Below are 142,329 nucleotides of genomic sequence, written 5' to 3' on the forward strand. Positions count from 1 at the left end.
TCAGGCTCCAGATTAGGCATTGATTTGGGCTTTTTTCCCCTTCCCCAAATATATTTTGGAACCTGACTAGGGCCAGGAGTTAGATTCATTTCTAGATTCTCATCATTCGATGCTACACAAGACAGACAAGGTCTTGGAGGCAGGGGGACAGAAAGCAAGCAAATAAAGCTCACGTAGCTAGAGGAACCTTATGAGAAAAGGAATCAGGATGACAGGATTGAGGGAGCTAGTGCGGACGAGGGGGGTGGTCGGGAAGGGGGGGCCAGGCGGCAGGATGCCTGGTACGGCAGCCCAGTACAGCACTGCGCGGGGTGTGCCTGGCGTGGAGGGCGGGAGCACCGGGAGATAAAGTCGAAGAGGTCAGCAGGGCCTGAAGGCTGCAGGGCCTGGGGGGGGGTGGGGGGGAGCCGCTGGCGGGTCCAAGCAGGACAGCGACAAGCTCTGGTTTGCCTTTTTAAAAGCTCCTCCGGCTGCCTCTAAGTGGAAGAAGGACTGGATTGAACTCGGGGGAGGAGGAGGAGGCCGTGGCAGAGCCAGGTGGCAGGTGGCCGTCCGAAGTGGCCCGTCTTTGCTACCTGCTACTCAGAGCAGCCATAACGTCCCCACTCTTCAGGGCCCCCCCTCAGATAATGGCAGTTAGGGAGCAGAGTCTAGGTTGAGGGTGCGCCTCATCGCAGGAGGAAACTTCCAGGGCATTTGTTAACTCGTTCTTGACCAGTTCAGGATCCCCAATTTGGACAAGCAAATAACTATGAAATAAAATTCTGTGAGCCTTGCAAAGATCGCAGTAGGCTTTCCACTAGGGTTTTCAAAGGTGTCACAACCCTGTGGGGTCCCTGTCCGCTCTGCCAGGCTCAGTGCACAAACACTTTTGAGTTGTGACCCGTGTAGGGTCAGTGCTGTGACAGGAAGCACAGGCCTCCCAGCCGGACCTGGGTTTGAATCCCATCTCATTCATTCAACAAATATTTATTGAGGGCCTACTATGTGCCAGGCCCTATGCAGCAGTGACTTAGACAGGGTCTCTGCTCTAGTGGGGACGACAGGCACGAGACAGGATAATCTCAGAAAGTGATGATAAGTGGTATAAAGCAAAGTATGAGAAAGTGTCTGGAGGTGGCAGAGGGGGGCTACTTGCGATGGGGTAAACAGCAAGTGCTTTGCCCTCTTTTCCTGGCCGGATATCATCAGGGACATTACCTCACCTCTCTGAAGCCTCAGTTTCCTCATCTGGACAGTGGAGGTAGAAACACCGCCCCCCCACCCCCCAGCCGCCTGGGAACGTTGGATTCCTGGCAAGTGTGGTGCCCGGGCTCCATCTGCTGAGCAGGGGGCCGCAGGCTGCTCTCCCACCCGTTAGGGCTTTCAGTTCTTCCCCAGGAAGGAAGTTGGTCCACAAACTGAGACTGCTTGTGAGAGAGGGAGATAAAGCCAAGGCTCCCTCGCCTGCACCTCAGCCAACAGGGACGGCGCTGCAGCGGCGGCCAGAGCAGGCCGCCCGGGCTGACGGCGCAGGAAGACCTAGGAAGGTGGTTTCTCTGTCAGGCTTTGTCCTGGTTGTCCGGAGTCCCCTCCCAGAATGGTTTTTTGATCCTGTCCCAGCTCCTCGGGCCTCAGAGGCTTGTGGAGAAGAGATGTCAAGCTCTACCACACGTCTGAGGCTGGGAGACCATTCTGGCATCGCCCATCTCGGGAAGCCAAGCCCTGCGGGGCAGGCTCCCTTCTGAGCCGGCACTTCCCACAGGGGCAGAGGCCAGGCTGCGGGGTCCTGGACCCCAGCCCGGCCGGCGCTCCCCGCTCAGAGCCTGTAAGCTGGCCCTGGGGCGGGGCGGGGGGGGGCGCAGGACTGCCCCCCAAGGAAAGGAATCCCCCTGAAGGCTTCGGGAGGGGAGCTACCCTCCTCTCACCCCGGCCTTGCCCCCCTAGCTCTAGGGACCCAGCTCCTCTGAGCTTCTCTCCTCGATCCCCGCCCAAGGGTGAGCCTGGGCAGCAGGGACAGCTCCTCAGGGGCGGGGCCTGGAGAAGCCATTTTCCGGCTTCCACTGCTCATTCCCTCCTTCGAACCCTCAGCCTTCGTCCAAGCTCTGAGCGCCTGCGCCAGGCCCTGTGCCGCACACGGCTGGACGGCTGGGCAGAGACTCCACTTCCAAGCCCCAGGACCCCCAGGGCGGGGGACTCAGGGCTCTGGTGAGCCGCAGAGCCCAGCGCGGCCAGGCAGACACGCGGCGGCTGAGGCCTCTGACAGGGATGAAGAATGGGATATGAAGTTAGAAAAGCTGGCAGAAGGCAGACTGCTAGACTGGGCCACAGCCCACAGGAGGGGGCAGTGGGGGTGGCGGGCTGGGGGTGGGGAAGGCCCTGAGGAGTGATGGCAGCCCCTGAGATGGGGGTCCAGGGAAGAGCACACATAACGCAAGCTGGGGGTTACAAAACATGAAAAGGAAGAAAAACAAATCCTGAGGTCTGAGTGCTCCCCCCCCGGGGTGGCATTGGTTCGCAGAAACAGGCCCCAGGTGGGGACACAGGGCAGGGGAAGGGGAAATGGGGGGTGCAGGGGAGGGGCAGTCTCTGAGGACAACCTGGCCACAGGTCACCAAAAGTTAACAATTCTCTTTGACAGAGAAACCCCAATTATAGGATGAATCCCGTAGATATTTCCAGGCTAGTGAAGAGAGTCATGGAAGCATTGAAACAGTGCTGCATACCCATCAACAGGGCTGGTTAAATAAAGCGCCGGGCACAGGCTGTGGGCCACTCCGCAGCTATTCCAAAGAACAAGCTACACCCAATGTGCCCACTGAGCCGTCCAGGTTAACAAAGCAAGAAGCACCACTGTGCCCGTTTGGCCGCGTGCCCCTGCCGGGAGCGGGGCTGTGTCCAGGCCGTGGGACTGAGGGGCAGGGGCTTTGTTTTCACTTCGCATCCTTCTGCACCGTTGAGTTTTAGACCACGAGTAACTTTACTGAGAAAAAACTAATGGGCTTTTAAAGAAATGGGGGAAAAGAAGACCTGGGGAAAGGCAGCATGACTTACAGCAGGGCCCGGCCGGGCCCCCACCTCCCTCTTCTCCTGCACCCACTCACTGCTCGGTCCAGCAGCCTTCACAGCTCTTGGAGAACGGACAGAGGGAGGTGGCTCAATTCTGGAGACAGGTGCAAATCTCCAATCATCCTCAACTCTGTCACCTCTGTGGGCCTTATCCCTAGGTTGGGGATTCTTACTCAACAACCATGGTCCCCGGGTGCCTCGAGGCCCCATGCAGACGTGTGCACGTGGGCCTGCCGTCCCTCTTGCTTAATGCAATTCAGAATGAAAACCAAACTTAATGCTGTGCGAGGTCCCACAAAGGTCTGGCTTCTTCCCTGATGCGCACTACCTACCTCCATCCTTAAACAATGTGTATCCTATTGGAACCCTCTGTGGGGCTCCTGTTTTGCTGGTGCCCTAAGCATGGGCCGGCTGCGCTTAGGAACCAGTCTCCCGGCAGAGCTGGGGCCCAGTTCCTACTGAAGGGGTCAGCAGGCTCCCTCCAAGTGAGGCTTCTGGGAACTCTAAGCTCTCTCAGCCCCCACGTTTTGCACCCTTTCAGCCTCAGCAGACTTGTCCACTCCTTTGATCTCTGGCCGCTTCTCCCGGGTTCAGTCAGACCCACCGGCCCCTCAGAGCCCACTGCCCAGCCACAGGGGGCAAGGGGCCAGGGCCCCTAACAACGTCCCCATTCAGGCCTTCACAATACACATTTGCATCTTAAAGGCAACCTTCTCCACAGTCTCGCCTGGTGAATTTCCCTTTGTCTCCCCTTAAATGCTGAAAAGTACTTAATGCCTATTTACATTTTAAATCCCAAACTGGGCCCTGCCACCCTCGCTCCCAGTCCAGGCCTAGGATGAAGCCAACCTCTCGGTTTAAAACACATTTTGGGGAGACACTCTTTGGCCCTCAACTATAACCTCAGCAGGTAACAGCCAACGGGGCCTTCCCTGGGGAGGGGCCCTCAGGCGGCAGGGCCTCTGAATCCAGTCCCTGAGTTGGTGACTCCCACTCAGGCCATCTGAAACCCTCCCAGGTGGAGGCGCCTCCGCTTGAGCTCCAGGACGGATACCCCTTTTACAGATGATAACACTGAGGCTGACAGAAGCACAGGAGCCCTCCCAGAGCCCAGGGTTCTGCATCCTAGACCCAGACTTGCCACACTCTGCCTGACACAGGGTCTCTGTTTTGTGTCTCATCCTCCAGGAAGGCTGTATTCTTGCAGGTCCTCCCTTCTCTTGAGGGCATCTCTGTTCAGAAGTCCAAACTCAGGCTGCCAAAGCTGGAGGGCGCTGCACACATCCAACCCCTTTTCACAAACTGGGGAGCTGAGGGCAGAGTAGTGGGGGGGGAGCTGTGGGTCACACGTGAAGTTTGTGGGAGTGCCAGGGTCCAAGCCCAGCCAGGAACGCCTGACTCCCAGCCCACATTCCTGGTGTGGCAGCTGCAGGCAAATCTTCAGGCGGCAGTGAGCAGGGGCAGCAACCAGGCAGGGGGTGTGCCCGGGGCTGGGCTTGGGCGGGGAACAAGGCAGACCCAACTCTGTTCTTGCAGAGCGCCCAGTACACATGTAAATAGACGAAACAGGTCAGATAATGATAAGTGCTATGAAGAAAATCAAGCAGGGTGATGTGATACAGGAATTCTCGAGCGGTATTCAGCCAGGCTGACTAGGCGGCTACCCTGAAGAGGCTCTCAAGGACTGAGATGGGAGTAACTGCAGTCAGCCACACAGCAAGTGCAAAGGCCCTGAGGTGGGACCCCGCCTCCGGTCTGTGTGAGGAACAAAAAGGCCAGTGCAGCTGAGTGCAGACTCATCCTAAATCTGATGAGAAGCTGCCCGAGGCCCTTCGGCAGAGGGGGGATGCAGGAGATCAGACTTCTGTGTTAGCCACTCCATCTGCTGCTGCGTGGAGAGGGCTGAAGAGCCCAGAGGGGAAGGGTGGAGACCTCGGGGGCTTGGAGAGGAACCTGTTTCGGAACAGATGTGACAGGAATCTATAGGTTGAATGAGAGGGTAGAGGAGAAAAGAAATCGGGGCCGAGTCTGTGCTTTGGGGCTAGAACTGTCTGTGAAACCTTGGGGAGGAGCAGGTTTGCAAGAGAAAACAGAGTTCTGTTTTAGCCACCACCCAGAAAGAGATGTGCTTGGACATCCCAGTGGAGTTAGCGGCAGGCAGTTGGCGGCCAGTCTGTGGTCAGGAGAGAGACGGGAATGAGGGCTGACATAAACGGGGTGTCACCGGTGTAAGGATAGTGTTTGGAGCCCCAGGACTGGAGGAGAGAGGACCCACCTACCCACCCTGATTCTGCCCTGCCCCTAGCTTAACTCCAAGACTGGTCTGGCCCTGGGGTGGATGCAGGAGGGGGTCATCTCTGCTAGGCCCTGGCCACTTCCAGATGTTTCTTTCTCCAGATTCCATCATTTTTCATTGGTTACTTGAGGCCTTCCCCACCTGCGTTTCCTTAGAAGGGTGATGGTGGGGGGGCTGCCTTGGGAGTGTGGGGTTTGAGAAGCATCCCTGAAGGCTGGCAGGACCCCAGGCCTAGAATCCTGGCTAACTGGACAAAGCCACTATCCTCCATCCCCCAAGCCTGTCAAGCCTGTGTCCCCATCTGTATGACGAGGCCAGTGGGATGAAACCACTTGGTCTCTGCCAATTCCCAAGGCCCTAGAATTAGCCTCCCGGAGCCCTGCTCCACACGTCCACAGGCAGCACCCCCCTCCCCACAGCAAAAGCACCTGCTCCACCAGGAGCAGGCCAAGGAGCCCACCAGGGCTGGTGTGGACTCTGAGCCCTGTCTTCTACGTCCTCCCAATGGCCTGGGTCACACTGCCCTGCCTGCAAATATCCATGCCCTCCACTGATTCCTTCTCCCCTCCAATTACAGCAAGGTCTCCCCCCCGGGCTGAAGAACCTTCCATCTGCCCCACACTGGCCACACCCCCCAAACTGACCAGGTGCTGGGAGTCTGGCCCATCTAAAGGGGTAACAGTTACTCAGGCCCTGTTCCTTCCGCCCCCACCCAGGGTGAATCTTCAGACTTTTTTTTAAAGGAAAGCTGAAATCTGGAGACATTTTTATCTGAAATCACCGGATCTTTCAATCCTGGACCTAATTTAGTCGTTTCATTTTTGTTTTTAAAACACTGGGCAAAACAGGCAGATCCCAGCCAGAGGGTCTCAGAGGCTGGAAGCTTCCCAGTCTCTCCAGCTCCACTGAACCTGCCCACTCTGCCGACTGATCAATCCACTTTCTGAATGCGCTGCATTGTGACAGACAGGCCCTTCTTTCTTGAAACTCTCTCCTCCTTAGCTTCCGTGACAGCAGCCACACCTGCGTCCCTCCTTCCTCTCTGACCATTCTTGCTCTGTCTCCCATGGAGCAGCTCTTCCTTTCCTACCATTTCCACATCCTCCTCTTCCCTCCACAGTGACCCCGGGAAGACAGCCCTGACCCAGGCTGCTGCTGCAACCAGCTCCAGATTCACATTTCCAGCGACCTTCTCTCCAGAATGGCTGGGCAAATATCAGTCTGAGGGTGCCCTTGCTGCCCATGCTGGGGGGCCACCAGGGGCATCACCCTCTACTCTTCCTCTGACCTTTCAGAAACCAAGCTCAAGCCCCTCCAGGCCAGTCACCTGGCTGCCTCCCGCTCCAGCTGGTCTCCTGGGGTCAGCTCTCTTCCTGGTGTCCTTGTTCCAGCCCCAGCTCCGAGCACCCTGGTCCACAGTGCTAGGGGGTGCCATACCCACCTCCGTGCCCTCTGCTCCGTCTAGGACGGCTTCTGCTCCTGGACAGACACTCCTTGGCGGCTGCGGCAGCTCCACCTTACTGCTTCTCTCTCACTGCACTACATCCTCCATGTCGCCTAGCCTGCACACACTTCGCATTTCCGGAACCTGTGGTTTTTGCTCAAGCCATGCCGTCTCTGCAAGACCTTTCTGCTCCCCAGCCACCTCCAGGGCTCAACCAACAGGTGCTTTCAGAAACCCACCCCAGTCTCTGCTAGGAGATTCCTGATGGTCTTTCCTCACCTTGGCTGAGGTCTTAGGCAGACAAGGTTTTCCTGGCTTGACATACAGTTCACTGGGGGGGCGGGGGGGGGGTCCTCCTTCTTGGGCGAGGGGCTTGGCCTTTTTTGCAGGGACCTGGGTTTATCTTCCTTCTCCTATGGGCTGTACTCACTGCCCTGGGGGACAAAGTCCTCCTCGGGCTCAATGCCACTGACCGCCCCCCCACTCCAAAAAAACCCACCCGGGGCTCACATTTCCCAGCTTCAATTTCCTCCTCTCCTGGGCCTTATTCACTAGTTTGTCTGAGGGGCAAATGGGGTCTGTGCTTACTCTGGGAAAAGGGTGCGTGCAGACAGGGGCCTCTTGGGGTAGAAGGCCCAGAACACCACCCCCCACCCCCGCGCTTCCCCTTCCCGGACTTCATGGCCTCCAGCTCTCTCCACCCTGGAACCCCAATTTCTACCATCCCATCCTATCCACCCCTCCATGCTCGGGCCTAAAATCACTTACTCCAAAGGGATCAGCTCTCCTCCCGGGGTGTCTCCCCATGGTGTCAGCTTCCCCAAGTACAGGCTTCTTTGGCTTCGAGAAAGACTGTTCGGCGCCTCCTCGGCACCAGTTCTGCGGCACCCCGCCCAGCTCAGAGCCGCCAGACTTGCACAAGCCCCCGCGGAGGATTTCGCCTGGTACCGGGAGAGAGAGAGCTAGGAGAGCAGTCTCCGGGACCCGCTCTCCATCGCCCTTCCCGTAGGACAGGGGGAGGGGTGTGGCCGCAGCACCTCCCCTCCCCCACCCTGTCCAAGAACTCCTTTGGGGGTCGCAGCCTGACACTCGCTCCACCAGCTCCACCATGGAACCGCCATTTGGCTTTGGGGCGAAGGGTGGCGGCTACTTCCACAGCACAAAATGGGGCACTTGGAGCATCAGCGCCAGTGGGGGGGGGGTTGGGAAATGTCCGCAGAGAGACACCTGCGGTCGTCCCCCACTTCCTCCCGGGCGGTGCTCAGGCCCCTGAGGCATAACAAGACCCCGGGCGCGCAGCTGGAGGGCGCCTCCAGCCGCCGTCCCCTCGGACGCGGGTGGAGACCCCCCTCGGAGATGTCCTAGCACACTTCACATTGCCCCAGCCGACCACGTGAGGGCGTGCCCTGTGTTAGTTCGGACAAATTAAAGCTGGTCCTGCGGGCAGGCCAGGGGCCCCCTGACCGCGCTCAGGGCTTGGGTGGCCGTGGCGCACTCTTGGCTGCCGGCCCCAAAGCTCCGGGTCGCGCGGCCTCCCCCGGGACCCGCGCTATTCGCCCCCAAACCGGGTGCCCCCCTCCTCTCGCGCTCCCGCAGCATAGGGTGCACCCCTCCGTTCCCCTTTGCCGAGCCCTTCCCGGGCGCAGGCCGCCTCTCCGCTGCGCCGCAGGCTCGGGCCCTGTCCGGGGCGCTCGGCTGTGGGCTCGGTGGCGCCCGGGAGGCGCGGTCCGGGAAGCCAGCGGCCGAGGAAGGGGCTGCAAGAAGCACAAGTTAGCGCTGGCTCCAGACCAGGCTGTTGTTGTTCTCAACGTGGTCCGCCATGGAGCTATAAAAGCGGAGCAGAGCGCCCTCTTCACCAGAGCGCAGCGCGCACGCCCAGCGAGCTCCGGCGACAGCAGTGGCAGCAGCAGCCGCGGCGCTCCCTTGGCCGATTTCCCCGTTCCGGCCGGGTCCCGGCTCCAGCCCCAACTGCCCCGACACCCCGCTCCGCTCCGCTCCGCTCCGGCTCCGGCTTCGGCTCCAGCTCCGGCCCCGGCCCGAGATCCCCAGCTCCGGCCGGCCCGGCCCCCGCCCCAGCCCTGCCGCCCGGCCCCAGGCCCGGCCGCGGCCGCTCCCGCCTGGAGCCGCCGCGCGCCCCCAGTCCCCCGGCGCCCCCTCGGCCCCTCGCCTTCCTCTTCCCGGCGCGGCCCCCGGGCTTTCGCGCCCCGCCCGCCACCAACCCGCTCGCCACCATGTCTGTGGAGCTCGAGGAGGCCCTGCCGCTGACGACCGCCGAGGGGGCGGCCAAGAAGGCGGCCAAGGCTGGCGGCTCGGCGACGCTGTCCCCGTCCAAGAAGAAAAAGAACAACAAGAAGAAGAACCAGCCGGGCAAGTACAGCCAGCTGGTGGTGGAGACCATCCGCAGGCTGGGCGAGCGCAACGGCTCGTCGTTGGCCAAGATCTACACGGAGGCCAAGAAGGTGGCGTGGTTCGACCAGCAGAACGGACGCACCTACCTCAAGTACTCCATCAAGGCGCTGGTGCAGAACGACACGCTCCTGCAGGTGAAGGGCACCGGCGCCAACGGCTCGTTCAAGCTCAACCGCAAGAAGCTGGAGGGCGGCGGCGAGCGGCGCGGAGCCACGGCGGCCGCCACCGCCCCGGCGCCCGCCGCGCACAAGGCCAAGAAGGCGGCCCCGGGCGCGGCCGGCCCCCGGCGCGCGGACAAGAAGCCGGCCAAGGGCCAGAAGCCCGAGAAGCGCTCGCACAAGAAGGGCGCCGCCTCCAAGAAGGACAAAGGCAGCAAGGCTAAGAAGGCGGCGGCCGCCGGGGGCAAGAAGGTGAAGAAGGCGGCCAAGCCCAGCGTCCCCAAGGTGCCCAAGGGCCGCAAGTGAGCGCGCCGGCCTGCCGGGTCTTCCCGGCGTTCGGTTTTTCTACCCCAAGTGTTTTGTACGGTTGTCCGGCCGGGCCGCCGCCGCCCCTGCTCTGAGCCGCACGGAGGGCCTGGGGCCCGCTCCATTCCCCTCCTCGTCCCCCCTCCCCCGCCGCCGTAGCGTTTTTTTGTTGTTGTTTTTGCTTTAGATTTTTGAAACGGCCTGGCGACGCCCCTATTGGCTCTCGCCCTTGGCAACGGCCGTCGCCATGGTTACCGGCCCCTAGGCGCCAATGGCCGCGGCCGCGCCTGCTTGCCCCGGCGGGGGCCGCGGGGTGGCGGGGCCCTGGTGCGCCAGGACCGGCCCCCGCGCCGCCCATCCCCACTTCCCACCCTCCGCCTTCGGGTGCGCGACAAACAATCGCTCGGGGCGCGGGCCGCGCGGCCTTCCCTTCATCCCGCCGGCCTTTTTGGGGCACAATAAATTGTTTAAACCTTTGAACCGCTCTCGTTTTCTTCCGAGTGGAGTAGGGATGGGCGCGGTCCGCGCGCGGCTTGGGTTGGATGGGGTCCCAAGAGTCCTGGGCACCACAGATGTTAGCGAGGTAGGCGTGGAGCCTGGAGTTCTCCGCACGGGGTGGTAACTGCGGGGAGGGGGCGGCCGGCTGATCCCGGAGGGAGACTCAAGGGACAGATCTCTTGTGAGCGGAGGTGGAAAGATGCTGAAGATCAATGGTCGGGCCCCCGCTAAGGGGGAAGGGGGGGCAGCCCTGGCTTTTCGGGGTTTGCTGGTCAGGGCCCCTCAGCACGTACAAGGTCGCACCAGGCTGGGCCTTTGCAGAGATCAGTTAATTCTGAATTCACTGAGACTTTGTGTTGATGCGATGAGGATATTGGAAATGTGGAGGCCTTGGGCTCTGGCTCACTGAGCACAGCCCGAGGTGTGGCCTGAGCAAGGCATTGGTCCTCCGCCTGTTGGCCGATCTGGAGTGCACACGGACCAGAGGGTTATTGGACAAGTTGGGAAGAATGATCCACAGCCCCGAGACACTCCGGTGTCCAGTATATGTGATAGTTGTATTTTAAGACCCAACTGAGCCCTTGAGGAATGTTCCTATGAAGAAAACCCTGCAAAAGGAAGGCTCTGGGGCAGTGGGAAGCTAGGGAATGTTCTAGAACAGTGAGTATGTACATGTACCAAGCTGGGTAAGCCTGGGCTGGGGGTAGGTGAGAGACAGAGATGATCTCTGTGTTAGAGACTATAGGTGGGGTGGGGGAAGGGCAATAGGGGAGGGGAGGGAGCATCCCTGGAGAAGCCCCTCTGGCCTGCTGGTATACCTGACCCAGGTCTGGCAGCCACCACTGTCCCCTGGCACACACTGGGGTCACAGGGCAAACCCTTCAGCCACCTACCACCCTGCAGACCCTTCCACAGAGAGCAAGTGGCCACTCCACGTGCTCTTTCTGCTGCCCGCTGCCTCCTGCCTCTGGGAACTGCAGGGCCCCGTGCCAGCATGAGTCTCCCCGGCCTTGTCCTGGGCTGGGCTGTGACAAAGGACACGGTGGGCAAAACCAGCACAGGCGCCTGCCCTGCACAAGCTTCCCTGCCACTGGAGAAGACAAGTCACAGCCAAGTCCCTCTGCCCATCGTTGCTCTCTAGGCAGAAGGTTTGAGAACAAGATGACACCTCCCCCTGAGTATGGAGACCTGCTGACATGGCAGTAGGGGGCCCTGTCATTAGGGCAAAGGAGGAAATGGGATGCTAGCCTTGGCTGCAACTGTTCTGGTTCTGGGCAACTGTGGGCATCCAGGAGGCAGGCAGGAGGCCTGGGTTGGAGACAGCAGGACCATGGTGGGCCGGGGCTGACTGCTCCACCCACCCTGCCAGCCCATGTCCTAGCCACTTGCTGATCAGTAATAGTTTCATCCATGTGCAGTTTTGGGGGGGGTGCCCAGTGCCCTGCCGCAGGGCCACGGGGCCAGCCCAGCCCCTGTCCCACACTGCCTGCAGGGCCAGCTAATAGGCCATCAGCAGCTAGAAGCCAGGCGAGGCCTCGGCCTGCCCAGGATTCTGGGGGATGGTGCTCCTGACCAGCTAAATGTGACCCCTCAGATTCCAACCCCCCTCATCGTTCCCTAAATTGGAAACCCAAGCCCAGATGCCACCTAGGCTCACTGCTCACCCCGGTTGTCCCAAGTCAACAATCTGAGGCCAGGGCCTGAGACTTGGCTTTTTGCTCAGCTCCCAGGTAACTCAGGTTCTGAGAGGGGTTGAGAAGGGGCTGCTAGAGGGGCCCGGGCACATGGACAGTGCACCTGCTGTGTGCAACAAGTCACACGGAGTGGCACCCCTTCCCCTGAGCCCCTCCTAACCAGAGGCCCCCCACCCCCAACCATCTGTCCTTTGCAGACATCTCCTGAGCTCCACGGCCCCAAAGTGCCCTTCAGGTCCTTCGTATTCCACACTGCCTTTCCCTCTTTCCCGCCCAAATCCACGCTTTGTTGCTCATACCATCTGGCTCTCCCAGTGCCCTCCCACTTTGATGCTGCTGTCCCCACCTCTCTCCGTCTCCCAGCTCCATTCCTTGCACACTTGGGCCCCTAGCTGGCTGTCTTCTCCATCCTGAGACCCACCTTTTCCAGGAGCACTGGAGCACCTGTGGACCAGCCCTCCGGAGGGCAGGCCTCTCACTCTTCTGATAATAAAGAACACTGTCATATTTTTCTGGGGACCCAAGCCACCCTACTCTCAGGCCACCTGGCTCTGGGGATCTGACTCTCAAGTCCCAGTAATGTTTATGTGACTGAAGACCTGGCCAATGAGTGTTCAGTTGTTCACTTTGCCACAACCATTGGGTCAGAAATAGGTTCTTGACCACAGTAAGTTCAATGAGAGTCAATCCTGGGACTCTTCCTGGAGCTACTGAGAAAGAGGTGCTCTCTCCCTCAGGTAGGTAGAAGGGGGCCAGAGTTGCCAGTAGCCATCTTTGTCAATCACAGGGAGAGCGCATCTGAAAAAGGAGCCAAGACAGAAAGCTGGAACCATGAAATGGAGACACAGATACCTGAGGACATTAACAGAGCCTCTGGATCCAGCAATGCCTGAAGATAGTTTAGACCTGACTGCCACATGAGCTGATACATTGCTTTTTACGCTGGCTCATTGGAATTGGTTTTTGTCACTTGCAATCTGATCTCTCACTCCTCTGACTCACTTCACCCTCCCATGCTCACATCCTGGACCTTGTCATTCCTTTAAACTGTTCTTCTTCTGAAAGGACTTTCCCAGTGTCCCACTGTTTACCCACAGGCCCCTCCCCTCCTCTCTTCTCAGGGTGCTCACTGGACCCTTCAGCGGAGCTGCACCTGTGCATGGGTCCCATGTCGCTGACCTGCACCCCAAGTTGAAGAATGGATGGCCGTGACCTGCCCCATGTGACCCCTCGGCGTGTGCCAGGCACTGGCACATCTGAGGAAGGCTGCACGGGTCACATCTGAGCCTTGTGACAGCCCCAGCGAGGAAGGTGTTCAAAAGCTGGTCTTGCTGGTTTGGTGCTGGGACTGGGAAGGCTGTATTTTCTGCCCTGACCCCACACTCCGCTCTTGCACGGGGCTTGGGAGCCCAGGACCTGCTGTTGACCTCCTGTGTCTCTTAGACCTCACCGAGGAGCCTCAATTCCAGGTGAACGCTGGAGGCACAGGACACTGTGAGGCTCTGGAGGAGGGCTTCCTGGGGCAGGGGACCCCGGTGCCGGGAGGAAGCAAAGAACCGCGTTTATTTGCTTGTCTATAAAATGGGGCTTAGCATTGGCCCCAGCCTGGGCTCCTCTCTGCACCCCCTGATCAGGAGGGGAGGAGGGGTTGGGTGGGACCAGGTCTCTGGAGGCTGAGGTCAGCGTTCCGGGTCTGGTCCACCATGTCTTTTGGTCTGGGCAAGATTATTTTCCCCATGCCTCCGCTTCCTTATCTATAAATGGAGCCAAGAAAGATTTCTTTTCTTTTTTTTTTTTTTTTTATAATTATTTTTAGCCCTCTACAGCTAGTTTTTTCTTTTCTTTTTTTTTTTTTTTAAGATTTTATTTATTTATTTGACAGAGAGAGACACAGCGAGGGAGGGAACACAAGCAGGGGGAGCGGGAGAGGGAGAAGCAGGCTTCCTGCGGAGCAAGGAGCCTGATGTGGGGCTCGATCCCAGGACCCTGGGATCATGACCTGAGCCGAAGGCAGGCGCTTAACGACTGAGCCACCCAGGCGCCCAAGAAAGATTTCTTTTACTCACCCATCAGCTAACCAGGGGGTGGGAACACACTGCCTCCAGTCAGGGTCTCCAGGTTTCCCCGCCTCCTACCCCCAAGAGTGTACCGCACTTTCCTCCTGTGCCCCTGCCTCCTCCCTCTCATGGGGCTGGGATCTATCTCCCTGCGAACCTCCTCGGGTTCTCAGGTCTGCCTCCTGGGTCCCTAGATCCAACTTCTCCCTGGCCCCGGGACAACTCTGAAGACACTGGAAAGGCCCCTTTCCAGGCTGTGCAGGCCTTATTGACCCATATGATGGAGACTCCACCGAGTGGACTCCTGCGCCAAGCACAGAATCTGATGGGGGTTGGGGGCTCGAGCACTCAGCACAAGGGGTGCTGCCATCCCTCTGTCCCGGGAATGGAACCTTGGTAGATATAGCCAGAGGGCCCTTTAGCCATTCTGGCAGCTCCATTAGTCAAAAGAGGCAGCAAAGAGGCCCTGGGTCTTTCCACAGCAAGTGCTACTGGGGCCACTCACACTTGCAAACGGGGGCATCGATCCTTGCAGAGATACTGGGAGAACGGAATGAGGTCCCGTATGGTCTAGTGCACGGTCACTCATTCAGCGCACACTGGCTGAACAGAGGCAGGGATGGGGACCAATCAGACCTGCTTCCTGTTCTTGAGGAGGATGTGCACGAGGCCAGAGAAGCCCGAGGCTCTGGGGCAGGGACGGTCCAGGCTCCAGCACTAGCACCAGCCCCCAGTGTGGCAAAAACTCCCGAGTCCGCGGAAGGGTGAAAGCGGCAAGTAGACTGAGCGGGCACGAGGCAGGAGGCGTCAGTCCGAGCTCAGTGGAGAAGCAGAACCAGAGGCGTATAGGGCACAGACGCACCTACACACTGGATGGATTGCGGGGCTGAGGAGCCAGTTTCCATTAGGCTGCATTTCTGTGACCGAGGCTGGAGCCTGCGCTGCCCAGACAGGAGGGGAAGATCACGAGCAGGCCGAAACCACACAAGCTGGAGCCCTAGGACAGACTGAAACTTGTGTTGGTTGTTGTTGCCTCTGACCTTGGTGATGAGGGTATCCTGCAGAAGCTGAGACCCTTTGTCATAGGGTTAACCATGCACACACCTGAGTCAGCAAAACTGAAGGAGAATCCAGGGAAAGTCAGTAATTGGTGCTGCTTCACACCAAGGAGGTAAATCACCTGATCAGCAACCAAAATGGTGGCTTCCTTCCAAATCTGGCAAGAACCTTGTGGCCCACCCTACGGGAAACCTATGAATAAGGGAGTTGTGGGAAATGTAGTTCAGCCCGGCCAAGTTGACACACTACAAAGCTGTCCCAGTTCCTCGTTATAAAACGGGCATGTGTGGGTGCCTGGGTGGCTCAGTCAGTTGAGTGACTGCCTTCGGCTCAGGTCATGATCCTGGAGTTCCAGGATCGAGTCTCGCATCGGGCTCCCTGCTCAGCAGGGAGTCTGCTTCTCCCTCTGACCCTCTCCCCTCTCATGCTCTCTCTCTCTCAAATAAATAAATAAATAAAATCTTTAAAAATAAAATAAACAACAAAAACAAAAAAAACGGGCACGTGTGGAAGGGTGAGGAGGAACAAGACTGTCTCAAACACAGATGTGCACAGGCAGGCCAGGCGGGCGGTCTGGCCAACGGGAGGACACAGACCCTACCTGAAGAGGGGCAGTGACTACCAGTTCTGCTGACTGCTTCCCATTTCTCAGACCATATCAGAGCACCTCTTGAAAATGCATCTAAGCTCCCCTCCAGAGGCAGAGAGTGGCTTGGGCCATCCAGGGGCCATCCAGGTGCCTCTGCCCGTGGTCCCAGCTCAGTCATCAGAAGCACCGCTCAAGAATTTTTTATGTAGAAACCATACGCTTTTTTTTGGTGAAACCTCCCACTTGTAAAATGTGGGCTTAAAAAAAGAAATACTCCACATCACAACCATCAGGACAACTATTAAAAAAAAAAATAACACGTGGTGGCAAGAATGCAGAGAAACTGGAACCCTATTGTACCCTGTCAGGGGGAATGTGTTAGGGTGCAGCCGCTGGGGAAACTGTATGGAGGTGCCTCAAAAAATTAAACAGAGAATTATCATATCACCCAGCGATTTTACTTCTGGGCACATGCCCGAAAGAATTGAAAGTATCAACTCAAAAGAGATTTGTATACCCATCGACGGGTGAATGGATAAACAAAATGGGGCATATCCGTATGCTGGAGGATTACCCAGCCTTAAAAAGGGAAGAAAGTCTGACACACGTTATAACATGGATGAAGCGTGAGGACATGTTGCTAAATGCAATAAACCAGTCACAAAAAGACAAATACTGTATGATCCCACTCACATGAAATATCTAGAACAGTAAAAATCATAGAGACAGAAAACAGAATGGTTGCCAGGGGTTGGGGGGTAGACGGAAATGGGACTTGTTAATGGGGACAGAATTTTAGTTTTGCCAGATGAAGACGTTCTGGAGATCGGTTGTACAACGATGTGAATATATGTAACGCTACTGAACTGTGAACTTAAAAATGGTTAAGATGGCAAATTTTATGTCATGTGTATTTTATCACAATTGAAAACAAATACTATTTGGGCCAAACAAAATCATGTGTGAGCTCAGTGTGGCCTGCAGCTCCCCACCTTATGAGATCACTCAACTTGATCTTTTTTTTTTTTTTTTTTTAAGATTTTATTTATTTATTTGACAGAGAGACACAGCGAGAGAGGGAATACAAGCAGGGGGAGGGAGAGGGAGAAGCAGGCTTCCCGCCTAGCAGGGAGTGTTGCCTGGGGAGTCTGCAGCATGCCTCTCCTTCCTGGAGTCCTAGATGCAAGGCGGAGATCCTCATCTATCTCCACATGAGGGGCACTAGCCCAGAGGTAGGTAGGTTCTGGTCTCCCAACAACGAGCATCTGTTTCTCTGGGCTCTTAGGAGTTCAACTGTGAGTACCCACTCTCCTGATTCACAGATGGGCAAACCAAGTCTCCGAGGTGCCAAAGGACTTGGTCAATTTCTCTTGTACTGGGGACCCTGTCATATGGCCTGAGCCAAAGCTCCTTTCCCCAAGGAATGATCTTCCGCCCTTCTCACCGCTTGTTTCTTGCTCTGGCTGAGAAGGGGGAGGGAGGGTGTTCAGACCCAGGTGGGGAATCTGTATCTAGGAGTCCGAGGCCACACATTACTCTCTCGTTCCCACCACCAATCTACCCTCTCCCTGGGTGTTCCCAGCAGCAAACAGGAGCTTCTCCAGACTTTAAACTCCTCCCAGGCTAGGAGCCCTTTAGATTTGCCCTCAATTAATGCCTAGGTGTGTGTCCTTGGCCAAGCCCCTCCCTTGCCTGAGTCTGTTTGGCCTCTCTACAAAGCAGGTTGGGCTTTAAGAACATGGGCTTTGCACTAGGAGATGGACCTAGACAAATGCAGACAGGAGTGGTGTGTGTGTGTGGGGGGAGGTACAGATACCTGTTTATTAGGACCTGGAGTACTGAGGACCCTCTGCCACCTCTAAGGCTACAGAGGAAAGAATCCCCTAAGGCCTGGACCCAAGCCTGGTCACTGCACAGGTAGAGGGGAGGTGGGGCGGGGGGGGGGGGGGGGGGGGGGGAGGAGGCCTGCCATTTGGGAGCCCAGCCAAAGGGGCCAGCCACATTTAGGGCTATCCCACCTGCCCCGGGGGGAAACAGTTGGGGCCCTGGCCTGACTTGGCCACATCGAATGGCAGGTGAAAGCTGCCCTGTTTGTCCCTGAGATTTGTTCTTTAAAAGCAAAGGACAAAAACAAAAATTAAATTTATTTATTTATTTTTAAAGATTTTATTTATTTATTTGAGAGAGAGATAATGAGAGACAGCGAGCACAAGAGGGAAGAGGGTCAGAGGGAGAAGCAGACCCCCAGCTGAGCAGGGAGCCCGATGCGGGACTCGATCCCGGGACTCCAGGATCATGACCTGAGCCGAAGGCAGTTGCTTAAGCCCTGAGCCACCCAGGCGCCCCAAAAATTAAATTTAAAAAGTAATTAAAAACAAAGGACAGGAGATGCTCCACTACTCTAGTAAGCAATCTAAGTATTGGCAAAAGGTGGGATTCATGTGCCCCTGAAATAAGTGAAAATTTGGAGAGCATTTGGCAATACCTATTACAGCTGACACAGTTAAGAAAAAAAAGTATTGCAGAATGAGACGCCAAAGATACCATTTATGTAAACCTGAAAATCAGAAAACATGTTCTCAGGTACAAGAATGTGCTCTTAACATCACATTTATGTGCAAGTAAAACCTGGATGAAAAGGAAACATGCCCCTGAGGACATCCTGTCCTTTCATGTTAAAATGAAAGCCCCCACCACAGTGATTCACAACCCTGACAAATGGCGGAGAGTAATGAAAACAAAGGGAATTTCATTTTTGTTGCTTATTAAATTTGAAGCAAATATGACGAAATAGTCATAACAGTCAACCTTCTGGTAAGTTATCTGTATTTTTAAATCTCTTGGTAATACTAACAACCAAAACCCTACGCAAATCAGCCCAAACAAAACTGGAGGCCGCAGTGAAAACACCCCCTCCTTCAGGGCGCGGGGAGCCGGAGTGCTAACCACCGCAGCCCAACCCCGCCCCTCAGCCGGAAGGCAGGCACTCCAGAGAGGAATTTGGAGAGCAGGGGAGGGGGGGCCACTGCCGTGGTCCACGTCCGGGAGATCCTGGGCTGGCCCCGCGCCCCGCCCCCACGCAGCTCCCCGCCTCCCGAGGCACCGGCTGGGAGGCGTGCCGTGCACTCCCATTAGCAGGAACAGCGCCGGAGCTCCCCTCTGATTGGTGGAAATTGCGATCCTTGATTTGCATAGGGCTTGGGGCCAGCGCCCCTGCCTACCGTGGCTGCGTCTGCGCGGGGGCCCAATCGCAGTGGGCGGCCTGCCACCCGAGGAGCGCTCGGAGCCCGTTCCGCCCCGTCTCCCCCGCGCGCGTTGGCCCACTTCCGTCCAGAATCCCGCGCAGCGTTTTGCGGTCCTGGTCTCCCGGACGCCCCAAAGAGGAAGTTGCGGAGCGGCTCCTGGCGCTCCTGGAGAGCCTTCTGTGCCCCACCCCGGGATCCATGGGAAGGCCCCTTCCTGTCTCAGCGCCCCGCGTGCTCTCCCCGCGGCCTGTGCACTCTCTTCCCCGAGGCTTGCGGGAACCTTGCTGGAGCCCCCATCGACGGCGGCCCTGGCTCTTTGTATGCCCTCAGGGCGCGCGCGCGCACACACGCGCACAATTCCCAGGTGTAGTCATTTGTGTTAATGCCTGTCGCTCCTTGCCCAGTACAGGGCGGGGCATGTAGTAAGTGCTCGCATTCACCTAACAAGTAGTTACACGTCATTAACATTGGGAGAAAATAACGGTGAAAAAGTGGCCCCTGCTTTCAGAGAGCTAATGAGCCGCGTGGGGAGACGACAAGACAACCATTCCAAATAATTATAAAGTGGTTCAGTGCCAAGGAGGAGCCTGCAGAGCAAATCACAGGGGCTCTGACCAGGCTGGGGCAGATGATCAGCCCCCTAGGCAGCCCTGCTCGGAGCCCCAAGCCCATGTCACCCTCTGTGCCCTGCTCTGCCCAGAGGCTGGGAATCTGGATGGGCTTGGTGGGCTGTGACTGGGGCTTCTCCTCAACCAGATCCTATGGTCCCTGTGGTCAGGACAGGGTCTTGGCCTCTGTGCCCCATTCTTCACCCTCCCCTCCACCCCCCCGTCGTGTTTGGCAAGCAATCAGCTTGGTTTTAAGCTAAAGGATTTACAAAACTTCGAAGTATTGAGTGAACAGAGAGACTCAACAAAGCAACAAGCACTCCCCTCCCCACCCCCACCCCAAGCCTTTCTGCGGTTTCCGAAAAAAGCAGTTTCCTTCACAGAAAGCCTTAGTGCTCCATGTTTGGGACAAAATCCATCCCTTAGGACTGATGCCAGGAGAAAACAGTAAGATCCAGAATTTCCCCTGCAGCAGCATTTTCTGAAATGTAAACAGTTTATCAAATATAATTTATTCAGAAAAAAATACAATGTTTTAAGAACTTAATTCCAATAGGCTGACAGAACCCAACAGCTGAGCAGAAAACAGCCTTCTGTGAGCAGTATCAGGTCAGGGCTGAGAACCGCCAGCAGGTCTAGCTTTGAGAGAAGGCTCCACCGGTCATACCAGATATAAAGGACCCTATGAATTATTGATGGTGGTGGTCCCCTACTCTTCCCAGGCTGCCCATTTGCTCCACTGTGGGTTCCTGGTTGCAGCCAGGATAGCCACTCACTCATGAATCCACAACTGTCAAGTAACACTGTGCGACCTCATCCCAACGCAAATCCACACACATACAACACAAGCACCTATTATCAGCAACAATATTTAGTACAGCAAATCGCAGTCTTAGTCTGAAAATCCGGTGTTACTGGTTGTGAGGCCGCTTGGCTACGGGCTCCTCCTTCTCCTGCTTCAGCCATCGTTCCAGGAGTCCTGCACCTCCTCTCTTGGTGGGGAGTGGGCTCTTTTGCAGGACCTGGCTGGACCACTGGGGCACATCTGACTCTGCCTTTGGGGGTGTTTTGGGCTCTTCCTTTTTGGGTGACTTTGTGGCCAGCCATTGCATCATCTTCTGGCTACTACCACTTGCCTTGAGCTCCTAGGAGAAAGAAGAAAATGTTTAAACCACCCAGCTCAAACTTTTGGGAACAGGCCAACTTCAAGGGAAGAAACAGGGGAAGAGGCATTAGGTACTGACCCAGGCTTGGAAAATATTACTGAGAGCCAGATGGGGCCCACTGGTCAGGAGCGGGGAGAAGGTAGGAGCAACTGAGTGTGCTCCAAGGGGTGCAAGGGATAGGGAGGAGCTCTTAGAGCAGGCCTCAAAGACGAGGTGTGTGGGACCAGTCAGTGAGAAAAGAGAGCTGACAGGCATTCCAAACAGGTGCATTCTCACGGAAGAGGATATAATTCAGTGTGACCAGGCTGAGTGCTGGGAAATGAAACTGAAGAGGAATGGTTTCAGTCACCAGGATTAAGGATTCAGCTAAGGCTGAACAGGCTGACCTGTTTCCCCACTGTGCAGCCTCTCCTCGACCGGCACTGCTCCCTCCTGCTCTCTCACACCTGCAGCCCAACCCTGAACGGAAGGTTCTGAATTCCCATAATGCCACTTGTCCAGAATGGGAATTCTTCAGGAGTAAAGACCATAGCAGAAATGGGATAGTGTCCAGCACAAAATGAATGTGTATCATTACATTTTTAGAGACATCTAATGAATAAAAGGATCAGGATTGCAGGAGTTTGCAGAGAACTGAGACAAAAGAAAAAAGATGACATGGAGTATGGAAAACTTAGAAACTTTCAGAAAAATGGGGGGTAGCTGTTTTGTAATCATTGTCCTTAACACGTCTCAGGCATTCTAAGATGTCTATTCTTGGAACACTACTTAAGTCCCTCGGTGCCACCTGGAAACAGCTGCTATTCCTAAACCTTTGCTCTGGAACTTCTATTCCCACTGAAGGTCTTTGGCCTGTTCACCTTCCCTTCAAAATACAACTGGATCCTTCCTTGCCAATTCTAAAAAAGTTAAAGTTCATGGCAGGAATGTTCTCAAATCCTCCTGAAGGAGTATAAGGATTGGAACTCCTCCAACTTGTAGTTGGGAAAGCAGAGGTACAGAAAAAAGACAGAAAAAAACTCCACAGTTGCGGACAAAGATACAGTTATGGACAAGGGCTCCTCTGTCTTTCTTACAGTCACCCTCTAGATTAGGAGTCCTCAAACTTGGTTTATCAGACTCACTGAAGCAGCTTTTAATGACACAGAAGCCCAGGCCCAGCCAGCCCTGAATACTGACTTAATAGGTCTAGATAGGGTCCAACATTTTTATTTTGAAAGAGCTCTCCTGAGGAATCTGAGTCACAGCCAGCTTTGAGAATAGCGCTCTGCTTAACCTTGCCATACATAAGGAAATGTGAGTCTTGGAAGGTTTAAATTAAAGCTAATAGTGAAAGGCCATATCCTAAAAGAAAAAGATATTCTGACAGAAGACAGAAAGTTCAGAAAGGACCATCAGTCACAGGCCCCTACCTTTTTGACCAGTAAGTTGAGAGGAGCCAGACATTCAGGAGTGTTGTTTCGGGTGTTGTTCACCACGCAAGAGACTGGATGGAAGGCGATGTTCTCTGTGGGGTGGATTAACTTCAGAGCTTCCCGAGTGGAGACCTCACCAAAGTCAAGCCATTTAGAGACTTCCTCCTCTCCATCTAATATGGCAGGCATCCTAGTCAGTGAGGTAGAGATATTAGCTGGGAGGGAGAGGGAGGGTAGGGACAGAAGGGAGACCTGAGTCAGCACAAATCATCCTAAGGAAAAGCTTGTCCTCTCTCTACACCTCATGTGCCGATTTGCTGCCAAGTGTCCCCTGACCACAACTTGACAGGGCACAAAATTCAACCCTAGAAGAGCTAGCTTACAAAGTTTCATGGCAAAGACAATGAATAGTGCTATGACTGGATCCAGTGCACTCCAGTGTACATCCTGATTGGTGAACTTTCTAGGACTAAGCCTAGAATTAAAGGGACAATTTGTCTATCAGTAATAATCTCTAGATTTACAGTAAGAAAGAGTTATTCACGTAATTGTGAACTCTAGGAAACTATGCCTCAGGAAGCAAGGATGCTGCCGCCTAAGATGACTCCTGGAGATAGTAGGAAAAGATCCTATGTTTAGCTTCCAGTTTTATGTCCTAGGCCAATGTGAAGCATGCCACACATTCACTGGTGGGTGGCACAGTTGATTTTAGGAGATAAATGCATGAACATCTATTTTAATAATTAAAAGTCGTAACTTCAACAAATCAAACATGTACTTTAAAAAATACTTTACAATTGGGGCGCCTGGGTGGCTCAGTGGGTTAAGTGTCTGACTCTTGATTTTGGCTCAGATCATGATCTCAGGGTCATGAGATGGAGCCCCACACCGGGCTCCACGCTCAGTGGGAGTCTGCTTGAGATTCTTTCCCTCTGCCTCTTCCCCCTGCTCGCTAGCTCTGTCTCAAATAAATAAATAAATCTTAAAAAAAAATTTAGTTTCTGATGAATGGCATCTCTGCATTGCATTATATAGTTCAGTTGGAAGTAGTTGGGAGCGCTTTACTTTTTTTCTTTTTCTTTTAAGATTATTTATTCGACAGAGGAGAGAGCGAGCGAGAGCAAGAGCAAGGGGAGCGGCAGACAGAGGGAGAAGCAGACTCCCCGCTGAACAGGGAGCTCAACCTGGGGCTCGTTCCCAGGACCCTGAGATCATGACCTGAGCCGAAGGCAGACACTTAACCAACTGAGCCACCCAGGTGCCCCTGCTAATGCTTGTTTTTAAAATGTCGCCTGTTCCAATGTGATTGCTATGTTAGAGAGCAATTTCAGCATAATAAAAATTTTGTGTTTATAGTTTTGTCTGTGAGAAACACAAGGTGAACGCACAGGCAACTGCACCAAGCTGAACGGAGCCTTCTAGGAACTCAAAGAATGCACACGTACACACACCTCAAACATTGACAGCTACTGCGTTGTGATTCACTACACGTTATCTTCCAAAGTTGTGTTTTGCTCTTATTTTGCATTTGTGAACTTCTCCCTATATAAAAAACCCTCTTCATTCAACATCTCACACATGTCAAAGCTTTGTAGCTCAAAACATGCGAAGCAGTGCATGTAGGTGGAAAATTTTTAAGTACTGACAAGAAGCTTGAACTATTAGAGCATCTTCAAAGTAAAAAGAGAACATGTGGTATCTCCTTAGCAACAGACATAAAGGAATCCACCAGTGACAATATTGTGAAAATAAAAGGAATGTCTATGACTGCAACAACTTCAAGAAGTATCATGAAGTCAGTATCAATCAGGCCTAAAGGAACAGAAACAGAAACAATGAAGAGATTCTTTATCATATGGACTGAATGCCAAATAGTGAAAAAACTGCTTTCTCAAAAAGAGAATGCACTATCTGAAATACCACAGAAGTGGCTCCTCTGAGTGCTAGTAATGAATGGCTTGGTGGTTTCAAACAGTGATGGAATTTCCAAAGCTTTCAGCGTCAGGAGAAGACATGAACATGAATGAAAGTGTTGGAAGAATTTTCGGCAGTTAATAAAGTAGTTAATTGCAGAAGGGGGCTATACACTGGATCAAAATGTTCAATTTTGATTACATATCTCTTATAAATGCATGCCTTGAAGGAACATTTCTTTTTCTTTTTTAAGATTCTATTTATTTGACAGAAAAAGAGACAGCGAGAGAGGGAACACAAGCAGGGGGAGTGGGAGAGGGAGAAGCAGGCTCCCGCTGATCAGGGAGCCCATTCTCCCTCTCCCATTCCCCCACTTGTGCTCTCTCGCTCTTTCAAATAAATAAAATCTTAAAAAAAAAAAAAAAGATTTTATTTATTTGAGAGAGAGCACGAGAGAGCAAGAGCACAGAGGAGAGTGAGAGGGAGAAGCAGACTCCCTGCTGAACAGAGAGCCCTCATGGGGCTCAATCCCATAACCCTGAGACCATGACCTGAGCCAAAGGCAGACACCTAACCAACTGAGCCACCCAGGCACCCCCAACATTTCTTTTTTTACCCCCGAGATCAGATCATGACCTGAGCCGAAGACAAACATTTAACCAACTGAGCCACCCAGGCACCCCTTGAAGGAAAATTTCAAAGGCAGAAAAACATGCCCCAGGATTTAAGGCCACAAAAGAGCACAAATTTTGCGTAATCTTCCCTCCATTTCACGATAGCTTATAAGCTACAATTTCTCTGACACTCATTTTCCACAAGCAAATTCTGGAACTTTCTAAGGTAAAGTGCCATATTTAATGTAATATCTATGTAGACAACTGTGGTACTGTTTTTAATAGATCCCTATTATTTTTTAACGTGTTCCTGATAAATTTTTAGGTGTTGTCCCCCTAACCCTGCTTTTCCCATAAGTTCTTGGGTTTTCACTGTACAGTCTGGCACAATGTAGTGACTTTTAGGAATGCATGTCATATTATAGCCAAACTGACCATAACTGTATTTTGCAAAGCAACTGCTACCCTCTAAACTTGTGCACTGAATCCAAAAGCTACTTATCTAAAAGCAGAGTACAAACCCTCCTCTGAATCCTTTCGGACCCAGGGATAAGAACTGTGACTTGCCTAGGGTGAATGTCATTCAAGCTTTTGCAGGAATCGACTGTGATGATGGTGTAGGAATACAGGAGGTCTCCTTCTGGGGACTCCCAGCAGTCAAAGATCCCCGCCATTGTCAGCAGCCTCCAGTTGTCCCAGACTTTCTCCCAGTGCTCGGGACTGTCCACGGCACCAACATTACCTGACTGGAAGCAAAATACATGGGCAGATTAATACTCAGCAGCCCCCTCCTACACATAGGTTGGGTACTACTACAGACTTAACATGGCAATCATCTTACAAGTACTTCAGCCCATGTGTTATTAACTCCTCTTGACCCACTGTCCCAAAAGTAAGAAGTTTAATGGCAAGTACCCACCGAAGCTATGGATTTATGGATCCTTAATGCTTTCAGAATACAATCCAACATCACCAATGGGCATTCAGGCCTTTCACAATCCAGCCCATCATTCTAGCTTTTACTAATAATTTTAATTTGAGGGGCGCCTGGGTGGCTTAGTCGGTTGAGCGTCTGCCTTCAGCTCAGGTCATGATCCCAGGGTCCTGGGATTGAGCCCTGCATCAGGCTCCGTGCTCAGCAGAGAGCCTGCTTCTCCCTCTCCCTCTGCCTGCCTGTTCTGCCTACTTGTGATCTCTCTCTGTCAAATAAATAAATAAAATCTTAAAAAAAAGATAAAATAATTTTAATTTGAACCAAATCCAGCGGTCTATAAATTAAGCCTGTGTGCAATTTCATGCCTTTTTATCTTGCCAGAGCAACTTCCTCTGCCCAAAATGTCCTGCCATTTCTCATCATGCCAGCTCCTACTTGCCATTTAAGATTCAGTTCAAGACCAAAATACAGAAAGCTGGGAAGAGTACCCCCTCCACCCTAACAATAAGAAAAGAGCTAGATAATCTACAAAAATCATAACTTTTCATTTTTATTATTTTATCTTTTCTTATTTTTTTTATTTTCAAGCCCCACGTGGAGCCCAGTGTGGGGCTTGAACTCATGAACCTGAGATCCAGACCTATCATACCAAGGGTTGGATGCTTAACCGACCGAACCACCCAGGCGCCCCCAAAATCATAACTTTTCTTAAACTCATCAGAAAACTGAGGTCACTGGGCAACCAACTGGCGTGAACTTTAGGAGAAGACAGGGGCCTCCAAGGGAAGATAGAGACATAAGTACTGGCTGACTGGTGGCAAAAGGAGAAAAACAGGCCTTCATTCAGATAAAATTATTACCAAATTGCTAAAAGCAGTGTATGGGCTGGCCTGAGAGCCCAGAACCCCTGGGAGCTGTGGATGTCTGGGGAGTTCGCATCAGCTTGCTGTTTTTTTTTTTGTTGTTTTTTTTTAATTTAAAGATTTTATTTATTTATTTGACAGAGAGAGAGACAGCGAGAGAGGGAACACAAGCAGGGGGAGTGGGAGAGGGAGAAGCAGACTTCCCGCTGAGCAGGGAGCCCGATGCGGGGCTCGATCCCAGGACCCTGGGATCATGACCTGAGCTGAAGGCAGACGCTTAACGACTGAGCCACCCAGGCGCCCGCCCAGCTTGCTGGTTCTTCTCCATCAACTTCCCCAGCTGCTCACAAGAAAGATGGGGGCAGAGCAGGAGACTAGAGAAAGCCTGCCTTGCTGGTGCATGCCTAGAAGAGGGGAGCTCTCTTACATCAGGAAAGGCATGAAAGCCTCACCCAGTCATTTCTCCTCTAAGGAGCAAAAGCCTTAAGGGGCCAGGGTATGGGTAATAAAGCCTACTGCCCCTAAGATACAGGTAAAGACCCAATGAGTCTGGGGAAAGGTAAATGAAAAATCCCTCTACTCCCCTGGGGAAGGAGTAGGATCCCTGAGAAAGCCTGAGCCTGACAGCCAGGGCCACAGATCTGCCTGAGAATGAGGCTGTATGAAGACAATGAACACTCTCCCACCCTTTATATCAGCAAGCATCACACCGACAGGAACAGCAGCCTAATTCTAGGGAAGGGGCAAGAGCATAGAGAGATCCTTTCCAAAGCACGGGCCTAAAAGGGAGGTACTACAGCTGAAAGCAGGGCTACTGAGAAAAACTGTCTGGAGAATCACCCTTACCCTGAACACAAGATGGCACAGAGAAATTTAAAGCCTATAGTGAGTAAAGGTAATTGTAACAACAAACCCAGTTCAACTCCTAATAAGATCGGCTCAACCTCACACACTAATGGCCTATTAGAAGGGTAAGTGTATCCATTCCCAGACATAATTATTTATCTCAGTCTCTATGTATGGCAATCAATCAAAAATTACAAGACAAACAAAAAAGCCAGAAAACCCAATGAACTGCCAAGAGACGTAGAAATCAACAGAACCAGACTCAAGATATTTCTTTTCCCGGGGCGCCTGGGTGGCTCAGGCGGTTAAGTGTCTGCCTTCGGCTCAGGTCATGATCCCAGGGTCCTAGGATCGAGCCCTGCATCGGGCTCCCAGCTTGGTGGGGAGCCTGCTTCTCCCTCTGCCTGCCGCTCCCCTTGCTTGTGCTCTCTCTCTCTAACTCTCTCTCTGTAATAAATAAATAAAATCTTAAAAAAAAAAAGATATTTCTTTTCCCAAATACTAAAACTATCAGAAAGGGAATTTAAAATAAGTTTAATATGTTAAAGGCTCTTGTAGAAAACGTAGACAACATACATTCACAGAGAAGAAACCTTGGCAAAGTAAGAAAGAAGACTTGACAATAAAAACTACCCAAACTAATGCACAGAGAAAAATAAAATACGCAGAAGAGAACATTCAAGAACTATGGGACAATATCAAATTGTCTAATATGTGTAATTAGAATCCCAGAAAGTGAAGAGCAATGGGTAAGAAGAAATACCTGAATATATGATGGATGAAAATTTACCAAAAATTATGAAAGCATCAAATCACAGATCTGAGGGGGCTCAGAGAACATGCCAAAATGTATAAAAACTACACATATCATATTCAAACTGCTGAAAACCAAAGAGAAAATCTTGAAGGCATTAGGCAAAGAGGATGTTGGAAGCACACATTACAAACAGAAGAAAAAAGATAAAAATTACAGTAGACTTCTCAAAAGAAACTAGAAGAGCCAGAGGCAATGGAGTATTTTTTTTTAAGTGCTGGAAAAAAACCCAAAAAACTGCCAACCCAAAATTCTATACAAAGTGAAAACACCATTCAAAAATGCAGACAGTGATGCCAGGTGCTGGGGGCAGAAAAGGACTAAAAATGGGCACGGGGGAGAAAAATCACAAGAAGCTCTTAACTCTAGGAAACAAACTGAGGGTTGCTGGAGGGGAGGTGGGTGGGGGGATGGGGTAATGGGGTAATTGGGTGATGGACATTAAGGAGGGCATGTGATGTGATGAGCACTGGGTGTTATACACAACTGATGAATTACTGAACACTACATCTGAAACTGATGATGTACTGTATGTTGGCTAACTGAATTAAAAAATGGGCATGAGGTTTCTTTTTGGGGTGATAATAATGTTTTGAAATTAGACAGTGATGATGGTTACCCAACATTTTGAATACTAAAACGACTATACACTTTAAAAGGGTGAATTTTATTAAATGTAAGTTATAGCTCATAAAGACAATCATGATGATTAAAAAAATGAACTAGATGGTTTTTTGGACAAACAAAAATAGAATTCATTACCTGCAGGCCTACACTACAAGAGGTATTTTTTTTTTTAAAGATTTTATTTATTTGACAGAGAGAGAGATAGAGAGAGCAGGAACACAAGCACGGGGAGTGGGAGAGGGAGAAGCAGGCTTCCCGCCGAGCAGGTAGCCCGATGCGGGGCTCCATCCCAAGACCCTGGCATCATGACCTGAGCCGAAGGCAGACGCTTAACGACTGAGCCACCCAGGCGCCCTACTACAAGAGGTATTAAAAGAAGTTCTTTAAGCTTAAGGGAATTGATACCAGATAGAAACCTGGATCTACCCAAAAAGTAAAGATCCATGGAAATGGCTACAAATTAGGGTAAATGTAAAACGTATTTTTTTATCACTCTAAAATATAATTGACTAAAGCAAAATAGTAGCATGTATTGTTGAGTTTATAGCATATGAAAAAGTAAAACCTATGACAATATACCAAAAGATGGGAGGAATCAGGAATATACTGTTATAAAGTTCTTATACTACACAAGAAGCAGTTTATTCTTTGAATGCAGATTATTAATTTAAAATGTATCCTATTGGGACGCCTGGGTGGCTCAGTCGGTTAAGTGTCTGCCTTCAGCTTAGGTCATGATCCTAGGGTCCTGGGATCGAGTCCCACATCGGGCTCCTTGCTCAGCGGGAGCCTGCTTCTCCTCTGCCTTCCGCTCCCCCTGCTTGTGCTCGCTCTGACAAATAAATAAGTAAAATCTTAAAAATAAAAATAAAATGTATCCTAGAGAGCAGCTATCAAAAACATTTTTTAGAGGCGCCTGGGTGGATCAGTCAGTTGAGTGTCTGCCTTTGGCTTAGGTAACAATCCCAGGGTCCTGGGATCAAGCCCCACATTGGGCTCTGTTTGGTGGGGAGCCTGCTTCTCCCTCTCCCTCTGCTTGCTGCTCCCCCTGCTTGTGCGTGCTCTCTCTCTCATTCACTCTCTCTCAAATAAATAAATAAAATCTTTTTTTTTTTAAGACTTTGTTTATTTGACAGCGAGAGAGGGAACACAAGCAGGGGGAGTGGGAGAGGGAGAAGCAGGCTTCCTGCTGAGCAGGGAGCCCGATGCAGGGCTCGATCCCAGGACCCTGGGATCATGACCTGAGCCGAAGGCAGACGCCCAACGACTGAGCCACCCAGGTGCCCCTAAATAAGTAAGATCTTAAAAAAAATTTCTTAAAGAAGTAAAAATAATAAGCCAACAGTGGAGACAAAATAGAATCATAAAAAGTACTCAATTTAAAAGCAGCCAGGAAAAAAATGAGAAAAGGAAAAAAAAGCTAATGAAACAAAACAACTAGCAAAATAGTGAATTTTTAACCCCATCAGATTGATAATTATATCAAATGTAAATCTTCTAAACACCCCAAAATTCCTTCCTCTAGGAAGCCTTCTGTGATGCCCCAGTCTGAGTTATATGCTCTCCTCTATGCCCCCATAACCTTACAAGCATGCCTTCCTTGAGCATTAGCCTGTGACTGTTGACTTGGGTGTCTTGGCAGTGGAGCTTCAAGGATAGAAATCATGTCTTCTGAACTTCCAGGAGACTAGCAGCAGGACCATATACAATGGTATATGGTTAATAAATGTCCTTTGAACAAACAGATACATTTTTAAGTAGGCTCCATGGCCAGCTAGAGCCCAGTGTGGGGCTTGAACTCAAGACCCTGAGATCAAGACCTGAGCCAAGATCGAGAGTTGGATGCTTAACTGACTGAGCCACCCAGGCGCCCCCAGATACATTTTGATAGGGAAGAAAAATTAGATAGAATTGAGAACGTGCCGTCCTACTTAATCCACACAAGTGCTTAAAAGTCTCTCAAGAAGAGTGCCAGAGGAAAATGCTCTTTTCGGATATATAATTTCTAGTCGGAAAAGCTAAGCACCAGAAATCTTATGGATTGGTTCCCTCAAGAAAGAAGCCCCAGAATTCTGACTGTTAATTTATTTACTTATTTTAAAGATTTTATTTATTACTATTTTTTTAAAGTAGGCTCCACACTCAGCGGGAAGCCCAATGTAGGGCTTGAACTGAGCTGAGACCAAGAGTTGGATGCTTAACCAACTAAGCCCACCCAGGTGCTACTAAAGATTTTATTTATTTTTTTAAAGATTTTTTAAAATTTATTTATTTGAGAGAGAGAATGAGAGAGAGAGAGCAGGAGAGGGGGGAGGGTCAGAGGGAAAAGCAGACTCCCCACAGAGCAGGGAGCCCGATGTGGGACTCGATCCAGGGACTCCGGGATCATGACCTGAGCCGAAGGCAGTCGCTTAACCAACTGAGCCACCCAGGCGCCCTAAAGATTTTATTTTATTTTATTTTATTTTAAAGATTTTATTTATTTGACAGAGAGAGATACAGCGAGAGAGGGAACACAAGCAGCGGGAGTGGGAGAGGGAGAAGCAGGCTTCCCACGGAGCAGGGAGCCCGATGTGGGGCTCGATCCCAGGACCCTGGGATCATGACCTGAGCCGAAGGCAGACGCTTAACGACTGAGCCACCCAGGCGCCCCTAAAGATTTTATTTTATTATTTTTTTTTTTTCAAAAATTTTTTTTTTTAAGATTTTATTTATTTATTTGAGAGAGAGAATGAGACAAAGAGAGAGAGCATGAGAGGGGGGAGGATCAGAGGGAGAAGCAGACTCCCTGCTGAGCAGGGAGCCCGATGCGGGACTCGATCCTGAGACTCCAGAATCATGACCTGAGCCGAAGGCAGTCGCTTAACCAACTGAGCCACCCAGGCGCCCTAAAGATTTTATTTTTAAGTAATCTCTACACCTAGTGGGGCTCGAACTTACAACCCTGAGATCAAGAGTCACATGCTCCATCGACTGAGCCAGCCAGGCGCCCCCAATAATTCTCAATTTTTTAAAATTTAAATTCAATTAGCCAACATATAGTAACATCATTAGTTTCAGATGTAGAGTTCAGTAATTCATCAGCTGCATATAATACCCAGGGCTCATCACATCACATGCCCTCCTTAATGCCCATCACCCAGTTACCCCATCTCCCCACCCACAATAATTCCCAATTTTAATGAAGCAAACTGTGATGAGAATGCAAAGGCTTTAGCAGTATCAAAGCAATAAATGTGATTAAAATGAAAACATGTTGGCATGTCTTATTTGTTTTCAATTTCCTTATAATGTTATGTGAACAGGCTAAATTTTTTGTCTTAAAGTGAGAGTTCTTTTTTTTTTTTTTTTTTTTAGATTTCATTTATTTATTTGTATGAGAGAGAGAGACAGAACAAGCAGGGGGAGGGGCAGCTGTTAAGGGAGAAGCAGGCTCTCTGCTGAGCAAGGAGCCCGATGTGGGACTCAATCCCAGGACCCCGGGATCATGACCTGAGCCAAAGGCAGACGCTTAACTGACTGAGCCACCCAGGCGTCCCTTAAAATGAGAGTTCTATGAGGGGATTGTTAAATATAGAGTCACCATGTGACCTAGCAAATCTACCCCTAGGCATAAACCTAAGAGAAATTAAAACATATATTCATACAAAAACTTGTAAATCAATGTCCACAACAGCATTATTTGTAGCAGTCAAAAGCAGAAACAACCCAAGTGTCCATCAACTGGTGAATGAATAAACAAAACATGGCCTATCCATACAATGGATAAGCCATAAACGAGCAATGAAGTGGTGACACACGATACCACATGGATCAACCCTGAAAACGTAATACTGAGTAAAAGAAGTCAGACACAAAAGACCACATATTGTATGATTCTAAATATATTAAATGTCCAATATAGGCAAAACTACAGAGACCAAAAGATTAGTGGTTGCCTGGGCCGGGGGAAATAGGAAACAGAGAGTGATGGATAATGGATATGGGGCTTCTTTTCAGGGTGATGAAAATGTAAAGTTAGACAGTAGTGATGGTTGTACAACTGAATATACTAAAAAAATCACTGACTTGCATATTTTAAAAAGGTGAATTTTAGGGCACCTGGGTGGCCCAGTTGGTTAAGCGACTGCCTTCAGCTCAAGTCATGATCCCGGTGTCCTGGGATTGAGTCCCACATCGGGTTCCCCCTGCTCTGCGGCGAACCCGCTTCTCTGTCTGCCTCTGCCTGCCACTCCCCCTACTTGTGCTCTCTCTCTCTCTCAAATAAATAAGTAAAATCTTTAACAACAACAACAACAAAAGGTGAATTTTATGGGTGCCTGGGTGGCTCAGTCGTTAAGCATCTGCCTTCAGCTCAGGTCATGATCCCAGCACCCTGGAATCGAGCCCTGCATTGGGCTCCCTGCTCCCCGGGAAGCCTGCTTCTCCCTCTCCCACTCCCCTTGCTTGTGTTCCCTCTCTCACTGTCTCTCTCTGTCAAATAAATACATAAAATCTTAAAAAAAAAAAAAAAAAGGTGAATTTTACGGTGAATTATACCTTAATAAAGCATTTTTTGTTGTTGTTAAGATTTTATGTATTTATTTGACAGAGAGAGACACAGCGAGAGAGGGAACACAAGCAGGGGGAGTGGGAGAGGGAGAAGCAGGCTCCCCGCTGAGCAGGGAGCCCGATGCGGGGCTCCATCCCAGGACCCGGGGATCATGACCTGAGCCGAAGGCAGACGCTTAACGACTGAGCCACCCAGGCGCCCCAAAGCATTTATTTTTTAAAAAATTCTGTGAAGAAAGAAAGAAAATGTCCTTCTTTGGATTAGCCTCTCTAGCCCTTTCCAAATATCTACTGTGAATGCTGTTGACAATACCTTTTCTGTTTTGGCTTGGGGGAAGTAGATGAAGTATGGCTGCCTTTCGCTAGTAACCTCACATCGCTGCCACTCATAGAATCCATCTGCTAAAACGACACAGCGTCTTCCCTTTCCGAGAGGTACCTGAAGGAAAATGTGAGTAAGATAGGGTCTTAGTGACAGAATGTGTCATGGACTTGAGTTAAAATCTCAGGTCCACCAATGTATGACCTTAGAGCAGTTATTTAATTTCTCTGTAACTCCCTTTTCTTATGCATAAAGTCATCACTCACACAGCTGTTGAAAAGATTAAATAATGTACTCCAGCTCCAGCTGCATTTAATTTAAGTGCATGAGAACCTCCAAGTGAAAACAGTCTAGTTGAACCCAGTCAACCTACAGAACATGAGAAATAACAATAGTTTTGTTTTAAACCACTAAGTTTTGGGATGACTCATTATGCAGTAATATATATTAACAGTACTCAACATTATTAGCAACTGGGAACACACTTTCCAGGAGAACCTTATTATATTTCTCAGGTATATAAGGCACTAACAGCTCTGCTAGAAAAAAGAACAGAGTATGTGCCTTTTCCCTAGACCTGCTACCTACCTTGAAGGAACATTTCTCCATTATGGTATCACTACGACAGTTGGAAGTGTTGAACTTCAGCTTAGAAGGATCACTCTCTTTGAACCAAGATGGGACCAATCCCCATCGCATGGGAGCAATGATACGTTCAGATGAGTCTGCACCCTGTCATGGAAAAGGTTAAGATCCAGTGAGGAGATAATGAAATTTAGAAAACCAAATGTAGCACATGCATTACATTACACTGAAATACAAAAAATACAGACTATTAAAAGGGAAAGATTCTACTTGAAAATGATTTTATTTCATTTATTTAAGTTTTTTTTTCTTTTTAAGATTTTATTTATTCATTTGAGACACAGAGATAGAGAGAGAGAAAGCATGAGCAGGGGGAGAGGCAGAGGGAGAGGGAGAAGCAGGCTCCCAGCTGAGCCAGGAGCCAGACATGGGGCTCGATCCCAGAATGCTGGGATCATGACCTGAGCCGAAGGCAGATGCTCAACCATCTGAGCCACCCAAGCGACCCAAGAGTTCTTTTTTTTTTTTAAGATTTTATTTGTCAGAGAGAGAGAGAGCACAGGCAGGGGGGGAATAGCAGGCAGAGGGAGAAGCAGGCCTCCCGCTGAGCAAGGAGCCCAATGTGGGGCTCGATCCCAGGACCCTGGGATCATGACCTGAGCCGAAGGCAGACACTCAACCAACTGAGCCACCCAGGCATCCCTTGAAAACAATTTTAATGATTTATCACGATGTGAGTAACTTGAGGTCTTCAGCATTTATTAGAATGTAAGACATACTGCTTGGGTAGGGTGGGGGATACAAAGAAGTTTAGTCTGTAAACGGTTACTTAGTGCCTCCTATGAGAGAGACATAGTGCTAGGCCTAGCAGTTCATGTGGTCCTAGCTCTCAAGAAGCACAGGTCACAGACAATGATAATACAGTGAGGTACATGCTATGATCAAGGCATGCACAGGGTGCCGTGGGGCACATGCAAAAGTGTTTAACCTCAAAGGGCTTGCACGATAACATGCAAGGCCACAAAGACATAAAATTATTAATAATTTGAGATACAATAGGCTAATGGCCATATAAGTGGTTCAGATGAAGATAGCAAAGGAGTTCAGTGGAGAGTGATCTGTGAGAGATGGAATGGATAAGTTATCAACTCCTCAGAAGGAGCAAAAAGACAGGGGTGGGGTGGGGTGGTTCTTTAATTAGATCCCACAAGAGGTACAGAATTCAGACAAAGAGATGGGAGGGAAGACCAGATGTAAAATTAAATGAACAGGGGTGCCTGGCTGGCTCAGTTGGAGAAGCACGTGACTCTTGATCTTGGGGTTGTAAGTTTGAGCCCCTCAATGGGTGCAGAGATTATTAAAAGCAAACAAACTTTAAAAAAATTAAATGAACAAAAAGGCAATGTCAAGAATGGGTAGGAAGTGGTTTTGTGCAGCAAAGTAATATAATAGCAAGCCTGAGGATGCTATTTTTTGGAGGGCCTGCTTACAAGGTTGGCCCTCAGCATCTGGGAACTTGGATTTTGAGTTTTCCCCCTTTCCTAACTGATAAGGATGGTTTGGTTTACTGCGTCTAGTCTGTGCAAAAATGAGGTTTATGCCTAGCATCTGCTTTCCTTCTGAGAGTCTGGAATTTTGGTGCTTGCTCGGCAGAGTACCCAATAAAAACCTTGGGCTTTCGGAGGCCTGGCTCAGTCCATGTGACTCTTGATCTCAGGGTCATGAGTTCAATCCCCATGCTGGGTGTGGAACCTATTTAAAAAAATAAAATAGGGGCGCCTCAGTGGCTCAGTGGGTTAAGCGTCTGCTTTCGGCTCAAGTCATGATCCCAGGGTCTTGGGATCGAGCCCCACATTGGGCTCCCTGCTCAGTGGGTACCCTGCTTCTCCCTTTCCCACTCCCCCTGCTTGTGCTCCTCTCTCTCTCCCCCAAATAAATAAAATCTTTAAAAAGATAAAATATTTTTTTAAGGATTTATTTATTTGAGAGAGAGGAGAGTGCGTGCCAGAGTAGGGGGAGAGACAGAGGGAAAGAGAGAGAATCCTCAAGCAGGTTCCCCACTGAGCATGGAGCCCGATGCGGGGTTGAATTCTAGGACTGAGATCATGACCTGAGCCCAAATCAAGAGTTGGCCCCTTAACCGACTGAGCCACCCAGGTACCCTAAAATAAAATCCTTAAGAACAAAATGGAACAAAACAAAGCAAAACAAAACAAAACAAAACAAAAAACCACCTTGGACTTTCAGTTCCTAATGGGTTGCCCCGGGCAGAAACACTGCACATTACATTTTTCATTGCTGGAGAAGGAACATGCCTGGTGTAGCCCCCCTCACAGGAAGGAGGGAAGACAAGGAAGACTGTGCATGGATTTTTTCCCAGATTCCTAGTGGTGTCTTTTTCCCTTGCTGATTCTATTATGTATCCTTCCACTGTAACAAACCTTAGCCTTAATATGCCTTATATGTTGAGTCCTTCCTAATGAACCTCCAAATGTGGGGGTACCCTTGGGGGGACCCCAACACATGGTTGTTAAAATTTGGGGAGTAACTGGCCCCTTGAGAACTTGATTAAATCTACAGATTAAAACGCCTACTTATGCGTGCATGCACGTGCATATACACACACACACAGACACACTATTCCATATGGTGTGCAGAAGAGTGCATTCTGGGTGCTACCATGATGGTCTGGGGGTAAGGATATGGTGGGTCTCATGATGGTAGTAAGAATAAAAGACACCAAAAGACAGATTAAAAACAAAATTGTGATGGTAAATGGAAAAGAAAACAGGACTGATTAAATTTTCAAGCCTAGAAGAATGAGCAAAAGAAAAAAATCTGAAGAGGGGCTTGATTTGGGGAAAGATGTGTTGATTTCAGATAACAGTGGGACATCTATAGCAGTTCTTTGTTTTATTTTCAAGTCTGTAGCTATAGCAGTTTAAAGAAACGGTTGCAAAATCTTTGACACTCCTCTCACTGAGAGCTGGAGGTGTATGTTCCCTTCCCTTAAATCTGGATGGGCCCGTGATTCACTTGTAACCAACATAATGTGGCACAAGTGACACTGTATGATTTCTAAGACTAGGTCAGAAAACGTGTGTCAGCTTCTTCCTCGCTTGAGGAGACACTCCTTCTGAAGCTCTGAGCTGCCAAGTAAGAAATCCAGCCACCCTAACACTGTCATGCTGAGAGGAAGCCCAGGCTACATGGAGAGGACACACATAAGTGTTCTGGTAAACAGCCTCAATTGAGAACCAATGCCAATTGCCAGGTAAGTGAGTGAAAATACCTCTAGATCAGAGGCTGGCAAATTTTTCTGAAATGGCCAGATACTAAGTATTATAGATTTTGCAGGTCATACGGTCTCTATTGCAACTATAATATAACTACTGTCACAGGGACAAAGCAGCCATAGATAACAGATAAATGAATGGATGTTTTTGTGTTCTGTAACATTCCTGCTCTAGATGATTCTAGCCCCAAATGCCAGGTCTTCTCAGGTGAAGCTCAGACTTCAAGGAAGAGACAAACCACACCTGTAATGCTCTGTCCTCATCCCTCACTGGTGAACAGAACAAAAAGTTTGTTTAAAGTCACTAGAATAAAATCCAATACAGCTATTTATTATGTCCAACAAGCACTCAGAGATATGGAATTAAAGCTTAGGAGAGAGGCAACATAGTACAAATAATGGGTCAGCAAACTTTCTCTGTGAAAGGCAGATAATAAATATTTTTGGCTTTGTGAATCCATATAGTCTCTGTTGCAGTGACTCAAGCAACTCAACTCTACTGCCACTGGTATTATGAAAGCAGACAAAGAATGAAGGAGCGTGGCTGTGTTTTAATAAAACTTTACAAGAACAGGCAGTGGGCTAGATTTGATCCGAGGACCAGTTTGCCAACCCCTGGTATAGAGGAAAAAAATAAAGCCTTTACAAGAAGACCCTGGTTCAAAAATCCCATCTCTGCTACTTACGAGGTTGGACTAGTCTCAACTTCCTGGACCCTCAACGTTCCTTATCTGTCAAAATAGAGTGAACAATACCTACTTTGCAGGATCATTTAAATGCATGACATGAAATAAGCACACAGATTATAGTTTAGTATTTTTCTAAGTTTAGAATTAAAAACAAATAGTAAAATTTTCTATGTGAAGGTGACTGTTAAGGTCGTGAGGACAAAGTTTCTTAGAAAGTAAATCAGGGCTCCTGGGTAGCTCAGTCAGTTAAGTGTCCAACTCTTGATTTTGGCTCAGGTCATGATCTCAGGGTCTTGAGATTGAGCCCTGCATAGGGCTCTGTGCTCAGAAAGGAGTCTGCTTGAGATTCTCTCTCTCAAATAAATAAATCTTAAAAAAAAATAAATCAAGCACAGGATTTAACCTGGGGGTACAAAAAGAAAACAGAGAAATGAAGGAAAACAGAATCTAAGAAAAAGTACCTAGAGAAATGAAAGTAGAATGAGAAAGAATGAGTAGAAAGAGAAAAGTCAAGAGGATACAATTCTAAGATAAGAATCATCAGCGGTGGTACTGTCTCCAAAAGGCTACCCTTTTGTTTAAAGCTAATCTCTCCATTGTGCTCCTTATAAAATCCTGTCCTCTTACTTTCAAAATCTTGCCTTATCAGATAATCTCCTTCTCTTTCTCTCTCTCTCACACACACACACACACACACTCCATTTTCATTATTCATGGCAGTTAGGTTCTACAAAGTCACTGTGAACACTGAATTAGTGAATAGTGGAATAGTGAACTGCTGCTCTTAGGGGAAATACAGGGTTAGGTTCCCACCTACCTAGGGAGACATTTTTATCAACTGAGCAGTATATAACCTTGTTCTGTATTTCTGTTTAAAGACACTTTAATACATATAGTTGATTCATTAATGTTGAATTCATGACCAACAGCACTTTAATTCATGCCTGAATGATGTTTATCTAATATGTTTTTCCCTGTAAGGCATATTACAACCTTCTTGCACTTAAGAATACAAACCAGCACTTTAGCGTTATGCTTGGGGACAATTTTAAACAGTGAAATCACCAACAAAAAGCACAGGAATGCAAAAAACATAGCACTAAATCAACTCCAAGAAGGGTACTTGTTTACAAGGTAAGAGCTAAAACAAGAAGGTAGAGCTTTGCTGGGAATGTGTACATTGGGTGACTCAATTTCCTCTATTCTATACGTCCATGAATGACTTCAAAAGCAACATGAGTATTATTTTGGGGAATACAAATCATTTTAGAAAGTAGGCAAATCTGCAACTTGAAATCTACAAAATAATGAGGATCAACTGTGTGTGTGTATATATGTGTATGTATATATATGTATACATGTGTGTGTATTCTTCCCCTTAAAGACAGAGGAAGCCTGGTTATATTGTATGCCAAGAGGCAGGAAAAACAAAGGCAATTAATGAGCATGCACTGTAAGTAAGGAAAAGACTACCCTGGAAGAAATGGTAGCATAGCTGAACTTAACATGAATTTGCTCCTTGGTGAGTTACAGACAGAGACTATACCAGGTGGAGTTGTCACACAAAGTAAACTTTATTTGCAGCAAATAAGATGGGGGTAAGTGGAGATGGGGGTGTGGTGAGTCCGTTCCTTTTATTTAGGGTTAGGATGAATATTCAGAAAGGGGAGCTTTATCATCGCCTGTAAAAGTGGGCATAAGGCTGCGCAGACGTACTTTGAAAACTTGCCTATAATGCATCTTATGTTATGTTAATGAAGCCTGTGCTCCAACTAGGGCAGAGGCTTTAACATTATAAAGAAGCAGAGGTAACTGTAGGATAAGGGTAAAGGGGCTATGCACAGGCTCTGAAGCGGGAATAAACTGGGTGGGGCTTGGGATCATTATCTCAAGCAAGGAATGCAGGATCTTGTTTACTTCTGAAACAGCACTGGGAGTTTTACCACTGATTTGCCTCTGATAAGGTTAGGCTATTTCCTGGCCTGGTAGACACTGTTAGTTTTGCATTCCCTTTGTTCCCTTAAAATCCTTAACTATTGAGGGTTTTTTTTTTTGGTGGGTTAATTCTGACACCTCCTGGGAAGTTTTGCAAGAAGTGAGCTTAGGGTGCCTGGGTAGTTCACTCCGTTGAGAGTCCTCTTGATGTGGACCGGGTTCATGGTCTCAGGGTTGTGAGGTCAGACTCTGTGCTCAGCTGGGAGTCAGCTTGAGAGCCTCTCTCTCCCTCTGCCCCTCTTCTCCCCCACCCCCTGCACACTCTCCCTCAAATAGATAAAGTTTTTATTTTTAAAGATTTCCATTTATCTAAGAAAGAGAGCGCGTGCGTGAGAGGAGCAGGAGTGGGGGGGAGGGGCAGAGGGAGAGGGAGAAGCAGACTCCCCACTGAGCAGGGAGCCTGACTTGGGGCTGGATCCCAGGACCCAGAGGTCATGACTCCAGCTGAAGGCAGATGCCCAACCAACTAAGCCACCCAGGTGCCCCAATAAATAAAATCTTTAAAAAAAAAAAAAGTGTGCTTAGGCAAGCAAAGCCAGTAGGACACAGATCACAGAAAATAGCTGGGGGCCTAAAATGACTTCTCTTGCGTCATGAAAGCTATGTCTCATCTTTCTTTTTCTGGGGACCCCCCCTAACTATTTCTGTTTAAAGTAGGGTAGAGAATGTAAATCCAAGTGTTAATCTCATGTGAGATAGGAGGAAGAGAAAGAATGTACAGGGCTTTTGGGGCGCCTGGGTGGCTCAACTGGTCTTGAGTTTGGCTCAGGTTGAAAACTCTTGAGTTGTGAGATCAAATGCTCTGGGATCTGTGATCAGCAGGGAGTTTGCTTGAGATTCTCTCCCTCTGCCCCTCCCCACACTAATGCACACGTGTGTTTGCTCTGTCTTTTGAAATAAATCTTAAACAAAACAAAATAAAACGAAGAAAAACAGCTTTTGTGAATCCTCTCTTCAAGAATCAAATGTGCCTTCCAAGCAGAAGAGCCCCCTATCCAAAGCATAAATGAGGTAACAGTATAGAATGGTCATTTAAATGATCTCTGATCAGGAATTTGCAAAACAACAATACTCTAAATTTGACATTCTCAACATGCAATTTGACAACCCTTCCCCACCACCAAGATCTAACAGGGAGAAAGGGGGGTATGCTGCTGGCATCTGGTGGGTAGAGGCCAGTAATGCTGTTAAACATTCTGCAATGCACAGGACAGCATCCCATCCAAAATGTCAAGAGTGCCAAGGTTGAGAAATCCTACCTTCCAAATCCCACTGATCATCACCTTTAATGTTAGTGTGTTCACTGGACAATTCTAAGCCAAACCCAAACATGAGGCTGCCCCCTAATGGGAACAAAAAGTAGAAAATGGCTGAGAAGCCAAAATAATGAAAATATTGCTCAATATTAGTCATCTTTTCCTTCTACCCTTTTGGACTTGTGACCAGAACAGCTGGTAGAGCTGGGGTAGATAAATGAAAGAGGAAGTAATTTGCAAATAGTGGTTTCAAATGCAAATGCTGCAATCTATACACATGTGCTGGCCACTGATACATATTAATGATCAGCTGAAATGATTCTAATTTTGTTTTACAACTTACAGGTTTGAGACAAATGTAACCTTATTTATCAAAATTAGGAAACCCCAGCAATCTTAACAAAATTTATTAGCGATGTGGAGTCAAAATACTACATTAGTAAATTCATACCATTGATGGAAAGGGAGGGAAGCTATGTTTGCTAGGAGCTCCACCTTCTCCATTCCTAGTTCCAGGAAGCATCCACTGGAGTGGTTACGGAAAGTGGTCTGGACCTCAGTCCCAGCTCTGTCCCCTCACTTACTGGGTAACCTAAGACAAGTCACAATATCTCTACACTTGTCTTTACATCTGTTAAGCAAATTTTTCTTCCAGCTAACATTCATTCTATAATTCTAAAGACGTGATATAGAGAGAACCAAGGCTAAAAAAGGCACATACATTTAATCCGTCTCTCTTTTCACTTCAATTAGGCCTTCTTTTGAAACATGTTTTATTATTCTTTTCCAGTTAAGGTTCCCCATGATACTTGTTTATTTTGATTTCCCTCTCATTAAAAAGGTTTTTAGTTTCAACAGGGAAGGATGCACTCAGTAAAAACAGCTCAAGAATAAACTATTTCATGTATATGGCTTCATTCAACCAAAAAGATCGTGTTATTTGGTATGCTTATTTCAAATAATATAGAAATGAACCTTGACTACAATATTATCACAAGAATTCTGATAAGTAGCAGGGGTACAACTGACTTTATAAAGTGATTTAAGTATTACAGATCAAACAGAATAAAAATCCAGGATGGAAACAATCATGATTTTTAATAACCTACCAAGGGCATTTAAAATGCTTAAGATACGGAGGGGCACCTTGGTGGCACAGTCAGTTGAGCATCTGACTCTTGGTTTCAGCTGGGGTCCTGATCTCAGGGTCCTGGGATCAAGCCCCATCAGGCTCCTCGCTCAGTGTGGAGTCCGCTTGGGATTCTCTCTCTCTCCCTCTGCCTCTGCCCCTCCCGCTTGTGCTGTCTCTCTAAAATAAATACAGTCTTGGGGCGTCTGGGTGGCTCAGTCGTTAAGCATCTGCCTTCGGCTCAGGTCATGATCCCAGGGTCTTCGGATCGAGCCCCGCATCAGGCTCCCTGCTCTGCGGGGAGCCTGCTTCTCCCTCTCCCACTCGCTCTGCTTGTGTTCCCTCTCTCACTGTGTCTCTCTGTCAAATAAATAAATAAAATCTTAAATAAAATAAATACAATCTTAAGATAAATAAAATGCTTAAGACATGGAAAAACCATTCATTTCTGGAATTAAGCATTTTATTTACTGCATACTAGCACTGGTGCTCACGTGCATACACACACGCCCACACACACATTCAGGAGATAAAGAACCAGAACATGATTATGAACTACTGGTCACTCCAACACTACAGAGGTAAATACTATAGAAACAATGAGTGCAACTGAACTTCAGACAACCAAACCAACCGCATCTGTTCCTAGTTTCAGTAAAAGACAAACATAAACAGAAGCAGAAAAAAATAGAAACGTCATGTTAAGAAACCCAGAGGTGTTTCAGATTAGCTCGTCGTAACCCTGCTCTAGGCCTAGAGATTCTGGTTCATCTGGCCTGGTAAGGGGCAGGAAATCTTTTTTTTTTAAGATACTCAAATGACCCTGATGATCGGTGAGGTTTGAAAGATGCGGTCTTAAGCGTATTCAAATAGGGGGGCTCAAATAAATTTGGCATGCATTCCGATGAACCCTGAAATGAGCCCGAAGAACACTGCATCATCGTGTTCCCCCCCCCCAAAGATTTTATTTATTTATTTGACAGAGATAGCGAGAGAGGGAACACAAGCAAGGGAAGGGGCAGAGGGAGAGGGAGAGGGAGAGGGAGAGGCAGGATCCCCGCTGAGCGGGGAGCCCGATGCGGGGCTCGATCCCAGAACGCTGGGATCATGACCTGAGCCGAAGGCAGACGCCCAACGACTGAGCCACCCACGCACCCCACGGCATCATCTTCTAAGATGAGAAGATACCGATCAAACTTCTCTTTGCTCAACGGGGGGTCAGAACCCGGGGGGTCAGAGGCTGAGCGCGCGCCAAACCCAACCCAAGTGGATGAGCATTCCCTGCGGGCCCAGAAGCCAGCCCGGCACAGACACCAGCGGTTACCTTCTCAAAGTGCAGTCGCGACAGAAGCACTGGGCTGTTGGACTGAGGGCTCTTGTTGTACGAGGGGCAGTACTTGTCGGGGTCCTTCCACTCGGGGAGCCGCTGCCGGCCCTGCCGGTCCCGATAGGCGCAAGCTCGGGCCAGCACATCTTTAGGCAGGTGACAGGAGGTGCGCCCGCACATGCTCCCGCGCGGCCCGGCACAGCCTGGAGAGGAGAGCACGGCGGGGCGGTCGCGCTAGCTCACGGTCTCCCCGCCGCCGGCTCGTGCCAGCCTCGCCGAGACCGGATACACTGCGGGAAGGCGGCCCGCCCCGAGGCGCCATTCTTCACCTCAGCCGGCGGCCGAGAGAGGCACGGGGGCGAGCTGCGGTCATTGCTGGAGCAGCACGCCCTGCCTCCGCCGGACCCTTTCCGGTCCGCCTACTCTCCTCCCCCACCCTCGGGGCACCGACTGCGGGCGGGGGGAGAGGCTCCCGCCCGCTAACCTCCAGGACTGCAGCCTGCGCCGCCAGGAGGCCGGCTCTCCGGGCGGGAACTCGACCTGCTCTCTAGGGCCAGGGCCCCCGCCGCCCCGCCGCCCCTCACGTCCACCTCGGCCCGGCCGCCCGCCCGCCGGCCCGCCCCCGCCTCACCCCACGTTCACCTCGGCCCGGCCGCCCGCCCGCCCCCGCCTCACCTCACGTCCACCTCGGCCCGGCCGCCCGCCCGCCTCGCCTCGCCTCGCCTCGCCTCACGTAACTCAGCTCGCCCCAGTCCCCCTCCACCCCGCCGCCAACTCCGCCTCACTTCACGTCCACCTCCGCCCTGCAGCCCACGACGCTCTCCTACCGCAGGCTCTTACACCCTGCGGGCCCGCGCTCTGGCGTCAGGCCCCGCCCCCAGCGCGGTCGGCCCCGCCCCCAAGTGGCGGGAGGTTCCCGCGGCGTCCCGCGCGCCCTGGAATCTGAATCTTCTGAAAAGACCCCAAGGGAAGGCTATGACCCGGAGCCCCGCTCCCCTCCATCTTCGCCCTTCCCCCTGCGGGGTCCGCTCCGAGAGCTAGCCGCAAGAACGGGCTGGGGCCGGCTCACCCTCGCGGCGCTGGCAGAGACCCTCGATGTGTCCCAGGGAGCGTGAGGTGCCCTTGTTTGTATAGCGAGAGCCAGGACTAGGGCACCGGGTCGTTGTAGGGATAACAGGAAACATTCTCTTTACTTCGCAGTGAGGCTAACCGCCTCAGAGTTTTGGGCCAAAAATTGAGAATCAGGAAAACGTCCATGAATCACACGTCACTCTCATACTTCAGTGGGCACCAGAATGTGACTTTCCAGGGCCTTCACCTACTTCCCCACCCCCAAATCTGAATTTCTAAGCGTGAGGCCTAGATTTTTTAAAGAACAGGCTTTGCAGGCCTATTTCGGCCATGAAATTAGCAAAGCCACCTGCCTTTAGTTTAACAGCAGCTGAGGGGGCCTCTGAGCCTGCTCCCTTGGGACATAAACCAAGGATTTCTGCATCTTCAGCCAACAGAGTGCTCTCTAAGGGCTGTTCTTCCCCTCTGGGCATTCACTGAATTGGGTGCAGGCAAACCTCAGTGCACATGCTAGGAAACGCCCAAATAATCCACCCAAACCCTCTGAGGCCTCCATTCATCACCTAGAGAAGGAGGGCGATGGTGAGGATGCAAGAACAGGCACATGACCTCAGTGACTGCTGTCATGACCTGCACTGCCCCTGTTCTGGGGCTTGGAGAGGAGTGGGAGTGGTCTGACCTCAAGTACAGAAGCCAAAAGGCTGTGGGTGTGAACCGGATAGAGCAGGTGTTCTTGGTGGGGGCTCAGAAGGGGAAGTGGAAAGTGGAGCCCTTAAGCATGAGTTTGCAGAAGTAGCAGCCATTCAATAAATACATGCTGATTTATTTATATGGATAAGATGGTTTTCTTGGGGATAAATTCAAGAGGAGGTGCGAGCATTTTATTCATTTGCAATGTCCCTACCCTGACAGGCAGGGCAGCAGGTTCTAGGACAAGCTAAAATCATCCCCTATTTAAAAAAAGAAAAAAAGGTTACCCCCTGGCAGGCCTGGGGCAGGTATTAAATTTAAAAAAAAAAAAAAAATTTTTTTTTTCCCAGTGATTTCTAATTGTTTTTGATACAGAGGCTTGGGAAGGAGTTTCCACTGAATTCAGGATGAAGGCATGACTTCTGCGCAGTGTTGGGGGGAAAAGGATAGGAGTAGGGCTCATGCAGCCTGGCCTCTTAGCCCACAGATGCCAAGATGATGTCTACTGGCAGCTCCTCCGAACTTCTGGCTGTCACCTGCATTGTTACTGTGTCCAAAAGCAGCAGTCGGGAGCGCACCAAGATGTCATGACCTCCCCGGAACACACCTAGAGGGAAGACAGGAAGTACAGGTGTGTAAGGAAGAAGGAAGCTGCAGAAGGTAGGTTGAGGGTGGCATTTGCAGCAACTGATCAAGGCAGCTGTGGTGTAGTGAAATGGGAATGGGTCTGGAAACAGGGGAGCTGGGCTGAAATCCCTAAGTGAGATCTTGTGCAAGTCATTTTACCTCTCTGAGCCACAGTAGCCTCAACTACAACATAGAGGAGATGATTATACTAACCGTTTTTTGTTTTTTTTTAAGCTTTGCCAGGTGCAAATGAATTAATGAACATACAAAGTTTCTACCTGGCATCACAGAGGCTCTCATGCATGTTGGCTAAATCTAAGAGCACAGATGTAGGGACAGCCCCTCCATGACAAAACCGCACTGCAGGTGCCTGCAAGACCCAGGGGACTGCTTCAGTTTGGCCAGAAACATCCGCTTGGGGTCTATCAGCTGTGAGCACTGAAGCAGAGCTGCCTCCCAACCCTATTTATAAACACTCAGCAAAAAAAATATCTCCCATTTCATTTTGTTTAATTTTAGGTGTGACAACTGTATTGTTCCCACCCCTCCCCCCCCCTTTTTAAAGACTTTATTTGACACAGAGAGAGAGACAGTAGAGAGGGAACACAAGCAGGGGGAGTGGGAGAGGGAGAAGCAGGCTTCCCACTGAGCAGGGAGCCAGATGGGGGGCTCAATCCCAGCACCCTGGGATCCTGGCCTGAGCCGAAGGCGATGCTTAACGACTGAGCCACCCAGGCACCCCTGCCCCCACCCCTTTAAACAAAGCACTATTATCTCTTAGAGAAACATACAGAGGTATTTACATACAAAATGCTATCTCTGGAATTTTCTTTAAAATAACCTGGGGTGGGGAGTAGAGTGAGTGGTGGTATAGATGCTGTTAGTTGTTGAAGCTGGAGGATGAGCACATGAGGGTTCACTGTACTATTCAATTTTTGTATAAGTTTGAAAATTTACATGTTGACTTCTTAAAATGCCATTCCTATTAGAAAAGACCAACCAACCCAGTAGAAAATTAGAGAAAGGATATGGAAATAATTCACAGAAAAAGAAATACAAACAAGCACACATATTTGGAAAGATGCTTAACTTCATTCAATATACAAGAAATGTAAAATAAAAACTACACTAAGATACCATTTTCCACCCAAACTGGCAAAGATCATTTGGTAATGATTTGATAATATACTGTATATATTACTGATTACTGTATTATACTGATAATATACTATGTTGTCCACAGTGTGGAAGGAAAGGTATACAGTTCCTATGGAAGGCAACTGGATATTTTTATCAAAATGAGAAATGCACTTTGACTTGGTAATGCCTTGGTTAATTTATTCTATAGCTATCCTCAGGGCATACATGCAAAATAAAGTATATGTATATATATGTATGTATGTGATTATTCACTGTAGCATTGCTCCTGAGAGCAAAAGCCTGGAACAATCTAAATGTTCATCAATACAGGCTGATCCTATAAAATATGGTACACCCATACAATGGAATACAAGGAAGCTAAAAAAAGTATGAGGATTCACTTTGGGATGATAAAAAAGTCCTGGAGAAGGACAGTGTTGATAACTGCACATTAATGCAGATGTACTTAATGCCACTGAGCTGTATACCTGAACTCAAAATGGTCAGTTTTACATTATGTACATTTTACCACAATTAAAAAAAGAAAAAGAGGAAATTATGTATTCTTCAATTTATTTTTAATGTAATCTCCACACCCAATGTGGGGCTCAAACTCACGACCCTGAGATCAGGAGTCGCATGCTCTACCAACTGAGCCAGCCAGGCATGGGAAAGATCTGTCAAGTGAAGAGCGAAGTGCAGAACAATATCTATACCATTTACACATAAACATTTGAGTTAAAATAGGGAAATGTGTACATATACTGGCATTGTTTGTAATAGCAGTGCCAGTCGCCTGTAATCGGAATGCAACTAGATGACAGGCAGCAAGGGTCGGAGGATATTTCACTGCTGGTCTTTTTTTCACTTTGTGAATTTTCAATGCTGTGACTTTGAATCCCCGTGTTCCCAGTGGGAGCCCTCAACCCAGGATGCAGTGGCATCCAGGCTGTGAGTTACACAGGCCCTTCCCACCTAGAAATGCTGCTTACCAGCCAGGAGCAATGTGTGGGTGTTCTTGTTATCTGGCACTTTGTCTGACCTCTCACAAGGGTGCATTCCCAGGAATTTCACGATATTGCCCACAGCCTCTGTAAGGAAAAATCCCAGCATCATTAAGCCACATCTTGTTTCCCCTTTGTGTCACCACCATGCCCCCATCCCCTAAGCCTGCTCTAACGGGATTTTTTGGCTTATTTATTTTGTAATCTCTACACCCAACATGGGGCTCAAACTCTTGACCCCGAGATCAAGAGTTGCATGCTCTTCCACTGAACTAGCCAGGCGCTCCTCTAAGGGGCTTTTCATGAAGTGGCATCTGAAGTATGTGCTCTTGACAGGACCCTGGATCTCTGGGAGGCAAAGGCCGGCAGGGGTGAAAGGGGAGGACACATTTCAACAGTAGCCAAGGATTTTTACCTTCAAGTGTCTTGATGGTAGACAAGGTGAATGTTTCCTCCTTCTCAAACTCATCCCCTACCTCATCCCAGGCTGCTTCGAAGTTCAGCTTCATGACCTTTTGGATGTGATCAGCGACAGTGACTTCCAGATCTTCCAGCTGGGGAGATGGAGGTGGAAGTTAGGCACACACCTCCAGGGGAATGAGTTCCTGCTCCGCACACCTCTGCTCTGAACTCACTGCTCATCCCTTTCTGCAACGCATTCAGCACGTGCTGGCTAGGCGCTGAGCACTGTGCTCGGCTCTAGGGACATACAGTAAACTGGATATCTGTCCTTCAAGTGCTCACAGCTAAGTGGTGTCCTTTCAATAGAAATGCCCTGACCCAAGTACTCACCTGAAGATGTCAGCTGCAAGATCACATCCCTTCTGAAGCCTGCCTAGAGTAAGCGCCTCAAGGATCCAGAAGGTCTGCCTCCTATGGCTCTATCACTCCTGATTCAGCAGATCCCACCCTCTGCCTCAGCTGTGTTCTCTGAGCCTGACATATTCTGGACCCTACCTCCATCTCAGCTGTGTCCTCCCTGAACGTGACATAATATTACCCCCCACCTTGGACAGAGAGCACATAAAAGTTCCCCATTCACTCACCCACCAGATCTTCACTGAGCCCCTACTCTTGGGGATGTTTAAGGTGTGCCTAAGTAGGACTCAGCTCCCACAGCAGAAGCAATGCCTCAGGGCCAGTTCTCCCAACGAGCTCACTTGGTCCTAGGGCAATTCCTGATCTTAGGGTCACTGCTGGCTTAGGGAGGTCCCCTCAACAATGGCTCCAGTGTGACAATGGTGAATATCAGTTGTATTCCACAGTAACTGTCCCTTTAGTTATGAGGAGCTTGAAGAATCTGCATCCCCAGGCTGAGTATAATAGTTGGCCCTCAGATGGCACTGAGCCAGTGCCCCATGGTCAAACCCCAGAGCGATCCTGCACTCAGCTCCATCCAAGCTCAGAAAAGTGTAATCAGAAGTTCTTTGAGTGCATGAAAGGACCACTCAACAGATGCAAACTGATCCAACTTCTCTAGAAAGCAATTTGACAACAGGAATCAGTCTTAAAGTCATGCTCATCCTTTGACCCAATTTTTCTACTTCTAGGAATCAATCCTAAGGAAATAATCTGAAATGCAGATAAAAATTTGTACCCAAAGGGATACTTAATGCGTTTTTACAGTGAAATTTGGAAGCCCAAATGTTCAACATTGAGGGAATAAAGATCAAGTGAGTTATCTCTACATACCAGAGTATTTTAAAGTCATTAAAAACTTCGTTTATGAAGTATTTGTAATCATACAGGAAAATACACTATGGTTTTAAGTGGAAACAGCAAGATATATAATGTCCAGAATGACCTCAATTATATAACTCCTCCCCACCCCTCCACGTAACTCCCTAGGGCTACGAGTAATGTTTTCCTATTTGTTCACACTTGGTTTTTGTAGTTCCCAAGTTTTCTTTTTTTAAAGCATGTATTCTTTTTAAGTTAAAAAAAAAAACTTTCTTTCAAAGAGCCAAAAATAGCAAGAAAAAGCTTCAAGTCTAGTTGTTAGCTCCTTGGAGGGGGTTGCTCTGCAGCCTCAGGCACAAAATTGAGCCTCCTGACAGTGGCTTCTTACCACATATTCATCTTCATAGCCTTCATCATCGGTCTCCCCAGTGGTGGGGTCACAGTCCTTGACAGTGAACTTCATCATGCAGCTGAATGTGCAGGCCACTGCAGGGAAGAGAGGCTGGGTGGTCAGGATGCCCCTAGCCACTGCAGGGGACGAGCTCCTCCATAGGGCGGGTGGCCACGGCCCGCTCCCCAGGCCTGTGTTATATTATCAGTAGCAGCAACCCGACAGGTAGCCATCCAACCCCACAAATCTGGACAGAAGATACCACCTTGTGGAAGGGCAAAAGAGTCAAGTCATGGGTCTGAGGAGGCCCCTCAGAGGGAAGAAAGAGGAAAAGCAGAGGTGCTACAGGATGGCTAAGCCTGTGCCACAGTCAAATGTCCACTGTCAAAGGCCTGGAGAAAGACGCTGGTGGGGGGCACCTGGGTGGCTCAGTCGTTGAGCGTCTGCCTTGGGCTCGGGTCATGATCCCAGGGTCCTGGGATCGAGCCCCCCATCAGGCTCCCTGCTCGGTCAGAAGCCTGCTTCTCCCTCTCCCACTCCCCCTGCTTGTGTTCCCTCTCTCGCTATGTCTCTCTCTGTCAAATAAATAAATAAATAAATAAAATCTTAAAAAAAAAAAGATGCTGGTAGGTCCCTTGGAAGGAGCGGAATTGGGATGTTTCAGTCTTTGTACTCTCATGGTGAAATGAAAGAGCCTCTGGCTGAGGACCAGAGAGACCTGGGTTCTGCCTCTTACCAGCCACATGAACTTAGGTGACTCATTTACCCTGAGTCTCAGTTTTCTCATCTAGGAATAGGGAGAGCAGTACTCATCCCCCTAGGTCGTCTGTGAGGGTGAAATGGGACGATGTATGACAAGTTCCCAGGACTCAGCCTTTCTTCTTCTTCTAAGACTGAAATCAAGGAGTTGAATCTCTCATAGGAGACAAATGGCTGGTGCACAACCGGCCCACCCCATCTGGATTCCCAAGGCCAGGGTGGTTTCTGGAGAGGGGCTCACCAGCGGTAGGGTCTTCCTTGGGCAGTGCCACCAATGTGTAGCAGGTCCCAGGCTGGTTGTAGGGTAGGCTCCGGGCAGGCACGTAACAGAGCACCTCGTAGGCTTCAGTGGGCTCCATCTGCACCGTGACGTTCTCCAAGGTCTGGTCGTTGAGTGTGTTTGTGCAGTCAAACTGGAGCAGGGAGAAGAGGGGTTGCTTAGACACTGCTCTACGTCCAAGCCCTGCTGCAGAGGAAGAGCCCGGAGGTCCTAACTCACCCTATGACTCCTATCCCAGTACCCTTGCACAGGCTCCCTGTCCCCATGCTGACACACAGGAGCCAGAGAGGTAATGGGTCAAGGCTGCAAGACACATACCAGCTGGTGACAGAACGTATCATCACACTGGGCTCCTGACCAACTCGGTGTGGGACCCTATAGGACCCGTCAGACTTGGGACCACTCCCTAGCCCCACACCCCAGCAGGGCCTCAGCCCTCCCTGCTCACCTGGAACACCATGTGGTCAGTGAAGGTGTGTTTGGTGCAGCGGATGACATACTCAGTCTCTGATTCAGTGAGGGCCACAGGCTCGGGTGAGGACTTGAAGAGGGGCCCCAGCCCATGGAACTCTGGCACCGCCGCCAACTGCTCTGAAAGCCACAGTCCACAAATTCACTCAGCCTTTCAATTCCCAGACCAACCTGTGATGGTTTCTAATAAATGCTCATGGCCAATTTTCCAGGTCTTTCACCCTACTGAGATGGATGGATGAATACGTATACACAATGACAGGGTACTCGCTATTTCCCAAATATACCAATGCGTTTTCTCCTCTTGCTAACTTTCCTCAAGTTGTACACCCACCATGAATACTCTCTTCCCCTCTGTCTCACAAAAGACCTCAGCCACAGAAAACTGACTGGGAGACCCCAATGGCCTAGGCCTAATCCACTTGGAGACTCCTACAACTTTAGAAGCTTAGCAAGGATTCTTAAAAAGGAAAACTCTAAAGATGAGATGAGTGATGGTATAGCCACAGAATCAGGCAAAAGAACAAACTGGTCCTATACATTTATCAGTTAAGATAAATGGCCAGTAAGGAGAAGTTTCAGATTCAGACTTGCAGAAAACCCTACTTTAAGTGGTCTGTGGGCACCTGGTAAGGCCTATCCCTATACCGCGAAGCCAGGTTCCAATACTGGGCTGGGTCCTCTGGCCCACAGGCCCCCACCCTGGCCCATCCAGGCGAAGGAGACCTCTGGCAGCAGTCTGCACACAACGTCCGCCTACGATGGCTGCGCCTACTCTTCCCCAGTCTATGGCAGGGGCAGCGTTTCTCAGACTATGGTCAGGGATCACCGGTGTCAGAATTACCTGGGTTAAAAACTCACATTCCTGGCCTGTCCTAAATAAGCTCTATCAGAATCTCTGGATTTGGGACTCAGGAATCTGCATTTCTACGAAATTTTCTCAGATGATTCTGATATGCACTGATTATTTGAAGACCACTGCTCTAAGATTTTTAACTTGTCTTCCCAGTTAAACTGAACTCTGTAAGGACAGGAATTGTGCCCTGAGCCAGGGATCTGATATTTTGCCCTGAACTTAGTAGGTACTCAATTCATGTTTCACGGATAGAGACAGAAAGTGGGCATTATTATTATTTTTGCCTTCTCTTTGTGACTGCTTCGGCCCTCTGCCACCCGAAGGCAGCTGATGAATGTGCAGGCAGTAAAAAGCCCAGAAAGAGCAGCTTAGATCAGTGGGCACTTTTTAAAAAAAATTTTATTTATTTATTTGACAGAGAGAGACAGAGCGAGAGAGGGAACACAAGCAGGGGGAGTGGGAGAGGGAGAAGCGGGCTTCCCGCTGACCAGGGAGCCCGATGCAGGGCTCGATCCCAGGACCCTGGGATCATGACCTGAGCTGAAGGCAGACACTTAATGACTGAGCCACCCAGGCGCCCCATCAGTGGGCACTTGAGTGCTTTTCTATGGGAATTTATTTCATCGGGCCCCAAGTTTCTAGACCTGACACTTAACTACCCTGGGGCATTCTGCTAGAAGCTATCAGTTAATGCCTCTGAGTTTCCGACTCTTCACCAATAAAATAGATATAATAATCTCGTTCACAGGATTATTGTGAAGATAAACGAGGCAATAAATGTCAGGATCTAGCAAAGTTCCTGAAACTGAACAGGTGATCAATAAATGTTAGACTTTGGAAGATTGTTTAAAGATGAAATTGATACCCTCTAACAGACTTAGAAGGAGTCTTCCTTCGAAGGTGTGGCAGAATGGTGGCCCCAAGATGTGTACAAGCTAACTCCCAGAACCTACAAATACGTTGTATCACATGGTAAAAGCAAGTTGGATCTTCAAACGGGAAGATTATCCTGGATTATCTGGTGGGCCCAATGTAATTACAAGGATCCTTAAGAGAAGGAGGTAGAAGGCTCAGAGTCAGATTTGAACAGGCCACACTGCTGGCTGTGAAGGCGGAGGAAGGGGTCACCAGGAGAGGAATGGAGGAGGCCTCTAGAAACTAGAAAAAGCAAAGACACGATTCTCTCCTAGAGCCTCCAGAGGGAGCCAACACAGTGAAATCCATTTTAGACTTCTGCCCTCAGAATTTTAAGATAATAAATTTGTGTTGTGCTAAGCTACTAAGTTTATGGTGATTTGTGGTAACAGCAGGAAGAAAGTAATACAGAAGGAAAAGTTCTGTGTTAGAGTGATCCCAGTTAGCTCCAGATCCTAGTTTTGCTGAATCTGAAAGATGACAAAAGACAGGATTCTGGAATGGAATGGAATGGAATGGAATGGAGGGGAGGATTTATTTTAATTCAACAATAATTGGGAACTCGCCCAATTAGGAGGAAGAAAGGCACTGTGCTAAAAGCTATGATAGAGCATATAAAGGACAGAACCTGTGAAGAACCACCCAGAACTAGTTAAGAGAAGACAGAAGAGCTGGAGTAGAAGTGATGAGCACAGGGGATCCTTCAAGAAGGAAGAGGGGCATGTGTTAGTCCTTGAAGGTGGGAATTTAGTAGATAATATGGTCTGGCAGTTAGACACATAGCCTCTACCCGAAAAAAGATACAAGACCAGAGGGATAGATAAATACCTAAATAAAACCTTCCCAGACAATGTGGACTGAATGCCTCTGGAACCCCCCAAAAAGGTATTCGGGTCTTTGGACCCCAACTGCACTGAATCTGACATTTGGCACGAACCTGGGCTCCAGGGACCCAAGCCCTCAGAACCAAGGCTGAGTGGCAGCTCTGAGCCAGTTTGATGTGAATCTTAATTCCAACCCCTCTACTTTCTTGCTGTGCCACCTTAGGTATATCACTTTCTCTCTCTGAACTTCTGTTCCTCCAATACCAAATGGACCTGATGACTTCCACCTGAGGGTCAAATGTGCTGTCTAAAGTACTCTTAGGGCCCAGCACTCAAGAGTAAGAACTGTTGTTGAGGGGGCGCCTGGGAGGCTCAGTTAGTTAAGCGTCTGCCTTCGGCTCAGGTCATGATCCCAGGGTCCTGGGATCAAGCCCCACATTGGGTTCCCTCCTCAGCGGGGAGTCTGCTTCTCCCTCTCCCTCTGCCCCTCCCTGCTGCTCATGCTTGCTCTCTCTCAAGTGAATAAATAAAATCTTAAAAAAAAAAAAGGATACGGACTGTTGTTGATTGAGTCTCTTCCTAATTCCCCTGAGAAGAGCAACTACCCTGAAGCTGAGGAGACCAAGCCCAGGTCCTGAGAGCCCCACCAAGCACTGCTACTCACCCTGGAAGATCTCTTGCCGGGTGGCTGCCACTTTCTCTGGCTGCTTGGCGGCTGTGATGGGGGTGCTTTCTGCAGGAGCAAACACACATGGTGACCAACAACTCCAGTAATGGGGCAGTGTGGTGTTGACCACAGAGCTGTTACTTACGGATTATAACTTCCAAACCCCCTGAGAGCCTAAACAGTTGAGAGTACAGAACATGTGAGAAAGAGAGGGAGTGTTTATGTGCATGTGTCTCCATTTCCTGGAGCCAGATGTAGAAAGGATTATTCCATCCTCTTGGGACAAAGTCCTCCCATCCTGGCTAGGTTTAGTGGCTTCACGGCTCATGCAGACCCTCCAGCAGAGGCCTGGATCTGAAGGCTTCCGAAAGCACAGGTGTTACTTACCTGTTCTCTGCTCTGCCATTGGCGTGGTGGCCAGGGGCACAGACTTGAGGTCAAAAGGTTTTTCTGATGGTTCTAGAGTATACTGCTGCAGAGCTCTCTCCAGACCAGGGATGGAAACGGTCAGACCTAGAAGTCAGTGGGAGAGAGACACTGCCTGAACACATGACAGAACGAGCACCCGGAATCCCCCATGAAAGACTGAGGCCCTGGGGTCTTGGTTGTATGATCCTAGACCACTGAGAAAACCACTTAAACCCTCTGGGCTTCCACCTTCTCATCTACATCCTCCTTCACAGGGCTGGTATGGGGATAAATGTATATAAAAGAGTGACTTATAGAGAATAGAGTACTATGCAGAGAGATTTTTATTAATGACTAGTGTTTCAATTCACCAAGCTGTTTCCACCCACATTGGTGTGAACCGCAAGATTCTAGGTCTGCTAAGGTTATAGTCATGCCATGAAGTTGCCATGAAAGTCTAGCCGAAAGTGTCTTGCCTCAGACTTCCCCTACCCAGGGAGGGTGCGCCTGCTCTGGAGTGGTGAGAAGGGCCACAGCCCGAGGACGGGACCAAGTCAAAGATAGCCAGTGAGACTCACCATTTAGGATATAGCCTGCATTGAGGGCCTTCTGCTTCTGCTCCAGGACATTGAGATAGAAGGTGGCTCGGTCCCTTACTTCATTGTCATCGTCCATCACACACCTGTAGCCAGAACACACAGTACTCCTGACTGGGGCCCCCAGGGGTGGCAGGAGGGACGCTGCAGGGCTTCATCAGAGGGCAGTCAGAGGAAGCAAGTCTCATAAAGCTCAGTCCCCACATGTGCAATCCAGGCATCAAATGCACAGAGGAGCCTATAATATTCTAACTAATTACCTAAGGCGTGGTCATATTCATATTCCCTGGGCCCTCTCCCTAAAGTCCACCTAGTGAAGGAGGCAATCTCTTATATCCAGGGTCATATGTCAAAAAAGAATTTAATATGACTCAACAATTCCCCTCCTGGGCGTATCCTCATGAGAACTGACGACAGGTCACACAAAAACTTGTACATGAATATTCACAATAGCATTATTTGGAAGAGCCAAAAAGTGGAAACAACCCAAATGTCTGTCAATTGGTGAATAGCTAAAATGTGGTCTACCCGTACAATGAATTCTTTGGCCATAAAAAGGAATGAAGTACTGGGACATGTTACAGCATGGATGAACCTTGAAAAAAACATCACAAAGAAGCTAAACACATGAAAGGCCACAGATTATAAGATTGCATTTCTATGAAATGATCAGATAGGGCAAATCCACAGAGACAGAAAATAGATTAGTGGTTGTCTAGGGCTAGGTAGGAGAGTGCTAGGGGGAGGGCAAAGTGACTAGTAATGGATATACGGTTTCTTTTTCTTTCTTTTCTTTTTTTTTTTTAAAGATTTTATTTATTTATTTACTTGAGAGAGAGAGCATGAACACAAGTGAGGGGAGGCAGAGGGAGAAGCAGACTCCCTGATGAGCAGGGAGCTTGATGCGGAGCTTGATCCCAAGACCCCAGGATCATGACTTGAGTCGAAGGCAGACACCCAACTGACTGAGCCACCCAGGTGCCCCATAGGGTTTCTTTTCTTTCTATTTCCACCCTCATCAGCTAACCAGCAAAAGAGTCAAGGAGGCATAGCTGAAAACAGCCTCATCAAACTTCATACATTGCAAAAAACCCCACAGGAACCAAGGCGTCTTCATGCTGGGAAGACACACCCACACTGAGAAGACTGCCCTAGCCCAACAGACATTTACTCTGCCCTGTAAGCCCCATGGATATAGCGTTTCTATTAGGGAAGATTAAAATGTTTTAAACTGGGGCGCCTGAGTGGCTCAGTTGGTTAAGCGGCTGCGTTTGGCTCAGGTCATGATCCCAGGGTCCTGGGATCGAGCCCCGCATGAGGCTCCCTGCTGGGCAGAGGGCCTGCTTCTCCCTCTCCTCCCTGCTTGTGCTCTCTCTCGCTGTCTCTCTCTAATAAATAAATAAAATCTTAAAAAAAAATGTTTTAAACTTAGATTATGGTGATAGTTACACATAGCTCTGTGAATATACTAAAAACCATCACATTATACGTTTTATTTATTTATATTTTTTTCAAAGATTTTATTTATTTGACAGAAAGAGACACAGCGAGAGAGGGAACACAAGCAGGGGGAGTGGGAAAGGGAGAAGCAGGTTTCCCGCCAAGCAGGGAGCTCGACACGGGGCTCGATCCCAGGACCCTGGGATCATGACCTGAGCCAGTCAAAGGCAGATGCTTAACGACTGAGCCACCGAGGTGCCTCATATCATACATTTAAAATTGGTGAACTTTATGGCTCGCAAAATATATGTCAGTAAAGCTTTTTAAAAAAAAGAAAATAACAACAACAACAAAAAGAACTCAACAATGGTCACAAAATTTTTGCATGATACTGTTTTTCGTGCTTTTCCATGCTTTCTATTTTTTTTCCTACAATCCACAGTTATATAACTTCTCTCTCCCGGGGAACACTGTCATCCCTCAGGGACCTCTGGCTTAGCCTCACCTCTTTAGCAACACCAAGATACTGGGTAACATCTCTTCATTCTGGGCTCCAAACTTGGCCAGAGCACTCACAGCACCTGTATTTATAAAGCAAATATGATTTACCCAATGTATCTGACAGCTCATAGCTTGGACACTTACAATGCTTAGAATGGGTCTTTGAGCAAAAGAGTCCCAGTCCCAAGCCACGCTTGGGAGCGTGGAGGCCCAAACCTGCCACCAATGCAATCAATGGCCTGGGGTGGACCTCCACTGGGTCTCAACTCCCTCATCCATTTCAGGGAGAAGGCAGCCCCATTTTTAAAGGTTCCAGGAGCCATTTCAGCATTGACTGCGATGAGGCCACAGAAGACAGCCACACATAGACTGCTCAGCTTCTGTATCCAAATGGCCTCAACTTGCAGTTATTAGCCTTTGGATTAATATAAATGAGAAAATGAACTATTATTAATGAATATCAATTGCTGAAACAAGAAAAATCTGTCCACTGGGGCATGAGAAGGACAGAAAATTTAAAATAAAATTAAGAACATGACAGTTAATGCATTGAATTGTACACTCTTAGAGTGTGAATTTTGGGGCACCTAGGTGTTTCAGTTGGTTAAGCATCCAACTCTTGATTTTGGCTCAGGTCATAATCTCAGGGTTGTGAGATCCAGCCCTGCATCAGGCTCTGCACTGGGTATGAAGCCTGCTTAAGTTTCTCTCTCTCCCTCTGCTCCCCCCAACCTTTTTAAAATTTTTTTTTTAAAGATTTTATTTATTTGTCAGAGAGAGAGAGCACAAGCAGGAGGAGGGGCAGGCAGAGAGAGAAGCAGACTCCCCACTGAGCAAGGAGCCCGATGCGGGACTCAATCCTGTGACCCTGGATCATGACCTGAGACGAAGGCAGATGCTTAACCAACTGAGCCACCCAGGCATCCCATGCTCCCTCTCTTTAAAAAAAAAAAAAAAAAAAAAGAATGAATTTTCCAGTATGTGAATTGTATCTCAATAAAACTACCATTTAAAAAAAAAGCTAACCAAAACAAAACAACAACAACAAAAAAAGGCGAGCAAGAAAAGAAAGTTAAACGTAACATGTAGTGCAAATTAAAAACCAAAAACCAGTAAAACAAATCAGAGAGCTAAAGAACCATTCAACTGGGTGACACCCAACCATCTAAGGTCCTTCCCACAATGTTATAAATCACCGAGCTTGTGAGGCAAGAACACAGAGTGCCCATGGGCGGGGGCTCAGGTCCCTTTGGCAGGCCATCTGCTCAAGCAGCAGCTAAGAGCCCCCATTCAGCCCTGGCTCAGACCCACCTGCCCGGACCTCCTCATGTTCCAAGACCACGCGGTTATAGATGAAGCGGATGTACTTGGAGGGGTTGTTGGTCTTGGGACCCTCCTGGCCTAGAAGATGCAGGATGCGGGTGGCCAGCACCGTGAATTCGCAGTCCTCGATGAACTCACACAGGTGTGACAGCCCAGTCTCCTTGCTCTCTGTGTTCTCCTCAATTATGCTGATGATGCAGTCCACGATGGCCCGCTTGTACTCAAAGCCGCCCTGCAGCAGGAGGGGTTGAACTGAGCAAGGAGGCTGCTCTTTCCAGAAATGAGCTGTGAGGCCCAGCACCTAACCAGGACCAGGGACAGCAGTCCAAACACAGAACCTGGAGGCAAGGGACCTGGCTCTCGGGGACCCTACCTTATTTTTTGTGTAAAACATAAGGCGTGGACTGAATGCTCACTGGGGCCCTTCCAGATCTAATAGTAGATAGTTTAATAGAAACATTTTGGGTCTCACTTTCCTTCCCAACTTTGAAGTAAAAGTCAGACTGGGTGGTACAGATGTTATGGAAAACAGTACAGGGGTTCCTCAGAAAATTTTAGAAAACAGAATTACCATATGATCTGTCACTTCTGCTTCTGGGTATATACTTGAAAGAATAGAAAGCCGGGTCTCAAAAAGATAGCTGTACACCCATGTTCATAGCAGCATTATTCATAATCGCCCAAAAGTGGAAGCAACCACTTTTGTCCATCAATGGATGAATGGATGAACAAAATGTGGTCATTCAGCCATAAATGAAATTCTCACATGTCCTACAATATGGATGAAACTCAGTAACATTTATGCCAAGTGAAATAAGCCAGTCACAAAAAAACAAATAGTGCATGATTCTACTTATATGAAATATCTAGAGTAGTGAAATTTATACAGACGGAAAGAACGGTGGTTTCTGGGGACTGCAGAGGGAAACAGAAAGTTATTGTTTAACAGGCACAGAGTTTCAGTTTTACAAGATGAAAAAGTTATGGAGATTAGCTCTACAACAATGTGAATATATTTAACTGTATTGAACTAGACATGTAAAAGGTTAAGATAGTAAATTTTATGTCATGTGTATTTTACCACAATTGAAAACAAAACAAAATCCAAAACAAACAGAACGGGGCAGCAGAGAGCTAGAAGACCCCAGACCCAATCTGTGCTCTGCGACTTACAGACACTAACGACAGAGGTGCCAGGAGGCATGTAATCTGGCAATGGAAGTGGAGTGGATGGGAGGGGTGAGGGACTGGACAGTGCCCGTAGCACCTAAAGAGGGAAATCACCACTCAACCCAGTGTTGCCAGATCTTCCGAGTTTTGTAGGAGAAACTAGAAATCCGTTGTGCCGGTGTTGGTGGCTGTTTTCCTGATTTGTAAATAATGGCCACTAACTTGAAATGTTTAAAACTTTGTACAATCCAAGTACAACTTGGCTGTGGGTCAAATCTGGCCCCTGTTCTCAGACTAGTTTGTTTTACGGCTGTGAGTCACTTTCCTTGTCTGAACCTTAGGCACCTTCATAATAAGGACCATCAGTGTACTTACTTGACAGGTTATTGTGAAGAATAAGAAAGATGCTATTTGTACGCTGTTGTACTTCAGTGAGACTGTTAACGCGAGTAGGCGCACTGTAAACCTTCAAAGGCTATTTTCAGTGTCAGTTTTACAGCCAGCCAAGCAGCATGGGGGGCAGCAAGAAGTTAGAGTAACTGCAACGAGGCTTTGCTGGCAGCTGCTCTGACTAGAGAACGACACAGCCCTGTGCATGAGCAACAGACCCATTCCTAAAAGACAAGGTCTCAAGTGTCTGACTGCTGCACTCTAATGAGTGAAGGTCTTACACTTAACTGATACTTGGAACCATGTATTTTTCTGGGAGGAAAGGAGGTCTGGGGGAAAATCATGGAGTCTGGAGCCAGATACATCTCTGTTCAGATCTTGGCTCAGATACTTACTGGGCAGCTGACCAGAGGCAGGTCACTTCACCTCTCTGAGTCTCAGATCCCTGATTTTAAAGGGAGAAAATGATGTCTGTTGACAAGGCCTTTTATGAGGATCACAAGATTGTGTGCACTGTGTAGTGTCTCCAAAATGCTGGCCCCATTAGCTGAGGGCTCTCTAAGTATTAGCGCCCTCCTCCCCTCTAGTATCTTAGGAGCCCCAAAGACACCCCAGGCAAAGGCTCCTCACCTGCCTTAGTCCAAGGGCTACTCTGGGCTGGGGCAAAGGGGCAGCTGGGGACCAAATCTACTCTAAAACCCTTTGCTTCTGCTCCTCTGAATTAACTTATTTTGTTGAGACACCCAAGGAAGGCAGTGTAAGTGAATCACTAATTCACGTCAGAAACAAAAACAGAACCCAACACCACATTATGAGCACCAATTTCAGAAGAAACCAACCCTGGAGCTCATGGAATGGCCCAGAAAATTTCTATACTAGACAGCAGTGAAGAACACAGGTTTTCCTGACTCTGGCACAAGCACTGCCACAGGACATCTGCTGTGTCTTTAAAGCCAGGTTGGTGAGTCGCTAGTTATTACTTTAATTACTAGGAATTGGTGAATGTTTATACTGTGATCCATGAGGAGTATAAAGGGCTGCAGGCACCAGGAAATGCACCTGGTTAACAGGTTGATCTGGGTACCCCCCAAGAAGAGGATCTTGGCTCCAAACTGAGCATAGAGCTAACAGCCAGGTCACTTCCTACATGAGGAGACCTGGCATGCCCCAAATGCCTGCTCTTACCTCTTCCCGCAGCATGGTGAACAGGAAGTTCATGAGCACGGCGTGTTTGCGAGGATACTTCTGACACAGGGCACTGATGGCCTGGACCACCACTACCTGAGTGAAACAGACATGTGTGAGCAGCAGCCCCTGCCACTAGGGTCAAGTTACTTAGTTCACTAAGTGCCAGTGGAGTCCTTCCTTAGGCCCAGCCAGGCCGTGGACCTAGAGGGCAAGGAGAGAAGAACTCCATCTCTACCCTCAGGGAGCACATGATCCCTGAGCCCATCCAACTAGGGTGGCATGCACACCAGTCTCAACAGCCCCAAATCCAGAGTCTAGGTCCCCCAAACTCAGCTTTCCTCAGATCTCAAGCTAAGTCCACAGGCCCCTCTCCATCCCACCTGTACTGCTTCTCTTCCTACCTCCACTTCCACAATCTCACCAATCAGCTGTTCTGGCTCCTCCCTGGGTACTCTGGCCTTGACCCTTGCACACTATCTCTTTAGCAGTCCTACCTCCTCCCGTGGTTTTACCCACCTCTTCTATGCCACACACTCCCAAACCTTTGTCTATTGTCTGAGCTCAAGACCAGTGTTTCCAAATGTCTACAGGCAACTCCACCTGGTGCCCACTGGCACCTCAAACTCAGCATATCTGCAATCACCATCATTACCTTCTCATTCTCCTCACCCAGGACCCGACTCTCCCTCCTTCCCCAAACTGATCAACACTACCACCATGAGCCCATACCAGAAAACGAAAAATCTCTGACACTTGCTCCCTCAGCCCTCACTCCGTGCCCTGCCAACCGGCCTCACAAAGGAACAATATGGACAAAGACCCTGGGACAGGATGTGTGTGTCTCCCAAGGCTGGGCCCTGTGAAGGGCGACATGCCACCCCCTCCACCACGTCCTCAAGCCTGAGCAGCCCCCAGGTCAATTCTGGCCTGGGGGCTGGGGAACATGGGGGAGCAGGCACAGAGTTATCTGCCTCACTCTGGGGACAGCAGGTATTCCAGGCATGCCCAGGTACCTTGAACTCATCCGAGATCTCCGACATGAAGGACGAGATCTGCTTCATGAGGCGGTCGATGCTGCTCTCGCTGCCGGTCTTGAGGAGCGTGGTGATGGCCAGTGTGGCGATGCTGCGGTTTGAGTCCGTCACCAGGTTCTCCAGGTCCAGATTGCAGGCCGTCACTGCGGACGGGTGCTTCATGGCCACCTGTTTGGGAGGACGGAGAGAAGAGAGATAAAAAGGGACTTCTGTTATTCCACTGGATGGCTCTGGCCTGGTCAGAGGTCCTTTGGATGAGCCCATCTCACCATCTGGTAGAAACAAACTGTGACCAGCACCACACCTTTTGCAACTCAGGTCAGGGGCCACGACACGCCTCCAGCTGGATCAGGCCACCTCCCTGACCCTCTCAAAAGGCCAGACCCCCATTCTGCCCACCCCTAAACCCTTACCTTATTGAGGGTGCGGACAGCAGCGTAGCGGAGAGCGGCCTTGGGTGAGCTGCAGAAAAGCTGAAGCACTGTGGGGAGACAGACACCATGTGCCAAGCTGCCCTCACCGCTGAGCAGCTGGGAAAGCCCAGGCCTCCAGGGGAAGGGCAGGACAGGGCACAGAGGGCATGCAAAGGCTAGGGGGCTGTTCAGACCCAAACGCTGTGCTCACTTCCCTGCTGGCACCCTCATCACAACCAAGGAAGAGAGCTCATGAGCAGAGAGGCTTTAATATGCTCGTGAGAGCCCAGTGGGTGTTGTGAATGATGACGGCTGCTACTTACTGAGCACCTGCCATGTGCCAGGCATTGTGCCAAGGAGCTGCTGTGCCTTGTCTCATTGATTTCTCACCATCCCATGAAGCAGCTTTTATTATTATCCCCATTTAACAGATACAGAGACTGAGGCATGCAGGGGTAAAGCTACGAAAGTAACTCTAGACTAGCTGCCAGGAAACGGCAGAACGAGGATTGAAATCCAGGACTCCCCACACCTGAAGCCTGAGCCCTTTATGCCTGTGAAAGTAGAACTGCACTCCTCTCTCCTGGGCACGTACAGAAACCAGCAGAATTACCTCAGTCCTGGTTTCACCAACTGCCCTGGTTCATATCCTATGTGGGTGCACATCAGGCAGCATATCCCTCCCTGTACCTTGGCAGTCAGGAAGCCAGGACTCCAACCCAGGCTATCGGGCTCCAGTGTCCAGGCTGAGGGACCCCTCTGAATTGCTTTCTCCTTTGAGACAGCTTGGCCCCTGGTGAGCATGAACTGGTTTTATACATCTTGGGTTCCTCCAACAGGCCCTCTTGCCATGGCTAGCCAGCCCGACAGGCTGCAGAGTGGATCTGAACCCCACCTCTGCCTCTTACCAGAGCCCCAGGCTCTTTAATAAATAGTAAGTTAGGACTAAAGGTACCCTATCCCCAGACATAATGCACGTGAGAGAGCCTAGTACAGTGCCTGGCACCGAAAACGTACTTCCTAGATCCCGAATCCTTTTCTTAACACTACGCTCTGGCCTATTGGAAGGCTTTTTCTTTCTTTCACCCAACCCTCAGCCTGGGGCCTAGTTTCCAGTAGGAACGAAAGCATGGGGCTAGGGCAAAGTGATGTCTGTAACCTGACACAGCCGGGGCCAGCTCTTTGGCGCTACAGCCTGGAAGATTGACGATGGCCGAGGCGGCTTCATACACCACCATCTCGTGCTTGTTGCGCAAACAGCTCTCAATGAAGTCAAACAGTGGGCTGTCACGGCTACAAAAGAATACGGGTGGCAAGAAGTTGGGGATGGCCCAGCACTGAACGAGGAATCACCTGGCCAGGGGAGACAAGAGCCATTACCTGCCGTCCTCCTCCTCCAGCTGCTTGCTGGCCACCCGGATCATCATGCAGTAGGCAAAGGGAGACTTGAGGCCGTGCCGGGTGAACTTGCTGATCATTTTATTAACAGCCAGGCGGTCGTTCTTACGCACATGGTACAGGAGCCCCAGAGCATGGTACTAGAGGACAGAGGATCACGGCAGAGCACAGGTGTGTGAAGTTCAGGTCTACCGGCTGTGTGAAAGTGTATCTGTAGTCTAGCTCTTGCCCCCAATTTTGGCAAGGGTCCCAACGGAAAGCATGAGTACAGATGTGGAGGGGACAACAGATGCCACAGAGATGAAAGAATGGGACACGGTGTCTTTCAACAAGATAGAGAAAGTGGGAGCCAGGCCCCGAGCATGGACATGTGTGGTCAAGGTGGCGTGCGGCACACCTCCCATGAGACCTTATAGCATTAAACCTTACGATGCCCTTGAAGGTAGATATCTGTAGTCCCACTGACTTGCCCAAGGACTCCTGGCCAGTACTGGCAAAGCTAGGTCTGGAGTGCCCAAAGTCAAGGGATTCCCCTTCTGGAGATGTAAGGTGCACAGAGTTACTTCCTATGCCCCTGCTCTTTGTTTCTTTACCAGAGTGGCATTCAAGGGCTAAGTCATGCAACTGTGGGTGTCTTGTATGTGACAACCTTCTTTGACCCTGGGAAGTATCTTGAGGGGCCAGAGCTGGCCCTGGAGAGGGGAGTCAGCGTAAAGGGTGAAGAGAAAACACACAGGGAGCACCTACAGGTAGGCATCCAACAGATCAGATGGGTTTTTTTGTTTTTTATTTTAAGATTTTATTTATTTGAGAGAGAGGAAGAGGGAGCACGACCAGGGGGAAGGGCAGAGGGAGAAGTAGACTCCCCGCAGAGCGGGGAGCCCAATGTGAGGCTCGATCCAGGCCCCTGGGATCATGACCCGAGCAGAAGGCAAATGCCTAACCCGACATGTCAGATGTTTTAGATGCTGTCTCATATTATCCTCACAGCTTTGTGAGGCAGAAACTTTCATTCCCATTTTACAAAGAAGCTGAGACTCACAGAGGTAAAAGGAATTCCTGGCCTAGGTCACTGAAAATGAGTTAAGTAGCTGAAAGCCCCACCAAGGTATTTATATGCATCACTAACCAAACCAGCTTGGCAAAGGCCCTCTGCCTGCCTGGGCCAAGTTTGCTACCTACCATACCCCAAAACACTACTCAGCTGGTTATCAAATACTTGAATATTTCTGTCCCAGCTGGTAAGCAGCCTCTAACTTAAACCTTCCCAAGTGGTGCCCTGGATTCTTTCCCCATACTCCCAAGTCTCCCCACAATCCAATGACAGAAGATTAAAGTCTGCTCCTCCTAGGGACCACCAGAATCTCCATGGTGAGTGTCCATTCTGACAGGCTAGTGCCATGCCATCTACCTAAGGATTGTAAATATCATTGCTCTGCTCACACCTCACCTGGACCATGATGTTATCACTGGATGCCGCCTCCTGGGCCTCATTCACCCAGCGCTTGACCACGTCAAAACTGCACTTCAGCAGGTGCTAGGAGAACAGAGAACATTAAGAAGCAGGCAGGCAGGACACTCAACCATCATACCTCCTAGCCCCAGCTCACAGTTCAGTCCAGCTCTGGATCCTTCCTCAGAAACATCCCAGAGCCTCTCCGTTGTGCTGGTTCTGTGAGACAGTGCACAAGGATAGCTCCTACCCTCATTCTCTGCCCTGGTGGCAGATCTCCCACCAGATCCAAATTCCAACAATCAGTCACCCCAAGGGATGGGTCAAGAGTTCCCCAGCATGCTTCACTAAGAAAGTAGGTGGGACTCTCAGATCTGGGGATACAGAAACCCTTTTTGTCCTACTGAAAACCAACACTGGTATTTCCTCAGTTTCCCAATCTGCTGCCCAGCCCCCCAGGGTGCTACACACCAGGGAAGACACCAGGGCAGAGCTGGAGACACTGGGCACCTTGTCCACAATGGCCTGTTTCATGTAGCGCTCGATAGCCTGCAGCATGGTGCTCTGTGGGGACAACAAGTGGGGGCAGGAGGGGACCCAATCAATCCTTGGTGACCATTAGGAGTGCAGGTGATGGGTGGAAGAGTGAGGGCAAGAAGGAGGCAAACTTTTATCTGGTGTTCCTGCACCCCACCCACACCCCCACAATGCCTGGCCCAGTGCTTTGCCCAGGAGACTGAGCCTTGCCAAGAAGCAGGGAAGGAGAATGGCTGCTTGGTGGGGGCAGGAGACTCACGTCAGTAATCTGGCAGAGGGCACGCACAGCTGGGCCCCGGTAGTTGTCTTCTTTCCCAGTCATGTCCTTTGTTAGGCTGTGGGAGCGGAAGGCATCGTCCACACATAGGAGATTGGCTGGCCCTTCCCGAGCACATGTCCCCATCCATTCCTCCCCAGCTCTGGTCAACACGCTTGCCTGAACTACCATACGAGTCTCCTAACTAGTGCTCTCACTGTATTCTTACTCCTTCCTGGTCAAAAGTCACACGGCAACAAGAGAGATTATATAAAACTCGAAAATGACCAGGTCACTCTCTGGCTTGGATTAAAACATTCCCAAGGCTTCCTACTCCCCATTATCATCAAGTATAAGCTCCTTAACAGAGAAGTCCCCTAACAGGTCATGCTCTCTCTTCTCCAAGCCTTTGTATATGCTATTCCCTCAGGCTGGAGCACTCCTGGCTCCCTCTACCTCTGTCCTGCTCTCTATCTATCTAGATTTCTATCTCTTTCTTCTTCTTCTTTTCTTTTAACATTTTATTTATTTTTTTAAAAGATTTTATTTATTTATTTGACAAAGAGACACAGCAAGAGAGGGAACACAGCAGGGGGAGCGGGAGAGGGAGAAGCAGGCTTCCCGCCGAGCAGGGAGCCCGATGAGGTGCTCGATCCCAGGAGCCTGGGACTATGACCTGAGCCAAAGGCAGACGCTTAATGACTGAGCCACCCAGGCGCCCTTCTCGCTCTCTTTCTTTCTTCCTCCCTCCCTTTCTCTCTCTTTCTTTTTTAATAAGAGTTTTTTTTTTTTTTTAAAGAGTGTATTTATTTGACAGAGATAGAGAGAGCACAAGTAGGCAGAGCGGCAGGCAAAGGCAGAGGGAGCAGACTCCCTGCTGAGCAGGGAGCCCGACGCAGGACTCGATCCCAGGACCCTGGGATCATGACCTGAGCCGAAGGCAGACGCTTAACGACTGAGCCACCCAGGCGCCTGGAAGAGATTTCTTTTCAGTGGCTTCTTTTTTTCTTTTAAAAAAATATGGAATGCTTCACAAATTTGCCTGCCATTCTTCAGCAGGGGCCATGCTAATCTTCTTTGTATTCCAATTTTAGTATATGTGCTGCCAAAGCAAGTACTTTCCTGCTATTTCTTACTCATCTTTCAGGACTTAGACAGGTCTAAGAGGCCTTTCCTGATCCAAATTCAAGTTGGATATCTTTCTGGTCTGTTCTCACAGTCTATCATACATCCCATGATAAACTCTATTATATCTTAACGCCTGTCTGCCTGGCTATTTCTCTATTAATTCCGGGCTGTAGAGCTCATGTCGGTCTTATTTGCTGCTATATTCCCAGAGCTATACACAGGGACTGGTGGATATTCAATAAATATTTTCTAAACGAACCTGCAATGGAATGTACAACATCCCCCCCCACCTCCAAAGTGTGGCAAGAATAAGAGAACTGAGCCCTAGTTCTTAAGGACAGGGATTAGAGGGGCGCCTGGGTGGCTCAGTCATTAAGCGTCTGCCTTTGGCTTAGGTCATGATCTCAGGGTTCTGGGATCGAGCCCCGCATAGGGCTCCCTGCTCAGCGGGAAGCCTGCCTCTCCCTCTCCCACTCCCCCTGCTTTGTGTTCCCTCTCTTGCTGTGTTTCTCTCTGTCAAATAAATAAATAAAATCTATTTTAAAAAAAAGGACAGGGATTATATTTTAGTCACATCTGTCCCCTGAATAACTCATTCTAAAGCAGAAACCAATACTTGGTAAGTGAGCCTGTCTCTATACCCCCTGCACTCTCCATGTCTATTTTTCTTGTGTTCTCTCTTTGTACTCACTAAAGTCTTTGTGAAAGTTCCAGGCTGGCTCAGTTGACTGAGAGGAATCAAGGAAGCAAGGAAGGATTTATGCCTAAGGTAAGGCCAGATAATTAAAAGGGAAACTGTACACTCTAGAGGCTGCCCTGGATTGGGCAGCAGTAACTGAAAGATGAGGGAGACAAAAGAGGAAACAGTGCCTGGCATTATGTCAAACAAGTCTCACTGCCTGATACATGAGAAAAATCAGCCTCTGTGGCAATGGCATCCATCAAAGGAGCCATCCACAGACCCAAGACTTACCTGCTGGTGACGATGATAACATCCTCAGCGATGCAAGACATCTCCTTGATGGTCAAGTAGCACATCCGACGGAGTGTGGGCTGGTTAAGAAACAGAAAAAGCCCTATGACCCCTGGCTCAGCATGAGGGCCAAGGTTAGGAAAATTCCAATCCACACAAAAGTAGACCACACTGACTGAGGGCACTTACATCATTGGACTGAAAGAGCTTGGTCATGGCAAAGAAGGCCTCGGTTGCTTCGGTGGTCCCTAGGTGCTCCCCCTGTTTTAATCAAAAAAGAAGTCTCAGCCTGGGACAGAGAGGCCAGAAGGCTCTTCCTGCCGGATTAGCCCAAGCCAGATCCCCAGACCCTGGAGAGGTTCCATCAAGGGCAACACATCAGAGTTAGACACTGAGGGGACCGAGAGCTGGATGACAACCACACAGGAGCTAACAAAAACCCTAAGGGTTATCTGACTTAGCAACCCTCCCAATAACCCCCAGCACCATTTTCCCCACCCCCAAGCTCCATCCTCTTACTTGGTTTATGAGGTAAAGGATCTTGGTGAGGATGTGGGCACATTTTCGAGGGTTGATGGGAGTTTCATTAAATACACGGGCCTAAGAAGAAGCAATAAAGAACATTACCTTCTAGCCTAGTTTATTTCCCTCCCACTGACTGCCCTCAAGCACATTCAAGGTCTGAGAAGTTCCAGGGTAAATAAATACATTTGCCTGAATGAGCTTATTTTCATAAGGGAACAGTTTTGTTTTGCTTTTTCCTTAATTCACCTATTGACAACTCCTCAAATCTTCCCTAAATATTAGTTAGGGATGTGCTGACTTACTAACAGATACTTAGTAGTAAACACCTGTTAACTAGAAACAGAAAGAGAGAACAAAAACAACAATAAATGCAAGCATAATGAAGTCTCTCCAGGAATGAAGTTTTCCTGTCTTTCCAGGAACAGGTTTTCTCCCTTACTGTTCTTTAACCCACCACTTTGAATGCGTTAGTATTTTGAGCATGCTGTGAACACTTAGGATGAAAGAGGGTAAATGACACTTGCCTCCTGGAGTACTGCACTCTTCTCAAGATGCTGGAATGGGTTGGAGCCTCCACCTACAGAACAGAGAAGACTGAGTATAGGTTGTAAGCCTAAACTGCAAACCTTCCAGACATTGAGAAGGAAAAGATGTCACTATTGTTTACCTAGCCCAAGTTCAAATTACTCCAGAATGGCAATCAAAGCTCTACAACCTGCACATAGATCCTACCACTCTCCTGCAGGGAGCTCCCTCTACCCCAAACCACTTAGTCACCCAGCAGCCCTGGTACAGTTCTTCTGTGCCTCTCACAGCATCTTGTCTTGCATTCATTTATGTAACTTGTACTTAACTGAGTCCCTACAATGTGTGGGGACCACCATCTCCTAGTAACTAGGATTTCTTCACAGCAAATGTCACATTTGTAATTAATTACATGTGTCATTATCTGGCTGGTGTCTACCTTCTCCATTATGCCTGTGACGTAATACTCCCAGATAAGGCACTGAGTGTCTCATTTGTTCTACTGCAGTCGCAGAACGCAGTACAGTGCCTGACATACTGTACACGCTCAATAGATGTTTGCTGAATAAATGAACGGAAGAGGGTTCTCAGCCACAGAACACTGGCTCCACAGATTACACCCCAGTCTGGCCAGCAGCAGCGCAGCCTCGGCGAATCCCAAGAGGTCTCACGGAGAAAGTCACAAGGGTGCATCTGGCCGGCGCCCCACCCCCCCCCCGCCACAGCTGGGGAAACTGAGGCCCACACATACGCATGACCCGCCCAAGGTCACCCCCCGAATAGTGGTCCGACCTCACGAGAGGGGGCAGTGGAGCATGCTCGGGCTCTCCGAGGTCTGCCACTGACCAGCTGCGGACCTTGGCACAAACCCTGTCCCTCACTGAGTCTCGGCTTCAGGTCTAGGCAGAGGCCCGGAAGGAGGGCTCCCAAAGAGGGTGCAGAGAGCCTGCGCTAGCGTCCAGCCTCCCCCAAGCCTACGCTCCCTCACCCGATTCCTCGTCTTTCTTGTCGAATTTCTTTAGCATGGTGGTGCCGTGGGGGCGCAACGCAGCAGCCCCCTGGTAAACAAGTGCAGGGAGCAGCAGCGATCAGGCTGCGGTTCCGCACAGGCAATTTCCGGCCGGCCACGTCGCCCTGCGCTCTGCGCAAGCGCAACCTGCGCTCTGCGCAAGCGCACAACCCAGGGCTGCTCCCCGCTTTAACCCTCTCCCTGCAGGGGAGGGACTGGTCTCAGGTCCGGAGGTTCGCGGGGAAGGATGGAGGCCTTAGACTCGGGGCTGACGTGCACCCCAGCTCTGCGCCTTACGTCCTCCTTATCCGTGCAATGGGAGCGGTGGTTCCTCCCTCACTGCATTGTGGCGTTAGTTTAAACGGGCTTTCGAAGGTGAGGTCCCTAGCACGCTGGCCCGTAGTAGACACCCAATTGTTACCTGTTACTATTGTCAGCTTCTGGGGGGCCCTCACTTTCAGTCTCCTTACCTTGCCTGATTTTTCTCCCAAGCTCGAATCACCATCTAAAGTATTTTTACTTTATTGATTTTATTGTCTTTTATTCACTGCCGTAGATAATGTTGGTATATAGTAGGCGCTCAGTCAATTCTTGTTGAACAAAATGAACTTTCATGCATGAAATGCATGAACTTTATCTTAATAATTCATATCTGCCCACCCACCCCCCAATCACATCTAATCCTGGTGCAAATTGTTTTGTACTTTATTAACTTTCAGGGATCTAAAGTAAAAAACCAGCATAGAAACTTCAATGTGCTTTTAAAATACTTTAGATATTTATCGATCGCCTACTAGATGCACCGCCCTAGTGCTGGAGGCGGGAATGGACTGAAAGGGGGAAAAGAAACGTCACCACAGTTTGTCTTCCTGGGCACCTGCGCGGGACACCCTGAGGCTAAGGTAAGGATGGTGCGTGCCAGCGTGCCAAACTGCATTTGGCTACGGCAAACCCGAGTCAGGATAGCCGAGCGCTGCAATGCGTGTCAGGCACCAGCTTGCCTGGGGAGGGGGCTGCCCGAAGTCAGGCGAGGAGAAGGAGCCCTGGTGAGCCAGTGGTGGAGAGGAGCGGCAGGGGGTGGGGCAGAGGCCCATAAGTGAAAGAGGGAGTAACAGCATAGCGGAGGAGTGGAATTAGGGGGAGGGGCCAGACTCTAGGGTTAGGCTTTGCTGAGGCTGAGGCTAGGGGCTAGAGGGAGAGCGAAGGAAGATCTTGCGCCAAGGTGAAATTGTCAAGAGCCAGAAAGATATTCAAAATCCTTAACCAGTAACACCACCCCTTATCCGGTGGAAATCATCCAAAAGAAAATAAACTTGCCCACTGCAGCAGTTTGCAGTAAGATAATTGGAAACACCCTAAATGTCCAGCAATAATGGGATGGTTAAGGGAATTATGGTAGATCTATCAGATGAAATATTCCTTGCCCTTTATAAAGGAATATTTCTGATGACTTGGGAGGCAATATGCAAACTTCTTTTTTTTTTTTTTAAAGATTTTATTTATTTATTTGACAGAGAGAGACACAGCGAGAGAGGGAACACAAGCGGGGGAGTGGGAGAGGGAGAAGCAGGCTTCCCGCAGAGCGGGGAGCCCGATGTGGGACTCGATCCCAGGACCCCGGGACCACGACCCGAGCCGAAGGCAGTCGCTTAACCAACTGAGCCACCCAGGCGCCCAATATGCAAACTTCTTAAAATAAATGAGACATTAAACGAGAAAAGCGGAGTGTAAAAGTGTTCACAATTAAGGTGAAATAAATATGCCTTGTGGTTAAAAAGCAGAAAAGAACCTCAGAAATTTGGATTGTTAATGTTAAGAGGGTGAAATACAGATGAATTGGGCTAAATACAGATGAATTGTATTGGGCTAAAATATCCTTTTATGTCTTTATATTAATTCTATAAAACTATATACCAAGGTTGGGGCGCCTGGGTGGCTCAGTCGTTAAGCGTCTGCCTTCGGCTCAGGTCATGTTCCCAGGGTCCTGGGATCGAGCCCCGCATCGGGCTCCCTGCTCCGCGGGAGGCCTGCTTCTCCCTCTCCCACTCCCCTCGCTTGTGTTCCTTCTCTCTCGCTGTCTCTCTCTCTGTCAAATAAATAAATAAAATCTTTAAAAAAATAAAAAATAAAAAAAAATAAAACTACATACCAAGGCCAAAAAGTACAATACCTTTCTGAGAATAAGACTTGTGGGTGGTGACTCCATCTCTAACTATGGGCTTTTATGTATATATATATATATATATATATATATAAAGTTGTAGGCTTTTTATTATTTTTAAATGTTAATATATATTCTTCAGGATAACTGCTAAGTCCTTTGTAGAAACAGAGTACTTAAAGTACAAGAGAAACTAGGAAAATCTGAATGACATTGGTAGATTGTATCAATATCAGTATACTGGTTGTGATATTACTTTTTATTAATTTTATTAGTTAAAAAAATTGAGGTATATTACCACATAAAATTCACCCTTTTAAATATACAAATCAGTGGTTTTTAGTATATTCAAAGAGTTGTGTACCCATCACCACTAATTCTAGAACATTTCATCACCCCCAGAAGAACGTGGTATCCATTAGCTTTCCTCACTCCCCTCCCTTCCCCAACCATTAATCTACTTCCTATTTCAGTGGATCTGCCTCTTCTGGATATTTCATATAAATGGAATCATACAATATGTGGCCTTTTGTGTGTCTGGCTTCTTTCGCTTAGCATAATGTTTTCAGAGTTCAACCTATGTCATAGCATGAATCAGCACTTGATTCCTTTTTATTGCTAAGTAATATTCCATTTTATGGATATGCCACATTTTGTTTATCATGCATTAGTTTATGGACATTTGGGTTGTTTCCACTTTTTGGCTTTCATGAATAATGCTGCTTTGAACATTTGTATACAAGTTTTCATGTGACATATGTTTTTATTTTTCTTGGGTGTATACCTAGGAGTACAAATGCTGGGTTATATGATAACTACTTAACTTTTTTGAGAAAATGCCTATTTTCCAAAGCATTGGCACCACTTCATATTTCCACTAGCAATTTCAATTCACCACCAATTTCTCCACATCTTGTTAATGCTTATTATTATCTTTTTGATTATAGCCATCCTAGTGGGTGTGAAGGTGTATCTCTTTGTGGTTTTGTACTTCCTTGATGGTTAATGACGTTTCAGGTGCTTACAGCCATTTGTATATTTTCTTTGAAGAGTTGTCTAATCAAATCCTTTGCTCATTTTAAAATTGGGTTTTTTAAAATTGTAGAATTGTAAGATTTCTTTATATATTCTGGATACTAGATCCTTATCAGACTTACAATCTGCAAATATTTTCTTCCATTCTATGGGTTGTCTTTTCACTTTTTTTACAATGTCCTTTGAAGAAGAAAAGCTTTTTTTGTTTTTTTTAATTTTGATGAGGTCCAATTTATCTACTTTTTCTTTTGCTACTTGTTCTTTTGCTGTCCATATATAAGAAATTATTGCTTAAGCCAAGGTCATGAAGATATATCCTTATGTTTTTTCCTAAGAGTTTTATAGTTTTATCTCTTAAATTTTAGGTCTATGGCCCATTTTAGTTTTTGTATATGGTGTGAGGTGGGGGGGGGGGGTCCAAATACATTTTTTTGCATGTGGTTATCCAGTTGTCCCAGCACCGTTTGTCAAAAAGACTATTCTTTCACCCGTTGAATTGTGTTGTTACCTTTGTCAAAAATCAATTGATAGGGCGCCTGGGTGGCTCAGTTGGTTAAGCAACTGCCTTCAGCTCAGGTCATGATCCTGGAGTCCCGGGATCGAGTCCCGCATCGGGCTCCCTGCTCGGCAGGGAGTCTGCTCCTCCCTCTCATGCTCTCTGTCTCTCATTCTCTCTGTCTCAAATAAATAAATAAAAAAAAAATCTTAAAAAAAAAAAATATCAATTGATAGTAATGTATGGGTTTATTTCTGGACTCTAGATTCTATTCAACTGATCTATATACTATAATTTTTTAAAGCTTTATTAATTTATTAGAGAGAGAGAGAAAGAGCGAGAATGAGTGGGAGGGGCAGAGGAAGAGAGAATCTCAAGCATACTCTGCGCTGAGGCTTGATCCCACAACCCCAAGACCACAACCTGAGCTGAAACCAAGAGTCAGATGTTTAACCAACTGCACCACCCAGGTGCCCTATGTAGTATAGTTTTACAAGATGTTACCACTGGGGGAAACTAGTTAAAGGATACATGGCATTTCTCTGTATTATTTCTTTTTTTTCTTTTTTTTTTTTTAAAGATTTTATTTATTTGACAGAGAAAGACACAGCGAGAGAGGGAACACAAGCAGGGGGAGTGGGAGAGGGAGAAGCAGGCTTCCCGCGGAGCAGGGAGCCTGATGCGGGGCTCGATCCCAGGACCCTGGGATCATGAGCTGAGCCGAAGGCAGACGCTTAACGAACTGAGCCACCCAGGTGCCCCATCTCTGTATTATTTCTTACAACTGCTCATGAATCTATAATTATCTCAATAATAATTTAATTTTTAAAAAGCAGAGATTATTTTTAGGGTACGTTCTTACCACCACCACCCCACCTGTGCCCCTGAACTAAAAGAAGTGTTTTGTTATAAGAATTTTTCTAGCCTTCCTCTGGGGTGCCTACTCTCACCCTCCAGGTGGCACCAACTCTCTCTCTTTTTACCCCTAGTTTTTCACAAGTCAGAGCAGGAAAAAGGCCCTTCCCCGGTCTTTTGACAAGAGCAGGACACCAGTCTCTGGCGTCCACCAAAATGACTCAGGGCAGTTTCAGAACCCTGGCCTGCCCTGAAGGTCCCCTCAATATAACAGGGAGATTCAGGGATACCTTTGCTTTAGGGGCAGCATCTAGCCTCATAGAATGAATTCCCCAGTCAATGAAGCAGTCCACTATTTTTTCTCTGCTTATACCCACCTTTGAAAGCATTCATTCATTCATTCATTCAGCACTTACTGAGCACCCACTATTACATAATTCTTATAAACATAGCAAGTACTCTATACAGGTAAGGTATTATCTTAATAAAAATTAGACTTTTTTCAGGATCAGATAATGAACATAACTCCCCACACACCGTTGCAAACTGTAAAGGGCTACACTATAATAAGGTATGATCAATATTGGGGCAGGAGGATCACAGTATAAGAGCTAGCATTTATCAAGGACTCACCGGAAGACAGACACTTGATGTATTTTATCCTTAACCCATCCAAAGAAAGGTCAAAGTAAACATCACTGCTCCTACAGTCACAAAAACAGAATCTCAGAGAAGTTACATACATTGCCAAAGGATACCCATCTACTGAATGACAGAGCTGGCATTCAAAACTAGGTTCCCAGGTTGCCAAAGACTGCTGCTTCTTCTCCTGAACCCCAAGCCATCAACTGAAAGGAAGTCTCTGGAAGAAGCCACCTCTAGGAAAGTTTGTGCTGAACACATAGTTATTAGATGACCTGGGGAATCAGTCAGCCTCCTAGATATGCGTTCCTTACACCATTTCTTCCAAGCATCCTAACACAGTTCTATTTATAAATTATTCCTGAATTTAGCAAGAGGCATTTCCCAGGTAATGTAATATATTTCTTTTTTTTTCCAATTAGAGAAAAAAAAAAAGCATATATATTTGGCGGGGAGGAAACCTTGGGACAATACAGCAAAGTAAAATGAGAAGTAGAAAATTAACTATTCCTTTTTTCTTTTTCTTTCTTTTTTTTTAAAGATTTTATTTATTTGTCAGAGAGAGAGAGTGTGCACAAGCAGGGGGAGCGGCAGGCAGAGGGAGAAGCAGGCCCCCCACTGAGCAGGGAGCCCAATGCAGGACTCGATCCCAGGACCCTGGAATCATGACCTGAGCTGAAGGCAGACGCTTAACTGACTGAGCCACCCAGGCGCCCACCAAAGTGCCTTTAAACCACCCCTTACCCCAGACATTTAGTTGTTTCCAGTTTTTCCATGTGTAAATGACATTGTGACAAACATCTTTGGTATACATTTTGTCTCTGTTTCTCTTTGTTTCCCTAGGCCACAAGGGAGGTAGCCCCTTGTCAAAGGATGTGCTGATACTGCCTTCCAGAAAGTTCATGTCAGTTCCACTTCTCCAGTTTGTTTTAGTGTCAGCATTTACCAGTCATTGCCCCTAGTGAACAACCAGCAAAAGAAACTGATGTTTCTATAGCTACTTTTTTGGGCCAGGCACAGTTCTAACTCACTCTCTTGTGTGATCTCATTTGATCCTCACAACAGTGTCAGGAAACTAAAGTTCAGAGAGGTATATTCATTTGCCCAAGATGATACAGCAAGCTAGGAATGCAAGCAGCCAGAGTGTTACACTCCTCCTTAAAACCTTCCAAAGGATTCCCCTTGCACTTGGAATAAAATCCAAACTGCTCTCTATGGCCTATGACTCTCTAATGCCTTATATCCTGCCTCCCTCTCCCACCATGCTCCCCTCCAGGCATACTGGTTTTCTTTCTGTCCCTCCAGCTCTCCACCATCCCTCCCACCACAGGGCCTTTGCCCAATCATCTCCCCACATCTTTTACATGGCTGTTGCTCTCCCACTCTGGTTCAGCTGAAAGGCCACCTCCTCAGAGAAGGGGTCCTGACCTCCACAGCTAAAGTACCACCCCTCTCTTTTCCATGATCTTGTTTTATGTTCATCATGGCAGTTTATTACTGTCAGATTGTCATTGATTTGCTTGCTGTATTTGTCAGGATCTTCCAGAGAAACAGAAACAACAGGGGTGTGTGTGTGTGTGTGTGTGGAGAGAGAGAGAGAGAGAAATTGATTTACTAAAAGGAATTCACTCATGCAGGTATGGAAGTGGGCAAGTCTCACTATCTGTAGGGTGAGTCGGAAATCTGAAGACTCAAGAGAGCTGATGATTTGCTTATAGTCCAGGTCCAAAGGTCTGAGAATCAGGAGAGCTGGTTGTGTAGTTCCCGTCTGAAGACTGACAGGTTCAAGATTTAGGAAGTGCCAATGTTTCGATTCAAGTCCAAAGGCAGAAGAAAAGCTGATACCTCAGTTTGAAGGCAATCAGGCAAGTGTAGTTCTCTCTTAGTCAGCAATTTTGTTTTATTCAGGCCTTCAACTGATTGTATGAGGCCCACCCACATTGAGGAGGACAATCTGCTTTACTTGGTCTACTGATTTAAATGTTAATCTCATCCAAACACTCACAGAAAGACCCAGAAAACGCTTGACCAGACACCTGGGCACCCCATGACCCAGTCAAATTGACACATAAAATTAGCCATCACACTTGTTTATTGTCACCTCTCCACCTTTAGCTGCTAAGGCAGCTCCTTGAGTGCCCTGTCCCTGGCAACTGGTACATAGTAGGTGTGCAGTAATAGCAGCTGAATGAATGAATGACAGAGCCTAGATTCCAGCCTTCATCTAAGCAATTCTCCATTTGTTCTTTTTTTCACATTTATTCTTTTTCTGTAATAAATTACTTCACATTGATCACTGATGGTTTACTGAAAAAAAAATGATGTAACATCTAAAGTCAAATCGGTGTCCATGTGCAAATGCGTGATTTTTGTGTGTGCGATGACAGAGCCCTGGATTGGGAGTCTGAGGGCACTACTCAGCTTCTTGGGGACCCTTGGTTCCCAAGCAACAAGTTAACACCCATGTTGCTCTTCTCTGAGCATGTGACTGTGAGCCAGCTGAAAGTCAAGTAGGCCTGCAGCAAAACTTCAAGGTTATTGAGAGATGATTTCCTGTCACTGCAAAGTAGGAGGAGAAGCAGCATCTGCAGGAAAAGTGGAGTAGCTGAATATTTATTAGTGATTCATCAGAAGCTGATGACCATGAATAGAAAGGGTTAGAACATCTCCATCTTGATTTCAGCTCAGGTCATGATCTCAGGGTTGTGGGATCGAGCCCTGCATTTGGCCATCTGACTGTCTGGCTCCATGCTCAGCACGGAGTTTGCTTGTCCCTCTCCCTCTGCTCCTCACCCCGTGCTCTCTCTCTCTCTCAAATAAATAAATAAATAAATAAAATCTTTTTTAAAAATTACATAGACGACTCCTTAAAAAGTTGCCCTTATTCTTCTTTGCTTGCCACTGCCCACCCCCCTCTCCCCATCTCCACCCACGGAGTCTGCTCTGTCCAAGGTCTCTACCTTTGTTCTGTGATGACTGCAGGAGCTTTTGTTTCAGTTCCCCCCCTTGCTCAACCTTTAAGCTACATTTGAAACCAATAACTACTTCCTTCTTGGAACTCACAAAATGAAGTGGTATATTACTTATCTCTTGCTACGTAAGAATCACCCCAAACTTAGCTGCTTAAAACAATACACATGAAGTGAGATACCACTTCATGCACTTTGGGGCAGCCACTATCAAAAAATCCAAAAACCCCAAAACAGAAAAACAAGTGTTGGCAAGAATGTGGAGGAATTGAAACCCTTATGCACTGCCAGTGGGAATGTAAAATGACACAGCTGCTGTAGAAAACAGTATGGCGGTTCCTGAAAAAATTAAACAGAATTACCTATGATCCAGTAATCCCACTTCTGGGTGTATATCCGAAAGAACAGAAAATAGGATCTTGAAGAGAAATTTATACACAATGTTTATAGCAGCATTATTCATAGTAGCCAAAAGGTGGAAGCAACCCAAGTATGCATTGATGGATGAATGGATAGACAAAAATGGATAGATAGTCTATTAATAGGATGGAATATGATTCAGGCTTAAAGAGGAAGGAAATACTGATGTACCATGCAACACAGATGAACCTTGAGGACATTATGTTACATGAAGTAAGCCAGTCACAAAAAGACAAATGCTGTATGATTCCCCTTCTGTAAGTCATCTAAAATAGTCAAATTCATAAAGACAGAAGGTAGAGTGGTGGTTACCAGGGGCTGGGATGAAGGAGAAATGGGAAGTTGTTGTTTCGTGGATATAGAGTTTCAGTTTACAAAACAAAGAAGTTCTAGAGATCTGTTGCACAACAATGTGAATATAGCTAAAACAACTGAACTGTATGCTTAAAAATGGTTAAGATAGTAAAGTTTTATGTTATGTACTTTTATCACAATTAAAATAAAAAAAATACCTTTATTATCTCACAGTTCCTGTGGGTAGGAATTTGGGCATAGCTACCTGGGTCCTCTACTTCAGGTCTCTCATAAGGCTGCACAAAGGCTGGGGTCTCATCTGAAGGCTTGACTGGGGAAAGATCCTCTTCCAGCATGATTGTAGGCAGGATTCAGTTCCCTGTGTACTCTTGGCTTGAGGCCATCGCCAGTCCCTTGACATGTGGGCCTCTCCAAAATGTCAGCTTACTTCTTCAAAGTGTGCAAACCAAGAAGGCAATATAGAGAGTCTGCTAGCAAGGTAGAAGTCATAATTTTTATAATCTAATTACAGAAGTGAGGGTTCCTGGGTGGCTCAGTCGGTTAACCATCTGCCTTTGGCTCAGGTCATGGTCCCAGGGTCCTGGGATCAAGCCCCACGTTGGGCTCCCTGCTCAGTGGGGAGCCTGCTTCTCCCTCTCCCTCTGCCACTCCCCCTGCTTGTGCTCTCTTTCCGTCTCTCTTTCTCTCGCTCTCTCTGTCAAATAAACAAATAAAAATCTTTTAAAAACAAACAAAGAAACAAAAAACAAACATGGTTTAAAAATCTAAGCCAGTGGGGCACCTGGGTGCCTCAGTCAGTTAAGCGTCTGCCTTGGGTTCAGGTCATGATCCCAGGATCCTGGGATGGTGCCTCACTTTGGGCTCCCTGCTCAGTGGGGAGCCTGCTTCTTTCTCCCCCTGCTGCTCCCTCTGCTGGTGCCCACTTGCTTTCTCTCTCTGTCAAATAAATAAATAAAATCTTAAAAAAAAATCTAAGCCAGATATGAAAGACTGTAATTATAAAACATCCTTTGTTATACTCTACTGAGTAGAATCAAGTAATGGTCCAGCCCACATTCAAAGGGAGGGGATGACACAAGGGCATGAGCCCAGCAGGCAAGAATCCTTGGGACCATCTTAGAAATCTCATAGGCAGAGAAGGCATTTCATTAAGAAATATGCTCCCTCCCATTTTTCAAGAAATGCCTGACTGTCTCAGTCTATATTTTGTTTTCCTGCTCTCAGAAACATACATTTAAGAAATCCTCTCCTTTCTTTTGACTCTATTAGAAGAAAAGCAATAATGCAATTGAGATGGTGTCATAGGGGGTGCCTGGGTGGCTCCATTGGTTAAGCATCTGCCTTCAGCTTGGGTATGATCCGAGGGTTCTGGGATCGAGCCCCGCATCGGGCTCCCTGCTCAGCAGGGAGCCTGCTTCTCCCTCTTCTGCTCCCCCTGCCTGTGCTCTCTCTCTCTCTCTCTGTCAAATAAATAAATAAATTCTTAAAAAAAAAGAGAGAGAGAGATGGTGTCATTGCTGAATGTTTGTGCCCCTCCCCAACCAAGATTAATATGTTGGAGCCTTAACCCTAAATGTGATCATACTAGATTTAGTTTAGGGGGCGCCTGGGTGGCTCAGTCGTTAAGCGTCTGCCTTCAGCTCAGGTCATGATCCCAGATCAAGCCCTGCCTCGGGCTCCCTGCTCAGCAGGAAGCCTGCTTCTCCCTCTCCCACTCCCCCTGCTTGTGTTCCCTCTCTCGCTGTGTCTCTCTCTGTCGAATAAATAAATAAAGTCTAAAAAAAAAAAGATTTAGTTTAGGTCAGGAGGCTGGGACCCTCATGATGGGATTAGTGCCCTATAAAAAGAGGAAGAGAGATATCTCTCTATGCATAAGAACCAAGGAAAGGCCATGTGAGCACCCAGCAAAAAGGTGGCTGTATGCAAGCCAGGAAGCAGGCTTCCACTAGGAACTGAGTCTGCCAGCATCTTCATCTTAGACTTTCAGCCTCCAGAATTGTGAGAAATAAATGTCTATGATGTAAGCCACGCAGTCTGTAGTATTTTGTTATAGTAGCCCGTGCTGACTAAGACAGATGGTGAATGACATCTGCTAGGCCTCCAGTGTTAGGGACGCAACAGGGTTAGGTGGAGACTGAGACAGAGAGGAGAGCACACACCTCAGCTAATGGGGCAGTCATGACTCAATGCATCTGGCTTTTGGCATGCAGGAGTTCAGGCCCAGAATGGCCCATATTATGACTTTTCCAGGGAAACTAGAATAGAGATTTCTTTTCTTTTTTTTAAAGATTTATTTATTTGGGGCGCCTGGGTGGCTCAGTCAGTTAACTATCTGCCTTCAGCTCAGGTCATGATCTCAGGGTCCTGGGATTGAGCCCCGTGCCGGGCTCCCTGCTCAGTGGGGAGCCTGCTTCTCCCTCTCCCTCTGCCTGCCCCCTCTCCATGCACACTCTCTCTCTCTCTCAAGTAAATAGAGAGAGCATGAGTGGGAGGGGCAGAGGGAGAGGGAGAGAGAATCTCAAGTAGACTCTGCACTGAGTGCAGTGCGGGGCTTGATCTCACGACCCGGAGATCACGACCTGAGCTGAAACCAAGAGTGGGATGCCCAGTCAACTGTGCCACCCAGGCACCCCTGGAAGAGAGATTTCAAAAGAAAAACTCTTACTTTTAAAAGTAGCAACAAACTCAAAGTGTTTTAAAATATTGTGCAGGCCGAGAAGACAGACCAAAAGAAAGTGTGCTCCAGCCCAGTAATACCTCTAGATACTACATTGCACCCCCTTGTCTTTTTACGTGGCCTCTGTGGGGGAGAGGGATCACACTACCTTGGTTTCCCACTTAATTTTTTAGCTGCTGTTTTGCTAGATGCTTTCTTCTCACATTAGATGTTGACATTGCTTAAGGCTCTGCCCTAGGCCTTCTCATCTCACTCAACATACTTCCTTGGGTAATCTCAATTACCTCCAGACTCCATTTACTACTTACGTGCTGACCACTCATAAATCCACATCCACCACCCAAAACTGAGCTCCAGACCCAGGGCAACATAATAGCTGACTTCTCAATGCCACATTCCCTAACCCAGCCGATTCCCCTGTATCCAGTATACCTGTTGGCTGTCTCTGCATGGCTCCTCACCTGGTTAATGGCACCTCCCAGTTGCATAATCCAGAAACCTGGAACCATCCTGACATCTTCTTTCCCCTCATTCTCCACATCCAATCCATCTACATTCTTCACTGTCTCTTCAGCAAATATATGCAGAGTTCATCCTTATGGACCAAGCTGTATGCTTGGCTTTGGGGATCAACAACAAACAGGACAGGCAAGATCTCTGCCCTCTTGATGCCCACGCTCTAGCTGACACAGTAGTTTAAAACTTGTTTCCTTAGCTTGAAAATTAATGTAAAATAGGATTTATCTGGCACATAGTAAGTAGGCTCAACAAATGCTACTTGTTAGATAGAGTAAGAAACCCCGTCAATGAAGACAAAAAGAGGATTTTTTAAAAAAATATTTAATGTATTTTTCGACAGAGAGAGACAGCGAGAGAGGGAACACAAGCAGGGGGAGTGGGAGAGGGAGAAGCAGGCCTCCCGCGGAGCAGGGAGCCCGATGCGGGGCTCCATCCCAGGACCCTGGGGTCATGACCTGAGTCGAAGGCAGACGCCCAACAACCGGGCCACCCAGGCACCCCTCAAAAAGAGGATTCTGTAGGAGAGAACAGGAGCATGGGCCTCCTCTCCCCGGGGTGGGCAGGGGAGACTTCTTTGAGAAGCCCATGTTTTGGATGAAACCAGAGGGATGAGAAAGGATGGGGGGAGGGGACAGCCAGTGCAAAGGCAAGAGGTAGTGCTCGGCTGGGCTGAGGTAGAGGATGTGGAGAGAGAGAAAGGGACCCACGTAGGAAAGGTTTTGGAAGCAGAATCAACATGATCTGCTGTGGGTGAGTGAGGCAAGGGAAAGGGAGCAATCAAAGAGGATGCCTGCGTCTGGCTTTAATTAGCCAATCTCGTTTTTTGAAAGGGGGGTGACCTAGGACACCACCAATGTGGGGGAGGGGTGGAAAATAAGGTTCCCAGCCAAGAGGTCCAATAGACCATTTCCTGCATGGTCACTTGAATCCACCGTGTCCCTCCCTGTCCACTGCCATCCCTTAGTCCTGGACTTCTTCAGTAGCTTCCACCCTGTTTCATTCCTGTCCAGCCCTCCTTCACTCTGCAGCTCCAGCCTGCCTTGCCCATACAAACCTTCTCTAGTCGCTCCCTGGCAAGCAAATAATTGCTTCGTCTAAGAGTTCAATGGGGGTGTTTATTAATTTACAGATTTATAAACTGTTGGAGCCAGAAGAGGCCTTAATAGCATCTTTACTTCAAATTTTCGATCAAGTGGTCTTTCTGCATCCACATTTCTCACTCACGAGAGACAGTGTGGCACGGTAACAGGAGGTAGGCCTTTAGTCAGGTAGAACCTGCATTCACTTTGGGTTAGTTACTTAAATTCTGGGGACCCTAGGGGCACCTGGGTGGCTCAGATGGTTGAGCGTCTGCCTTTGGCTCAGGTCATGATCCCAGGGTCCTGGGATCAAGCCCCGCGTCGGGCTCCTGACTCAGTGGGGAGTCTGCTTCTTCCTCTCCCTCTGCCTGTCCCACTGCTCATGCTCTCTCTCTCTCTGTATCTCTGTGTCTCAAATGAATAAATAAAATCTTTAAAATAAAAAAAATTCTGGGGACCCTGACATTTTGTTTGTGAAAAATGTTTCCTTTGTAATTGGTGTGTTGGGGGTCCCCCGGACCACCCTCAAGTTTTTGATTTGCTAGAAAGACATGCAACTCAGAAAAGCTGTTCTACTTGTGGTTACAGTTCATTACAGCAAAAGAATAAAAGTTTAAAATCAGCAAAGGAAAAAGTGCATGAGGCAGAGTCTAGGAGAGACTAGGTGTGTGTTTCCAGTTGTCCTCACCCAGGGGAGCCTTACAGACAGAGCTGACTTCTCCCAGCGATGACGTGTGACAATACACACAAATGTTGCCAACCATCTGAGCCTCGATGTCCAGGGTTTTTACTGAGGGTCAGTTGTGTAGGTCTGGAGCTCTGGCATGACTGACCACCGGTATTCAGTGTCCACAACCACTCCCCAGCCCCAATCAAGTCAGACTGAAACGTGGCCAAGGCCCCAGGCAATTGAAAACAGGCATTCACCCTAAGTCATGTTGTTAGCATAATCTATCTGGTGTGACCCAAGGCCCTGAGTATAGAAAGATGCTCTTACCAGGCAGGATATTCCAAAGGTTTAAAGGTTATCTCCCAGAGCCAACCAAGGGCCAGTCCTTTCTGTGGCTTGTGCAGGGTTCGAGCACCCCAAGCCTACTGAGTTAATCCTTTAATGCATAGTTAGTTTAAAAAAATTACCATTTGGGGATGCCTGGGTGGCTCAGTCGATTAAGCGGCTGTCTTCAGCTCAGGTCATGGATCTCTGGGTCCTGGGATTCAGCTCTGCATTGGGCTCCTTGCTCAGCAGGGAGCCTGCTTCTCCCTCAGCCTGCCACTCCCCTCCTCACCTCCCCCCCACCCCCCGCCTCTTTCTCTCTCTGGCAAATAAATGGCTAAAATCTTTAAAAAAAAAAAAATTACCATGTGTATCAGGCAGACTCCGCTCAGGAAAATTGAAACCGCTGCAGTTATTTAAAACAGACAGGATTTACTAGAAGGAGTTGGTTACACAGGTGATGGAAGAGCTGAGAAGCTAAGCAGGAGGGGAGGCACTGAGGGAATGCAGAAATTAGCAGCAGCAGCAGGAAGCCTCTCCTGCCCCTAGGACTAGAGGTGGTATTCCCAGAGCCCAGGGGCTGCGTCATCTGTGGGAACTGATGGGTGGGGACACCTGGGGGCCACTGGGGCCACAGAGGGAGGGCCTGTACAGAGGAAGAGTCAGCTCCCATCCCACCCCCAAGCTGAGGGAGGCAGGGAGATAGACTCTGGCTTCTCCCTCCCTCCTACCTGTCAGTCTAGCACTAGCATCTCCCATTGGCTGAACCCAGTCTTGAGCCAACTGATATGGGAGCTTGGGAAATGTAGTTTCCACAAGGGTGGGAGCTCTCCAGGAAATGATTCAGACAGCACTTACTTAGGGCCTGTTCTGTTGTGCCTGACACTGCCAGACATGTTTGCCTGTGCCACCCCACACAGCCTACCTGGAAACTGCCCTACCAGCAGATGTCCCCTGTGCCACCCCACACAGCCTACCTGGAAACTGCCCTACCAGCAGATGTCCCCGCTCCATTATATGGATGAGGACATTTAGGGACTCAGATGAAGAAAAATAGTCTGTAGGGAGTGGAGAGGGAGTGTTTGGGGGTGGGGGAAAGGAGGAAGGACTGTAGGCTTCATCCTGACATAGATGCACACAAAGTTTCTCAAAAGCCTTGCAGGGCAGGAAGTATTCCCTATAGCCAGAGCGGGCAGAGGTGGGAAGAGTGAGGTGTTAGTTCAGCATTCTTTATTAATTTAACACAGTGAGGAATTTCCTCCTGCCTGGAGCCTCATTTCCTTCCTCAGTCAAATTGCCCCACCTAGATCTCCCCCAGGAAGACCTGGGTTTATTCACAGCAGAAATTGCACTGAATCCTTTCTTTCTTTTTCTCTCTCATGTGTGCAAAGATGACTTGTGTCTACAGTTTGTTTCTTCTCTCAAGGACTTATTCACTTCTGTGTTTCATGTCATTTTCATGTGGCCCATCAATGAAGTCGGCCTGGGGCTTACTAATACACAGTTAATTATACATGCTCAGAATCCAGAGACTGAGGAGCTCCAACAAAATGGTTTAAAAAAAATCTTTAAGAAAAAGATGTATTTATTTATTTATTTTTGAGAGAGAGCGCAAGTGGGGGTAGGGATGGGGGAGAGGGAGAGAATCTCAAGCAGACTCCCTGCTGAGCGTGGAGCCCAATGAGGGGCTCTGATCTCATGACCCATGAGATCAAGATCTGAGCCAAAATCAACTGACTGAGCCACCCAAAATCAACCAACTGAGCCACTCCCACCCCATATGGTTTTAAATACACCTTTGAATGATGCCACCTTCACACATTTGTCCAGGTCCCTGAGGATCAGAAAGCCCTTTTGTTCACACCCCCTGCATTTGGCCCAGCACCCTGGCTGACTTTTCTATGCTCCCAGATAAGAGATGGAGATAAAGGTCTTATCTCCTTCCTCCAAGCCCTGTGTTCAAAGATTCTGTCTAATTATAGTTAATTTTCTTAGGTACGACAATGCTGTAGTGGTTATGTAGAAGAATTGGACTTACCTCCAAAACTTTGAGGAAAATACACACACACACACACACACACAGTAAATATGGCCACTTATTAATTGTTGGATCTTTTATTTTATTTATTTATTTATTTTTAAGATTTTATTTATTTATTTGAGAGAGAGAGAGAACACAAGCAGGAGGAGGAGCAGAGAGAGAAGCAGACTCCCCGCTGAGCAGGGGGTCCAACTCGGGGCTCAATCCCAGGACCCAGAGATTATGACCTGAGCTGAAGGCAGACGCTTAACCAACTGAGTCACCCAGGTACCCCTAGATTTCTTTGTAATAAAAATTTTAGGGGTAAAAGAATCCCTTTTCCCTCCCATTTAAAATTTTTTTTATGTATTTATTTGTAACTGTAAAGTTATTTTTTTACTCTCAAATAACCAATCATCACTTCTAATCTCTTTGAGATAAATTGTGTCATCACTTTGAATTTACTTAATTCCATCTAAGAGGGGAAAAAAAAGAGGAGAAAGAGGAGCGCCTGGGTGGTGCATTTGGTTAAGTATCCGACTCTTGGTTTTGGCTCAGGTCCTGATCTCAGGGTTGTGAGATCGAGCCCCAAGTTTAAATCTGAGCTCAGCGCAGACTCTGCTTAAGACTATCTTTCCCTCTCCCTCTGCCCCTCCCCCCTGTGCGCATGCTGTCTCTAAAATAAATAAATAAATCTTTTTTAAAAAAGAGGAAAAAGAAATACCAAACCAAAATAGGTTTGGAGGAAAATAGAGTAGGGTTGGGTTTGATCTGGTTTTTAAAAACATGAATGAGCTTCAAGGTGAGGCAGACCCACCCCATCACTTCCCCAAAGAGCAGCTGGGGCTGTGGAAAAGGGGGCCAGGAGGTAGGATGGATGTGTGCCTGCCCAGGGCACAGGGTCGGGGGGATGTGGCCCCCAAACCTCCAGAGTCACGGAGAGGGCAGAGTGGCTTGAAGGTCCACAGGGAGCGCACTCATTGTAGCCCAGCTATGGCGGTCCTTCACCTGGTGGCCTTAAGATCACATGAGCAAATGACTGCAATCACCTTGCCAACTTCCCTGCTTTCGGACAGTGGCTGGAACACTGATGCTCAGCTCAAAAGCTGCTCCTGATGTGGGTAAAGTCTTCCCCCCAAGTCTCGGGTGGCAGTTAGTCATGCCCTCTCTGAGCCCCCACAGACCTTTCTTTTGACCTTTCTGGACACGGATGTTCAGCCTCCTGCACTTGGGCCGCCGTGCTGGGAGTTGGGTATGATCTTTGCCCTTGTGAAGTGTTTGGGGAGTGAATCTTCACTACTTCTTTTGGCTCCTTCTCCATCCCTGACACACATACATACACACAAACACAGACCTATCTGCACACAGGTGATGCAGAGACTAGCATGTAGAGAAGCTCAACAAATCTTTGAATGAAGAGTCTTAGATTGACTTAGCTTGTGCAGGATGCCAGGCAAAGCAGGGAAAGCAAAGATAATTATGTTGCATCCCTTTGCCTTGGGCTCACAGTCTAGGAATAGACTCATGTACAGCCATTTATAATGGAAGGTAGACTAGTGTTTCAGCTACCTGTTGCTGTGTAAAAAGCTATGCCAAACTTATAAAAAATAATGATTTATTATTTCTCATGGTTCTACAGTCTGGGCTGGGCTCAGCTAGGTGGTTCTACCTGGTATCTGCCAGGGCTGGAATATCCAAGGGGACTTCTTCACTCACATTTCCAGTACTTCAGCTGGAATGGCTGGAACAGTGGGGGCTGGCTGGGCTCACCTGTCTCTCTATGTAGTCTCCTCATCAGGGTAACTCTTTACAAGGTAACTCAGGACCTCAAGAGATAGCATCCCAAAAGGACAAACCAGCATTCAAGTATTTAATCAAGCTTCTGCTTGCATCACCCTTGCTAATGTCCTATTGGCAAAAGCAAGTCACATGGTCAAGCCTGGAGTTCATATGTGAGGGACTAAAAAGAGCATGAATACCGGATGCTGTGTTTCATTGGAGACCACCAACGTACCAGTCTAGCACAACCGAAATATGCACTGCATACTGATTAAATATACTGCCATGGGTCACCCAGGAGGAAGCTATTCATTCTGCTGTGAAGCTATTATAGAGGCTTTCACTCATTCATTCACTTAACAAACGTTTCTTTAGTGTAGAAGTGCTGGGGATTCAGTATGGACAAGACAGATGTGCTCCTGCCTCTGTGGGATATCAAATAATAAATACATATGCAAATAAGGCAATGTCAAATAATATAATAGGGTAAAACATGACTAGGGGTTGAGGGATGGCTACTTTAGCTAAGGAAGTCAGGAGAGGCCTTCCTTGGAGGGGTAGCTTCTTGGAGACTTAAATGATGAGAGGGAGCTGGCCATGTGATGATCTGGGGAAGAATGTTCTAGGAAGAGGGAACAAGGACAAAGGAAGGAGGCAGGAATACACCTTGACTAAAACTCAACCTGACATGTTTTAGGGACAGAAAGAGGGCCAGAGTGACTAAAGTGTAAGAAGAGCTTGGAGAGAGTAGGAGGTAAGGTCAGAAGAAGCAGGCAGGTGCCTTGCTGGACCTTTGGATGCAGCCTTGAAGTATTTATTGAATGTCAAGAGCTGTGACCCATACTTCCTTGCCTGTAAGTTTGGCCTTGTGCCTTTCTGGAACCCTTCTGAGAAGCTAGCTAGATCTGGCAACTGCCCAAAAGGGAGGGGCTCAGAAGGACGTTAAAATCGTAGCATTTAAAGCTTAACGTCCCTGTTCTGGGAGTTGGGAGGCAGCACAGTTAAAGACCTCCTCCATCACTACCATCTACAGTGCAAACAGACACGCTGTCTTGACATAGATTCAGGGCCCCTGTTACCCGTTTCTAATTATAACCAACATTTGTTTTCACATACATCATCCAAGGTAATCCTCATGTCCAGCAGGGAGAGACAGTCCAAGGAAGCAAACATTTGAGCAACCCTGGTGCTAAGCCCTGTGCTAGGCACCATCCTATGTATTACCTCAGTTATTCTTCCCCACAGCCCTGTGAACAAGGTTTGATTACTATCTCCATCTTGCGTGGAGGACATAGGCTCAGAGTCAACACAAGAAATGACAGAACTGCAATATCCACATGAGTCCTTTGATTTTGTGCCATAGGTTCATCCACTCCCTGCCGCTCTTGCTGTCTCATAGCAGGGCCTGCCATGGGCTGGTGGCCAGGTTGCGCATTCTCCAAGAGCCTCATCTCCATATACGGGTGTGCATGAGTCAGAGACACCCTGGCAGGATTAAAAGAAGACTTATCATATTACCTTGAATTTGTCTTCCTTTATCAAACCAGAACACCTGGAGTACACTATGAGTAGTTAGATAGATTGATATGATATTATTCATATATACATAAAAATTTCATAATATATGTACTTTTCAAATGAACAATCAGATCTCTTGCTGAATTTAGATGTTTTTTACCTGAAAAAGTTGCTAGGAGTTAAATAAATATATACTGAACATATTATTTGAAAAGGTAGCTAATACACTATTTAAAAACAAACTTATCCCATTTCCTGACTTTCAAAAGTACCTATGTGTTCCAAAAAGGAAATATATGTATCTCCATACATGCATATAAAATTCTGTAGTCATCTTTGTAATAGCACTATTATAAATGGAATGCTTGTGTGTTCAAAGTGTTAATCATTTAAAGTAAGCATTTAAAGTATACCACAATTTTTAAATCTGATTTGATATTTCCTCATATTGGAAAAACAAATAAGAAGTGGCCTGAGCCTCTCTCAACACCTAAGAGGCCCTCTGCTCCAGCTGATTTGAACCATATCAAATGTAGGATTGACTTTGTTTTTTTAAGTTGCAGGGAAAAGTGACCTGCTTGGATTATGTTCAGTTGCACCCCATGTTCAGATATAGCAAAAACACTTGCTGGCCAATCACAGTTCCCTCACTTGGCAGAGACTGCCAGAAGTCCTGTGCCTCTCTCCCAAAAACCAGCCTGTTTCAGATCCTTGCTGCTTATGTCCTTTACACAGTGGCTGTCATATGTTCCAGTGACCCCGCTGGCCCCCCAGGGTTGGGTTGTAACTGAGCGTGAGCCTCCGTCCTAAATACCTCTCACTGTGGCCAAGCCTGATTACAGTTCTTTCTGGATATAGTCTCTGATTTGCTTTCCAAAGGTCAGCAGCTTGAGTTAATGTGTTTCAGGGATGACCCAATCAGCTTGTATTTAGGAGAGACTTTGTGTATAAAACTTGAAAAAGAAGATTGAGCTTCTGGGAACTGGAAAAGCACAAGTTAAAACTCTTTTCCCTCTACTCTCGCTTTGTATTTTTGCAATATTACAATAAAGGGAATACAAATTAGAAAGTCCTCAACAATCTCAGCATTCTTCCTGTCTAGCCCTTACCCATATAGGGGTATATTGTGACAAAGCTGTAGTTGTAGCACGATACAAATTTGTGTTCTTATGTCATTAATCCCCAAAAAAGGAGAACCTAGCTTTTTAGAGGGGAGGAGTTACTTTTTATCCTAAGATGGTGTAATATTACATAAAGTTTGGGGAAATTGAAAAAAATGTATTCATAGGCCTACCATCCTTACTAAACAATTTTAATTTTTGCATTTCTATTTATACTTTGTTCACTGCATCCATATTTTGCATATTTTACGTAATAGAACTATTCCAGTTATTGCCCACAAGCATTCACAGGTTTAAAAAAAAAGAATGCATACTCCCACACTCTAAAAAACTCTAAAAACCTGTTTGAGTTCTCCTTACCAGCCCTTATCCACATGCATATTTCATCTATACAGTTGTAATCCAAGCATGAATTCAATTTAATATTTTAATTCTGTTATATTACAAAATATTTACTGTTATAGTCTTTGTCATTCTTAAGTTTTCTTTAAGACTTGAAAGAACTACAAAGGCAATGCATGCTTATTTGTTATAAGTGAAATAATAAAGAATTTTGTGAAAGAAAAATTGTATCTGCCCTACTCTAATTCCGTCCCCCAAAGTAAAAAATATTAACAGCCTGGAGTGCTCAATGCATATTTTTCTCTCTATCTTTCAGATATAAACAATATATAAAATATATACTTTTTGTTTTTAATGGAATATATTATTCACATTTCTCGACAAATCACTTAAAAAAAAAACATGACATGCATATTTCTCCAAGTCAATAGATACCAATTTAACTTATTCTTTCATTTATTTTATTTTATTATTATTTTTTTAAATTATTTATTTATTTGTCAGAGAGAGAGGGAGGGAGAAAGAGAGCATGAACAGCGGGAACAGCAGGCAGAGGGAGAAGCAGACTCCCTGCTAAGCAAGAAGCCCGATGCGGGGCTCGAACCCAGGACCCTGGGATCATGACCTGAGCCGAAGGCAGATGCTTAACGACCGAGCCACCCAGGTGTCCCTCATTTATTTATTTTATTTTATTTATTTTTAAAAAAGATTTTATTTATTTATTTGACAGAGAGAGACACAGTGAGAGAGGGAACACAAGCAGGGGGAGTGGGAGAGGGAGAAGAAGGCTTCCCGCCGAGCAGGGAGCCCGATGCGGGGCTCGATCCCAGGACCCGGGGATCATGACCTGAGCCAAAGGCAGACGCTTAACGACTGAGCCACCCAGGCGCCCCTTAACTTATTCTTTTAAATGGGTTCATAGTAGGGGTACCTTGGTGGTTCAGCTGGTTGACTCCAACTCTAGATTTTGGCTCAGGTCGTGATCTCAGGGTTGTGAGATTGAGCCCCAAGTCCGGCTTTGCCCTAGGCATGGAGCCTGCTTAAGATTCTCTCTCTCTCTCTCTTTCTCTCTCTCTCTCTCTCTCTCTCGGGATGCCTGGGTGGCTCAGTTGGTTAAGCATCTGCCTTTGGCTCGGGTCATGATCTCAGGGTCCTGGGATCGAGTCCTGCATCGGGCTCCCTGCTCATTGGGGAGCCTGCTTCTCCCTTTGCCTACTGCTCCCCCATTCATGCTCTCTCTCTCTCTCTGACAAATAAATAAATCTTAAAAAAAAATTTCTCCCTCTCCTTCTGCCCCCCCCCAAATAAATAAATAAATAAATAGGTCACAATTCTACAGGAAGGATCTACCTTAATTTATTCAGCTGTTTTCCTAATGATAAACATGCCTATCATTTCCAGTTTTTGCCTCTAAAAACAGTGCTGCAATAAAACATCCACTTACATATATTCTTCCATACTGGTACTTTTATTTCTGCGGGCCTGATTCTCCAAAATGGGATTTACAAGAGTAAATATATATATATATACATACATATATATATATACATATATATATGTATGTATATATATATACACACACATTTGTATTTTTAGTTTTTTCTTTTTTCTTTTTTTTTTTTAAAGATTTTATTTATTTATTTGACAGAGAGATAGAGAGAGAGCACAAGTAGGCAGAGAGGCAGGCAGAGGGAGAGGGAGAAGCAGACTCTCCACTGAGCAGGGAGCCCGACGTGGGGCTCGATCCCAGGACCCTGGGATCATGACCCGAGCCGAAAGCAGCCGCCTAACCGACTGAGCCACCCAGGTGCCCCGTATTTTTAGTTTTTTAAGATTTTATTTATTTATTTTTAAATATTTTATTTATTTATTTGACAGAGAGAGAGGAAGTGAGAGAAGGAACACAAGCAGGGGGAGTGGGAGAAGGAGAAGCAGCCTTCCCGCTGAGCAGGGAGCCCGATGTGGGGCTCCATCCCAGGATGCTGGGATCATGACCTGAGTTTAAGGCAGACACTTAATGACTGAGTCACTCAGGCGCCCCTTATTTATTTATTTTTGTGAGAGAGAGAGAGAGCACAAGCAGGGAGAGCGGCAGAGGGAGATAGAGAAGCAGGCTCCCTGCAGAGCAGAGATCCTGAGGTGGGGCTGGATCCCAGGACCCCGGGATCATGACAGAGCCAAAGGCAGACATTTAACCGACTGAGCCACCCAGGTGCCCCTGTATTTTTAGTTTTGAAACCAATTTTATTGAGATATAATATGCATATAGTAAAATGCTCCCATTTTAAGTGTCCCATTCAATAAATTTTGACAAATGTATTAACCAACGTAACCAACCAACACAATCCAGATCCGAAACTTTTTATCACCCCTGAAAGGTCCCTCCTGCTCCTTCACTGAAGAGCCTTACTCCCACTGTCCATATAGGTTTCAGTTTCCTAGGATTCCACATAAATTGAAGCATCATTGTGTAGACATTTATGTCTGGCTTTTTTACTTGGTGCAATGCCTTTGAGATCCGTCCATCTTGTTGTTCATATCAGTAGTTTCTCCTTTTTTTGCTGCTGAGTGTAATTTTGTGAATATCACATTATTTTACAAAAAGGTTATGATAGTTCACACTCCTACCAGCAATTCGCAGGAATGTCTTTTTCCCTGAACCTTTATAATTTATAAGGACTGGATGTTCTCATTCTTTTTGGGTTTTGCCAATCTCACAAATGAATATTAGTATCTCATTGTTGGCTGAATTTGCAGGTTGTTTCTTGGATTTCCTCTTATAAGTTGTTTGTATGTATCATTTACCCATTTTTCTACTGGATTTTAATTTGTAGAAACTGTTTACTGAGGATGTTAACCTTTGTTGTACACATTAGTTTTTTCCTGCTCTATTGTCTTCTGACTTTTCAATAGTATTTTTGTCATAAAACTTAAAATATTTTAATTAGTGAAATATGAGTATCTTTGCTTTTATAGCTTCTGCATTCCCCAATAAACATAATGCATATATATACTTTTGTGTTCTCTTTTTTCCCTTAAGATACAAGTATTTCTCATTTGTTACAGCCATCACAATTGTTGATGGCTGCATAATACCCCATCTGGAGATGATCCATAAATTTTTTAAAAAGATTTATTTATCTATTTTAGAGATAGAGCATGAGTGGGGGGGGCATGGGGCGGGGAGAATCTCAAGTGGACTCTGCGCTAAGCAGGGAGCCTGATGAGGGGCTCAATCCCACAATCCTGGGACCACAGCCCAAGCCAAAACCAAGAGTCCGATGCCTAACCGTGTCACCTAGGTGCCCCAAAATGATCCATAAATTAAATTATTCTTCTTTTGAATACTTAAGTTATTTTGATTTTTCATTTTTTATTGAAACATCTTTGTGCATATGACCTTTTCTACTTATTCAGTTAATTAGTTTCAGTAATATCCCAGGAGTGACACCATAGGTTTTGAATATATTGTGTAATTTAAAAAACATCTCAATAATCTAAAGAAATACCAGCACAAGATCATTAAGATTTCATAGTTGAGTGTAAAACAGGGCTGATAGTAGACTTACAGGTTTAAGGGATGACACATCAACCCCAAGTGTGCCTAGCGCTCACTGCTGTCTGGTTTGCAGTGGTAAAGAAATGGACATTTGATGCTCTAGGCTTTCCCATATCTTATTTAAATGTCCTATCTCTCCCCACCCCCATCTCCTTTTTACTGCTTGGTAAACAAGCTCAGAGCGGAATGGGTAAAGCCACAACCCTGACTCTGACTCCAAAGCCTGGTCTTCACACTGTAACTGTGGAATAAAGTAACATTTGTACAGCACAGAGCACATCACAGTTTACAAAAGCCCTTTTACATCGTTTTACACTGGGACTGCCTTTCTGCTTTTCTCAGCCCAGTGAATGCCTTCTCTTTCTCGGGATGGTCTTACCATTTACTCCACTGTATTTTAGTCTGTCATTTATGTCAGTCTTCCTAACTAAACCTAGCTCCTCTGCCCACTTTGGGTCTATCAGAAGGGCAGCAAGTGCCTTTGTAGGCTGAGCATGGTGAGGGGTCTAGTGTGATGGGATCCATGTGAGGGCAGATGGAGCTGGCAAGGTTGGCTGAGGCTGGGTCGCCAAGAACCTTGCTTGCCACACAAGAAACTGGACTCCATCCCATGGTTAATGTGGAGCCGATGGAGGGGCTTAAATCATGTGCAGGCTGCTGACAGTGAGGGCCCAGCAGAGGCAGCTGGGATGAAAGAAAAGGAAGGGTCTGGATTCCAGGGAAAAATTGGATTTTGAAACAATACGTCTTGACCACTGTAGTGTCTGCTGCTATTCAGGAACACTTAGGTTGATTTCAGCCTTCAGAATTTGACAAGCCAGACAGGTGGGCTGTGGGCATTGGGGGTGGATATGGCAAAGCAAAGAAGTGGTTAAGAGTGTATGCAGGCTCTGAGGCTGGTGTGCCTGGATTCAAACCCTGATGAGTGACTGCCTGTAAGTTACCTGACCTCTCTATGCATCCATTATTTTCAGCTTTAACGTGAGAGTACATATCTCATTGTGTTGTAGGGAGGAGTAAGAGTTAAGGGGTATAACATGCTTGGCACACAATGAGCACTCAATAAATATAAACTGTTATGGTTATAAGAACATTACAGGTTAGCCCAGAGAAAGGAGTGCTCACATAGGCCTGGAGCAGCCATAGGACTTTGTAAGAGTGGCTTAGGGGATGAGCCTGCCAGGAGGACAGGGGGCCCATACCCCAAAGGCACAGACGCAGAGAATCTTAGGTCTTCCTTGTTGGTGGTGGGGGAGGAGAGGAGTGGAGGAAAATGGGTTTTTCCATGTGCACACTGTAAACTCATGACTTATAAATCTTGTCTCATTCTTCCTCTTGGTGGTCTGGCACATGGTCAGCTCCCAAATATTTGTTAAATGAATGAAATGCTTCCAAAATATTTTTTTTATTTAAAAAATTTTTTTTAAATGTTTATTTATTTGAGGGAGAGAGTGCACAAGCAGGGGAGGGGCAGAGGGAGAGGGAGAAGCAGGTTCCCCACTGAGCAGGGAGCCAGATGCGGGGCTTGATTCCCAGGACCCCGGGATCATGACCTGAGTCGAAGGCAGACGCTTAACCAACTGAGCCACCCAGGCACCCCTAATTTTTCAAAATTTTGTTTTAAATATTTTTTAAGAACTATTTCAAGAGGGGCACCTGGGTGGCTCAGTCGTTAAGCGTCTGCCTTTGGCTCAGGTCATGATCTCAGGGTCCTGGGATCGAGCCCTGCATCGGGCTCCCTGCTCCATGGGAAGCCTGCTTCTCCCTCTCCCACTCCCCCTGCTTGTGTTCCCTCTCTCACTGTGTCTCTCTCTGTCAAATAAATAAATAAAATCTAAAAAAAAAAAAGAAGAAATATTTCAAGAAACACTCATAGCAAAAAGTTTTACCCATTCATTAAAGAAACTTTAGAAAACAGACCTTGTCAAAGGTACCTAATTAATTGAGTCCACTGGCTTTCATAGAATGAAGTGGAAGCCTAGGCAACCTTTTCAAATTACTTATATTTATTATAAAATTCATTTTTTAAAAAAGGGATTGGGGCGCCTGGGTGGCTCAGTCGTTAAGCGTCTGCCTTCAGCTCAGGTCATGATCCCAGCGTCCTGGGATCGAGCCCCGCATCAGGCTCCCTGCTCAGCGGGAGGCCTGCTTCTCCCTCTCCCACTCCCCCTGCTTGTGTTCCCTCTCTCGCTGTGTCTCTCTCTGTGTCAAATAAATAAATAAAATCTTTTAAAAAAATAAAATAAATAAAAAATAAATAAGGGATTTTATTTATCTATTTATTTTAGAAAGAGAGAGAGCATGAGCATGGGGAGGGGCAGAGGGAGAGGGAGAGAATTGAGTGTGGAGCCTGACTCGGGGCTTAATCTCACGACCATGAGATCAAACCAAATATTTCTTTCTCTTTTTTTTTTTTTAAAGTAAGCTTTACATTCAACATGGGGCTTGAACTCACAACCCCAAGATCAAGAGTCACATGCTCTGTGGACTGAGCCAGCCAGCCAGGCACCAATTTATTATAAAATTCTTAAACATAACAAAAGATTGTCCAATATAAAAGTATCTACTCTATCCCAGCTTCCTATTAAGCAGCAGCACACAGAGGCAAATTTCTGTGGGGTAGGAGCAGAAGCCATATATAGTACCTTAACTTCTAGGTGGATATTGTGTTAGGGACGCCCCCTCCTCACACCTGCTAGGCTCTTGCTCACTGTGGATTGGATCCAGGACAAAGGGTTCCCCAACGGAGAGAAAGCCAGAGCCTTCAATTGGAGACTCCATCCACCTTCAAGAGTTAGAGAGTGGGAGAACAGCATGCCACCCCTGCTGCAGTGGTACTCATGCCAACAAGCTCTGTAAGCTCGGGCTCTTGAACTCTGGAGTGGGGAGTGGCTTTCTGAGATGGATTTCCTCAGGGAAGTCATTGCCCATTGCCTCCCATAGTCTAATTTGATGGGCTGCATGCAAATGAGCAAACCCTAGCATGTTGTTTCTAGGTATGACTGGTGCACATTTGTTTCTGCTGTAGGTCTCATGAGTATGCAAATAGGCAACCCCAATATGTTGATACTGGTATGATGTGTTGACCCTCCCCAGGATTGGGCAGTCCCCATATGTTGGTAATTGATAAGATACTGTGCCCAGAACTAAGACTTTGAGTTATAGCTCCTATGCACACCCACTCAATACATATAAACAAAAAGGAAGAAGGTCATAATTTCTCATAATCCCATCACTGATAACATTTTGTTGAGGTTATGTGTGTGTTGTATATGTATGTTATGTTGCTGTGTTTTACCTATCTGTACAGACACATATTTTGAAAAAAATTAAAACAAAAACTACAGCAATAAAAATGAGATAATACTGGGGCGCCCGGGTGGCTCAGTCGTTAGGCGTCTGCCTTCGGCTCAGGTCATGATCCCAGGCTCCTGGGATCGAGCCCCGCATCGGGCTCCCTGCTCAGCGGGAAGCCTGCTTCTCCCTCTCCCACTCCCCCTGCTTGTGTTCCCTCTCTCACTATCTGTCAGATAAATAAATAAAATCTTAAAAAAAAAACATAAAAAAATTTAAAAAATGAGATAATACTATACATACAGTTGCATACCTTATTTTTCATTTAAACAAATTAATGAATGTGTTTGGGCTTGCCACTTAGGAACTAGGTGGCTTGAACAAGTTACTTAACCCCCATGCTTCAGTGCTCTCAGCTATAAAAATTAAAAATGCAAGTATTTTATCATAGGGAGTTATAGTATAAAGATTAAATGAGATAATACATGTGAAGGACTTAATTAAGGTCTAGTGTATGTTAGTTACTATTATTAACTGATTAAATACCCTTCTCCAAAATTTTAAATGGCTATATAGCATTCCATTGTATTGATACACTGACATGTTACATAAATATAGATTTATAGAATTTGTAGAATATAGATATATTTGTGTGTTATTTAATTATATATACATATGACATATATCTAGCATATATATTGATAGACTGTTACGGTGGCATATGTATACTGTGCATGTTTATTTATACATATGCTATCCTATCTATCTATATAATATATACAAAACCAATTCGTAATCTGTAGACATTTAGGTTGTTTCTTCTTTTTCAGTATTATAAAATCTTAGTCCATTTGGCTGCTATAACAAATTATAGACTGGGGAGCTTACACAACAAGCACTTATTTCTCACAGTTCTGGAGGCTGGAAAGTCCAAGATCAAGGTGCCGGCAGACCTGGTGTCTGGTGAGAGCCCACTTCCTGGTTTGCAGATGGGTATTGTGTCCTCACATGGCGGAAAAGGAGCAAGCTTACTCTCTAGCCCCTACTTTTTTTTTTTTTTTTAAACTTTTCCCCCTATTTTATTTTTTAGATTTTTTTTTTTTTTTTTGACAGAGAGATAGAGAGCACAAGTAATCAGAGAGGCAGGCAGACGGAGAGGGAGAAGCAGACTCTCCACCGAGCAGGGAGCCCGATGTGGGACTCGATCCCAGGACCCCGGGATCATGACCCAAGCCGAAGGCAGCCGCTTAACCAACTGAGCCACCCAGGCGCCCCTCTCTAGCCCCTTCTTATAAGGGCACTGATCCCATTCATGAGAGCTCCGTCCTTATGAGCTAATACCTCCTAAAGGCCTCACCTCCAAACACCATCACATTGGGGATTAGGGTTTCAACATATGAATGGGGGGGGCACAGACATTCAGTCCATAGCAACAATCCTTCAGCGAACATCCTTACAACTAAGTATTTGTGCACATCATCGAACATTTCATTAAGACAAATTTCCAGAAGTGAAAATGATGAGTTAAAATGTCTTAAATATTTTTCCTTAATTGTTCCATATTTTATTTTAAATATCTAAGCGTTAACTCAAGCTGGCATGTGGTGGAATCAGGAGAATCACCACCCATTAGTTTCAGCCACTTCCAAGCATTTGATAAAGGGGAGTCCTACGGTATATGATTCTGAGACTCATCCATGTGGTGGCAGGGAGTCCTGTTCAGTTCCTTGTCACCGCTGTAGAGTATTCCACTGCCACACCCGTTTCACTGTCTTCTGTGACTTCTACTTTAAGCTATTCATTACTAACTTCCAGGTTCTGCTCAACAGCTTAGGCTGATGTTTGTGGGCTCAGCACAGAGAGAATAACTAAATATGTTCTTTGGATAATTTCTTTTGTGAAAATCCTAATACCATAATGAACACTAAAATTACCAGATAAGTCAGCCCCAAAACTCTCCAGTGTGGTTTTTTTTTTTTTTCCATTTGTTTCTTAAGAAACCTTTAGAGACTGCCGAGGTGCCCTGATGAGAATAAAATCATCAATTGAAAACTGTAGGAAAGAAGGTTATTTCTATCTTGCTGTACTGTGTACCTACATTTGGTCCCCAGGCCTTGGAATTAGAAGCATTCTTGGAGATACCAGTTCAGCCCTCCCATTTTACAGAAGAGAAAGCCGATCCAGAGAGGGGCTTGTCCATGGTTACTTTTTTAGGTGGTGGCTGAGGTGGACCTGGATCATCTGTCTTCTTTTTTTTTTTTTTTAAGATTTTATTTCTTTATTTGACAGAGAGAGACACAGCGAGAGAGGGAACACAAGCAGGGGGAATGGAACAGGGAGAGGCAGGCTTCCTGCAGAGCAGGGAGCCCAACGCGGGGCTCGATCCCGGCACCCTGGGATCATAACCTGAGCCGAAGGCAGACGCTTAACAACTGAGCCACCCAGGCGCCCCTGGATCATCTGTCTTCTGACAGTGGGTCCGGTGACCTTTCTGCTTGAGTGCATTGTTCCCTGAAGCGTGACCTTGGCCAGCCCCTGCCTCTGCTTGAACCGCTTTCTCTTTTGGTCCATACAGTTGCTGAGCAGACATCCCTATGTGAGCCTGGATGACTCAGAGTTGAGGCCTGGGAGGGGTCAGGGTGGGGTAGTAGGTGGTACAGGAGTGGCTGGTTACTCACAGGAGGGAGCCAGACTCTCAGACTGGGAATTGGAGAGGACCTCGTGGAGCTGGGCCGGTAGGATTTGGGCATAGTCCAAGAGCAGCCTAGAAGAGGTAGGAGGACTGGTGGAAAAGAAGTCTGGAAAGGCAGATTGGAGGGTCCTGCCTGCCAGCCATAGAGGTAGATTTTTAGTTCTGTAAAGCTGTGGAGCCACTGAAAGATTTTTTGGTTTGTTTTTTGTTTCTTCATCTGTTTGGGTGGGGAAATAGATATAAAATTGACCATTTCCACTACTCTTAAGTGTACAATTCAGTGGCATTAATTACAGTGTTGTGCAACCATCACCACTACCTAGTTCCAGAACTTTCCCATCACCCCAAAGAGAAACTCTGTACTCATTAAGCAATGACTCCCCATTCCCCACTGCTCCCAGACCTTGGTAACCTCTAATCTACTTTCTACTTCTATGAATTTGCTTATTATAGCTATTTCATTTAAGTGGAATCATGCAGTACTTGTCCTTTTGCATCCAGCTTATTCATTTAGAAACGTTTTTAAGATTCATCCATGTTGTAGAATGTATCAGAAGTTCACTCCCCTTTTTTGGGGGGAGGTTCTACATATGTCATGTTTTCATTTGCTTTTACTTTATTCTGGTAAAATACACATAACATAAAATTTGCCAGTTTAACCATTTTTAAGTGAACAGTTCAGTGGCATTAGTATATTCACAACCATCCCGCCATCTGTCTCCAGAATGTTTTCATCTTCCTAAACTGAAACTCTTGTCTCCATTAAACACTAAGTGCCATTCCACTCCCCTAGCCCCTGGCAGCCACTGTCCTATTTTCTGTCTCTAGGAATTTGACTATTCTAGAGACCTCAAATAAATGGAATCATGTACTATTTGTCCTTATGTGACTGGCTTATTTCACTTAGCATTATGTTTTCATGGCTCACCCATGTTATAGCATATGTCAGAATTTTATTACTTTTTTAGGATTTTTAAAAAGATTTAAAAAAATTTTTAAGTCATCTCTCCACCCAACATGGGGCTCGAACTCACAACCCCGAGATTGAGAGTTGCATGCTCTACTGACTGAGCCAGCCAGGTGCCCCAGAGTTTCATTATTTTTTAAGCCTGAATATTTGTTTATCCATCCATGCATTGTTTATCCATTCATTTTGTTTATCCATTCATCCATTTTTGGACATTTTGGGTCATTTCTACCTTTTAGCTATTGTGAATAATGCTGATATGAACATTGGTGTACAAGTATCTGTTCAACTCCTTGCTTTCAGTTCTTTGGGGTATATAGCTAGGAGAGGAACTGTTGGATCATATAGTAATTTTATGTTTAATTTTTTGAGGAACCCAAACTATTTTTTTTTACAACCTTTTTTTAAGATTTTTATTTATTTGACATGGAGAGAGAGAGCACAAGCAGGTGGAATAGCAGGCAGAGAGAGAGGGAGAAGCAGGCTCCCCGCCGAGCAAGGAGCCCAATGTGGGGCTCGATCCCAGGAGCCTGAGATCATGACCTGAGCCAAAGGCAGACGCCTAACTGACTGAGCCACCCAGATGCCCAAGGAACCCAAACTGTTTTCCACAGCAACTGAACCATTTTACATTTTCTCCAGCAAAGCATGAGGATTCCAATTCCTCCACATCCTCACCAACACTTGTTATTTTCTGTGTTCGTTCCTTTTTATGGCAGAATAATACTACATTGAATGTATATATCACATTTGGTTTATCCGTTCATCTGTTGATGGACACTTGGCTTGTTTCCACCTTGTGGCTATTGTGAATAATGCTTCGATGGACATTGGCTTACAAGTATCTGTTTGAGTCCCTGTTTTCAGTTCCTTTGGATCTGTACCTAGAAGTGGAATTGCTGGGTTATATGGTAGTTTTATGTTTAACTTTTTGAGGAACCACCAAACTTTGAGTGGTTTTGAGGAACCACTGTGGCCTCACCATTTTACATTCCCACCAGTAATGCACAAGGGCCACAGGAAGGTTTCCAGCAAGGATGAAATAAGAGAATCTTCCCCAAGCCACCTCCCTCCTGGCCTGCTGCACTATTGTTGGGAGATTAGAAAATCACTTCTGTGTAAACTGCCTGCTTCTGGGCTATTGCAGTCCTAAGGCTTTCTTTTCTTTTTGGTGACATATTTAATTCTGTAGTGATTACCTTTTTCTTTAATCCTAATGGAACCCACTCTATGAAGATTCTGAGCAAAGCTATTAGATCTCCTTTATTCCAGCATATTTCTGCTTTGTTATATATTTTTCACCTCCTTGAAAACTTTCTTGGGGCACCTGGGTGGCTCAGCTGGTTAAGCGTCTGCCTTTGGCTCAGGTCATGATCCTAGGGTCCTGGGATCGAGCCCCACATCGGGCTCCTTGCTCAGCAGGGAGCCTGCTTCTCCCTCTCCCTCTGCTGCTCCCCCCTGCTTGTGCTCTCTCTTTCTCTGTCAAATAAATAAAGAAATAAATAAAATCTTAAAAAAAACACCTTTCTTATTAGAGCCTGGTGGATTTGGGAAAGTGTTGGTGTCCTGGCTCTGTGACCAGCAGCAAGTCACTGAAATTTTCTGGGCTTTTTGCCTCATGGAGGATGTTGGGAGATGTGCTGTCTGAGTTAGTTTTTCAGAAGATTGTCTGTCTTGCTACTTGGAAAAAAAGAACCTAGTCGTATAGTATATCTCCATAATACTTCTAATATGCCCAAGCTTGATGTTGAGAAGTAAGATCCTAATTATGTTTAAACTTTTATATCCAAATCACAGGACTGGTTTATGTCTTAAAAATTGTTTTCATTGAAATTCATACAGAATAACTCAAGTTTACATTCCACATGCATTTGAAATATTGTTATTATTATGTTTTATGTATTTTTAAATAAAAACATTTATCTTGTCTTGAATTTTCCTCCTATGGTGGATACTGATAAAACCATCAAGGCGTGGGGCACCTGGGTGGCTCAGTCGTTAAGTGTCTGCCTTCAGCTTGGGTCATGATCCCAGGGTCCTGGGATCGAGCTCCGCATCAGGCTCCCTGCTCAGCGGGAGGCCTGCTTCTCCCTCTCCTAGTCCCCCTGCTTGTGTTCCCTCTCTCGCTGTCTCTTTCTGTCAAATAAATAAAATCTTTAAAAAAAAAAAACCATCAAGGCAATTTTTTCTTTCTTTTTTTAAGATTTTATTTATTTATTTGTCAGAGAGAGAGAGAGCACAAGCAGGGGGAGTGGCAGGCAGAGGGAGAAGCAGACTCCCCGCTGATCAAGGAGCCCAAGGTGGGACTCAATCCCAGGACCCTGGGATCATGACCTGAGCCGAAGGCAGATGCTTAACCGACTGAACCAGCCAGGAATCCCTCAAGACAGCTTTTATTTGTCACATTTTATATTTTAGGGGTAATCTTTTAAACCAGTGAATATCATTAATTTTGCATATATATATAAATATATATTTACATTCTTTATAGTAATATAAATATGTTACATTTATGCATATACTTATAAGTATGGACTGTAACTACATTTTTTATGGTAATACAGTGTAAGAAAGCAGTATTTCCTGGTTGGATTCTTTTCTAGATGCACGAGCAATTATTACTTTGACTTCAGTTTGTTAAGTTTATGATAGGAAGGGGCGCCTGGGTGGCTCAGTCGTTAAACGTCTGCCTTTGGCTAGGTCATGATCCCAGGGTCCTGGGATTGAGCCCCGCATCGGGCTCCCTGCTCAGTGGGGAGCCTGCTTCTCCCTCTCCCACTCCCCCTGCTTGTGTTCCCTCTCTCGCTGTGTCTCTCTCTGTCAAATAAATAAATAAAATCTTAGAAAAAAAATATTAAAGTATGAGACTAAGACATTATTAAATATTTTATACATTGCCATTTTCCTATAGACTAAAAATTTCCTTGCACTAATTAATGCACACTTTTTGTAAAGATTTGTATAATGCAATACAATCCATGATTTATATTAATTGGTTTGTCCTAGATTGGAAAGTCCTAATATATTTTGTTTATGGACTCTGTGGACTCATTTGTATCTATTTCTCAGAAACACAGCTCCAGAACACGGGCTGATTATCTCAGAGCCTGGGGGATAAAGTGAACCATCTAAAAGCAAACAATGTTTATAGTTGCTCTGATTCAGCACAATTTAGACTCTCTTTGGCAAAGAAAACTAAATAATGCTCTGTTACTTCTCAGCCTAGGTCAATAGAGAGAGCTTTGAGCTCCCTGTCTTAATGATCCTCCTTGCAAAGGCAGCCTCTGGAGAGGGCGGGGAAGCCAGCGTGGACACATCACACCAGATGCTCCCTCTTGGACAGGTTGCTTCAGCTCAGTACATTTGTTTGCAAAATCAAGACTGATTTTGATCGTTGTAGTTTTAATGTGAAACAAAATGAAGAAATAAAAATTCAGATAGAGATTTAAAAAGGGAACAAATTCTGGCACATGCTACACCATGGATGAACCTTGAGGACATCGTACTAAGTAAAATAAGCCAGTCACGAAAAGGCAAATATGGTCTGATTCCACTTATATGAGATTTTACTACTAGAATCTTCAAACTGATAGAGATAGAAAGTAGAATGGTGGTTTCCAGGGGCCGGGAAGGGGAAGTAGGGAGTTGCTGTTTCATGGGTACAGAGTTTCATTTTAGGAAGATGCAAAAGTTGGGGCGCCTGGGTGGCTCAATCGGTTAAGCGTCTGCCTTCAGCTCAGGTCATGATTCCAGAGTCCTGGGATTGAGCCTTACATCGGGCTCCCTGCTCAGCAGGGAGTCTGCTCTCTCTCCCTCTGCCTTCCTCTACCTGCCACTCCCCCTGCTTGTGCTCTCTCTCTCTGTCTGTCAAATAAATAAATAAAATCTTAAGGAAAAAAAAAGGAAGATGCAAAAGTTTGGGGGATGGATGTTGGTGATGGTTGTATAACATGAATGTACCTAATGCCACTGAACTGTAAAATAAAAAATGGTTGAGATGGTAAATTATACGTTAGGTATATTTTACTAAAATATAAAAGAAAATTCAGTTAGAGCATCTACCCCAAATCTACATAGTTCTGTACATTGAAGCTTTGGCTTTTAAAACAGAAATCTGCTTAGTCTTCCTTTACTAACACTGAGCTTTTTTTTTTTTTTAACTTTCATAAATCAGTTTAAAACATAGAGAGGTGGAGATTTGGGAGCTTTTTAAAAAGACAATCAATCCTTCCAGGTTAAAATTACAGTCAGACTTGGCTCAGATTCAACAGATTCAGTACTGCCGGGACTCAGGGCCTTAACTCTGCCATGTACTGAGAGGTAGGTGGGTGGTCCCAGCCTGCTCATAGACTACATGGAATTGAACTAGAAATCAACAACAGAGAGCTGGAAAGCCCCCAAATACGTGGAGATTGAATAACACACTTCTAAATAACACATGGATCAAAGAAGAAGTCTTGAGAAATTTTTAAATATTTTGAATATACAGGGGCGCCTGGGTGACTCAGTCAGTTAAGCATCTGACTCTTGCTTTCAGCTCAGGTCATGATCTTCGGGTCGTGAGATCAAGCCCTGTGTTGGGCTCTGTGCTCAGTGAGGAGTCTGCTTGAGATTCGCTCCCTCTTCCTCTGCCTCTCTCTCTCAAATAGATAATTAATTAATTAATAAATAAAATCTTTAAAAATATATTTTGAATATACAAAGAACTCTTCAAATTCGAAATTAAGAAAAGGAACAACCAGGGCACCTGGGTGGCTCAGTTGGTTAAGCGACTGCCTTCGGCTCAGGTCATGATCCTGGAGTCCCGGGATCGAGTCCCACATCGGGCTCCCTGCTCAGCAGGGAGTCTGCTTCTCCCTCTGACCCTCCTCCCTCTCATGCTCTCTGTCTCTCATTGTCTCTCTCACAAATAAATAAAATCTTAAAAAAAAAATTTTTTTTTAAAGTGTTAAAAAAAAAAAGGAACAACCAATTAAAAATGAGCAAAACACCTGAACAAACATCTCACCAAAAAAGATACAGAGGTGGCAAATAAGCATCTGAAAAGATGCTCCACATCATATGTCATTAGGGAAATGCAAATTAAAACAACAAGACACCACTACACACCTATCAGAATGGCCAGAGTGCAAAACACTGACAACACCAAATGCTGACAAAGATGTGGAGGAACAGGAACTCTCATTCATTGCTGGTGTGAAGGCAAAAATGGTACAGCCACCTTGAAGGACAGTTTGGCAGTTTCTTACAAAACTAAATATACTCAGGGCCCCTGGATGGCATACTTGGTTAAGTGTCTGACTCTTGGTTTTGGCTCAGGTCATGATCTCAGGGTCATGAGATCAGCAAGGAATCTGCTAAAGTTTCTCTCTCCCTCTCCCTCTGCCCCTACCCTCACTCATGTGCTCTCTCTCTAACATCACTAAATAAAAAAGGTTTTGTTTTTTTTTTTTAAAGATTTATTTATTGATGTCAGAGAGACAGCAAGAATCTAAGCAGACTCCAGAGCCCAATGTGGGGCTGATCTCATGAGTCTGAGATCATGACCCGAGCCAAAACCAAGAGTTGAACACTTAACCAACTGCACACCCAGGTATCCCTAAATATACTCTTACCATCAGATCCAGCAGTCATACTCCCTTTTTTTTTTTTTTAAAGATTTTATTTATTTATTTGACAGAGAGAGACACAGCAAGAGAAGGAACACAAACAGGGGGAGTAGGAAAGAGGGAAACAGGCTTCCCGTGGAGCAGAGAGCCCGGTGTGGGGCTTGATCCCAGGACCCTGGGATCGAGTCCCACATCGGGCTCCCAGCTCAGCAGGAAGCCTGCTTCTCCCTCTCCCACTCCCCCTGCTTGTGTTCCTGCTCTCGCTGTCTCTGTCTCTGTCAAATAAATAAATAAAATCTTTTAAAAAAAAAAAAAACCTTCACACAGATGTTTATGGGCAGCTTCCTTCATAATTGCCAACTCTTGGAAGCAAACAAGATGTCCTTCAGTAGGTGAATGGATAGGTAAACTGGTACATCCAGGTAATGGGATGTTACTTAGCACTAAAAAGAAGTGAACTATCAAGCCACAAAAAGACATGGAGGAAACTTAAATGTATATTACTAAGTGAAAGAATCCAATCTGAAAAGGCTATATACTTATGATTCCAACTATACAACATTCTGGAAAAGGCAAAACTGGAGACAGTAAAATGAGCAGTCTTGCCAGGGGTTCCGGGGGAGGGATGTGGGAACTTTCTGTACTCTCCGTTCAATTTTGCTGTGAATCTAAAACTGCTCTTAAGAAAAAAAAAAAAAAGTCTGGAATTAGATAGTGGTGATGATCGCATGGCTCTGTGAATGTACTAAAACCCACTGAATTATACACTATAAAAGGGTGACTTTTATGGCATATCCATTATATCCCAATAAAGCTGTTATAAAAAAAGATACCTACTTCATAAGATTGTGCAGATTAAAGAAGGTCATGAGGGGGAGCTCCCCTCTACTTGCTGGATAGGATGCTCCCTAATTCACGAATCACTTAAAGCCAATTAGAGGGGTGCCTGGGTGGCTCAGTCATTAAGCGTCTGCCTTCAGCTCAGGTCATGATCCCAACGTCCTGGGATGGAGCCCCGCATCGGGCTCCCTTCCTGCTGGGTGGGGAGCCTGCTTCTCCCTCTCCCACTCCCCCAGCTTGTGTTCCCTCTCTCGCTGTCTCTCTCTCTGTCAAATAAATAAAATCTTAAAAAAAAAAAAAGCCAATTAGACCTTCAAGTTAAAAAAAAAAAGGTCAGGAGTCATTTTATACATGTGTATTATAACACTTAGTAAATACTGTTTTGTAAATACTTGTCCCTTTCTACCTTTCTCTCCAGAGTCTGAACTGCGTCTTTTATATTTGTATCCTTAGTGCTTAGCACAGTACCTAGCACTTAGGGAATGCTCAGTAAAGGTTTAATGAAGGAATTGGAGATGAAAAATAAAGTAGAGGGCGTCTGGGTGGCTCAGTTGGTTAAGCGACTGCCTTCGGCTCAGGTCATGATCCTGGAGTCCCTGGATCGAGTCCCGCATCGGGCTCCCTGCTCGGCAGGGAGTCTGCTTCTCCCTCTGACCCTCCCCCTTCTCATGTGCTCTCTCTCATTCTCTCTCTCTCTCAAATAAATAAATAAAATCTTTAAAAAAAAAGAAAAGAAAAGAAAAAGAAAGTAGAGATAAGGCCACAGATGACGCCAGGGCTTCTAATCTGGACAAACAGATGGACTGTGACCAACAGGGACTTCAAGATAGGAGGCAAGTTTCATTCTGTTTGTTTGTACATTGAGTAAGATGTATTCTAGTTTAAACAAATTGCACTTGAGTAGTCTGTGGAATGCCCCAGTTAATTTATCCAAATTTTCATTAAAGATACAGGTCTCAGGGACGCCTGGGTGGCTCAGTCGGTTCAGCGTCTGCCTTCGGCTCAGGTCATGATCTCAGGGTCTTGGGATCGAGTCCCGCATTGGGCTCCCTGCTCACCAAGGAGTCTGCTTCTCCCTCTGTCTCTTCCCCTTGCTCATGCTCTCTCTCTCAAATAAATAAATAAAATCTTAAAAAAAAAAAAAAAGATACAGTTCTCAAACTCAAGTAAGAAGTATAAGCCAGAAAATGTACGGTCAGTCAGAGGTTGCTAACTACAGTCTATGGGCCAAATCCGTTTGGGTTTCATTTGGCCACAGTAATTTTTTTTAATAGACACTATTTTTTAGAGTAGTTTTAGGTTCCTGGAAAAACTGAGCGGAATGTACAGAGATCCCCTATACCCTCTGCCTGGACACACACATACTGCCCCCACTATCAATATCCCCCACCGGAATGGTGTATCTGAAACAGTCAATGAACCTACACCTACACATCATAATCACCCAAAGCCCATAGTTTCCATTAGGATTCACTCTTGGCATTGTATATTCTTTGGGTTTGGAGAAATTTATAATTTATAATGGTGATATGTATCCACCATTATAGTATCATATAGAGTAGTTTCACTCACATAAAAATCCTCTGCAATTTTAAAAATAATGCCAACAGTTGAAACTGGGAGATTTGTCATAAAAATGAAGAATTTCAACTTCTGTCAAAATATGAGGGAAAAAAACAAGAATCAAAAAACAAAACAAAAAAATGAGACACCTGGTAACCCTAATCCCATATTCTCCAAAGACAACCGACTAGATCTGAATAACGGCTGTCCCCTTTGGGCAGGTGGGCTCATATGCTCAAGTTTGTTTTGATCATTTTCATTGTACTCCATCCCTAAGTTATCTTAGGTAACTTTCCCCTTACCGCCTTTCTTCTTAGGTAAATGGTAGTTGAAACAGGGAAATTAGGGAGTAAGGACAGAAAGCAGCCAAGGACAGACCCTTTGGGAACACCAGTGATTAAAGATTGGTAGGTCTTATGTTCGATGGTCTTTCCTCTTCTGAGCCTTTTTTCTGGGTTTCCCTAATCCTTAGCTTGGCTTCTTGTTGCTTCATCAAGAATCTAATCACTGGGGGGATGCCTGGGTGGCTCAGTTGGTTGGGTATCTGCCTTCAGCTCAGGTCATACTCCCAGGGTCTTGGGATCGAGTCCTGCATCTGGCTCCCCGCTGAGCAGGGGAGTCTGCTTCTCCCTCTGCCTGCTGCTCCCTCTGCTTGTGTTCTCTCCCTCCCTGACAAATAAATAAATAAATAATCTTAAAAAAAATCTAATCACTGGGGCATGTGGGTGGCTCAGTCCGCTAAGCGTCCAACTCTTGATCTCAGCTCAGGTCTTGATCACAGGGCCCTGCGTCCAAGCCCTGTGTTGGGTTCCATGCTGGGTGTGGAGCCTACTTAAAAAAATAATCTAATCATAGTTGATTTTGGAGGAGTTGTTGAAGAATCTAATTGTAGTTGATCCTGTTCTTGGAACTCCTTTCCACAATTCTTTTATTCCTTTTCTCTTTCCTAAACAGAGGTTATTGGAAACTGGAAATTAAAGGTAGTCTTTTTCTTTCCATTCGTTGGAGTAAAACACTTGCATTAGGTAAGACTGAATGAGATAGCAAGTCTTGAGGTATTTTCCAGAATGATTAACTGACCAAAAATATTGGAGAACCACGACTTTGTCATGTTGAGTAAAAACGTCCTGGAATACTCTGTTAGGTCCTATGGGTAGTTTTCTGATATTCTAATAACAATAGTAGCTAAATATGGATAGCACTTTATAGTATAAAAAGTGCTTCATACATACATCATTCTAACCCCTCAACCCTCTTGTTAGGTAAGCATCCAACCTTCCCTTTCTATGGTAGTTCCATTTTAAAACTATTTGTGTTAACACCAATTCTGGAGATTCCAGGTTCTGTTACTGTATCATTGCAAAGGCCAGCATAAAACACAGGCCAGCTGATGTTGTCATCACAAATCGAGGTTGGCCAGTACTGAAAAACAGGAAAAGCCTGTGGAAAATGCCTTGTCTTAGCGACTTTCGAGTGAGATATAATAAATGCTGGCTCTGAGGATAATGAACAATCTAGGCAATCTCGGGCATGATGCCGAGAGGGAAAATGAAATCTTCATTCACTCAATAATAATTCACTGAACACCTGTGTTCAAGATACTCTGTTAGGTACTGGTACTATAAAAATTAGTCAGACCTTGCCTACCTTTGACCTTGGACAGTCTAGAGTTTAGAATCATATAATGACATTAAGAGATTTGTTTTATTTTATTTTCTTTTTTAAAGATTTTATTTATTTGAGAGAGAGAGCACACATGCGCATGTGCAGGGGGGAGGGGAAGAAGGAGAGGGAGAAGCAGACTCCCCGCTGAGCAAGGAGCCTGAGGTGGGACTGGATCCCAGGACCCTGGGATCATGACTTGAGCCGAAGGCAGACACCTAACTGACTGAGCCACCCAGGCTCCCAAGAAATTTGTTTTCAAACACTTCCTCTGATTTTACTTTTCAGAGTTCTTTTTTCCTCTATTGTGTATCTTAAACTGTAGTTTTACCTTTTATGTCCTCACATGATAACCCAGTGTACTGTCCTTTATATGTTCCCATATAAAGGTCTTAAAAGTGGGTAGAATAAAGAAGTAGGTAAGGGTCTGTGCCTATGATGTGAGGAAACTTGAGGAGTCTGTCCTTTTTTTTTTTTTTAAGGAAATTTGCGGAGCCTGTCTTTTTTTTTTTTTAAGTTTTTTTTTTTTTTTTTTTTTGAGAGAGGGTGAGAGTGAGAGAGCATGCACAAACAGGGGGAGGCGCAGAGAGAGAGGGAGAAGCAGACTCCCTGCTGAGCAAGGAGCCTGATGAGGGACTCGATCCAGGATCCCAGGATCATGACAACCCACCTGCCCAAAGGGGACAGCCCTTATTCAGATGCTTAACCAACTGAGCCACCCACGTGCCCTGAGCCTGTCCTTTATTAGCCTCTCTATGAAATCTACCACAAAGGATTTAATGGGCTCTTCAAGAAGGACCCATGGAAGAAACCCAGGAAAAGATAAGACCCTTGGCTATTGTCTCCTAACTTCTCAATAGGAAGCTCTTTGTTGGCTCTTTTACTCATCGGAGATCACTACCTAATAGTATCGGTAAGACAATGGTAAGGAGTAGAAAAGGGAGTTGTGAAAAGGAAGAGGGATAGTAATCAAAGACAGTTGTCATCCTCCATTTGGGTCTTAGGCCCGGTGAGTATCCTTGGAGTTGTTGATCTGCAGAGGAGGTTTTACCCTCCTGTGTTATTCTTCCAATCTTCCAGTAATCAAGGGCATGTAAGGTGCTATGGGCAGGTGTGTGCACACACACACACACAGAGAATCAGATTGCTGCTCTAAACTTGGAATGCTGCCTGCAGCTGGAGACCTACACCTACACTGAAATTTTCAGACATACATACCATTCAGGTGCTGAAGCTCTCAAACATCCCTACTATTAGCCCTTCACTCCCCTCCTCACCCCCACCACACAGCCCAGTAGACAGTTTCCTGGGAATAGCAAGCCAACAGGAAAAGCTGGTTGAACAGCAGTCAGACATTCAAATGTCCCAGTACCAGCCCTGGGCTCCAGGTTCTTCTGCTCTGAAAACTCTGCACACAGAGGGAATAGGAAACAGGAAATTATTTCTGCCCTCTTTTTTTCCTCTCTCAATTTAAAAACATTGTTAATGCTCAAGGATAGCTGGCCAACATGTTATGATTACTCAACAGCGTCCTTGCCATATTCAAGGGAGAAAATGATCTTGTGTTTTATTTTTAACAGCAATAGTGTATTTCTTGAGGATCTTTTTTTTTTAAAGATTTTTTTTTTAATTTATTTATTTGACAGAGAGAGCCACAGCGAGAGAGGGAACACAAGCAGGGGGAGTCGGGGAGGGAGAAGCAGGCTTCCCACGGAGCAGGGAGCCCGATGTGGGGCTCAATCCTAGGACCCTGGGATCATGACCTGAGCTGAAGGCAGATGCTTAACTGACTGAGCCACCCAGGCACCCCGAGGATCTTTTTTTCCACCATAATTACCACACAAATTATTCCAGTAGCTGACCCTCAAGGCCTGTCAGAGTTCAAAGGCAGATACTAAGATTGGATTAGGTGAGAGGCTCTGGAAGTGCCACCCCCGTGTACTTCTCTTCTCCTCTTCCACTGTTAAGGATTCCTTTGCATTTCATTTGCTTTCCCACACTTGCTCCCCTTGCATACCCTCCACTCCGTCTTTGCCAAATCTACCCATCCTTCATGCTATCTTTGGGAGTGTTTACATTTTATTGTACTTCCTCTGTTCTTATTTACTTCATATTTATTCCTTTTTTAAAAAAGATTTATTTATTTATGGGGCTCCTGGGTGGCTCAGTCGGTTAAGCATCTGCCTTTCGCTCAGGTCATGATCTCAGGGTCCTGGGATCAAGTCCAGCATTGGGCTCCCTGCTCAGTGGGGAGTCTTCTTCTCCCTCTGCCCCCCCACCCCACTCCTGCAAGCTGTCTCTCTCAAGTGAAAAAAAAAAAGTTTTATTTATTTATTTTGGAGGGTGGAGGGGCAGAGGGAAAGAGTCTCAAGCAAACTCCCTCCTCACAACCTTGAGATCTTGACCTGAGACTAAATCAAGAGTAGCACGCCTAACTGACTGAGCCACCCAGGCACCCCATATTTACTCTTTACATTAACTCACATTTTACTCTTACTTTAAGAGGAAACTTGAAAAAAAATTTTATATAAATGTAGTTGACACAATGTTCCACTAGCTTCAGGTGTACAACATAGTGATTTGGACAAATTTCTACATTACTCTCTGCTCACCACAAGGGTAGCTACCATCTGTTACCATACAACATTTCTACAATACCATTGACTATATTCCCTGTGCTGTGTCTTTCATTCCCCTGATTTATTCGTTCCATAACTGGAAGCCTGTATCTCCTGTTCACCTTCACCTATTTTGTCCATCCCCTCACCCCCTCCCCTCTAGCAATCATCAGTGTGTTCTCTGTATTTATGGGTCTGTTTCTGCATTTTATTTGTTTTTGTTTTTAGATTCAATATATGATTGAAATCATGTGGTATTTGTCTTTCTCAGTCTGACTTATTTCACTTAGTATAAAACCCTCTAGGTCAGGGGCGCCTGAGTGGCTCAGTCGTTAAGCATCTGCTTTTGGCTCAGGTCATGATCCCAGGGTCTTGGGATCGAGCTCCGCATAGGGCTCCCTGCTCAGCAGGAAGCCTGCTTCTCCCTCTCCCACTCCGCCTGCTTGTGTTCCCTCTCTCGCTGTGTCTCTCTCTGTCAAATAAATAAATAAAATCTTTAAAAAAAAAACCCTCTAGGTCTGTCCCTGTTGTCACAAATGGCACAATCTTATCCTTTTTTATGGCTGCGTAATATTATATATATTGCTTATATATGCATAATATTTTTTATATACGTAAATATTATATATATAAATATCTCACATTGTCTTTATCCATTCTTCTATCAGTGGACACTTAGGTTACTTCCATATCTTGGGTATTGTAAACAATGCTCCAATAAACATAGGGGTGCACAGATCTTTCAAATAAGTGTTTTCTTTTTCTTTGATATATACCCAGTAGTGGAATTATTGGATCATACGGTATTTCTATTTTTAATTTTTTGAAGAAACTCCATACTGTTTTCCACAGTGGCTGCACCAATTTACATTCCTATCAACAGTGTAAGAGAGGGTTCCCTTTTCTTCACATCCTCACCAAGACTTGTTATTTCTTACCTTTTTGTTTTTAGCCATTCTGACAGGTGTAAGGTGATATCTCATTGTGGTTTTTATTTGTATTTCCCTGATGATGAGTGATGTTGAGCATCTTTTCATGTGTCTGTTAGTCATCTGTAGGTTTTTTTTGGAAAAATGTCTATTCAGGTCCTCTGTCTGTTTTTTATTTTTTTTAAGACTTTATTTGAGAGAGAGAGAACGAGTGGTGGGGAGGGGCAGAGGGAGAGAGAGAGAAGCAGACTCCCTGCTGAGCAGGACGCCCGATGCAGGGCTCCATCCCAGGACCCAGAGATCATGACCTGAGATGAAGTCAGATGCTTAACTGACTGAGCCACCCAGGTATCCCCCCTGCCTGTTTTTTAATTGGATCATGTTGTGTGTGTGTGTTGAGTTGTATGAGTTCTTTATATATTTTGAATATTAACCCTTTATCAGATATGTCATTTGCAAATATCTTCTCCCATTCAGTAGGTTGTCTTTTTGTTTTGTTGATTGTCCTTTACTGTGCAAAACCTTTTCATTTTGATGTATTCCTAATAGTTTATTTTGCTTTTGTTTTCCTTGCCTCAGAAGACCTATCTAGAAAAATGTTGCTATGGCTGATATCAGAGAAATTACTGGCTATGCTCTCTTCTAGGATATTTTTTCAGGACTCACATGTAGGTTTTTTAATCCATTTTGAGTTTATTTTTGTGTATGGTGTTAGAAAATGGTTCAGCTTCATTCTTTTACCTGTCGCTGTCCAGTTTTTCCAGCACCATTTATTGAAGAGACTGTTTTTTCTTCATTGTACATTCTTGCCTCCTTTGTCCTAGATTAATTGACCATATAATCATAGGCTTATTTCTGGGCTCTCTATTCTATTGGATTGATCTTTGTGTCTATTTTTGTGCCAGTACCGTAGTGTTTTGATTACAGCTTTGTAGTGTATCTTGAAATCTGGAATTGTGATACCTCTAGCTTTGTTCTTCTTTCTCAAGATTGCTTTGGCTATTTGGGGTCTTTTGTGCTTCCATACAAATTTTAGTATTATTTGTTCTAGTTCTATGAAAAATGCTATTGGTATTTTGGTAGGAATTGCATTGAATCTGTAGATTGTTTTGGGTAATATGGGCATTTTAACAGTATTAATTCTTCCAATCCATGAATATGGAATGTCTTTCCATTTGTTTGTGTCATCTTCAATTTCTTTCATTGATGTTTTATAGTTTTTAGTGTACGAGTCTTTCACCTTTGGTTAAGTTTATTCCTAGATATTTTATTCTTTATGGTGCACTTGTAAATAGTATTGTTTTCTTAATTTCTTTTTTTAAAAGATTTTTTTTAAAGATTTTATTTATTTATTTGACAGAGAGAGAACACAAGTAGGCAGAGCAGCAGGCAGAGGGAGAAGCAGGCTCTCCGCGGAGCAGGGAGCCTGATGCAGGGCTTGATCCCAGGACCCTGAGACCAAAAGTCACATACTCCACCAACTGAGCCAGCCAGTAGCCCCATTTTCTTAGCATTTTTAAAAAAGATTTTATTTGGGCGCCTGGGTGGCTCAGTTGGTTAAGTGACTGCCTTCGGCTCAGGTCATGATCCTGGAGTCCCGGGATCGAGTCCCACATCGGGCTCCCTGCTCAGCGGGGGGTCTGCTTCCCTCTCTGCCCTCTTCCCTCTCGTGCTCTCTGTCTCTCATTCTCTCTCTCTCTCTCAAATAAATAAATAAAATCTTTAAAAAAAAAAAGATTTTATTTATTTATTTATTTATTTGAGAGAGAGAGAGCGTGAGAGAGAGAGATCATGAGCAGGGGGGAAAGGTAGAGGCAGAAGCCGACTCCCCACTGAACAGGAGCCCAATGAGGGACTCAATCCCAGGACCCTGAGATCATGACCTGAGCCGAAGGCAGATGCTTAACCAACTGAGCCACCCAGGTGCCCCAATTTCTTTTTTCTTTAATACTTATTTTATTTAGGGGCGCCTGGGTGGCTCAGTCGTTAGGCATCTGCCTTTGGCTCAGGTCATGATCCCAGGGTCTGGGATCAGCCCCGCATCAGGCTCCCTGCTGTGCGGGAAGCCTGCTTCTCCCTCCCCCACTTCCCCTGCTTGTGCTCACTCTCTCGCTGTCTCTCTCTCTGTCAAATAAATAAATAAAATATTTAAAAAAATACTTATTTTATTTATTTGAGAGAGAGAGAGAGCGAGTGAGCAGGGGAAAAGGGCAGAGGGAGAGGGAGAGAAATCTCAAGCAGACTTCCTGCTGAGCACAGAGCCCAAGGTGGGACTTGATCCCAGGACCCTGAGATCATGACCTGAGCAGAAATCAAGAGTCAGCCACCTAACTGACTGAGCCACCCAGGTGCCCCTCATTTTCTTAATTTATAAGAGGAAACTTTTGGAAGCAACCTAAATGTACATTAAGGGATGAATAGATAAAGAAAATGTGGTGTATATGTACAACAGAATATTATTCAGCCATATAAAGGAAGGAAATCCTGCAATTTGTGACAACATGGATGGACCTTGAAGGCATTATGCTAAGTGAGATAAGTCAGACAAAGAATACAAATACTATCTGATCTCACTTATATATGGAATCTAAAAAAACAAAGAAAAAAAACATATATAAACACAAACAAAAAAAATAGAAGCTCATAGATACAGAGAACAGGTTGGTGGTTGCCAGAGGCAGAGGGAGGGGAGTAGGTGAAGTAGGTGAAGGGGATCAAAAGGTACAAACTTTCAGTAATTAAATAAGTCCCAAGGGAATAATGTACAGCATGGTGACTGTAGTGAATAATACTGTATTGTATATCTGAAAGTTGCTAAGAGAGCAAACCTTAAAAGGTTTCATAATGAGAAAAAAATTTGTAACTATGTATAGTGATATAATGTTAAATAGATTTATTGTGGGGATCATTTTTCAATATATACAAATATGAAATCATTATATTGTTACACCTGAAACTAATGTTTTTTTAAATCAATTTTATCTTTTTTTAAAAATATTTTATTTATTTATTTGAGAGAGAGAGAGCACGAGGGGGGTATGGAGAGCAGAGGGAGAGGGAGAAGCAGACTCCCCACTGAGCAGGGAACCTGACACGGGGTTCCATCTCAGGACCCTGAGATCATGACCTGAGCTGAAGGCAGACACTTAACTTACTAAGCCACCTAGGCACCCCTGTATCAATTTTATCTTGATTAAAAATGCCCAAAATCTGCAACTTACTCTCAGCTGCCTCAGCAATAAAATAAAATATGTATGTGTATATGTGAACAAAAGAGGAAATTTGATTACACAAATGAGAAAACAGTATAACTTGTCTATTATGTTTTCATAATAAAATGATAATGTTCTGGATGATCACTTGGACCTATGCTCTCATTAAAAAATATTAAATACAGTGTTGTAGAGTTAAAAATTGGCAAGCACCAAACTGGGACTTTTCCTTTGAGACAGATAGAAGGCTTGAAAGAACTTGAAATGAGACTTTATTACCATATGATGTAACTTTAGTTGATGCCCTGCCATATACCACCTGAAAGCATTGCATGCCTCCCACCCTGTGAAAAACACTAGGTTAGGAGGCTAATGCCTCCTACTTAAATATATAGATCTTACCTAGAGAAGTTATGCTTGAATCTATGAGGTTTCTTTTTTTTAAAAGATTTTATTTATTTATTTGAGAGAGATCGAGCATGAGCAGGGGGAGGGGCAGAGGGAGAGGGAGAAGCAAACTCCCCACTGAGCAGGGAGCCTGATGCGGGGCTCGATCCCAGGACCCTGGGATCATGACCTGAGCTGAAGGCAGACGCTTCACCGACTGAACCACCCAGGTGTCCCATTAGGTTTCTGTAAGAACTTAAAGAGGTGAAAATACCCTGGATGGTGTGGCACATAATAATCTCTCTATAAATGCTGGTTGAGTGTTTATGTGCTAACTATAAGGTGCTATGTAAATGAAGTTATTATTAACCTAGCATGCGTTGGTTGATAAAGTGATAGTCTCTGATAGAGCAGGGCATGTCAATGTTGACTAGAGAAGGAAGCTGGCTCTGGCTGACTCAGGAAATCACTAGGAAACTAGATGTGTGTCAGAAAGGAAGAAAATAGGAAGCACAGGAAAGATCCCATTAACCACCCCCTTCAGTTTAGTCCAGAGCTGTGTTTGAATTCTGTGCCACCCAAAGCAAACTTCATTTTGGATAAATCTTCAGCATCAGAAGTTTTAGAGTCAGTGTTAGTCCCCTGAGAACTTTTATTGCATCGAGTAGGGAAGCCAACATCTAAATAAAGGAAAAAAATTACTTCCAGTCATTCTTCAAATGCAATAGAAATATTATCATTGCCTATTCACGTGTCCAAGATATTGTCTTTATATGTTTTAAATCAGTGTGGAAAAGGAATTTCATGCCTTAAATGTGTCAGAAACTGATCTTAATATTTTACCTTGGTAAAACATTTGGGAATTTGTGAAGCATTTTCCATTTAAATACTTTATTTATTTATTTATGGTTTTATTTATTTATTTGACAGAAAGAGAGAGAGAGAACAAGCAGGGGGAGCAGCAGAGGGAGATGCAGGCTCCCTGCTGAGCAAGGAACCCGATGAGGGGCTCAATCCCCACCACTGCCCTTTGAAAATATCCAAAGCCTCTTTTCTTTAACATTTATTTGTTTGTTTTAGAGATGGGGTTGGGGGAGCTAGTGAGAGGGATAGAAAGAATCTCAAGCAGGCTCCACATCAGAGTGGGGCTCGATCTCATGACCCTGAGATCACAACCTGAACCGAAATCAAGAGTCGGATGCTTAACCGACTAAGCCACCCAGACGCCCCTAACATTTATTTGTATAGCATAGGTATAAATTTCATGCTCCTAGAAATCCTGGTACTCTCCTTTATGGTTTTTTTTTTCCCTGTGGTTTGAGGGGAAACTTTGCATATCAGTTTCTTCACAGGCAATCCACAGGAACAATTGCAATGTTCTTATAAATAAACTAGTCAAGATAATTTTGGCCAGTGAATGTTTTATAAGGTAATTTATTGAAATGAGAGCTAAATTTGGAATTGTTAATTTAGCTATGCAGATTGTTCACTGTAAGCGCCACGCCCCAGCTGGGACTCTGCAGAAGGGAAAGACAACTCACTGAGCTCAGAAGGACGGTACTGGCCGTGCCAGCCCGTACAAGCCACAGCTTTATGGCTAGGATTCCAGAAGCGTGGTTTCCCCTTCAGTCAAAGGAGAAAGGATAGCAGCTGAGCAGAAGAGAAAGTTAGAAAAGCCTCACTATTACCTGAAATTGCACTGGTTTTGGTTTGTCCAAAAGCTATTTCCCCTTTCAAAGTCACTTTGTGAGCATTGACCATACCAGAATGATCAGCATTCTCTATGGCTGGCTGAAGGGTGAGTCAGGATTCTAAATTCTGGCTGCAGTGCTAGAGAAAATGGAAACACCAGTGGAGGAGGACATCATGATGTCAGCAGTTTCCGAGGGCTGATTAAAATGCTGGAAATCATGGTTTTGTGATGCAATAAATGCATCTGAATGCCCTCCCCCAAAATGAGGCAAAGGGTTTGATAAAAGCAAATCTAAGAACTACGTGGCATTTGCTCTCAAGCAGGCAGAAATTTTGATATGCTCTGCCTAGCGTTCAACATGACACCATTAAAGCATATTGTTGGCATTTAACAGATGCAAAGGAGGTGCTACAAAGTGTGGGGGTTGCAGTAGTCTCCCTAAACTCTTGGTGGGTAGCCCTGAGTGACATTTCCTGAATGAAATCATCCTGTCTCTTCATCAATGATCAAAATCCAATTTTTAGGAATTCTTTATCCATTTCTAAACTTTACATCACACTGAGAAACAATGATCACCAAAATGTCAACCCATACAATTTTATATAACTTACAAAGGATTGTTATCCCGAACATATAAAGAATGCTTTCATATCCGGAAGAAAAAGGCAAACAACAAAATACACAAAGTGAGCAAAATTAGCCCTTCTCAAAAGAGGAAACCTGAAGAGCCTACAAATATATGAAAAGATGATCAACCTCACTGGTAATGTGGGAAATGTTAACTGAAAAACGAAATGCCAAATGAAAGTGTGTTTACACAGACCTGCACACACATGTTCATAGCAACTTTATTTGTAATAGCCCCAAATTAGAAACAGTAGTCCTTCCATGGATGTTGGTTAAACTGTGGTTTATCCATACCGTGGAATGCTACTCAGTAATAAAGGAAAAAACTGTTTGATGCACACAACAACTCCCATGAATCTCCAGGCCATTATGCTCAATGAAACAAAAGCCAATCCCAAAAGGTTACATACTGCACAATTCCATTTATATAACTTTTAAAAAATTTATATATAACATTTTTGGGGTGCCTGGGTGGCTCAGTCAGTTAAAGCAGCCAACTCCTGATTTCGGCTCAGGTCATGACCTCAGGGTCCTGGGATTGAGCCTTGTCGGGCTCCACGCTCAGCAGGGAGCCTGCTTCTCTCTCTTCCTCTCCCTGTGGGCCCCCCCCCCCACCGGCTCGCACTCTCTCTCTCTCAAATAAATACATCTTTAAAAATTTTATATATAGTACTAAATGGAGCACTGGGTGTTATACGCAAACAATGAATCATGGGACACTACATCAAAAACTAATGATGTAATGAATGGTGATTAACATAATAAATTTTTTTTAAAAATTATTAATCCAAAAAATTTTTTGTATATAATATTTTTTAAAGTTTACTTATTTATTTTTTTAATAATCTCTACACCCAACCTGGGACTCAAGAATCACATGCTCCTCCAACTGACCCAGCCAGGCGCTCCTATATATAACATTTTTGAAAGGACATTTTGGAAATGAAGAACAGGAATTAGGGTGGAGGGGAAGAGTGGGAAGGAAGTAGGTGTTGGTATAAAGGGGCAACAGGAGTGAATCTTATGATGTTGAAGGTATTCTGTATCTTGAGTACGTAGGTGATTACACAGACCTACATATTAGATTCAATTGTATAAAACTGCACACACACACACACACACAGAGTACAAGTAAAATGGGGAAATTTGAACAAAACCAGTGGACTGTATCGATTTCACTATCCTGGTTGTAACATAATATATATATTTTTTTTTTAAAGATTTTATTTATTTATTTGACAGAGAGATAGAGAGCACAAGTAGATTAGGCTAAATACTCCTTTAGATGTTAGATTCTAATTCACCCATTTATATAGTACTTATTTTTCAATCTAATCTTGAAGAGTCAATTATACTATTTTTGTAGATTTGAGAGCCAGATGATCATATTTTTAATGCTCTCTCAAAAAACAATTTAAGACATTTTGTAATTTGCCATTCACTACCTGTTTTAAAGTTTAAATAATGAAGATGATCATATGAAGTTACTTTTTTAAATGAATGCATCTGCTTTTCTTTTAAGAACAAAAATGGGTGGTTTTACTTTGAACCTTTAAAAACTATTTGCAAATGATGTTCTTCTCTTACCAGTTATTTTGCAGAAGTAGAGGTAGTTTCAATTTGAGGTCATAGAGGAGAAAGCCAACTGATGGAATGCTCACGAAATCATTAGTCAGTGTTTCATATTTTCCTTATCATCTGTTAGTATTCCCTATACTGTTACTATAAGGAGTTAATAGGAAATTGTAGGATTAGGTTTCAATAACTACTGGGAGGCCGGAAGCATTGTGTTTAAGCACTTAGGCTGCTTCTGTTTGAAGCCTGCCCTGTCATTTATTCACTCTCTGACCTTTGGCAGAATACTTGAATTCTCTGGAATTTTATTTCCTCATGGGGATAATAAAAGTACATATCTCATAGAGGTTTTGTGTAACCTTATAAAGACGCTATAAACAATGACTGGCATATAATAAGCACTCCATAATAATAACAAAAATAATAGATAACACTTTAATAGTAATTATGCCAGGCCTTCTTAAAGAACTTTACATATACTATTAGCTATTATTAGTATAACTGATTCCTATTTCAGGATTTAGTTTAGTAAACTATGTTTTAGCTTCACAAGCAGACAGGAGAGATGAAAACGATTTATGCTCCTTAAACTTACTTGCATATTTTCCAAGTCACAGAGACTCTTCCCTGTAGGCAGAGAAAACAAGACATGGAAGGGTTTAGAAAGATATATACGATATCATCTCCATTGGACAGCAGAATTTAAGGCATGTACTATGCAGTTGGGCATTTTAGCGGAAATTAAGAGTTGGCAGGTATTGCTGGTCAACTGGTACTCATTTTAAGGAATCCTGAATCATGCTGAATCATAGCATTTTAGCTGATCCTCCCTCAGGACATTTAATTTTTTTTTTTTTTTAAGATTTATTTATTTGAGAGAGCAAGAGAGAGTGAACACATGCAGGTAGAGGCAGACCTCCTACTGAGCAGGGAGCCTGATTCAGGGCTCGATCCCAGGACCCTGGGATCATGACCTGAGCAGAAGGCAGTAACTTAACCAACTGAGTCACCCAGGCACCCCCACTTAATACTTTCTTATGGCCCATTTCATCTTGCAAGATCTTTAGGGGCAAGGTCTACATCTGAACTAGTCACTTTCATAACAGTCAACATTGCTGAGCACAAAAAGTGTGGGTAAGACTGAACACTGGAAGGGAGGAGGGGGAGAAAACACATTTATAGGGGAGGGACTCTTTCTTCATATATGATTGGCACTTTATCTTTTGAGTGGGCTGGCTTTTTCCTTTCTTATTTTCAAACATCTCTAGTGAAATAGGTGTACACCAAGGGCATATCCAGACAACACAAACGAGTGTAGTTAAATTCTATCATAAACCTCTGGAGACAGAATGCCTCATGATCAATCTGGCTCTGTTAATAATAATAGTCATTACAGAAAGCTGGGTGCCAGGTAGAGAAGAGCCATTACCTATTACTCCTCCTAGAGCCAAGCAGCAAAAACCACATTATGTTTCCATTCCTTCCACTTAAGTCTTTTGAAACCTACATAACATTATGTCCACTACCTGTTTCACACCCACCCTCTTTTTAAACAATTTTTTAACATTAGGAACGTTCTGTCCCTGGGTCTAAAATAGATATCAAACATTGTGGTTGGAATGATAAATAATAATCAAGTAAAAAATAGGAATTGATGGTTACTATGACAATTTCACTAGTCTTCCTGGCATGGCTTGGATGCACCCAAGGTAGACTTCCTCCATTTAGCCTCGTGCATTATACTGTCTCACTGTTGGGGCTTAGGAAATCACTACTTAAGTGTTTGCAGTTGCCACACTACTACTTAGCTGGAGATATAAAGGTTAATCAGTTAGGAAGGGGAAATCTATAAAGCTGTGTAAGCTTCTTGGTAATAAAACTATATAAGCACAAAACAGTTTTATTATTGGTAACTCTGGTGTTACATAACTCAACACAGAAACTCCTAGGCAATTCAATCTTATTGGAAGTGGGACCCTTTCATGCTGAATTTTAAAATATTTTTACTTTAATATTCTTGGTTAAAAAAAAAACTTTAAAAAATCATTGGCCCTTGAGGTAGTTCATTCACTCTTTGATAATTGATAATTGCTACCCTTCATTGAGCACTATGTTGAGCACAACCTGCTAAATGCACTACAATGATTAAGTAAGAGCTAGTGATTTGAATCCAGGTTTAATGCCTGATTCTCAACACCTGTGCTCTTAACCACTGTGCCTTCCTATGAACAAATTTTAGAAGTCATACAGCCTGGGGACTGGGAGGATTCAATGAGATGAGACCAAGGACAAAGGACACCTAAAATCTTCACAGCTACCCCACCTAATTAATACTACAAATAAGGACTGTTTATCACAGTTTTAACATCTTTTTTTTTTTTTTAAAGATTTTATTTATTTATGTGAGAGAGAGAATGAGAGAGAGAGAGCATGAGAGGGGGGAGGGTCAGAGGGAGAAGCAGACTCCCTGCTGAGCAGGGAGCCCGATGCGGGACTCGATCCCGGGACTCCAGGATCATGACCTGAGCCGAAGGCAGTCGCTTAACCAACTGAGCCACCCAGGCGCCCCACAGTTTTAACATCTTAATAGATCTGTACAATTAGTTTCAAGTAAGGTGATCATTAAAGGAATGAAAAGTAAATTTCTGGGATATACCAGCCAACAACTTGGGCTGCATACTAACCTTGAGGAGCATATTAAGCTTAGTAGGAGACTATAGTAATTTCAGGGCTTTTAGAGCTCAAGAGACTGAGGGGTGCTTCTATTTTTTTCCCGTTTCTAACAAAAGCGGTTTCAAGATGGTACACACAATTCTTTTTTTTTTTCAGATTTTTAAAAATTTATTATTTTTTTTGACAGAGACATAGAGAGAGAGGGAACACAAGCAGGGGCAGAGGGGGAGGGGGAAGCAGGCCTCCCGCTGAGCAGGGAGCCCTGCTTCCCCCTCTCCCTCTGCCCCTGCTTGTGTTCCCTCTCTCGATATCTCTCTCTCTCTAATAAATAAAAATTAAAAAAAAATTTTTAGTTCATATTCAAAATTGTTTTCATCCTGAAATAGTATCTATGCTACATATCCAACCATATCTTTGGAGAAGATACCAAATCTCACCTAAAGGCCATTCCTGAACATGATAGCCCAGGCCAGATGGCTCTCCTGGCATGCCGTGTTACCCCCTTAAGTCGCAGGGAATGTGACTCATCAATGTGCTAAACGGTCACAAGGTGTGTTGTGAGGCAGAGAAGTCTCAGGGCCATTCCTTCGCCATCTTCACACCCTCCGCAGGGCAGGTCCCTTTTCCCTTATCGGGTACATTTTGTGAGGGGGAGTGATCGGGGGTTGGTGGTGGTGGTTTATCTGTTAAGAGGTTTAAGCACCAGGGAGTTCCAGGCTCTGCCTACGCTCACAAAAAAACGAAAACAAAACTTAGGGCCTCCGACCCACAGCCACAGCAACTTCTGTCACTTGCCAGCCGCGACTTTTCCCTAAACTGAGATGTGTGTTTTAGGAAACGTGTCCTAGCTCGGAAAGTCAGTTCGAACCAGAGGTCTCGGAGCAGACGCTTTTTTCTGAGCCCCAAAAGTGACAGGAATTTTCCCTGATCCCACGCTAATCACAGCCACTTCACTGAGACCCGGCCTCTGGCCTCCCTCGTCGCCGGCTGCCGCGAGATATCCCCAAGGGCGGGACACCCAAATTTCCCCCGGGTGGGGAGGGGCCTGGAATAAGCGGAAAGGGCCGGAGAAGGATTGGGGCCTGGGGTTCCGGGCGGGAAAGGCCGCGCGCGGGGCACGCTGGGAAAGGCCGCGGCGCGCGGAGGTAGAGGCCCACCCCACCCCGCCCCGCGCCGCGCTCAAGCTGGGCGGCCTTCTTCGGGGGCGCTCTGATTGGACGGCGGAGCTTCGCGTGCTGATTGGCCGCGTGGGCGAGGCGGAGGAGAGCCGTGCGCAGCGGCGTGTGTGGGGCCGTGTGCAGACCCGCGTGTGGCGCAGGCAAGGACCCTGAAAATAAACAGCCGCTATCTTGTGAGCCGCCTTTCCCGGGTCTGCGTCTGAGTCTCCGCCGCTGCGGGCCCGCTCAGACGCCGAAGGTGAGGTCTTAGAGCGGGGCCTGGGGTTGGGGGGAAGCCGCGGTGCGGGCCCTGGCCGAGGCGGACGGAGAGGTTGGGAGCGGTGAGGCGGAGATGGCGGCCGCACTCTGGCCTGCGCTGCTGCTGCGTCAGGCGGGAAACTCGGCTGCCACCGTCGCCTCACGTCCAGGTTTCCGGCCTGCCGCGGTCAGGCGACCCTGCCGCCCTTCTTTCCGTCCTGGGAAGCCGGGTCGCCGCGCCTCGGGGCCTTTTCCACAGCCAAGGCCGCACCCCAGGCCGTAGCCTTACAGCAAAGGAGGCCCGGGCCCTTGGGACTGAGGCCCTGAGACTTCGAGGGTCGCGGAATGCGAGACGGAGGGTCCATTTGGCGGGAACTCATTGGAAGGAGGCTGTGGTGGGGAAAGGACCCTAGTGCGGTTGGGGGGGATGGGTTTGGGTATTTATGCAGGCCATGTGCTGGGGTAGTGGGCCTGGCGGGCCATGTGCCAAGGGTTTTGATGGGCTTAGAAAAGGGCCACTGAAGACGCGCTTGGGTTTATAGTGGTGGGATACTCCGCCAGAAGGCCTGAGAATCCCGAAATTCGTACTCTTACATACTTGATAGCTTCCCGATTCTTGAATTTTTACCGTGGTTCAAATGCTAAGTTACTTCTCTCAACGTTGCAGTACGAAAAGAGGCAGATAGGTCTCGCTTTCCGTGAATCAACGAAATTCATTCGTTTCATGGATTAATTAAATACAATTTAATTTTAAAATGAGACGTGAAAGTTAATGAGCCAGCCCCCTTGTAGATATTCCAAATGTGAAAACCTATTTTAGGACGACGTAGTTGCCCACATTTGGGTTTGGGTGTTGATTTTATTATGGGTAAGGCGTATGCTTGTTGCCACATGTTAACCACATGGCCTCAGCCACAGGGCACTTCCAAAGGAAGTGACTACATCTGGTCTTGGAGGTCTTAGAAAAAGAAAATACTGCTCAGTAGTCATTTGTGACTTGGGATAGTGTGTTTCAGTCATTATCCAGAAAGACCCACAGAGAGGGTAAGAAGCAGAGTCTGGATTAATTTACATTCTCCTCATACCCCAAGTTAAACAAGTTTTTTTTTTTAAGGTTTTCTTCTTTTCCTATTTTTTGACACAATTTTTGAGAGAAACATAACAGTTAATTTCTGCATGGACAAGTTACCTTAAATTAAAATAGTAACTTTGTTACTCTTGCTCAAGCACTATAAATTGCATATACGGTTTTGAGGGGTTTTAAAAGATGTAGGAGATGAAATTCCTACCTCTTAGGCTTTTTTTCCCCCCCCTTCTGCGAAGCATCATTTTCAAATGCTTAAAAATTACTCTGATCATGGTTTAATCAAACCTCTACAAATGCCACGTACATAGGTACATGCTGTGTTTAGCTTGTTCAGCCTGATTCTCGTCTACAAGAGCTCTCTACTGGAATATAAAAAGAATATTAGATTCCCAAGGGCTGAAATAAGGACTTAAAATTTTTTCCAAATCGCAGCTCTTGGCAACAGTTTTTTTTTTTTTTTTTAACCTAACAGTATATGTTTGTGTACTGAACCGCATATGTCACATTAGAAAACTTGGGTAAGTCTTAGCAACCTAAAGGTCCACATTTTCATACTGATGAGAGATGATGTGTTTGAAACAAATGTGGAGTCTTGTAAAATATTTTGAGCCAAATCAATGGAAGACCAAAGGGCATTAATTACACTAGCATTTGAACTGGAACAGGCAGAGTGATCTCTTCTTTAAGGTATTATAAATGGGTTTTGTAGGTGGTTTTATGACTTTCTGGATTATTTTTGCCTTTTATAAAAAAATCTAGTAACATCTGCATACATGGGAAGTTACCAAATTGGTGCTTAAAAGCAATAGAACCACAATTTGACTAATTGGAATGGTCTGTTGGCTAAGCACTTGACCACAAGAGAGATTTTGCCTTTTTTTTTTCTTGCAGGAGTGAGTTTTAAAAAATTGTTGGCTTCTTTCCTCTTCCTAGCCCTTTTGACAGTAAGTGGAGAGCCAGAAGACTGATGCCAAGGCATCCTGGCCTGCTATGTGGAGAATGCTCTTTCCCTACTGTCTCACGTAATAGAACTCTGATTCTGGCAGTGTCAGTTGCTGCTGCAGTAAGGCTATGCTATTTACAACCATTTTCATGTTGTAAAAAACTGCTGGAATAATAAAGTGAGAGCTTGTGGCCACCAAAATGCAAGTTGTAAGTAGATAGAATGTATTAATCAGTAGTATGAGAGTGTAGTATAGTGATCACCTGGAGTGGCTCCATAATTACAAATGAGGCTGTTAACTAGTGAAATCAGTTGCCAGTCTTTGAATCTGTGGTGACACTCTTAAGTTCTACCACAAAGAAGGTTAAGAAAATCTGTCTTGGCTTGAAATTCAGGAAAGCTGTGTGATGGTATACTGTGAATAAATTTATATATGGCTGTGGATTTTTAAAAGGTTGATCAGTTCTAGTTTGTTTATCTAAAGACAAATACTTTCGTCATTACAAAGTAACTTGTTTTATATGGTCTCAGATCTTCAGTCTCCTCAGTAAAATGGGAACAAGAATACATAACTTGCAGGGTTGTAAGGATTACAGGTAACATGTTTATTAACCTTTGAGTCATAGTAGATATTTAGTTATTAAAACCTTAAAACCCTTTGGGGGTGATCAGGGCAGGAACCAGGATAAGAACCCAGAATCGCTCCCAGTATTACACTCTGGTCTCCTTTATTCTGGTCAGAATGCAGGTAATGTACAGTGTAACTTGCTTCCTTCCCTGCTGTCTGTAGTTTGTTTATTTAACAATAGTGTGAAGTGTTTCAGTACCATGTTGGAACACTAAACTGATTTAAGAGTATAATGATGGGGGGGCGCGCCTGGGTGGCTCAGTCGTTAATCGTCTGTCTTCAGCTCAGGTCATGATCCCAGAGTCTGGGATCGAGCCCCGCATCCAGCTCCCTGCTTGGCGGGAAGCCTGCTTCTCCCACTCCCCCTGCTTGTGTTTCTCTCTCGTTGTGTCTCTCTTTGTCAAATAAATAAAACCTTTTTAAAAAAAAGTATGATGGGGGCGCCTGGGTGGTTCAGTCATTAAGCGTCCACCTTCGGCTCAGGTCATGATCCCAGGGTTCTGGGATCGAGCCCCACGTCGGGCTCTCTGCTCGGCTAGAAGCCTGCTTCTCCCTCTCCCACTCCCCCTGCTTGTGTTCCCTCTCTCTGTCTCTCTCTCTGTCAAATAAATAAAATCTTTAAAAATATATATATAATGATGAGTGAGTACATTCATGGGGGGCCAAAGCGCCCCTGTGGTCTGGATATAGTTAGGTCAGCAATATGGTAACCCTAAACTTGAGGGAAATAACTAGAGATACAGTAAATGTGATACACACATACAGAGCTATGTTAGGAAAACCATATAAAACAATAAAGATAGCCAGATCCACATCATACTTTGTTGCCCCCCCCCACTTGCCTGTCACTACTTAACTTTAAATAGATTTATAGCCAGAGTTAGGGTCTGAATTCATTGGAACTCACATTGTTAGTCTTGATGGTGTCCTGTTAAGATTTTAGTAGTTCACTGGCCTTGTTCTTAGTATCAAAAATGTGGAACAATTACATTGATGAAGACAAGTTAGTATAACCAATAATGTTTTGGTTTCAATTCCAGAATTTAAGCCTAGATGAGTATAAAATAGTTGGACCTCTTAATTATAAATGGCCTCTCAGTGAATTTTCAGTCTTTTCAAGCGATACCTTGACTGCCTTACTGCTGCCTGGCATGCCCTCTGCTCCTACATTTCTTTAAGTGTGGTTTGTGTCATGAAATTTGATAACACAAAAATTGAAATGGAAACATAACTGATTTCGGTTGTTGGAAATGTGAAGTTGTTTGGCATTTACCCATTTTTCTTAACCTCTTCATTCCATATAGGAAGTAGACTTTGAGACGGGAAACTTGAGTAAGCAGAATTTGCCCTATTCTAAGCCTGCTCTATAGGCATTGCACAGGGTTCTAATCCACCTGTAAGCAGTCTAACTTAATTGAGGGGAGAATAGAAAGACTAAGCAGAGGATATAAACCAAAGTTTTTTGAGTTGAGCACCTGTTAAGGGCAAGACACCTGGTAACATTTCTCATCACAGATGAGTTTTATCTTTTCTTTTTTTTTTTTTTTTAAATTTTTTTTTTTTTTTTTAAGATTTTATTTATTTGCGAGAGAGACAATGAGAGACAGAGAGCATGAGAGGGAGGAGGGTCAGAGGGAGAAGCAGACTCCCCGCTGAGCAGGGAGCCCGACGCGGGACTCGATCCCGGGACTCCAGGATCATGACCTGAGCCGAAGGCAGTCGCTTAACCAACTGAGCCACCCAGGCGCCCCGAGTTTTATCTTTTCTTGATAAGGACAGACCTCAAGTGTCTGAGGTAACACAGCACGTAGTTAAGTGGTTAACCCAGGCTTACCTGTTAGAGTCCCCAAATCTTTATTGTGTGACGATATCAGTGTAGATACAAGCAATGACTTTTAGCAACAAAAGGAAGAAAATATATGCTCTCCTTCTGCCTGGTAATAGTGAAAATACAGCGTTTTGTCTTTTATCTTCATTAGTAGATAATGTTTTGTAGCATTCCATAAAATATTAGAGGTCTAGTTGATTGTGAATTCTAAGAGTAATAGGATTTTATTAGATAAGCTGAAATTATCATTCTTAAATTTAGAGTGATAGTACATCCTTAATGAGTACATAATTTAGAAATACATTGTTACTTTTTTTTTTTTTTAAGATTTTATGACAGAGCACACAAACTGGGGCAGGAAGGGCAGAGGGAGAGGGAGAAGCAGACTACCCACTGAGCAGGGAGCCCAACTCATGGTTCAATCCCAGGACCCTGGGATCATGACCTGAGCTGAAGGCAGATGCCCAATCCACTGAGCCACCCAGGCGCCCCTACATTGTTACTTTAAATTAATGGTGCAGTAACTCTTGTGATAGCAAGCATTTAGGTGTTAGTACTTTGTTAGATTGGGTTGGGTCAGTACAAGAAACACAGTTTGTTTCATTCAGCAAATGATTATAATTGTCCCTTAACCCCAAGCAGTTAAAATACTGAGTATAACTGCTACTAAAAGGATAATTACATGGGGGGGGGGGGTGTTGTGATAATTGAAAGGTGAATTACTTGGTCTATGTCCTCAAGGAATATGATAAAAGTCAGTATGGTAGTGTTATGAGACAGATACTAATAAAGTACTGTGGGTTTTACTAGGAAGGAGAGTTCCAGGCTGGAGATATGGTCAGATTCTTTTATAAGAGTTGGCATTTGAGTTGGCGGGTGAAGGTTGGAAAAGGTTGTGACAGGTGGAGGGGGGCGGAGGCAGGATGGTGCAGTAAAATTTCAGCCAGGAGGTCATAGGCAGTGAGAACCACAGAACCATAAATCTCAGCTATCTTACCTTACTGCCTCTCCTTTTCATAGGGAATAGCATATAATTCTCTAAAGACCTTATAACTAAATACATTTGCATATAAGATGAATATTAGGATGGGGACCTGCTTCTAGGATAAGTGGCAGGTCTCTAAAACATAGTGGGAATCGGTTGGTTTAATGTTATGAGACAAATCTATCACAGGGGACTCTGAAAATGTAGAACAGCTTAATTGACTGATTGTCTAGGCCAAAGGGCAGGAGAAGGCAGATTGCATACACATTACCTAAGCCCACTGGGAAGATCTTTTAAAAAGCATGTGGCCTACTGATGATGGGTCTTCGGGATGTAAATGAAATGTTTCTTTTCCCTTTAAGATTTAGTATTTTTTTTAACATTAATTTACTCGGTAAATAAAATTATGTGACACTGAAATTTGTCGATGGCAAAGCAGATATCTAAAACTAGTTACCATGTATAAAGTTGCATATTTGTTTTGTAGAATTACTGTCTAAATGGAGAAATACTGCTTTCCCTAAATTTGTGGTTCATATAGAAATGATCACATTTTAACCAAATTTCAGTTAGGAATTAGGGTGAGAAGAAGTAGAGTGTAGTGTTTAATCCTTTAATGTTATTTTAACTAATTGTCATCTTTCCAGAAGTACTTTTCCTATCATTTCTTTTTCTTTTCATTTTGGATCTGGGTCCCATGAATAGAGGTAAGACAAAACGAAGAAAACAGTTAATGAAAATGTACACATAGATTAATCAGTACTTGAGTAGTTTTTTAAACTCCTATTTCTGTGGTGAAAGTAAACCTAAAATTTTACCTGCTGACTTTATTCCACTGATAAACATGATGATTCATTATAACACATTCCCTTTGAAATTTATTATGAAGTAAACCATGTTCTTTTAAAGCATCAGTCTAAAGGGGTGATTGTCTGAAACTAGCTTTAGAAATGCATATTGAATATATAGGATTGTGATGTTTTCTAAAAGATGTTATCTTGTTTGTACTTACAGATATATATAACTTTTATATGCTTTTTTTTTTAAGATTTTATTTATAGTTATTTGACAGTGAGAGCAGGAACACAAGCAGTGGGAGAGGGAGAAGCAGGCTTCCTGCCGAGCAGGGAGCCCGATGTGGGGCTCGATCCCGGGACCCTGGGATCAATGACCCGAGCCGAAGGCAGACGCTTAACGACTGAGCCACCCAGGCGCCCAATATATATAATTTTTATAAAAGCTTTTGAGAGCGTGGGCACGATCAGGGGGGAGGAGCAGAGGGGGAGAGAGAGAACCTCCAGTAGATTCCCTGCTGAACGTGAAACCGGACACAGGGTATCCCTCATAACCCTGAGATCATGACCTGAGCCAAAATCAAGAGTCAGACGATCAACCGACTGAGCCATCCAGGAGCAGCTCCTCTTGTTTAAATATTAAATGATAAACTACTCAGGACTTGTCAAATTGCCCGTATTACCTTGTAAAGGAAGTGATCATTTCAGTGCAAAGAACTCACTGACAGCAATAGTTAAATGTGCATAAATTGGTCTGGCTATAAACTGGAGAAGATGCAAAATGAAAATGAGGTTAGAGGAGAGGACAAGGTACCATAAGCAGCCCTCTTCTGTGATCTTTTTATTTTTTATCCTAACTTCTCTGGTGGAAACCAGTACTTTACATGACTTAAAAAGGCTAATACCAGTAAAAGAAAGCAAATGTAATCTAATATTTTGCAAAAATACATTTTTAATCTTTACTGGCTGTTTTCTTCTGACTAGAAATGTGCATTATGCATCTGAAACCACTAACTTTTTTTTTTTTAAAGATTTATTTATTGGGGCGCCTGGGTGGCTCGGTTGGGCGACTGCCTTCGGCTCAGGTCATGATCCTGGAGTCCCTGGATCGAGTCCCGCGTCGGGCTCCCTGCTCGGCAGGGAGTCTGCTTCTCCCTCTGGCCCTCCCCCCTCTCATGTGCTCTCTCTCATTCTCTCTCTCTCAAATAAATGAATAAAATCTTTAAAAAATTAAAAAAATTAAAAACAAAGATTTTATTTTTGGGGCGCCTGGGTGGCTCAGTCGTTAAGCGTCTGCCTTTGGCTCAGGTCATGATTTCAGGTCCTGGGATCGAGCCCTGCATCGGGCTCCCTGCTCGGCGGGAAGCCTGCTTCTCCCTCTCCCACTCCCCCTGCTTGTATTCCCTCTCTCGCTGTGTCTCCCTCTGTCAAATAAATAAAATCTTTAAAAAAAAAAAAAAAAGAACCCTTTGAAAACTTACCGTGAATCTGATAGCAGAGACTTGGGATAAGTATTGAGTTCTTTTGAATATTTGACAATGGAAACTTTTGAAACTGAACTTTAGCTTAATTTTTAGTTACTGGATTCTCTATGACTTAGCAATGAACCAGTTACTGAAAGGATGGCGGGGAGGGGGGGGACTTTGCCATTTCACTGTCACTTGAGTTTTGGTGCTGTGGTTGGTTTAGGTGATTCCACTTAACTAGTCAGTCTTAGTTGAAACAATATGTTTTGCTAGATCGTGGTGCTTGTGGCTTTGAGAGGGTAGTTAAAAAATTTGGTGTACCATGGCTTGACACTGGAAATAAGGGTAAAAATATTCAGATGTGGAAGTGTGGAAATGTAAAAGTTACTACATTGTTCCGAGATAGTTTGTTTTTTAAAAACCACTTTCTTAGGAGTTTCTCCTGCAACATTACATTCTATTTCAGGAATAGTCCCTGTTTATTTTTAGATTGTTACATAAGTATAAAATTCATTTGCTTTAGTGGGAGTTTTGCCCCCTCCCCTTTATAAATAATACCTTTTTCAAAAAGGAATCTGTTGTGAAATTCCAAGTACCCTTGTTTTAAATGTAAAACTACAGGAAAACTTAGAAGAGAATAAAAGAGAAAAAAATGGTCCCGGTGCTTTAGATGCTTTTTGGTATATCCTTTTGTTGTTTTTCTAATATTTTTAGCATACTGTAACTTCTAGAGAAAATTTATATACTGCATTTCTTCTAACATGTTTGCTCTAAAGAGTCCGCAGACAAGTGCTGCAGTAGAACTAGGCACTGTTAGATGCTAAAGTTACAGAGAGAAATAGTTTTTCTTTACCTACCCCTTACTCTCAAAGTACATACCACAGCTCTGTTGTTTTGAACTATTCCAATTTTATGACCATTAAATAACTTCCATTTGCCCAAAATAAAGTTTACTGGCTTGTAACCATGAAAATGTGTCCATTAAATTAGACCTTGAATGAGGTGTTACATTTCTAATAATGGATGTGCATTGATACCCTCTAAATTTCATCACCCCTTTAATAACTGAATTAACATTTGTATTAATCCATATATTCATAATCATAATGGTTTTAACAATCAGAAATTATATCAAAATATGTGTGTTACAGTTTTTCACTTTTAATATATTTCTTAATAGGTATTTAATGCCTAACCAGTATATATGCTGGCTTCTTCCCCCAGAATAATTATCCAAAAACACACTCAAAGGACAATATAAGCTAAAAGTAATTTCAAGTAGTTTAACAATGTCATTTTTAATATTTCGAAGATCTGACTGCAGCCATGAGCAGCAATGAGTGTTTCAAGTGTGGACGATCTGGCCATTGGGCCCGGGAATGCCCTACTGGTGGAGGCCGTGGTCGTGGAATGAGAAGCCGTGGCAGAGGTGGTTTTACCTCGGATAGAGGTATTTTTGTCGAATAAAAAAATTTGAAGCACTTCAGTATTTATTAGTATCAAAACTGGTCTAATTAGCCAAATTCTTTTTGTTTTTATCCAAAATAGGTTTCCAGTTTGTTTCCTCATCTCTTCCAGACATCTGTTATCGCTGTGGTGAGTCTGGTCATCTTGCCAAGGATTGTGATCTTCAAGAGGATGGTAAGTATTTAACACTTCCTTTTAATACCCTTCTAGAATTTGGAGAGGTGAGCATGTACTACTGCTGCACATAGCATTAGAAAAGACATTTTTAGCTTTGAGGTTTTGTATTGTATGGCTTAAAACATAATAGTGTTTTGTAAAGGTTTTATAGTCTTGGTCTGCTTCTTTTCCTTATTGTTGAAGCCTGCTATAACTGCGGTAGAGGTGGCCACATTGCCAAGGACTGCAAGGAGCCCAAGAGAGAGCGAGAGCAATGCTGCTACAACTGTGGCAAACCAGGCCATCTGGCTCGTGACTGTGACCATGCGGATGAGCAGAAGTGCTATTCTTGTGGAGAATTTGGACACATTCAAAAAGACTGCACCAAAGTGAAGTGCTATAGGTAAGTTGTTATGGTGTTGCTGGAGGAAGGCTTATGGCAGAGATTATTTTAGAGGTGAGTTAGGTATAAATGGAAGGGCAAGGGCCTTGTGGACCAGCACATTAGTGAAGGTTGGCTGTGACCAGTTGATACTGATTTTCAGCATATGTAACCAGCGGCCTGTCTATATTAGTCACTATTCTGCCATCATGGCTTGTAGCTATGGCAGTTGGACAACTTACACAACTTGGAATTTTTAATGTTTTAAAAATAAGAATGTTATGCTATAATTTGGAGTTTTCAGAGGCATTGTAGAAAACGATAATTCCAATACACAAATCTTCTGTCCTGCAACCGGAAATCTTTGTGGATGAGACATACAATAAAATGTACATATTTAAGGCACAAAACTTTAAAGTTTTGCTAAGTACATACCAGTGAAATCTTAGGGATTAATTTGTATAAAGGTACATCTTGGGGCACCCACCCAGTGTGGGACTCAAAATCATGTCCCCACGCTGGGTGTAGAGATAAATAAATAAAACTTAAGAAAAAGGTACATCTTGGTCAGTGTCCTTTTTAGCATTGGGGGTGGGGAGAGAATCCCAAGCAGGCTCCATGCCCAGCACAGAATGGGCCATGGGCTCCATCTCATTACTGTGAGATCATGACCTGGGCGGAAATATAAGAGCCGCTTAACCAATTGAGCCACCCAGGTGCCTCTGTTTTTGGTGTTTCGGAGTTTTTGGTGGATCTCTTAGGGTGAAAATCTTAATTTTATGGTTTAGGCTTCATAATTGAGTACTTTGTTATCTAATTTCTCCTTCCTGCTTTTAGTTTAGGGGTTAATGAGACTCTTGAGGGAGAAAATGCATTGCTTCATTTGCCAATTGCTTTTTGTTCCAGTTACTATTGCTTCAGTACAGTTTTGCATTTTCTGAGCACATTGTGAAAACTTTTTTTTTTTTTTTTTTAAGGTGTGGTGAAACTGGTCACGTAGCCATCAACTGCAGCAAGACAAGTGAAGTCAACTGTTACCGCTGTGGCGAGTCAGGGCACCTTGCACGGGAATGCACGATTGAAGCCACAGCTTAATTATTTTCCTTTGTCGCCCCTCCTTTTTCTGATTGATGGTTGTATTATTTTCTCTGAATCCTCTTCACTGGCCAAAGGTTGGCAGATAGAGGCTACTCCCAGGCCAGTGAGCTTTACTTGCCGTGTAAAAGGAGGAAAGGGGTGGAAAAAAATCGACTTTCTGCATTTAACTACAAAAAAAAAAAGTTTATGTTTAGTTTGGTAGAGGTGTTATGTATAATGCTTTGTTAAAGAACCCCCTTTCCGCGCCACTGGTGAATAGGGATTGAGGAATGGGAAGAGTTGAGTCAGACCAGTAAACCCGTTCTGGGTTTCTTGGATATGTTCCCATGTAGGAGATAAAACCAATTCTGGAAGTATTTATGAGCTTCCATAAATAACTTTAATTTTAGCATAACGATGGCCTTGAATTGTCTGACCTCAGTAGCTATTAAATAACATCAAGTAACATCTGTATCAGGCCCTACATAGAACATACAGTTGAGTGGGAGTAAACAAAATAAAAAGACAAACGTGTGTTAATGGCTGTGCGAGAAAAAAACGGGATAAAGGCCTAAACAGGAACAACTTCATCACAGCGTTGATGCTGAATATACATAAGGTGATGGCAAAGGTTTAGAACACATTTTTTTCAAAGACTAAATCTAAAACCCAGAGTAAACATCTATGCTCAGAGTTAGCATAATTTGGAGTTATTCAGGAATTGCAGAGAAATGCATTTTCACAGAAATCAAGATGTTATTTTTGTATACTATATCACTTAGACAACTGTTTCATTTGCTGTAATCAGTTTTTAAAAGTCAGATGGAAAAAGCAACTGAAGTCCTAGAAAATAGAAATGTAATTTTAAACTATCCAATAAAGCTGGAGGAGGAAGGGGAGTTTGACTAAAGTTCTTTCTGTTTGTTTCAAATTTTCATTAATGTATATAGTGCAAAATGCCATATTAAAGAGGGGAATGTGGAGGACTAAAAGCTGACAGTTTGGACTTTTCTTTGTGTACTAACTCAGTCATGTCTTCAGTGATGAAAATTAGCTATTACAAGGAAGCATAAGCTTTAGATCCTTTGGTGTCCTGTTTTGCAGGGATATAAAAAATTCTTTTTGTAACCCATTATAATGCTGCCCTTTAGCTTTATGTTCATTCTTGATAGTTTTAATGCCATTGTTATATTTTAGCATTTAATACTTTTCCTGGGCTTCACAAGGCTCTGAAATGGCTGATTCCTTGTTTTTCTAGGATTTGTTCTAGAGTTGAGATGGACCTTAGAAATCATTTGGTTTAATGAACGAATTTACTTTAAACATGAGTTAGTGGAAGCTTAACTTGCTTTGAAAAATGACAGCTACCTGGAGTCTAGAACCTACTCAAGTATCCGTCCCACCCTATGTCCTCTTTTTGTCCCCGTCCGTGTCCCGTTCCCCCCCTCCCTGCTAAACTAATTATACTTAGTGGCTTATGCTTTCCCAGCTTAGTTTATTTTTTTCCCTTCACAATGCCATGTGATTCTTCACATTGGATCTATATTGTGAGTTTTTCATCCTCAGGTAGTCTGGTCAATTTGTGATCTATACCATTGCAGGATTAAGATGTTGGTGTCTGGCCAATTCCTACTTTGCCTAATTAATAGTCAAAAGCAGGCAGAAAAAAAGTGTGGCGCCCTGACATGTAGGTCCTTTAACTCATGAACACAAGCAAACAAGTTTCTTTTTCCTTTGATATTTGTATTGAGCAAATGGTAGATGTTAACTAAGCATGTTAAATATCTTTTTTTTTTTTTAAGATCTTATTTATTTGACAGAGACACAGTGAGAGAGGGAACACAAACGGAGTGGGAGAGGGAGAAGCAGGCTTCCCGTGGAGCAGGGAGCCGTATGGGGCTCGATCCCAGGACCCTGGGATCATGACCTGAGCCTAAGGCAAATGCTTAACGACTGAGCCACCCAGGCACCCTGCATGTTAAATGTCTTGATAATTTTTGCTTCTATTGCAAGTAAAAGCATAAGGGAAGACCTATTTTCAAAGGCATCACTGTTAAATGTAGATTCCGGTTTGGGGGTGGTCCACATGGGGTTATTTTCCCCCAAGGTTTCCAGCCTCAAGTTGGAAAACCTAGCAAGTGAGATATTTAGAACTGCTTTGCTTCGCACAACTGTCCTTTGTGCTGCATTTGTAGTACCTAGCGGCCTTTTGTTTCAAGCCCTTTGATACACATAACTGAGGGCCTATTCACAGGCTACATAAGTGTTCTTTCATAAGGTTGCATTTAGTTGCATTGACCTTGATGACTGAGCAAGTACAATGTGAAAATATGTGTATTCTAGGGAATCCAAGCTAATTGCTGAGAGCCAATGAGCAGTTCCTGTAGCAATTAAGGATTTGTTGTAAGACTTTTTTAAGATTATTTTATTTATTGGAGGGGGACAGAGGGAGAGAATCCTCAAGCAGACTCCCCACTGAACGTGGAGCCTGACACTGGGCTCAATCCCAGGACCCCGAGCTGAAACCAAGAGTTGGACACCCAACCAACTGAGCAACCCAGGAGCCCTGTTAAGACTTGGTTTTAAGCAACTTTTTTTTTTTTTAAGATTTTATTTATTTGACAGAGAAAGACTCAGCGAGAGGGAATGCAAGCAGGCGGAGTGGGAGAGGGAGAAGCAGGCTTCCTGTTGAGCAGGCAGCCTGATGGGGGGCTCGATCCCAGGACCCCGGGATCATGACCCGAGCTGAAGGCAGACGCCCAATGACTGAGCCACCCAGGCGCCCCTTAAGCAACTTATTTATTAGAGAGCGAGCGAGAGAAACAGCATGAGAGGGGAGAGGGTCAGAGGGAGAAGCAGGCTCCCTGCTGAGCCAGGAGCCCGATGTGGGACTCAATCCAGGGACTCCAGGATCATGACCTGAGCCGAAGGCAGTCGCTTAACCGACTGAGCCACCCAGGCGCCCTGAAAACAGTTTTTAAAAAGTTGCTCAAGGGGGCGCCTGGGTGGCTCAGTTGGTTAAGCGACTGCCTTCGGCTCAGGTCATGATCCTGGAGTCCCAGCGCCTGGGTGGCTCAGATGGTTAAGCGTCTGCCTTCGGCTCGGGTCATGATCCCAGGGTTCTGGGATCGAGTTCCGCATCGGGCTCCCTGCTAGGCGGGGAGCCTGCTTCTCCCTCTGCCTCTGCCTCTCTTTCTCTCTGACTTTCATGAATAAATAAATAAAACATTTAAAAAAAATTATAAAAAAAAAAGTCCCGGGATCGAGTCCCGCCCGCATCGGGCTCCCTGCTTGGCGGGGAGCCTGCTTCTCCCTCTGACCCTCTCCTCTCTCATGCTGTTTCTCGCTCGCTCGCTCGCTCTCCAATAAATAAATAAATAAAATCTTAAAAAAACAACTTTTCAGATAGTAGCATTGCCTTGATAGGTGAATGGATATGTCAAATGTGAGGTTTGTTTGGGGTTTAGCCGCTTCACTTTTGGGTAAGAAACCAATCCCCCCTTTCTGTAAGGTTTGCTGAGATTTCTATCCCTGCAGGATCGAGATGATGGAAAGATAAGTGGAGGTGCTACAATGAATTTTGCATCGTCTAACATTTTCATCTTTGCATCCCTGTTCAGTTTTTCTGCCTTTCTGCATACTCCTAGAATAGCTGTTTCGCCTTAGCCTCTTGAAGCTGCTTCAACATGACCTAAACGGAGTGGATCAGATGGAGCTCTTGCCTCCAAACTTATTTTTTTTAATAAAGAGTAGTCAAAAGAAGAATCTATACATTGAGGGGTGCCTGGCTAGCTCAGTAGAACATGCAACTGTTGATCTTGGGGTCCTGAGTTCAAGCCCCACATTGGGCTTTGGAGCTTAGAT

At 45.8% G+C, this 142,329-nt stretch overlaps 4 protein-coding genes and 2 non-coding genes across 10 annotated transcripts; 2 read left to right on the top strand and 4 right to left on the bottom strand.

The window, feature by feature from the left end:
• The first annotated feature begins 8,904 nt into the window (after positions 1–8,904).
• On the top strand, positions 8,905–10,138 carry LOC110584897 (histone H1.10). Its single transcript, XM_021695083.2, has one exon. It carries the CDS (start codon positions 9,020–9,022, stop codon positions 9,659–9,661), a length of 642 nt encoding a protein of 213 aa, XP_021550758.1. The 5' UTR covers positions 8,905–9,019; the 3' UTR covers positions 9,662–10,138.
• Positions 10,139–19,903: 9,765 nt separating this feature from the next.
• On the bottom strand, positions 19,904–44,002 carry HMCES (5-hydroxymethylcytosine binding, ES cell specific). Of its 3 annotated transcripts, XM_021695036.1 has the most exons (6): positions 43,751–44,002; positions 34,066–34,209; positions 33,469–33,594; positions 25,088–25,266; positions 21,990–22,182; positions 19,904–20,556 (listed from the first exon to the last, which is right to left on the bottom strand). In XM_021695036.1, the coding sequence occupies exons 1-6, from the start codon at positions 43,931–43,933 to the stop codon at positions 20,323–20,325; spliced, it is 1,059 nt and encodes a 352-aa protein (XP_021550711.1). In that variant the 5' UTR covers positions 43,934–44,002; the 3' UTR covers positions 19,904–20,322. The 3 variants fall into 3 exon arrangements, with proteins under 3 accessions (XP_021550711.1, XP_044772173.1, XP_044772170.1); XM_044916238.1 differs by lacking the exon at positions 34,066–34,209 and having other exon boundaries at positions 43,751–43,982; XM_044916235.1 differs by lacking the exon at positions 33,469–33,594 and having other exon boundaries at positions 43,751–43,982.
• A 1,627-nt stretch (positions 44,003–45,629) lies between these two features.
• On the bottom strand, positions 45,630–71,509 carry COPG1 (COPI coat complex subunit gamma 1). Its single transcript, XM_021695197.1, has 24 exons — positions 71,375–71,509; positions 70,386–70,438; positions 69,856–69,936; positions 69,526–69,597; positions 69,337–69,416; positions 67,239–67,314; positions 66,914–67,006; positions 66,440–66,526; positions 64,972–65,129; positions 64,751–64,884; positions 63,592–63,659; positions 63,158–63,346; positions 62,142–62,237; positions 59,385–59,628; positions 58,078–58,153; positions 56,115–56,218; positions 55,516–55,641; positions 55,126–55,194; positions 51,844–51,986; positions 51,357–51,528; positions 50,354–50,451; positions 48,701–48,839; positions 48,274–48,372; positions 45,630–46,121 (listed from the first exon to the last, which is right to left on the bottom strand). The coding sequence occupies exons 1-24, from the start codon at positions 71,409–71,411 to the stop codon at positions 45,991–45,993; spliced, it is 2,625 nt and encodes an 874-aa protein (XP_021550872.1). The 5' UTR covers positions 71,412–71,509; the 3' UTR covers positions 45,630–45,990.
• TRNAR-CCU lies at positions 47,875–47,947 on the bottom strand. Its single transcript has one exon. It is a non-coding gene; the product is annotated as a tRNA-Arg (tRNA).
• Positions 68,250–68,353, bottom strand: LOC123326947. Its single transcript, XR_006541417.1, has one exon. It is a non-coding gene; the product is annotated as a U6 spliceosomal RNA (small nuclear RNA).
• A 55,979-nt stretch (positions 71,510–127,488) lies between the features above and the next one.
• LOC110584747 (CCHC-type zinc finger nucleic acid binding protein) lies at positions 127,489–139,364 on the top strand. Of its 3 annotated transcripts, none has more exons than XM_021694888.2 (5): positions 127,489–127,653; positions 136,696–136,833; positions 136,932–137,024; positions 137,211–137,409; positions 138,366–139,364. In XM_021694888.2, exons 2-5 carry the CDS (start codon positions 136,710–136,712, stop codon positions 138,481–138,483), a joined length of 534 nt encoding a protein of 177 aa, XP_021550563.1. In that variant the 5' UTR covers positions 127,489–127,653; positions 136,696–136,709; the 3' UTR covers positions 138,484–139,364. The 3 variants fall into 3 exon arrangements, with proteins under 3 accessions (XP_021550563.1, XP_021550565.1, XP_021550562.1); XM_021694890.2 differs by having other exon boundaries at positions 136,696–136,812; XM_021694887.1 differs by having other exon boundaries at positions 127,506–127,653; positions 137,208–137,409.
• Positions 139,365–142,329: the final 2,965 nt, after the last annotated feature.

This window comes from Neomonachus schauinslandi, chromosome 1 (genome assembly GCF_002201575.2).
Source record: "Neomonachus schauinslandi chromosome 1, ASM220157v2, whole genome shotgun sequence".
Taxonomy (NCBI): Eukaryota; Metazoa; Chordata; class Mammalia; order Carnivora; family Phocidae; genus Neomonachus; species Neomonachus schauinslandi.

What these genes read in the sequence shown, in the direction of transcription:
- COPG1 (XM_021695197.1), bottom strand. Translation starts at nt 71,411, where the DNA reads ATGCTAAAGAAATTCGACAAGAAAGACGAGGAATCGG. An exon ending in CAAGAAAGACGAGGAATCGG is followed by an intron (nt 70,439 to 71,374) that starts GTGAGGGAGCGT and finishes TCTGTTCTGTAG; the next exon opens with GTGGAGGCTCCAACCCATTC. An exon ending in GTTATCATCGTCACCAGCAG is followed by an intron (nt 67,315 to 69,336) that starts GTAAGTCTTGGG and finishes CCGCTCCCACAG; the next exon opens with CCTAACAAAGGACATGACTG.
- HMCES (XM_021695036.1), bottom strand. Translation starts at nt 43,933, where the DNA reads ATGTGCGGGCGCACCTCCTGTCACCTGCCTAAAGATGTGCTGGCCCGA. An exon ending in TTGAATGACATTCACCCTAG is followed by an intron (nt 22,183 to 25,087) that starts GCAAGTCACAGT and finishes CTCACTGACTAG; the next exon opens with GATGCCTGCCATATTAGATG. An exon ending in TCAACTTACTGGTCAAAAAG is followed by an intron (nt 20,557 to 21,989) that starts GTAGGGGCCTGT and finishes TCTTTCTCCTAG; the next exon opens with GAGCTCAAGGCAAGTGGTAG.
- LOC110584747 (XM_021694887.1), top strand. Translation starts at nt 136,710, where the DNA reads ATGAGCAGCAATGAGTGTTTCAAGTGTGGACGATCTGGCCATTGGGCC. An exon ending in TGGTTTTACCTCGGATAGAG is followed by an intron (nt 136,834 to 136,931) that starts GTATTTTTGTCG and finishes TATCCAAAATAG; the next exon opens with GTTTCCAGTTTGTTTCCTCA. An exon ending in TTGTGATCTTCAAGAGGATG is followed by an intron (nt 137,025 to 137,207) that starts GTAAGTATTTAA and finishes TCCTTATTGTTG; the next exon opens with AAGCCTGCTATAACTGCGGT.
- LOC110584897 (XM_021695083.2), top strand. Translation starts at nt 9,020, where the DNA reads ATGTCTGTGGAGCTCGAGGAGGCCCTGCCGCTGACGACCGCCGAGGGG.